A 144,179-nucleotide genomic window follows, 5' to 3' on the forward strand; every position below is an offset into this window, starting at 1 on the left:
GAGCACATACAAATGGGTGATTTTTTTACTTGAGTTGCAATAATATCCATCTCAACTGGGTGATTGGGAAATTCTTGTAGTTTTGCAAAGTCATTGCCACTTGATATTCTTTGCTCTTAGACCCTTGATTACCACATGTTTGGAAGCAATGACATTGTATCTATTGAACCAGACAGTTAATTAATTTAATCCTGTAAATATATATTTTTAATTAACGTTAAAAATTTAACTAAAATCAAGATTAAAGACAAGAACGAGCATTTATGATGATTTCATATCTTCTTCCATTGAATATGCAATGACAACACAAAAAAACTTTAAACATGAGAGAGAGTGTATTATTAGAAATCCAAAGCAACACACACAAAATGCTGGAGGAACTCAGCAGGTCAGGCAGCATCTATGGAAAAGAGTAAACAGTCAATGTTTCAGGCCCAGACCCTTCTTCAGAACTAAAAAAAAAGCTAAATTTATAATGGAAAAGGGTCTAGTGCTTTCCTGGCTATGTGACAACTAAACTCTTCTCAGGCATCGATTATAACCAGTACCCACTGGGTACAGATTATCGATTATAACCAGTACCCGGCTGGGTACAGATTATCAATTATAACCAGTACTCGGCTGGGAGCCCGTGAAGAGTTTATTCCTAATTTATTGTATTCATTTGATAACTTTTGCAGTCATTCACCATTGGTTTAAAGTATTCTTATAGTTAACAAAAAAGGTATTAAATTTGAGGCTGGGGTGTTATAATGTGTATAGGTTGAGGACATACTTTGCAGCCGTGCATCAACTGGGAAAACCTGGAGGAGTGTATGAGTTAGGATGAGGGTGTTGAATTAATAGCTGTAAAAGTATAAGGTCAATTCCAGCCCACTAACATGTCCATTTAACTCGAGTCCATTATGCTCATTGGCCCTCAGGAGAATTTGGTTGGCTTTAAACATACAGTAATGGCTCAATTACAGCAATATGTCAAAGCACTTCAATTTAATATCACATGCATAGGTTTTCCCAGGCTTCCTAAAACTTGCCAGTACGAACAGAACAGCTATTGAGGGGGCTGATTATAATTAATATAAATTATACCTGCTGTAGCTTTTTTGCTTACTAATGCAAAAGGTTTGCTCATAGTTTTTAATGGAGAGATTACATGTTACACTGGAGAATTTATGAATCAAGGCAGAATTGTGGGTCGGGAAAATGGTTAGATTGGATCTCAGGGTCAAGGCTCAGTTCTTGAGAGGCTTAGAGCTACTGAGTAGAAAAAGCCACAGCAGAGAAGGGCAGAGCAAGGAAGGAAACAGCACAGCGAAGTGAGACGTGACAGGAACGGCAGAACAGTTGGGAGAAGGGTAGTGCTCACAAACGGTGCGACTCATGACGAGATCTAGACAGAGTGCCCACTTTTCTGAACTCACTTTTCAACAGCCTTTTTGTAGCATTCAGAAACCAATAACTGTATTCTTACATCGCTGAGCCCATTTAGATCTCTGCCAAAGACAAATCAAAGCCTCTCAGATTGATGAGGCAAGTGTTGTATGGGGCAAAGGCCAGCAATCATGTGAATTCTGCAACATTGAGCTGATCATCGCACTGCTTTACAGGCTGTTCCAGCCATAACTATCTGGGAAAACCTTGTTTCTGATCAAAGTCGGTCCCATCAGTTGACCTTCTGGACTGAACAACTAACCTGCCGCTAGTGCCTGCGCTGAACCACTTACTTGCCCCAGAGGAGCAGGTGTCCTTTCTAGGTTTCTGGGAGTCAAATCTATTACCCTCACTACACACAAGGCCTCCTCTCCCCACCCTGGTAGATATACGCATGGTAGTAGGCTTCTGGTTCAGAGAGATCCCAAGTAGTAACACATTTCTCCAGCTTACTCTGGGAGTGGCTTGGAGAGGGAGGGAAAGATTGGGAGTGGGATGTGATTGAGAGGGATGATGCTGGAAAAGAGAATGGGATAGTGGAGCTCAGGCAGGCTCAGCTTGATAGAATGAGGAAGACGTTTTCAGTTTCTTTCTGGCCATGTTTGGCACAGATAATTTAGAAAAAAAATTGTTATAGTTAATAGTTTTTTTGGAGATGATGTGCAACAGACCAACTGTCAACAAAAATGGCAGAGATGGTCAGTAGCTGACGTTAATGACATTTCATAGTTTGACAGCTAATACTTCATATGGTTCCTTATTTTAAAAAACCTCACACTTGTTTCTACAGGAAAATTTATTCTTATTTTCATATAAAAGACAATCTGTAAGCCCTGGATATAAGAGTGTCCACTTCATCATGAATATGTAGATAGCATGATACACTTGTGCCATGAAAATCCATTCTCTCTTGACCTTACATAGACTGCACCAGTTATCCATATTGCACACTTACAAAAACCACTTAAACTACCAGCATCTACATCCCCACCAACAAGACTAAATTAAATAGCGTAGGTCATCTGGTCCCACCTTGCCCTGCCACTCAATGTGATTTTCCTGATTGACTCCAGGTCTGAACTCGTCCTCTGTGCAGCAATGCCATCACTCTCAATTCTCTGACTACTTACTTAAATGATCCTTGTGATTTAACCTTCACATTGCTCTTTGAAGAATTCCAGAGAGTCACTACTTTCAGCTAGAAGATGTTTCTACATGCTCCAGTTCTAACTAACCAGCCCCTTATCTTGAATCTATGCACCCTCATTTGAGCAGATTTCACAAAGGTTCTATTGTTGCATGAATTCCCTTCACCATCAGACAAGATGAGAGCACATTGGCTGCACAGCCCCAGCAATTTCACTCCCATCCCAACCTTGGTAAACTGCACATTCTCTCAGTGGCTGGGTGGACTTCTGCTGGGTATTCTGATTTCCAGTCACATCTGAAAGATGTATGGGATGGTTAATTGGCATAAATTAAGCATTGTTTAGGCGCGGGCAAGATGAATCAGGAGAGTTACAGACATATGAGAGAAAATAAATTACAATAAACTATGCGAGGGATTAGAGCTGACTGAATGTTAAGAGCAAGCATAGACTTGATTGACTGAATGGCCTCCTTTTGTCATAAGAAAAGTTGTGAGCTCCCTCCAAACAAAAATGAGCAGAATAGACAATATAGAGATTTGATAAAGCTGTTTAAAATCATGAACTGCTTAGTGTTTGCAGCAGCTAAAAGGTCATTCATCAGAGGGTAAGCATTAAGATGATTGGCAACAGCACCAGAGGCTAAATTAGAGAAAGTTTTCCTTTTATGCAATAAATGGCATAGACTTAAAACGGTGCTTCCCATCAGCAGCTTTGATAAGGGAATTGAATTAGTTCTTGAAGCCAGAAAAAAAGTAATTGTTTGGGGAGACAACAGTGAAAGAAAGACTAGTGAGCTGATTTAAAAGGGAAAACCTCTTTCAGCCAAATGGCTTTCGATGCTGTACAGCTTCATGATACCAGGTGCATTAATAAAATTTATATGATTATTCTGAACAACAGAGAGCATTCAACATAACACACAATATATTCAATCTCCTTCCTTTTCTATTCCACAATGCAGTCCCCGTTGTTGAACAAATAGAGCAGAGAGTTCTGAACAACACGAATTCTGCAGATGCTGGAAATTCAAGCAACACACATCAAAGTTGCTGGTGAACGCAGCAGGCCAGGCAGCATCTCTAGGAAGAGGTGCAGTCGACGTTTCAGGCCGAGACCCTTCGTCAGGACTCGTTGCATTCACCAGCAACTTTGATGCGTGTTGCAGAGAGTTCTGAAGTCCACTTCAATAAGGTGATAGGTACTTTTCTTGGTTTGTGTTAACATGACAAGATATTCAAGGCCATGGCAACATTGAAGACTTTAGCCAATTTTTTTGTGCGCAAATTGATTTGGAAGTCTTAAACCTATGCCTGGCCCTTTCCCCAACAGGCTGTATTTTAGAAGAAAAGATGGTGGGATAGGTTTAATAAGATCCTCCTGATCTGTATGTATCAAGTGTTAGGAAGAGTTGCTTTCTCTGATATCTAGCTACCTCCATAATATTATTCTCCTCTTCAAAACATCATCATTGTGATCGTCCCAATGAAAAATCCAGGTGTCCATTGCAAGTTCATGATCTTATAATGAGACCATAGATAAAGCCAGATTTGTTGCAGCTAGGTTACTGTATAGTTGCAGAGAGCAATTCTTCTTTGCCAGCATTTCAAGCTTTCCACGTTCCTGCCTAAACCTGCAGAAATAAATGCCTGCTAATGATGTTTTGACATTAGTATTATTTGGCTCCTGAGCAACCAGGAGGTATTTTCAGTTAGCTTCATTTATTGTGTGAAAAGGCATGACAATTATAAAAATGGGATACAGAAATTGTACAAATCAGTTGCATAATAAATAACTTGCACTGAGTATTCCAAGAAAGTGTAAATCAGGGTATTAAGAACATTGGGCACTGCAGCTTTACCCCACTAATGAGTTACTTGATAGCGGTGGAACCAGGCGAAGTGCGGAATGTGTTGGCGCCTGTTACAGGAAGACATTGGGAGCGGCGCACGGTCAAACAAACAGGGCAAATTATTGTCTTGGATGTTTTTCTTGTGGTCACAAGACCCTGATGAACATCAGTAATGTAGAATGGCAGGTAGTTTTAAGGAAGTAGAAAGGCTACAGAAGGACTCCGACAGAATAGAGGAACGGTCAAAGAAATGGCAGACAGAATACAGTGTCTGGAAGAGTATGGTCATGCAGTTTGGTAGAAGAAATTAAAGGGTTGACTATTTTCTAAATGGAGAGAAACTGAGGTGCAAAGGGACTTGGGATTCCTTGTGCAGGATTCCCTAAAGGTTATTTTGCAGATTGAGTCAGTGGTGAGGAAGACAAATGTTAGCATTCATTTCAAGAGAACTAGAAATAAAAGCAAGGATGTAATGTTGAGACTTTATAAAGCACTGGAGAGGCCACAGTTGGAGTATTGTGAGCAGGTTTGGGCCCCTTATCTTAGAAAGGATGTGCTGAAACTGGAGAGGGTTCAAAGGAGGTTCATGAAGATGATTCCAGGATTGAATGGATTATCATATGAAGAACGTTTGATGGCTCTGGGCCTGTATTCACTGGAATTCAGAAGAATGAGAGACAACCTCATTGAAACCTATCGAAGGTGAAAGATCTCAATAGAGTGGATGTGGAAAATATGTTTCCTATGGTGAGAGAGTCTAAGACCAAAGGACACAGCCTCAGAACAGAGGAGCTACTTTTAGAACAAAGAAGAGGAGGAACTTCTTCAGCCAGAGAGTGGTGAATCTGTAGAATTCTTTGCCACAGGCAACTATGGAGGCCAAGTCTTTATGTATTTTTAAGGATAAATCCTTGATTGGTTGGGGTATGAAGGGATACAGGGAGAAGGCAGGAGATTACGGCTGAGAGAAAAATTGGATCACCCATGATGAAATGGCGGGGCAGACTAGATGGGCCAAATAGCCTAATTCAGACCGTGAACTGGAACACGGACTTCATGGACCGGACCATGACAGGACTGGGCTTGTTCTTGCTTACAACATCCAATGCACCATTAATCTATACAATGTGAGACTGTATGTTTATTGCTATCTTATATGTGATATATGTACCTTGTGCTTTTTTATGACTGTTGTTACTGTGTTTTGCACCTTGGCCTCGGAGGAATGCTGTTTCATTTGGCTGTATTCATAGGTATTCATATATGGTTGAATGATAAACTTGATTACATATATTAAAAGAGACTAGTTATGCACACACTAATTGACACTTAAAGTGAGACAGATGATATATTAATATACTGAGATTAAGTGCAAACAAACTTAATGCTGCTTATAGGCATTTAATTGCAAAAGACTCTAAATTTTGATTTAATGAGCATTCATTATATATGCATTAACTCAATTGAGACTTATTGTATATGGTATAATTTGTGGTATACATTTTGTTTAAGTTGACACTAACTCTACTTAAGCTGATATAGTTGAGGATGACAACATGCTGATTTTGTCATGGTCCGGTCCGTGAAGTCGGCATTTGGGTTCACGGTCTGGTCCGTCAATCCGTATTCCAGGTTTTCCGGTTTTCCATTGTTCTGTTAGGTGCTCTAATTGAGGCACATGTTTCTCATTTGGGCAGACACATAAATACCTCTATAGGCCAGGGCTTGGCTGCTGGATTGTTCCTGTTAAAACTCCCTGTCTGAATCTCTTCTTGACCCTCTTCTCCTGAAGCCTTGCCCTGCAACTGGTGTTTGAAGCCTTGCCCTACAACTGTTGTCTGTAGCCTTACCCTGCCTGCAACCCTTGCCTGTACTGCTGTCAAGTTCAACTGTTGGAGCAAGACTGCAGCCTTGCTGTATCTAGATGAGGAACTGTCTATTGTTGTTTGGAACTGTCTCCGCGTCCATGCCTTCACAAGGTGGGTCTGGCTGTTTACCACTACCTTGTGTTGGGAACTGTCTCTGTCCATGCCTTTACTAGGTAGGTCTGGCTGTTTGCTGCTACCTTGTGTTGTGAACTGTCTCTCTGTGTTCCGTGTATGAGTCCCGGCCCTATATCCTGTTCCCAAGGAGGGATCCTGGTTCTGCGTTCCTGTCTCCCAGGACCAAGGCTCTGTGCTCTGCGTTCCTGTCTCCCAGGACCAAGGCTCTGTGCTCTGCGTTCCTGTCTCCTAGGACCAAGTCAAGGCTTCGTGTTCTCGTCCTGTCCATATATCTAGCCCGGGCCAGTGCTGGAGTTCCCTTGTCCTGTGCTGGGATTCCCTCATCCTGTCCAAGCCACGTCCAAGAATCTCGTCCTGTCCATGTGCCTTGTCCTGTTCAGGAGTTCCATGTCCTGTTCTGTAGCCATGTCCTGTCCTTGCCAAGATCCTAGTCCTAAGTCCTAACCTAGACCCAGGTTCCGGTTCTGGGTCCCTGTCCAGGCTCTGGTTCAGAAGTTCCATGTCACTAGTCCAGGCTCCTTGTTCCTAGTTCCTTGTCTGGGTTCCGTGTTCCTTGTCTCTGTCCTAGCCCAGGCCCTGCATCCTAGTCTCGTCCACGGCCTGTGTCATATCCAGTATCCTTTCTTCCCCACTTCCCTTGCTTTCTTGACACTCCAAGTCCTGTTCCTAGTACTTCAGTGTCCGTGTCTTGCATTTGTGTCTGCTCCCAGCGCCCCCTTCTATGACAGATTTAAATTAATCTAATTGCATATACACAGTTTTAATTAAAACTGACAGTATAAACACTGATTTAATTCTATGCATTCAGTTTTAATTAACATTAAATGTACACACAATGACTTAATACACACTAAATATGTACACACTGATATTCTTGACACTAAATATATTTCTGGTGCTTTAAATAAGACCAGTTGCGCACAAACTGAATTATCTCACACTTGAAATACTATCACTGCTTTAATTGAAATTAGATGCATGATACTGTATCACAATATTAATCTTTCTAATTATAGATAGACAAATGTGCTCCACAATCTATTGTAAAATGCTCTTCTCAATCAAGACAAATTTCATTTAAACAAAATAGAATCACTCTGGGATAGGAAATGAATGGTGTTGCGATTTATAAATGCATGTGGAATTAAATATAATAACTCATTTTGTGAGATGTTGGGTTAAAAATAGACAGTAAAATAGATCAAGATTTAAGGAAATGGATAGTGGTCCTTATTGTATGACAGGAAAGAAGCAAAGAGGTAAATGTCTATGTATTTTGAATTGCGAATTATTAATTTTTTATGCATTGTATGCATTTCCTTTACATATTTATCTTCATTCCTGCAATATGCTTTAAATTTATATATCAACCTACAGCCATAATTTTAAATGCACACAAAAAAGTTGTATGAGAAGTGTGAAAGGAGTGGGGAAATACATAACATTCTTGTCTGAGCACTGAACAGTTTGAGTTCATTGGCCTTATTTTAATTATAGACAATTTGATAAATCAGCAAATAGTATAAAGGTAAGAAAGAGGAAGGAAGTAAATTATAAGAGTAGTCATCAGGCTATAATTAGACTCAGTACAGAAACAGGCTATTCAGCCCACTGGGCCCATGGCATCCATCAACCATCCATTTGCACTAATCCAAAAACAAAAAATGAAAATTCTGAGGAGATCAGGCAGCATCTGTGGGAAGTAAAGCAAGATAATGTTTCAGGGTAAAGACTGTAAGAACATTCTGATGAAGGGCTGAAACTTTGACACTCTTTCTCTTCCCAAAGATCCAGCATCTGCAGATTTATTAATTTACATTGATTCTGCATTTATCCTATTTTTTATTCTTCCTACATTCTGCTTCATATAACAAGGTGGATAATTTCACATTTTATTCCCGCCGACTCTCAAGCATTTATATGAATATGCCATGAAGTGGTAAACTTATTTTGATGAAGTGCGGTGTTTAAAGTAATGATTTTTTGAGTTATATACATCTGCACTGATTTTTGAATATTTGAATAAATCTTAAAGAAAATAGAGGTAGTGACTCTTACGGACTGTTAAGATTCTAGTTCTATAATTTCTCCTCTTTTTATTAGTAACACGCAATCAATACTCTTGTTCACATGAAAAAACAGCAATTCTCTGAAAATACTGATTCTTCAATGTACAAAATGTTTCTGCAATTAAGCTAGCTGTTTTAAAGACTGACTTAAACCTGGATCTCTCAAAATTGTGGTGAAATGCCGCAATTAACGACGGATCAAAGTTGACTTTTGAAATTGGGGTTATGATAGGAGAATGCAAAATTGCAAGGAAAAATTAAGTGAAAATGAAGAAAAATAAGGACAATGCTGTATTAATCGACAAGCTATTGATCAATAACCTGCTGAGCTGCATAAAGTTAGAGGACATGTTGATTCCTAATTAGCCTAGTCAGCAGTGTAAAATGCTTGGGAAAATTTTGAGAGAGAATCAATATTGATTAAGATTACAGAGGTTGTAAGAAGCATTTATTATGGATATAGAAATGATACAACATGTATAGTGTAAATTAGGTAGGTGGTGGATGAAACACCTGTTTGAAGGGGCCAACGTAGCCCTGTGCCATTGTTGTTTAATTGTCAGTTTAAGTTCACTTGATGAAACTTAAGCCTGAAATATCTTATCTTGAGCACACATACTGCTCAGAAAGGTGGAATTCTGATAACAATCCCACTAAAGTGTTAAATATCTTCTTTTATAATGCATACAAGCAACATTACCTTGTTGGAGGTGACATCATTATCTTGGTGGAGGTGATATCATTGGTCTGAGGTGTCAGTACTATTTTTCCCTCTGTGACACCTCATGTCCTACTGATTGTTTCTACTATTCTCCAGTTTTGTTTCAGATTTTCGACATCTGCAGATATTTTGCTCTTTCATCAGTCATTTGAAGTGCACCCTAGTTTAGTTCACTTCACAGTAGTTGGCTAATATGCTGAACTCGCTCATTATTCTCCTTTATTTCAAATTTATGGGCATTGCGCTCTGTTTCTTAACAGTCCAGCAGTTTTTACTCTCTCTTGATCATCTCTATTCACAACTTCGCCACACAGGTTAGCTGCCATTAAACAAGCCGTCGCGTCCTATTCTAGTGTCACCAATCTGTGTCATCTAGCTGCTTTTAGTTTCATGCAGTCACAGACTTTCCCTTTGGTCTCCCCATTATCTCCGCTCCTCTGCAAGTTTAAATGTGTCTGCTTCCTCGGGACACCTGAGAATACAGATGCTGGAATCTGAAGCAGAAAGCAGACAGCTCCTGGAACTCAGTGCGTAATGCAGCACCTTTGGGCAGGGAAAGAATTATCAGTGTTTCAGTTCAAGACCCTGCACCAGGACTGAGAGAGAAGAGGGCCGACAGATACAAGAGATTCTGCAGGTGCTGCAAATCTTGAGTAACACACACGCACATAATGCCGGAGGAACTCAGCAGGTCTGGCAGGATCTACAGAGGGAAATAAACAGTCAATGCTTTGGGGTGAGACTCTTCATCAACAGCAACTTTTCTCCAATGATTCTGTTCAACAGGCTGAGTTCCTCCAGCAGTACGTTCTTTGTCCCAGATTCCAGCATCTACAGTCTCTTCTGTCTCCATGTCGCCACCAAACTCTGTCTTCCTTTTCACCCCCTCCCCCTCCCCCTCCCCCTCCCCCTCCCCCTCCCCCTCCCCCTCCCCCTCCCCCTCCCCCTCCCCCTCCCCCTCCCCCTCCCCCTCCCCCTCCCCCTCCCCCTCCCCCTCCCCCTCCCCCTCCCCCTCCCCCTCCCGATCCAAGTGTTGATGATTGTATTCCCCACTGATGCTACATGATCTTCTGAGATCCTCCAGCAGTAATTTTTTGCTCCAGATATACAACACATTTTCTCCTTCTTTTCTGGTCTGAAGACGGATTGTTGACCAGAATGCTAACTCTGCTCCCCTCTTCACACATGGTGCCTGAGCTGCTAATTAGTTCCAACAATTTCTGTTTTTACTTTGTGTATCTAAAGCAGCCTTCTACCGCTTGCAACACTAATACTGGAATACTTGAGTTTGTCAGTGAGTGCTCATGGCAGTGGCACTTAATATTCATGTATTTATTAGCAAAAAAATCGTATGATTTTTGAAAGCTGAATGTCTGCAGTCTGTATTACATTGTCAATAGAGATTCAATATTAATTGAATACTGATAGAAGTCTTGAGGAAGATTCAGTTTAGAGGAAGGTATGGACAGAATGGGAAAGATGTTCTCACTGACAATTAATGCAAAGGAGCATGATTTTTGATGGTGAAGATCCCTTCCGGGAGCATTACTGAAAAGCTCTGACTGCAGATAAATGTTAGCCTCTCTTCCAATTCCTCACCATCTTGTACTTTATTGTCCTTTCCTTTAACATTTGCCTATCGCCGCAATAGGTCAATGGCAGACACAATCTCAATGGCTCTTCACACAGACTTAGACCACCTGGACTATACAAACATCTATGTCAGGATGCTGTTCATCGACTATAGCTCAGCATTTAACACCATCATTCCCACAATCCTGATTGATAAGTTACAGAACCTGGGCCTCTGTACCTCCCTCTGCAATTGGATCCTCAACTTCCTAACCAGAAGACCACAATCTGTGTGGATTGGTGATAGTATCTCCCTGTCAGTGATGATCAACACTGGTGCACCTCAGGGGTGTGTGCTTAGCCCACTGCTCTACTCTCTCTATACCCATGACTGTGTGGCTAGGCATAGCTCAAATACCATCTATAAACTTGCTGGTGATACAACCATTGTTGGTAGAATCTCAGATAGGGATGAAAGGGCGTACAGGAACTGGTAGAGTGGTGCCACAGCAATAACTTTGCACTCAACATCAGTAAGATGAAAGAGCTGACTGTGGACTTCAGGAAGGGTAAGATGAAGGAACACATACCAATCCTCATAGAGGGATCAGAAGTGGAGAGACTGAGCAATTTCAAGTTCCTGGGTGTCAATATCTCTGAGGACCTAGCCTGGTCCCAACATATCGATGCAGCTATAAAGAAGGTAAGACAGTAACCCCCAGTACTCAGGGCATGCCCTTTTCTCATTATTACCATCAGGCAGGAGGTACAAAAACCTGAAGGCACACACTCAGCGATTCAGGAACAGCTTCCTCCCCTCTGCCATCTGATTCCTAAATGGACATTGAACTCGTGAATACCACCATACTTTTTTAATATATATTATTTCTGGTTTTGCATGATTTTTAATCTATTCAATATACATATACTGTGATTGATTTATTTATTTTTACTTTTTTTCTTCTATATTATGTATTGCATTGAACTGCTGCTGCTAATTTAACAAATTTCATGACACATGCCGGTGATAATAAACCTGCTTGTGATTCTGATTTTGATTCTTACATGACAAAAACGTGGACAGAAACCCATTAGTGTCATGCCTTGGTCTGACCATTTGGGGGTGTCAGATTCCTCCAGGCTCTGATACACTCCCCCCCAATTATTAGTTGATTATTTTCAGTTGTGTCTTGCTTTAGTCATCAGTTGTCTATTAAGTTCCTCTGTTCTGTTCATTTTTGCCTGGTCTTGAGCCTACCTGTGTGTATTGATTCTCAAATCCTAACCAATCCACAAGTAAAGATTCTTTGTTCAATTCCATCTTTGGCTCCGGCCTCTTCTGTTCTTGGGTCTACTTGGTCTAAACCTCCCCTCATAGTCTACTGGTTAAATATATGTAACTTCAGCATAGCATCTTCCAGTTATCCCTATAATGAAGACATAAATATTTAGCTAATTACAAATTGGGGCTCTCTGTCTGGAAAGGGTCCAAAATTGTCCAAAAATTTAACTTGCGGTTTGAGTACAGCCATAGTCTGTTTGATGTGAATGATTGCTGTCACAAACTTTTGACCACAAAGTAGTTCAGCCACTGAGAATAGGTTTCTCCAGAGAGAACTAAGTCTAGATGATTCTCATTGATCATAGTCAACCTTCCCTTGCTATATGGAGACAGAAATTAGTTTTGAAAAATTTTCTCAAGTTTCAAAACAGCTACCAATGAAGAAATCAGAATCAGGTGTAACATCAACGGCATACGACCTGAAATTTGTTAACTTTACGACAGCATTATAATGAAATACATGATAAATGAACATAGAGAAAAAAACTGCATTAAAGTAATATATATATATATACACACTCAAAATCTGCAGAAGCTGGGGTCAAAGCAACACTCACAACACGCTGGAGGAACTAAGCAGGTCGGGCAGCATCCGTGGAAACGATCAGTCAACGTTTCGGGCCGGAACCCTTCGTCAGGACTGTAGGGGGAAGCGGCAGAGGCCCTATAAAGAAAGTGGGGGGAGGGTGGGAAGGGGAAAGCTGGTATGTTCCAGGTGAAAAACCAGTAAGAGGAAAGTTAAAGGGGCTGTGGAGGGGAGGCAGGGAGGTGATAGGCAGGAAAGGTGAAGAAGGAATAGGGGAAAACACAATGGGTAGTAGAAGGAAGTAGAACCATGAGGGAGGTGATAGGCAGCTGGGGGAGGGGGCAGAGTGACATAGGGATAGGGAAAAGGATGGGGAGGGAATTACTGGAAGTTGGAGAATTCTATGTTCATACCAAGGGGCTGGAGACTACCAAGACGGTATATGAGGTGTTGCTCCTCCAACCTGAGTTTAGCCTTCTCGTGGCAGTAGAGGAGGCCATGTATGGACGAATCTGAATGGGAGTGGGAAGCACAGCTGAAGTGGGTGGCTACTGGGAGATCCTGTCTGTTGTGGCGGAGGGAGTGGAGGTGCTCGACCAAGCAGTCCCCCAATCTGCGTCGGGTTTCACCGATGTAGAGGAGGCCACACTGGGAGCATTGGATGCAATAGATGACCCCAACAGACTCACGAGTGAAGTGATGCCTCACTTGGAAGGACTGTTTGGGGCCCTGAATGGTGGTGAGAGAGGAGGTGTAGGGGCAGGTGTAGCACTTACGCTTACAGGGATAAGTGCCGGATGAGAGCTCCGTGGGGAGGGACCGATCCCTGTGGAAGTCGGAGAGGAGTGGAGAGGGAAAAATGTGCTTAGTAGTGGGGTCCTGTTGAAGGTGGTGGAAGTTGTGGAGGATAATGTGCTGGATCTGGAGGCTGGTGGGGTGGTAGGTGAGGACAAGGGGAACTCTGTCCCTGTTGTGGTGGAGGGAGGATGGGGTGAGGGCCGAAGTGTGGGAAATGGAAGAGATGTGGGTGAGGGCGTCATTGATGACAGCAGAAGGGAAACCATGATCCTTAAAGAAAGAGGACTTTTGAGATGTCCTGGAATGGAATACCACATCCTCGGAGCAGATGCGGTGGAGATGGAGGAACTGGGAATAGGGAATGGCACTTTTGCATGTGGCGGGGTGGGAAGAGGTATAGTCGAGGTAGTTATGAGAGTCAGTGAGCTCGTAGAAGATGTCAGTGGACAGTCTGTCTCCAGAAATGGAGACTGAGAGATAGACCAAGCTACACCCTTAGTCTGAAGAAAGTGGGAAGAGCCAAAAGAGAAGCTATTGAGTGTGAGAACCAGTTCCGCCAACCGGAGGAGGGTAGTGGTGGTGGAGAACTGATGTGGTCTATTATCCAAAAAGTAGCGGAGTGTCATTGTCCGGATCGGAGTCCCTTTAAATTTACCTTGTTACGATCCGGACCGTTGATTCCCTGTTTTCCCGTGTCCCTCAACTTTGGTGATTAGAGGCAATTAACGCTCAGCTGAACCGGTAGTTTATAGTCTCCGGCTTTCAGCCGTTCGGTGCGGGAGTGTCTGCAAAGTCATCCAAGGTTTGGTGTGCCGATGTCATCTGGCTGGAGCAAGCCTAGTCTCTGCTGAAGCGAGTGCCGGTAATTTGCCTTTCCTCACCAGGGCAACCCTGTCCAGTTACCTCCCCAAAGCGAGCCTGCAAAGTTTCCTCACCGAGGTGGGTCCGTCAGTTAACCCGCCAGAGGGAATCAAGAATCGCTGTCCACTGTTCCCGGGCCAAGTCGAGAGCTCACCACTACCCAGAGGCTCCAAGTCAAGTCCTGGCTCCGGGGGTATTCAAGTACCAAGTCAAGTCCTGTCCCTAGCGGCATTCAAGCACCAAGTCAAGTCCTGGCCCTGGTGTCTTCCCAGTTCTGAGTCAAGTCCTGGCTCTGGCGGTCTGTGATTCCTGTCCTACCCCTTTGTCTGAATCCCTTCTCTGTCCCTCTCACCTCTAGCCCTCGTCTGCGGCCCCCGCCTGCACTTCGGTCTAGTTCCATCGCCGGAGCTAGATAGGTACTGTCTGGTGTTCATTCGTGTTGGTCTTGTCTTGTCTTGTCTTGTCCTCGCCTCCTTGGGGCAAGTCAGGCCATCTTGCTGTTGCCCCACGGAGGGTCTTGTCTTGTCCTTGCCTCAGTGGGGTAAGTCAGGCCATCTTGCTGTTGCCCCGCAGAGGGTCATGAGTCCCGGCCCTATGTCCTGTACCCCAAGGAGGGGTCCCGGCTCTCTTTTCTGTGTGTGAGTCCCGGCCCTATATCCTGTACCCAAGGAGGGGTCCGGACTTGGTGTTCTGTGTATGTGTCCATGGTTCCATGTACCTGCTCCCTGAGACTGAGGCTCTGTGTTCCCATGTTCCTCCTCTCCCTAGCCCATGTCATGTCCTTGCCTGGTTCTGGGGTCCGAGCCCGAGGCAAGACCCAGGTACTGGGTCCTTGCCCAGTCTCTGGTTCGGAGTCCATACCCTAGCCTCTTCATGTCTCTTCTAGTTCTGGGAGCTGATTCCGAGTCCAAACCCGGACCCTTGGTCCCAGCCTAGTCGTAGTCCTGAGTCCTTGTCCAGTTCACTATTTCCTGCTCCTGCCTTGCTCTCCTGACATCGAACAATAAACTAAATCTAAGTAACCTCACAAGATGTGTCTCACATTTGGGTCCACCCTTGCTCCCAATGCCCCCGCCTTTGTGACATGGAGGGCTTTGAGGCCTCCTTGATGGGGAATGGAGGTGTATAGGGATTGGACATCCATAGTGAAAATGAAGCAGTTGGGACCAGGGAACTGGAAGTTCTTGAAGAGGTGGAGGGCATGGGATGTATCCCGGATGTAGATGGGGAGGGACTGAACTATGGGTGACAAAATGGAGTCCAGGTAGTCAGATACAAGTTCGGTGGGACAGCAGCAGGCAGAAACTATGGGTCTACCGGGACAGTCAGGCTTGCGGATCTTGGGGAGGGGGTAAAATCGAGCGGTACGGGGTGTGGGAATTATGAGTTCCCTAGTTATGCCTGCCTCTTCGTTGGTTATGTGAAACAGTCTGTGCTCCAAACCTATTCTGGTACTGCTCCCTAACTTTTCCTTTGGTACATTGATGACTACATTGGTGCTGCTTCCTGCACCCATGCTGAGCTCATCAATTTCATCGACTTTACTTCTAACTTCCACCCAGCCCTCAAATACACTTCCTCTATCTCAGACACTTCTCTTCCCCTTCTCGATCTCTCGGTCTCCATCTCTGGAGACAGACAGTCCACTGACATCTTCTACAAGCCCACTGACTTTCATAACTACCTTGACTATACCTCATCCCATCCCGCCACATGCAAAAGTGCCATTCCCTATTCCCAGTTCCTCTGTCTCCGCCGCATCTGCTCCGAGGATGAGGTTTTCCATTCCAGGACATCTCAAATGTCCTCTTTCTGTAAGGATCATGGTTTCCCTTCTGCTGTCATCATTGATGCCCTCACCCACATCTCCTCCATTTCCCGCACTTCAGCCCTCACCCCATCCTCCCACCACCACAACAAGGACAGAGTTCCCCTTGTCCTCACCTACCACCCCACCAGCCTCCGGATCCAGCACATTATCCTCCGCAACTTCTGCCACCTTCAACAGGACCCCACCACTAAGCACATCTTTCCCTCTCCACCCCTCTCCGCTTTCCGCAGGGATCAGTCCCTCTGCGACTCCCTGATCCACACGTCCCTCCCCACAGATCTCCCACCTGGCACTTATCCCTGTAAGCGCAAGTGCTACACCTGTCCCTACACCTCCTCTCTCACCAGCATTCAGGGCCCCAAACAGTCCTTCCAAGTGAGGCAACACCTCACTTGAGAGTCTGTTGGGTCATCTATTGCATCTGGTGCTCCCGGTGCGGCCTCCTCAACATCGGTGAAACCCGACGCAGATTGGGGGACCGCTTTGTTGAGCACCTCCACTCTGTCTGCCACAACAGACAGGATCTCCCAGTAGCCACCCACTTCAGCTCTGCTTCACATTCCCATTTGGATATGTCCATACATGACCTCCTCTACTGCCATGATGAGGCTAAACTCAGGTTGGAGGAGCAACACCTCATATACCGTCTAGGTAGTCTCCAGCCCCTTGGTATGAACATAGAATTCCCCAACTTCTGGTAATTCCCTCCCCCTCCCTTCCTCAATCCCTATTTCACTCTACCCCCTGCCCCAGCTGCCTATCACCTCCCTCTTGGTTCCACCTCCTTCTACTACCCATTGTGTTTTCCCCTATTCCTTCTTCACCTTTCCTGCCTATCACCTCCCTGCTTCCCCACCCCCACCCCTTCATCTTTCCCCTTACTGGTTTTTCACCTGGAACCTACCAGTCTTCTCCTTCCCACCCTCCCCCCACCTTCTTTATAGGGCCTCTGCCCCTTCCCTCTACAGTCCTGACGAAGGGTTCCGGCCCGAAACGTGGACTTATCGTTTCCACGGATGCTGCCCGACCTGCTGAGTTCCTCCAGCGTGTTGTGACTATATATACTGTCTATTAAATACATTTACATTAAAATGAGTAGTGCAAAAAGCAAGTGGAAAGGAAATGAACAGTAATCAACATGATCTGCTTCTAAGAGTAATGCTGAATGCAGTTAAAATCGCTTCAAGTCATGAAAGCTGCAGAGTTGTGTGAATCAGTCGTCATTAGGAGATGGAACTAGCAAGGAATCCTGTAATTTGTGCAACCCCCTGAATACATGTTCCTTTATTCAATATTTTTCAAGGGGAAAAAGTATTAAATAGAGGCAAAGTTTGCACGCGATCCAAGCAGATTGTGAAGATCTTGGGGCACTCGTCGTAACGTTCGTGAACTCTATAGAAAACTTGATGAATGTTTCTTATTTATTCACTTCCAGTACCAATAAGGCCACAGTCACCGTTCATTTCCATGGTGCGCAATGTTTGTACTCAAGATGGAGATTCCTCCATCATTTTTGGAGGGAAAAATCACTGATCTCCAGCTACAGGTTTTAATGTGAAACGATAATACGATTGATCAAATGGCTTAATTTACATTTATGTATAAATGCAAAATAGATAACTAAAATGTGTATAAATTAGAAAGTCTATCTATAGCTTAGATAATATATACCGTATGTACTGCCTGTCTTCAAAACTAACCCCTGCTTGTCATTCAGATCCAAAATGACTCGCAATAGTGAAGGCGAGATTGCTGAGGGGCACACATATCGTCGTAGGCCTTTGTCTCGCCGGGATGAAACTACTCCAGCCAAAAGGATCGTTGATCGGCTTCTCCGCTCTGCAGTAGACCCGCTCACGGTACTTGAGTTTACTCTGACTCCGGGCTGGTCGTGAATTGTAAGTGGCGCTGTGTAGCGTGACGCTGGGATAAGGAGCAATTCTAGGGACCCAGCCTCTGAGCGAGTGCTCGGACCTTGATTCAAATAAATGTTTCCAACCAACAGAATATGCATTTCCTTCTTGAAATGTTCTAACCTACTTTAGCCGTGTTCGGTCGTTTTGTAAACATCTCTGCACCTGATTGCTTTCCATCAATCAAGGATCTTACAACGGCCACTCCAGCACCCAAAACCTTAGCTGATCTTTGTACTCAAATCTCTTCCTTTGGAATACAGCGCAAAAACCCAAGTCTTTCTGGTATGAAATAATTATTGATTTTTTTAGCGGCTCGATTGACAGATCTGCAAATAACTGCGAGGAGCCGCCTAATACTTCGTCGTAAAATCCGACACAAAAACAAATCTGTGTAAGCGTTTTGCTCCACACTGGAGCAACGACAGTGCTCGAGAGGAGGGGTGTAGGTATGAATTGACTACGGGTAATGCCTTTACGGTACATTTAGGCATACTTCTCTGTCCCCAAGCGAAGATGCTACGAATCGGAAAACATAGGAATCAAGCGAGGGATGATAGTGAGGCTAATTATGACCGTCGGTAGTACTGTTTAAAAAAAATCCATCTAAAAAAATCTCGGCGGTACCTCCAGCCCAAGTGGAGACTAATTGGGAAAGTGAATGTGCTTGACGTGCTTTGTCCACGCTGCCACGCGTAGTAACAGCATTTCAACACAGATGACCAGTTCAGGGACGGCTGCGTTCTGTCCGAATCGAGCTCATCACTTTTCTCAATAGAATCAAATGCAGTTCGCCGAACTCACCGAATCGTCCCGTTTACGTGTCGCGATCGTGATGGATTTCACTTGTTATTGTTACATTGATTTCCTGCGCAGCCAAGTCAGCCGTGTGCAGATTAACCTAAAGAGTGTGGGACCCGCTTGCCATTTCCTCGATGGGAAAACGTTCAGACATTCAACCACACGTTGATGTCAATGGACAGCGGCTGGTCCCAAATACCAGTCTGGAAACACGATCTACAACAGCCCCTCCCACCGCAACCCACCGAAAAATGCCGTCTCGCGTGGCTGATGCGAGCCGGGTTGCGATTTTCGCCAAGGCAATAAAAATGACCTGAAGTGACCTGGCCTGTTGTCCCCGGGTTTTGTTTTGAAAATTTAACCTGCCAGTGGATTCCATTTCATCACTCAATCTAAGGCGCGGTTTCCCAAGTCACTGGCCCTAGTACATAGAGTTAAATGTGCACCAAAATGCAACAATTATGTTAGAATCAAGGATCTACAGGAACTGATGTGTTTGATATCTTTACTAACAGAGTTGCACGTTTTGCGTGTGGAAAAACGTGCGCTGGAAATGCGTGGCCGCTGGGATTACTTGGAGCTCTACAAGGGAGGGTCTCTTCTGCAAATAAAAGAACTGGATTCTTATCATTGGCCAATGACTCCTAGAGCTGGGATTCGAATGCAGTAACTGAGTTATTTGTAGCTAAGTACCTGAACAAACATTCTACACTTTTACGATGCTTTCACAGTAATTAACTGTTCAGAGGATAATAATGTCCCTTTAGGTAAATGCATGCTGTAAATTATGCCGAGATTGATAAGTAATCAGCCTAGGCGATAGCTAGGAAAAGATGGCATTTTGTAAATGGGGCCATTCCATTGCCTCCTGCGATTTGTTCCCCTTACTCGACATCTGAGTCGTAATGCAGTCAGATAAGCATGCGCTGCCAAGTCTAATGTTCTTCCGAAGAGCAAAGAACTGGGGAATGCTTATTTCATGTAGACACAAGAGATTCTATAGATGCTGGAAATCTTGACCAACACACGTAAGATGCTGGAGAAGCTCAGCCGATCAGACAGCATCTATAGAGGGAACAGTCGACGTTTCGGGGCGAGACCTTTCATTAGCACTCAGAAAGTTCATTGCATATTAGGGAGGTCCGGTACTCTGAACTCAGCTGTTCCCTAAAAAGGGCAAATCGACTGCCTGAATTGGGCGCAAACTTGTTTAGATAAATAAACTAAAATATTTTGGCAATATTTTGCAACCTACTGGAAATTAAAAAAAACAAGTAAGGGTATGCGTCTCCTCAAGGACTAATGATTCTTTTCTAACAATATCTTTTCTATTTCTGCAATAGTAACTCCGTGGATTTACCCCGCTGCATCATAATTGGGACTCAGCGCCCGAGCTTACATGGTGAAAATAAATCCATTAACCGATTAAAATTTCAAAACGAAAGACAAATTCAATTCGACAGCACACCCAATCTCAGAGCGTGCCAGGGTCTTTGCCGATCTAGATTAAGGCAATGAAGTATGCAGCTCTTCAGTGATGAATAGCCACGTGAAACTAAAATTAAAAATGATTTAGTCCTTTCTTTCCTCGGGGTCTGTCACGTTGTTAGCAACCTCGAAGTGCACTGAAGGAACATAATAGCGCTTACAGGTCGAGGCGCTATAGAACCAAAAACTGCATCAGACAGGAGCATTTCTGTTTAGTTGTTAATATACTGACCATTTTATAACTTCTGGTGCAAAATTTTTGCTTTTAGGGGAAAGGTTTCTGTAGATATCCTTTTGGAGACAATTCCAACTCTCTGTATTCGCCAAAGTGGTGTGTCCTAAAGGAGAACCTCGGCCCGAAACGTTGACTGTTCACACTTCTCCATAGATGCTGCCTGATCTGTTGAGTTCCTCCAGCGTTTTGTGTGTGTTGCTTTGGATTTCCAGCATCTGCAGGCTTTCTCGGGTTTGTGCCTGCGCTGTCCACCGCTCACAATTTGCTCTGGTTTGTTCTTTGCCGTACAATCTACTTGTTGTTGTTTATTTCTCTGGATAACTCCGGGTAACCGTTTAAACATCGCGAATTGTCATTCCAGTTAGCGCCGGCTACGGCGAAAGAAAATGGCTATCTAAGAGGATCCTGACGAAGGGTCTCGGCCTGAAACGTCGACTGCACCTCTTCCTAGAGGTGCTGCCTGGCCTGCTGCGTTCACCAGCAACTTTGATGTGTGTTGCTTGAATTTCCAGCATCTGCAGAATTCCTGTTTTTTGCATCTAAAAGGAGAGTCGTGCTTCGTTGGGCTTAGATAAAAGATTCATTGATGCATATGTACGTATTAATAATCATTTCTAACAAAGTCATGACCATCAAGTTCCATGCTGACTTCCACATAGAGTCATGTGAAATTTGTTTTATAGTCAATTCCACCCGTTGTTAGCAGCAGAGCTACGTGGCCTTGTCGCTCAAACACTTGCTCACTTGTCTTGATAAATTATTTTTACCATCGTCATTTTGCACCTCTGATGAGGGACTCTCCTTTATTCAGACAGCTGGAAGTGATTTTTTTTAAACCAGTGATGCTTTGTATATCAAAAGACTAGACAGGTCCTACGCGCGAAAAATGTGAAATGCCTTTATTTACGCGATTACGCTTTGTTGAGTCTGATGATAAACCATTGCAAAACTTACCTAGGCCCTAACCAAACCACCTGTACTTGACATTGGAGTTATGGGACCTGTCAAAACCTTGCAAAGTTATCAGTTCAACTTTTGATTTGCTGTAGAGCTTCCAGATTTTTTGAAAGCAGTAATCTTTATCCTTACAGAATATTATCAAATTCTTACCACAACATCCGTGTGATTTGCATTAAGCTTCCAATAGACTAATACTCGCCTCTGGGGTTTTCCTACTATTAAATTACAGCGCAAGGTTAAACTTGCATCTAAAGTATGTCCAGTATCACAATCACCCGGCACTCAGCACTCAGCGGCAACGTGAACTAATCCACATCCGAGAAGTACAGTTAGAATACGGTCAAAGGTCGTGACCACTTCTACAGGGCATAACAGTAGAATTATTTTGATTCCCACGCTCTTCCTCGCCTCTGGCCAAAAAGGATTTGAAAGTTCAGAGAAAACGATCAAGGAAATACCGGTGGTCCGGTGGTGCAGTCTCCTTATTTTTAGAAAGCATACGCGGCCCTGAATTTGATGCGGCGAAAGTTTGCTGGAATTATTCCAGGGATGAGTGCGTTAATTTGAGGAAGAAATTACCAAATGAGTACTGTACGCACTTCCCGGTGTTGAGAAAAATGAGAGCTGAAATGTGAAGGGCCCACGAGAAAATGGTCGGATTACATGCTTGTAAGAGTCAGTCTTCTGCTGTTTGGGGGGGGGGGCACGGGACTGAAGAATATTATCGGCCATTTTAACCTGGGATGTGAGAGGTTCTACATTCAGTAGTTAGTGAAGTTCTAGAGTTCTCGACCACAGCTCTGGAATTATTGTACCCAAGATTGAAAAAGAATTTCGTATTATAGAGGTATCGAGTTTTGTGGGGATCATGCTGGTAAATGAAGTTGAAGCAGCAGATTAGATTAGGTTTGCATTAACTTCAACGCAAGAATCCTGAAGGTTCTGGCAGATGAGCTCAGAACATGGACTGGCAGATGGGATTATGATATTACAGCTATTATGGAAGCGCTACTGAAGGGGAGGCAGACCGGGTAACTCAATGCTCAGGAATATGAATCTTTCTGGTCCGATAGAGATGGAGGTAAGAGGGGAGGGATTTTGCTCGATTGCTTTGAGAGCCTAATTAGAAAGTTTACAAATGGCACCAAAATTGGTGGTGTTATAGACAGTAAAAAAGATTTTCTCCGGTTAGAACAGGTTGGATATCAACTGGAAACTTGGCAAAGAAGTGGCAGATGGAACATAACTCAAGCGAGTGTGAAAGTGATGTAGTTTGGAAAGTTAACTCAGAGAGAGCATACGCACTGAATGTCAGGACCATGGAGAGCGCCGTTGAACATAGAGACATGGCGACACAAGTATATAGTTCCCTTAAAGTGGCGACGTTGATAGACGGGCGGTGAAGGAAGTATATGGTATACTGTCTTTCATCAGCCAGGTACTGAATATAAGAATTCGAGCGTTCTTTTACAGTTCAACAAAATCTGGTTAGGTTGCACTTGGAGCATACTACAGAAAAGCTGTGAATTAGCTGGAGATGGCATTTTGAAGGTTCATGGTGATGCTGTCTCGTTTGAGTCATAAGGAGAGATTGGATAGACTGGATCTGTTTTCCTGGAACAAAGGAAGCAGAGAAGTGACATGCCGGAGGTATCAGTATAAAATTACGGACGAATAATTTGATCTTATACTTTATGGGTAGATGGGCACAATATGTTTCCCTTCCCCGGGTGTTAAAGCATGGGCTTAAGGAGAGGTATATATATATATATATATATATATATATATATATATATATATATATATACACACACACACACACACACACACACACACACACAATGCTGGAGGAACTCTGCAGGCCAGGCAAAGAGTAAACAGTCGATGTTTCGGTCCGAAACCCTTCTTCAGGACTGGAAAGGAAGGGGCGAAGTCAGGGCCATAATGCACCTACAAGCATTGCAAAGTATAACTTAGTTTATTATGCAGTGGAATTTACCAATTCTCAGAGCCAGATGAGAACATCATTAAAGAAAAGCAATCCTCGAGAATAAAACCCCGATGGAAATATCTGGGATCCTGGAGTTGGGGCTGGGGACTGTGCTGTGGGGCGGGGGAAGATTGGCCTTCCTTCTGTAAAGCAGTGGAGGGACTATTAGTTGATCCGGAGATAGTGCTGGAATGCATGAGGACTCATTACCACAGACTAGAAGATTATGACAGAACCAAGCTTTTCATTTGCAGAATCTCTGGGATTTTATTCGCTATGGGCAGCCAACAGCAGCTAAAGGTATTTGGACAAATAAATACAAGCACTCTCACTCCAGATGTGAAGCGTTTCGGCCAATCTCTGTGCGTTGCAAGCTGGGGCGAAGAGATTGTGGACTTGTTCTCTGAAAGGTAAATACTATATTTAAGTTCACAGGATAGCTGAGCTCCCGGACTCATACTTACCCCTACAACTTCCCTACTCCTCTTCACTGACCGCGATCTTCCATTCCCCACCCCCTACAATACCATTCTTTACGCTCAGCAGAGATGATTATCGTTTAATGGATTGTGTACTACTGTATCGATCCCACTTATCAGGGTTCAGTCAGTTTCAGGCACTGCATATTTAAAATTCCCGTCAGCTTCCAGCATTTTGCGATCTCTGGCCTGAAGAAAGAAAGCGCTATAGGTAATCACCTGAAGCAATTTACAACAGGTATATTTAAAAAACTGAATGAAAATAAATCTTCTAGCCGAATGATTATAGCGAATTCATTGCCAGGATTCTAACTACTACTTGGTCACTTTAAGCCAATCAGACAGCGGTTATACGAAGTGTGGTGTTGGGTTTCGGATGATGATCTGATCATTATTGCAATACAACTTCTTGCGAGATCGGCTCCGCAAATTATAAAGCGGCACTGAGTTAAGGTACTTGGATAAATCATTCGATCAGATGGTCGTTTGTTATCCTTGACCTGCTGTGCCCTTAGCTCTAGAATTTTATTGACATCAGACTTCAAAAGTTATTTTAAAAAGCAGTAGGACCGAATTCTGCAGTAATGTGAAAACTGCTGATAAGAGGTCGATCCTAGAGATGTTGCAATGTTGCACCAAATCAGGTGCAACTGTTTATTTTATTGGCGGCGTCGGACGCACGTCACACTTTTAAATGCTTCGCCATATAAAGGGATTGTAATGCCTTGTGTAGAGTAGCTGCCAAATTAGTTCATTCGGTTCTGTTGTGTAAAGCTAAAGCTTTCACCCGAGTCAGCGGCTCGGGGTTTATTACTATGGTGAATACTTAAAGCGCCGAGATATTTGTGACAGCATGGACAGTAATGTTTGAACAGTTGCACCATGTTAGCGACAATCAGTATTTTGCAGGGAATGTTCCTTGTCGCAGTGCTCTAATTTCTCAGTGCAACTCCCTTATTTTCTTCCATCCGAAACGAGAGATGGTCCAAGCGGCACTTTGCTCCTTATTGACCTCCTGTCCGTTACAGGAAGACACCACAGTTGTCAGAGTATCTTCAGTTAAGGCTTTCTTTTGCCCCAAAGCGTTCGCAGCTATGTAGCAGACAGCTCCTATCAGCTATCTACTTTCAGCGCGTTTTGACGTTTCCAAACTGTTTTGTCAATCGCCTCGCCTACAGAGACTACTGGAAGGTATGAAAGAGAAGGATGGGCATTGACACTTTTAACTGACGCCGGACCAGTCCAAGAGTGCCGAGTCAAAGAGGGCTCGAGTGCTGGATCTGCGAATATCGCTGTCTGAACTCAAATTCACAAGCCGGATTTCAGGTAAAGAGCTAACTGAATACAATTCGCGAATAGTCATTATCTAATTGTGTTCGGTGCGGTTTGCTTCTCAAAATCTTGTACATTGCTAACGATTCCAAATGATGAGTTGCAAAACCACACGTTCGATTTATGTCTGCGTATATCTTACTTCGTATTGGTGAGACACGAGCTGTTCCTGGGTCTCTCTATTGATGGAGAGCGATTAGAAAGCGAAACGCAGCTCGGCCCTTCTACTGTAGTGGCTGAGGTCAAAAACGTGGATTATTAGGATTGAAAGATCCTGTAGACCTGCCGTCTCTGAAATAATGCGAACGCTCGATGACAAAGGCAGCGGGTATAATGATGTTTGTGGTATCAATATGAACATTAGTTGCCTAAATTCGGTTTAAATGGTTTTGACGCCGCAGATCTCGATATTTTCAATCTTCACATATCAACTCAAATCTCTGTGATTCTACACTTCTGGCGAAACCCTGGCTGTCCTCCCAAACTGGCACATCTATTACTCTAGTCTCAGTCCTACAACTCGCGCTATCCCGAAAAAGAGGTCTTAATAGCCATTAAGTGCACAAGTATCTTCGCCGAAGGCGTGTAATTGTGCATACCAAACTCCTTAAGTGACTTATTGGATGGGTAGGCAGAGGCGCTTTGTGTAGGCAATACTGAAACCGACACGGCATTATTCATCATCTGCACTTGACAGATAGCAGCCCCTTCGGAGCTGGTAGTGATTTACAGCAGGGCAGCGCTTATCTAGTGCGAAGAGATGCTGAAATGGTAGAGCGGGCACCTCAGAGCTGTCTATCTAATGTGGTACCCATTTATATTGAATAAGCGTTCTTATCACTTCTGGCTTGCAGTAGGCGAGCGCGCTATTCTTTGTTCTTTCTGACCAGCAGACAGGGTTGAAGCCATTGCGATTGTTAAAAGGCTGCTACGGCTCAGACTTAATATAGTAACAACGCTATTTCACCTTGTAACTCTCTTTTATTATACAGTACCGCGAAAATAGATATTTCAGTTTTGGAATCAAGAACGCCTGGGGCAATGCCTAAGACCGCAACAGGATCGTTACAATAGGTACGAGTATAAACTAATTAGCACGGAGCAAAGTATTGCATGCCATTTCTTTTGAAACAAATGACCTCTTGTGAAGCGTAAATGAGTTTTTTTTAGATGGGGTGGTTTTGGTGGAATAAGGGGAATAATATAATTTTCGATCTTGACAATTTTCCTGATAAATCATTAAATCATTGGGAGGTTGGAACACACACACACACACACACACACACACACACACACACACACACACACACACACACCACAACATCTGGACCAGTCTTGGCCGAGGTGTAAACTCAAAGGGTTAAATGCAGAGTCTCCGGGCATGTTTGCTTTCTTCCTGAGAAACAATGGAGGGGGCGGATATTATGTTCTCTCTGATTCTTGATTTATGCTGCATTATGCATGACGGTAAATCAATAATGCATATATCCCGAAAACCCCCGCAAGCCTCAGCACCGGGAAACTACATCTGTGATGATAGATTTTGCAGAATGACGTCGATTTGCCCAAGGGTAGGTTTCCCCATTTCTGGCGGAATCCAATGTAACTTCCCACGGAAGAGCTCGATAGCTCCAGCCGCTTACACTTGGCAATGGCACTTCAAAGTGCCAGAACGGTTCCATTAATAGTTCGTTTATGTAACAAAATATCAGCCCGCTTCAGTCGCTTATCGGCCCCGTATCCCCCACGCCCTCTCACACCCATCTACTCGACTCATATGCGGGCATTCATCAGAAAGCAGTTTAAGATTTTCTCTCTGCAGAGACACGAGGCTCCGTTTTAAACCCCCGTGCAGGTTTGGAAGCGCAACAGACCACACTGTTCAGTAATGTTTCTAACCAACAATACTATTGTTAGAGCGGGAGCGGAGAAGACCTTGCTGATATTTCTTAGGTCTGCTTCACTTTAGACATTATAGAATGCTTAAATACTTTGATTTATTTTAAAATATTGAATATTTTAGGCCGGCGTTTTAGTCGACGACGCTGATACCCCCGGAGTTCCCTCCCACGAGGTTCATTAGTTCGGTTGTGCGAACAGTTATGTTGGTCAAAATACTACATTATTCCACAGAGTACACGACGAACTTCAGGCTGCAAATGTCAATGTCCACCTCCACACAGAGCTGGCAGTTCCAGCTGCTGGAGGGAATTCTGAATAGGCGCAACAATTTTCAACAGGACTGCTGACCAGTAGGTGTGTGTGTGTGTGTGTGTGTGTGTGTGTGTGTGTGTGCGTGCGCTGCATTTAGTGCCCATTGACAAAAACTTGGGAGTGATGACTCGCCTCCTGGTCATGGACGTGTCTGGATGGAAGGAACACGACGGGGTGCCGCTATGCTCAACTTCCGTAGGAATTTGAAGACGGATCTACAAGAGAATAAACCGTATCAAGAAAGCCACCCCTCACCTCCTCTCCCCTTCACCGCCTCTCCTTCTACTCCCCCATTGCTACTTCCCAGCACCAGCCTGAGATCCTGCCAAGGAACTGAGATAAGGTTGTTATCAACTCAAAGAGGTTACTAACCCCAGGTTTTTATAAACTACGGCTATGTCGCAGCCAAAAATATAAAGATTATCCGGAAATATCTTCCTTTTGATGCTGTTACACGAATAAGGGAAGCAATCTCCGGGGAACAGGGCTTTCATATTGTTGCTTCCACGAGGATTCTATCTGAGTCCCCGGGATAAACATCGGCGGGAGCTGATGGGGTTAAAGCATTAGTTCGACTGTGCGATAGGGTTAAAGCATTAACCAAACTACCGAACTGAAAATGTTAACCCACCGTCCCACTCTGGTTAAATGGAGCAATGAGTCAGAGAACGTGAGGGACTGGAAGCCGAGGAGGGGTGATGTGTGCTGTCGGGCGAATTTTGTAGAATAAATGGGGTGTGTGAAGACAGGGGTGGGAATACGTGGCTGGAAAGTTCAGAAGTTGATTGAAATTGAAGGGAGAAAAGATTAAGAGTGGGGTGGGAATGAGCTTGGGTAGAACGCAGGGAGAAATGAGGGTCTCTAGAAAGCGTTCCTATTAGTAGTCAAGGTGTTTTGTGGCAAGGGAGTGAAAGATGTGTGAAGAGTAGATGAGGTAACAGGGGAAGAGGGTTCTGAGGCTGTCAATGATGAGAAAGAGTTGGGAGTCAGCGATCCATGCAGAATAAGATAGGAGTGAGGAAATGGAAGGCAAAGGATGCATCGAACAGGTGGAAGGTGTGAATCACCAGGGATGAGTTAAAGGAAGCAGACAGTGGGATGAAGATATATGGCAAGAAGAATGCGTTAGGGTGTGTGCAGGGGTGAAAGAAGATATAAAGAATAGACAGGACTGGTGTGGAATTGAGTAATGTCAAGGAAAGAATAGGACTGAGTGTAGAGAGTCGTTTAATGTATGGATGGCAATGTGGGAATGGTATTGAAGTGAGAGTGATTGGACAAGAGGGTAGGGATAGGGGTTTTGTGGAGAAGGTGTGAAAGTGGGGATGTATGGGGTGTGGACTAGGAGAGAGTGTGTGGTGAGTGAAAGAGGATTGAGGGTATGTTGAGAGAGATGAGAGTGAAGGGGTGGAGAGTGCATAGGAGTGAGGCTGAATGGACTAGGAGTGAGGATGTATGGAAAATGGAGCAGGAGTAATGGTTTCTGTCGCAGGGAGGGAGTGAAGGGTTAGAGAGCAGAGTCAGACTGAGGATACGTAGAGAATGGAGAAGATTAGAGGAACATTTGGAAAGCAGAGTACTACTTTGGCTGTGAGAGTAAGGTTGGAGGATGTATAGAAATGGAAGTAATGATCAGGAAAATTGGAAGGTTGCTGTGGAATGCTAAGTAAAATGTGAATATGTAAAGAGTATGAAATGAAGTTGTTTTGTAGAATGAGGTGATACTGAGGGTTGTAGGGGGAGTGAATAGGGGTGAATATGAGTAGAAGTATGACTGGAGTTGACTATGGAGCGTCAATACCTTAGAAGTTCTGAAGCAAGCAACAAGAATGAAGACTAGGAGTAATGAATATGAACAAGCAACTCAAGGTGGCAGTCTAGGAAGAAGATAAGTGACAAACTTGTGTAGATGTGCGGCAGAGAGTATATTGACAGGCTGCATCACAGCCTGGTATGGAAACACCAATATCCTTGAATGGAAAATCCTACCAAAAGTAGTGGATAGGGCCCATTACACCCCAGGTAAAGCCTTCCCCACCACTGAGCACATCTACATGCAGGAAAGCAGAATCCATCATCAGGACCCCCACCACCCAGGTCATGCTCTCTTTTGGCTCCTGCTGTCAGGAAGGTGGCACAAGAGTCTCAGGACTCACATCGCTGGGTTCAGGAGCAATTATTTACTCCTCAACCATCAGGCTCTTGAACCAAAGGGGATAACTTCTCTCAACTTCACTTACCTATTACTAAAATGTTCACACAACCTATGGACTCACTTTCAAGGACTCTTCATCTCATGTGCTCGATATTTTTTGCTTGTATATATATATATATATATTATAATTATTTCTTTATTCTTGTATTTGCACAGCTTCTTGCCTTTTGCACATTGGTTTAACACCCACTCGGTGTGGCCTTTCATTGCTTCTGCTATGGTCATTATTTTATTATGGATTTATTGAGCATTCCCACAAGAAAATCTCAGGGTTGTATATGGTGACATTTATGTACTTTGATAATAAATTTACTTTGAACTTTGAGCTATATTCAGGAGTTGGTGACAGACAGAGGATGAGGATTCACAGGTGAGGGAAATGTGAAAGGTGGAGTGTGTAGAAGTCATTATGTATCATATCACCGCTCACATTTTAGAGGGAAGATGCACAAAATTTATGATACTGATGTTATGGGAGGGGTCCTTTACTATCACAGGATTGCATTACATTAATATTTCAATTAATATTAGAATCCTGACTTTCAATATAATTTTGGACATTTTCTCTTTGACTTCAAGTGCTCTGGTTTCTTTCCATACCCCAAATGTCTGCAGTTAATAGGTTAATTGATCATTGTACATTGTTCCTAATGTGTAGGTTGATGGGAAAGCAGACAGCATAAAATGGTATGAGTTTATGAGGATTGTAAATGTGTGGCTGATGGTCGGTATGCTCTTCTTGGGTCAAAGGGCTTGCTTCTGTGCTGTATCACTGTGTAACTCTCTGTGGCTCACCATCACAATCCAAGGACGGAAGCATATTCCTTATTCCTGAGCAGCTATTTAGTTAAAATATGCTGCTGAGCTGCAGCTATGAAGGTATTTTGAACCAGGAACAGTAAGCAGAGACTACAGTTTAACATGGTATCAGAACCAGAAGGTTTATTTATTTATTTATAATTTTTTCACTAATGGGACATGGGCATTGCCAGCTATGCCAGCATTTATTGCCCATCCCAAGTTGCCCTTGCGAATTGAATTGAATTGACTTTATTACTTACATCCTTCATAGACCTGAGGTGTAAAAATCTTTACGTTACATCACTGTCTAAATGTGCAATGTGCAGTTTATAGTAATTTACAGTAAATATTATGTGCAACAGGATTGTCAACATAATATAGAAATACAGTTGCATCAGCATGAATTAAGCAGTCTGATGGCCTGATGGAAGAAGCTGTCCTGGAGCCTGTCGGTACTGGCTTTTATGCTGCGGTACTGTTTCCCGGAATAGAAACAGAAACGTAGAAAACCTACAGCACAATACAGGCCCTTCGGCCCTCAATGTTGTGCCGATCATGTCCTTACCTTAGAAATTACCTAGGGTTACCCACAGCCCTCTATTTTTCTAAGCTCCTCATACCTATCCAAAAGTCTCTTAAAAGACCCTATCGTATCTGCCTCCACCACTGTTGTCAGCAGCCCATTCCACGCACTCACCACTCTCTGAGTAAAAAACTTACCCCTGACATCTCCACTGTACCAACTCCCCAGCACCTTAAACCTATGTCTTCTTGTGGCAACCATTTCAGCCCTGGAAAAAAGCCTCTGACTATCCACACGATCAATGCCTCTCATCATCTTATACACCTCTATAAGGTCACCTCTCATCCTTCATCACTCCAAGGAGAAAAGGCCGAGTTCACGCAACCAGTTTTCATAAGGCATGCTCCCCAATCCAGGCAACATACTTGTAAATCTCCTCTGCACCCTTTCTATGGCTTCCACATTCTTCCTGTAGTGAGGCGACCAGAACTGAGCACAGTACTCCAAGTGGGGTCTGACCAGGGTCCTGTATAGCTGCAACATTACCTCTCAGCTCCTAAATTCAATTCCATGATTAATGAAGCCCAATACATCGTATGCCTTCTAAACCACAGAGTCAACCTGCACAGTCGCTTTGAGCGTCCTATGGACTTGGACCCCAAGATCCACCTGATCTTCCACACTGCCAAGAGTCTTACCATTAATACTATATTCTGCCATCACATTTGACCTACCAAAATGAACCACTTCACACTTATCTGGGTTGAACTCCATCTGCCACTTCTCAGCCCAGTTTTGCAATCGTATCAATGTCCTGCTGTAACCTCTGACAGCCCTCCACACTATCCACAACACTTCCAACCTTTGTGTCATCAGCAAACTTACTAACCCATCCCTCCACTTCCTCATCCAGGTCATTTATAAAAATCAGGAAGAGTTAAGGTCCCAGAACAGATCCCTGAGGCACACCACTGGTCACCGACCTCCATGCAGAATATGATCCGTCTACAACCACTCTTTGCCTTCTGTGGGCAAGCCAGTTCTGGATCCACAAAGCAATGTCCCCTTGGATCCCATGCCTCCTTACTTTCTCAATAAGCCTTGCATGGGGTACCTTACCAAATGCCTTGCTGAAATCCATATACACTACATCTACTGCTCTGCCTTCATCAATGTGTTTAGTTTCATCCTCAAAAAATTAGATTATGAGAACATTCAGTCCTCTTTTATTGTCATTTAGAAATGCATACATGCATTAAGAAATGATACAATGTTTCTGCGGAGTGATATCACAGAAAACAGGACAAACCAAAGACTAACACTGACAGAACTACATAATTATAACACATAGTTACAGCAGTGCAAAGCAATACCATAATTTGATGAAGGACAAACCATGGGCATGGTAAATAAAGTCTCAAAAGTCCCCGAGTCGATCTACTCCGGAGTCCCCGATAGCAGGCGGAAAAAGGGAGAAACTCCCTGTCATAAACCTCCAGGCACCGTCAACTTGCTGATGCCTTGGAAGCAGCCAACCACAGCCGACCCTGAGTCCATCTGTCCGAAAACTTCGAGCTTCCGATCAGCCCCTCTGATACAGCTTCCCGAGCGCCATCGTCTGCCGAGTGCCTTCGACCTTGCCCCGGCCACTGAAACACGCAAAGCCAAGGATTTCGGGACCTTCTGCTCCGGAGATTCCGGTTACCACAAAGTAGCAGCTCATAATCAGGCTCGTAAGGCATGACCTGCTTTTAACAAAGCCATGCTGACTACTCCTAATCATATTATACCTCTCCAAAAGTTCATAAATCCTGCCTCTCAGGATCTTCTCCAACAACTAACCAAACACTGAAGTAAGACTCACTGGTCTATAATTTCCTGGGCTATCTCTACTCCCTTTCTTGAATAAAGAAACAACATCCACAACCCTCCAATCCTCCGGAACCTCTCCCATCCCCATTGATGATTCAAAGATCCATCACCAGAGGCTCAGCAATCTCCTCCCTCACCTCCCACAGTAGCCTGGGGTACATCTCATCCGGTCCCTGTGACTTATCCAACTTGATGCTTTCCAAAAGCTCCAGCACATCCTCTTTCTTAATATCTACATGCTCAAGCTTTTCAGTCCGCTGCAAGTCATCACTACAATCACCAAGATCCTTTTCCATAGTGAATACTGAAGTATTCATTAAGTGCCTCTGCTATTTCCTCTGGTTCCATACACACTTTCCCACTGTCACACTTGATAGATCCTATTCTTTCACATCTTATCCTCTTGCTCTTCACATACTTGTAGAATGCCTTGGGGTTTTCCTTAATCCTGCCTGCCAAGGCCTTCTCATGGCCCCTTCTGGCTCTCCTAATTTCCTTTTTAAGCTCCTTCCTGTTAGCCTTATAATCTTCTAAATCTCTAACATTACGTAGCTCTCTGAACCTTTTGTAAGCTTTTCTTTTCCTCTTGACTAGATTTATTACAGCCTTTGTACACCACAGTTCCTGTACCCTATCATAACTTCCCTGTCTCATTGGAATGTACCTATGCAGAACTCTACACAATTATCCCCTGAACGTTTGCCACATTTCTTCCGTACTTTTCCCTGAGAACATGTTTCCAATTTAAGCTTCCAATTTCCTGCCTGATAGCCTCATAATTCTCCTTACTCCTATTAAATGATTTTCTAACTTGTCTATTTTATCTCTCTCCAATGCTATTGTAAAGGAGATGGAATTATGATCACGATCTCCAAAATGCTCTGCCAATGAGAGATCTGACACTTGACCAGGTTCATTTCCCAATACCAAATCAAGTACAGTCTCTCCTCTTGTAGACTTATCCACATATGTGTTAAGAAACCTTCCCGAACACACCTAACAAACTCCGCCCCATCTAAACTCCTTGCTCTAGGGAGATGCCATTCGATATTTGGGAAATTAAAATCTCCCATCACGACAACTCTGTTATTATTACACCTTTCCAAGATCTGTTTCCCTACCTGCTCCTCGATATCCCTGTCAATAGGGGTTAGCCTGTCTCCGTTCCTCCTGTAGTCCACAACCAGCTCCTTTGTTTTTGCCACACTGAGGGAGAAGTTGTTTTCTTGACACCACTGTGTCAGGGTGATGCCTTCTTCTCTGTAGGCCACCTCGTTATTATTTGAGATTAGGCCAATCAGTGTAGTGTCGTCAGCAAATTTAATTAACAGATTGGAGCTGTGGGTGGTGCCACAGTCATGGGTATACAGAGAGTAAAGGAGGGGGCTTAGTACATGGCCCTTAGTACACAAACCCTCATCCTGTGTTGAGGGTCAGAGGGGCAGTGGTGAGGGAGCCCACTCTTACCACCTGCCAGCAATCTGACAAGAGGATTATGTAATCTGGACCACTGGATGTGTTTAAACTGGAGTTGCACCATTGTTAAATATTTAGGGAATTGAGAGCAATGTCTAACATGCATGGTAGAGGAATTAAGGCCTAAGGCATGATTATAGCAGAGCTGACCTGAAGGACCAGATAATCTACTGCATCTCCTACTTCCTTCTATGGTTTTCTTCAGGTTCAGGAGATCAAGACAGATGGGGATCCACAGTGAGGTGGTTTGGTCATGGAGGTAGTTGAGGGATGTTTCTCTGACTGGGTCTGTAATCAGCAGTGTTGTATGAGGATCAGCACTGGGACCTTTGTTGTTTTCAATATGTATATAATTTTACATTGTAATACTTACTAAAATCATATTGATGAACATATTGGTGATGATGAAGACATGAAAAATGGTGGAGTTGCAGGTAATGAGGAAGATTGTCAAGAGACACATAACAGGATATAGATAATTTGGAAATTTGGGTGGAAAAATGGCAGAAGGAGTTTAATCCGGGCAAGGGAGAGTTGACGTATTTTGTGGCATCAAACTCAAGAGAAAAGTATAAAGTAAATGGCAGGATCCTTTGGAACACTGATATGCAGAGAGATATTTGGTTGAAATTTATAGATCCCTAAAAGCAGCAACACAAGTGGATAGGTTGGTAATGAAGGCATATAGAATGCCTGTCTTCATCGATTAGGGCCTGGAATTGGAAATGGAACTGATTTATTATTGTCACATGTACTGAGGTACAATGAAAAACAGTCCTACTTACTGTTCACACAGATCAGTTCATTACACAGAACATTGAAATAGTACAAGGTAGAACAATGTAGATGACTGCAGGATAAGGAGTGTGGAAGGCAATAAGATGAAAGATCATAACAAGGTAGATTTTGTACGTAAAAGTCCATCTTATCCTACTAGGGAGCTCTTCAATAAACAATTCATTGAAGATTAAAAATAACGTTGTATCTGTATAAAGCTTTAGAGTATTGTGTTTAAAGTATTTGAAGTATTGTTTTTATTCTGGCCATTACATTGCAGGAAGGATGTGGGGCTTCGGAGAGGGTGCAGAAGAGCTTCACCAGGATATTGCCTGGATTGGAGTTAATCAGCTATAAAGAGAGGCTGGACAATCTTGGATTGTTTTCTCTGGAGTGTGACAGTGTCTGAGGAGAGACCTGACAGAAATATATAGAATTATGAAAGGTGTAGATAAGGTAGATATCCAGTGTCTTTTTCTCAGGGTGGAAATCTCAAATATTAGAGGACATAGCTTTAAGACGAGTGAGGGATTATTTAAAAGAGGTGTACTGGGCAAGATGTTTTTGCACTAAGAGCATGCTAGAAGGTGGCAGAAGCAGATACAAAAGTAATATTTAAGTGGCATTTGGACAGTCAGGGCATAGGGAAATACAGACCATGTGCTGGGAGATGGGATTAGTTAGATTGCCATTACAGTTTATACAGGCATGATGAACCAGAGGGCCTGTTCCTCTGCTGTACTGTTCTGTGCTCTGTGTTATTTTCTTGGGTGTTCTTTATAAATTGCTGCATATAAAATTGGCATTAATATACTGATGAAATCAAATTGAAAATCAGTGAAATATCAAGCTATTTAATTGGAAATGCAGAGTTTTGGGATCCCTATGGCTCAGAAGTGAATCTTTCAGCCTAATTTTGTTCTAACCTGAGAAGCAACAATGCAACTTTAGGTTGGCAACAAAAATGGGAAATGCTGGAAATGCTCAGCAGTTTGGACGGCCTCTGTGGGAAGAGGAGCAGAGACAACATTCCAGTGTTTCTATTTCTGTTTTGGATTTTCAGCATTGACAGTTTCTTTTCATTCTCACCGTTAGTTTACAGTAGATGCCACTTTGCTCAGCTCCCCATGCACCAGAAGAGGGAGCAAGAACTGGACAGCAATCTGGATGGGACATCTTGCCCTCCATTAATATTATATTGTAAGGAGCATTAATCAAGGACAACTGACATAAGCAAATATTTAGTGTCCTTTGAATGTCTCCCAGAACGTTATTTCATTAGCTTGGCATAATATTATAAAATAGGTGGTTTTGAGTTAATAGTCCATTTTACATTTCTTGATTGGTTTACATTTACTCCAGTGGGAAGAAACATCAGGAGCTATGTATAACAGTGTCAACATGTATAACTTATACATGGAGTCATAAGTAGCTAGCCATCTGGACACAAGCTGGGGTCTGATCAGCCCCGGCTGGGTCACCTGGAGGAGGGTGTATGATGTTGAAATACCCGAAACACCCGACGATTCCAGGAACATCACTGAAGGTGTGTCCAGAAGCATCAATAGATGTATGTACACAGCAATGACCACACTACAACCTCACCCAAATTTAAAATATCAGCCTTGGAGGTTTGGTCTCAAAAGATATAAAATTAAGAATAAAACCTGAAAATGCTAGACTTTGTAAATTGAGCTTTGACAGTGATGATTGCTAAAGACATATAAGTTAATTCAGTGGCAAAGTATTCTCTGAGGCTAGATCACTCCACTCCTTTTCAGATAGTCCCTTGTCATCGAGAGGTTTTGTAGGTTTTGAGGTAACTGATGAGGCCAATGCGAGGAAGAGTAGGCTCTTCCTCAGATGGGCAGATGGTCCTGACAGGGCATGTGGGTGAGGCAGTGTACTTCTGCCACCGTTTTTACATGGCTTCTATGCTTCTCCACCTTGTATGCTCATGTATCAGAGATCTTTTGGATTTCTCAAGCTGTACAAAGACTCTAAAATTTAAGATGGACTTACTTGTTAAAATGATTAAATAAGCTTTAGATGTTATTTGATATTGGGGTGGTTGCATTTTTGCAAGGACATCCATCAACCTTTCTTTGTGTCCACCGAGTAATCGAGACTGGAATAATTCACTTCCTGGCACTCTGGACAGCAACCTGAATCGTATTTACTGGTTTTGAAGTCTACACATTCATAATAATCCTTTCCTCATAGTACAGCTCCAAATGGGCTTAAACTGAGAAATTATTAAAAACCTGTTTCTTACAGAAGTATTAGAAATGCTGGCATGATTTTAAAAGAAAGTATGAAACAATAATTTTGTTTAATATTTTACAGGTTCATTATAGTGGAGGTTACTAGCTTTGAACCTTTAGACAGATACACTTGATGGGTACAGTTCCTTAGCTGCACATCTTGGATTTCTGGTTCATGGTTATGACAGTTCTCACTGTCTATAAAGAGGCCTAATATGGATTTCTATTTATCAGGAACTCTGTGGATAGGTGCAGATCTGGTAGACTTAGCCAATGAGCTTAATTGAACTTAATGTAATACCTTGTTATATCTTCTAACACTGTAGAGTCATAGAATCATAGAAAAGTACAGTACAGAAATAGGCCCTTCAGCCCATCTAGGCTATGCTAAACCATTTAAACAGCCTACTCCCATCCACCTGCACCAGGACCAAAGTCCTCCATACCCATTATGACTATTTTGAGACATTCATTTGAAATGGCATCTATGTTTCTCTCCCACACAGGTGATGCCTGTTTGCTGAGTATTTCCAGAAATTATTTTAGTGTTAATTTCAATGTTATCTAGGGTTGTATACACTGCTAGTGGATAATTTTGTAAGGATTGAACTTGGCTCTGTTTTGTTTATGCTGTATGTTTGCATTGTAATGATGTATTGATTATTAAATATCTGCAGGGAAGAGGAGGATAAGCAACTTAAAAAGTTTCCAAACCAGACCATCACTAAGTTGTTTTAGTTGCCTCGTGGGCGTCCATGCACTTTCTCCAGGGAACTCACAGAAATGAAGTTGTTGTTCCAAAGTCCAACCTTCCTTTTACTGTTTTGTTCCGTTCGCTCTGATCTTTCACCAAAAAAGTTTTACCAACCCAGTATAAAGAAACCATGCACTGAGGAACACTAATAAACAATTAGTTTATTGTTTCAAAATAATTCATTTAATTCCTCAGTTGGTGTTAATTGCAGTCAAAGATGTCATCCAGGAGTTAGTTTGCCTGATGGGTCTCACTAAACTTGATTCAAATGGCTCCTTCCAATTATTATAAAATTAAATGGAGCATAAATATGAGTGCCTGATTGTTGCATTTGCTTGTATTTTGCAACCGTCGGCGTAGGGTTATGTACAGCAATGAGGCAGCAGGGTGCCGGTAAAACAAAAAAAAATTGGAATTCTTAGACAATGAAAGGAAATTTATCTCAAAAGCACCCCGAGGAAAAGCCCACCCGCCTCCAGCAGTTTATTTGATTTTCCAAGAGAATACAACTTTAATTTAGCAAACTGTGCTCATTCTCTATCAGCTAATGGTTACCTGGTATTCTAAAGAAGTGCTTCACATTGTATGTTTATATGTTTTAACGAACGGCATGTGCATATATCAATATGCACCACGATCGCCCGTCAACGTCTCCAGGCTGTATTATTAAATAATCAGCGCATTTTAATAGTTTTCCTCATTATCCGCGTTTTTTTAACAGAGGGCGGAAGAGTTGCCTTCTCTTTCTTCCCGTGGTGCGGGCTCTCGCTCTAAGATAGATAATACTGCAAATCCGAAGTGAAAGCAGAAAACCCTGCAGATAAATGGCAGGGGTGAAACATAAGGGTAAAAAGTGCGATTTGATTGTATCCTCGGGCGGGTGCATAGGCAAAACGAACTTGATCTCTTCCCTTAGGAAATTCGGAAGGGCCTATTGCGTCTTTCTAACACTGTCATCGACCGCTGCTGTCAATTGCGACAGGATGAATCCACTGTCGGGATGCATGGTTTACCCGAGGTGCGACAGCCAATAAATGCATATCAACATGCAAACTATGCAGACCTGGTCTTGTCTGCTTTTGGATATAATAACCCATGAGCCTGAATGCACCTGTACAAGCTACAGATGAACTGTCATTGTAATATTATGTGCAGGTTATGTATATATTTACACTTGTTTTAGTATACAGTGACTTGTAGAAATATTCAGCCTCCAAACCTTTGTTCACATAAATGAGCATTACAAACAGCAATTCTGATCAATTTAAGTGAGATTTTTTATTTATGAATCACAAGCTCCTTTGCGCAGTAGAGCACCCCCCCCCCCCGACACACACACACACACACACACACACACACACACACACACACACACACACACACACACACAGGAAAAATTGTAAAGCATTGAAAACTAAAAAATCAAAAACTGAAATCTTAGCACTTCAAAAGTATTCACCCGCCTTTGCTCTGTATTTAGTTGAACCACCTCCCGCAGCTATTACAGTCAGTAGTCTTTTTGGATAAGTCTTTAATAATTTTGCATAACGTGATGGAGCAAGATTTCAGAATCAGAATTCTCAGAATCAGAATCAGGTTTATTATCACCAGCATGTGATGTGAAATTTGTTAACTTAGCAGCAGCAGTTCAATGTAATACATAATCTAGCAGAGAAAAATAATGATAAATACAGTTAAAATAATAATAAATAAGTAAATCAATTAGCACACACATATTGAATAGATTTTAAAAATGTGCAAAAGCAGAAATAGTGTATATTTTTTAAAAAGAGAGGTAGTGTCCAATGATTCAAAGTCCATTTAGGAACTGGATGGCGGAGGGGAAGAAGCTGTTCCTGAATCGCTGAGTCTGTGCCTTCAGGCTTCTGTACCTCCTACCTGATGGTAACATTGAGAAAAGAGCATGCCCTGGGTGCGGAAAGTCCTTAATAATGGATGCTGCCTTTCTGAGACACCGCTCCCTGAAGATGTCCTGGGTACTTTGTAGGCTAGTACCCAAGATGGGTACCCATTCCTGCTTGCAAAATTCCTCAAGCTGTGCAGGTTTCTTGAGGAGCGATGGTGGACAGCAAACTTGAGGTCTTGTCAAAGATGTTTGATTGGGTTACGGTCATGACTCTGACTGGGCCACTCAAGGACATCAGTCGTCTTCATTTGAAGCCACTCCAAGGTTGCTCTGGCTGTGTGCTTTGGGTTATTGTCCTGCTGAAAGATGAGCAACTTCTCCAGTTGAAGTTTCTGGCAGATGCTAGCAGGTTTTTATTCAGGATCTCTTTGAATTTCAAGTTCCCATTAACCCTGACCAGATTTCCAGTCCTTGCTGCTGAAAAGCATCCCCATAGCATGGTGTAACCTCCACCAAACTTTATAGTAGGGGTAGTGTTACCTGGCTGGTGCACAACATTAAATTTATGCCACATGTACCACTTAGTGCTGAGGCTAATAAGTTCCACTTTAGTCTCATCCAACCACAAGTACTCCTTCCACATCTTTATAGTATCTTCTAAGTGACACTTTGCTGAGTCTTTATGGGTAAGGATATGCTATTTTTAGCCAGGACTTCTTCCTTGCCACATTTTCATAAATACCCTTTTAGTGCAAGCCCTTAGAGATTGTGGAGCCATGAACTTCATCTCCAGTTGCAGTCACAGAATCCTGCCGCTCACTCAGAGTGACTGTTGGTGTCACAGTAGCCTCTCTTGCAAATGCAGTTCTTCTCTGATGACTAGGTTTAAAGGGAGGGCCTGAGCTAGACAGTGTGGATGTGGTCTCATATTTTTTCACCTTTTCATGAGGACTGCACTGAGCTCTGAGATATGTTTAGTGCCTTTCAGATGGTCTTGTACCCTTCCCTAGATTAGCATCTCCCTGACTTGTTTTGAATGCTGTTTTGTTGAAAGTCTACCATACTGTTGGACCTTACAGAGACGTGGTATTTCTTCTTATGAATTCATTGAAAACGGGTGATCCTCCAATTTTCTACACCAACAAATTGGACGAGTTGCTAAGGTATTGCACCTGAGAAAAGTTAGCGTAGGAATTACAAAGGGAATTAATACATTTTCAGCCTCACAATTTTGTTGTTCTTTTTTTGTAAATTGTTAACAGGCTTTGGAATTTTTCCTTTGATTTGACATGATGCACAATGTTTTGTTTTTCAAGTCATTGTATATCCCTTACTTGGCTATATGTCCACACATAGAATCAATAGCTTTAGCATAAAATCCTTGACTGGTTCCCCATTGAGCAGTGGGAAAAATCATACAAAAATGTTTCTTTATTAATTTATACATCTGCATGTCCTTCTAATGCTCCTTATTTCAAATGATGCTTGTATCTGATGACGAAAGGCAAGCGATCTTATACAAGGACACGATTAATCTTCTTATCACAACCAAAACAGAAATGATGAGTTTACCACACAATAAAGCTTTTGGTTTTAGTTTTCTCTCTCTCTATTCCAGAACTCAGTTTCAGTACCATTTTGATGATGCCCATTCTATTAACTTGCTGTTAAAGACACGTGGATGTTCAACAAATTTCACCACACATGCTGGTGATAATAAACCTGATTCTGATTGCAGATTATCAAAGTACCTTGACGTCCCAAATAACAATTCAGTAAGTTAAAATGAATCTAATTGTGGCTTTGCGTGGGTGTTCAGGATGACATCAGTCTTCAGGTCAGGTAGATAGAGCAGAATTGTGTGAGGTTTGCTGTTATTTTTCGGAAGTATGATTATGTAAATAAAAGAGCAGAGAACTTTTCCAGCTGGTTCAGAGTTTCAGTTTCGAGCCACTGATTAGTAACATTTAAGAATCAATGGCTTGCCCAGTAATTCTATAAATTGATTGCATTTGGAGACAACATACAGTTCAATATTTCGGACTGGCAGAACTAATCTTTCCCGTTCTTTCTCACACGATGCGAACCCAATTTGATGAAAGTAAAAATATCGTAAACTAAAGCAATGACATGTAATGGAACGCCATCGGAACAGATAGGAACATTAAAAACGCTCTTCTCTTTCCCTCTAAACTTGATTAGCATTCGTGGTTTATGTTCTCATTTTAAAAGTAACCCTATCTTTGACTTCAGAAGCTTTCCGCAGCTCGAGAGTGTGTGCAGTCGTTAGGAGGGTGAAGTGTCTTGTTTTAAATTCTGGTAATTCTTCCATTCGTTTCAATTCTATCCAATAAATCATGTATCAACTTAAACTTTAAAAGTAATAACTTCAAAGCTGTGAAGAATGACTTGCATGTTGTATCTTGGTCAGATGGTTCTTTGCACACTGGGGGCCATGCACCCCTACCACCCCTCTCCGCCTCCTATGACCCCAATCCCAAAGCGCACAACTAACACCATCACGCCGCTCTCCCTAAACGACTTTGCCCAGATGCCGAAATGGAGTTTCGGACATGATTCTGCAGTCCTTGAGCACTAAGCCGAGCCCCGGAGACGAGTATTGAACAATTGGTCCAGTGCTGTTAATCACCTCTTCTCCAACATCATTCAAGCAGTGGAGCCGCTATAATTTGGTCATTAATAACCCGTCAAGATTAATCAGCTTCAGAGCAACGGGATGGATTGTATGCAGTCCTGAAACTCAAGGCTAATTTCACATTCAAATAAAAAATATAAGTATGTCAGCGTAACATAGAAATACTGTAACACACATCAAAGTTGCTGGTGAACGCAGCAGGCCAGGCGGCATCTGTAGGAAGAGGTGCAGTCGACGTTTCAGGCCGAGACTGTTCCGATCGTTAATTCCCTGCCTTGCTCTTTTGATTTTTTCCTTTGATTTTGCCACGGTTCCGACTGTTAATTTCCCATTTGCTTTTAATTCGCTTTGAGGACAGCTCACCTGGTGTCCATCAAGAACTGCAGTATAAGAACCCCGGCATCACAACCACTAGTCTCCAGTTCGTTGGTCTTTTTCCTGTGAGATAACTACGTTGCCCAACTGCTTAGAACCGTTTGTTCTAAGTTTAGCTCTAGTTTCAACGTTTACCTATGAGACTCCGTCTCTCCGTGTCAAGGTCTCTCCTGTTTGCTGTTCGGTGTTTACGCCTGTGTAAGCATCCAAACTCAATCTTCGTGCCTGTGTCCAGCACTTGGGTATGCTTCCTTCACTGATTGCAACAAGTACACTGAAATCAGCGTGAGTTAATCAGTCTGATGGCCTGGTGGAAGAAGCTGTCCCAGAGCCTGTTTGTTCTGGCTTTAATGCTGCGGTACCGTTTCCCAGATGGTAGCAGCTGGAATAGATTGTGGTTGGGGTGTCTCGGGTCCCCAATGATCATACGGGCCCTTTTTACACACCTGTTCTTGTAAATGTCCTGAATCATGCGAAGTTCACAACTACAGATGTGTTGGGCTGTCCGCACCACTCTCTGCAGAGTCCTGCGATTGAGGGAAGTACAGTTCCCATACCAGGCAGTGATGCAGCCAGTCAGGGTGCTCTCAATTGTGCCCCTGTACAAAGTTCTTAGGACTTGGGGGCCCATACCAAACTTCCTCAACCGTCTGAGGTGAAAGAGGCGCTGTTGTGCCTTTTTCACCACACAGCCGGTATGGACAGACCACGTGAGGTCCTCGGTGATTTGGATGCCGAGAAACTTAAAGCTGCACGTTTATGGTTGGAGAGGTTAAAGCGAGTGGGATATGCAAATAAGAGTATGCACACAGAAGTAAGAATTAGTAAATTATTTCACTTCCTATCACTATACCAGGATGCATCAGTTCAGCAGGCCCAAGCTTGCTGAGTGATTACAATTTGGTGCAAGTTAGGTCAGGCATCAGTATCTTCTACACTCTGCTGAATAATGGAGGGTGTGCAAAATTAGTAAAATTCATGGGGAAGCAAAGGCATATACATTTGATTGGCAGGGGAACAGAGTTATAGAGTCGAACAATATTATTGGAGTGGCAGCCATGGGTATGGTGAGGTTATATGGTTTGAAATTCATCTTGGGGTCTGGCTCAGTTTCTGACAGAAGCCAGATTGCAGAATAGAGCCAGATGTTAGGGAATGTGTATTTTTTTTTGTGTGTGGTCTAAAGACTTGTTTGCCCCTGTAATCAGTTTGAAGAATTTTAACGCATTCAGTATTGGATGCCAAAAAAGCAATCTGAACACTTTGTGATAAGAGCCAAGCCGACAGCTGATGAAGCAGTGCTCAGTGTCACCACTGTACATGTGGAAACTGATACTTCGTAAAGAATGATGCATCCTGAATATATAAGCCAACAAAAAGTTGGCCAACAACCAGCAGACCATCAACAAAACATGGGCAATCTTTCAGACACATGTACAGTACACTGTATCCTTTACATGTCTGTTATTCACATTGGTGAACTTGCTACAAAATCATCTAAATAAAAAGCAAATTCAGTTTCAGCAGAATAAAGTGCTGAGTTAAATATATTCACTTACCATCAGTAGAATCTCAGCCTTGCATTAATATAAAATTCAGCCAGCCCCTGGGCTGATCCCTAACTCAAGCACTTTCACAAAGAAAACAACATTTTGTTCCAGCTACAAACAAGAGAAAATCTGCAGATGCTGGAAATCCAAAGCAACACACACAAAATGCTGGAGGAACTCAGCAGGCCAGGGAGCTTCTGTGGAAAAGACTACAGCTGATGTTTCATGCCGAGACCCTTTAGCAGGACTGGAGAAAAAAAGATGGACAGTGGTGTTTAAAGGCAGGGGGATGGGAGGGAGAAAGAAAAGGTGATAGGGGGAGGGATAATCTCCATCAACACTGACCTCAACTGCATTTCTTCCATTTCATATACATCTGCTCTCATCCCATCCTCCTGCCACCCTACCAGGGATACGGTTCCTCTTGTCCTCACCTGGACCACCCTCCACATCCAGCGTATAATTCTCCGCACCTTCCACCGTATCCAACGGGATCCTGACTAATATATATATGCACATCATTTACAAAAAAATGCATATAGAATTACAATGTATTGCACATTTATTCTTATACCCATAGATAATTACAATATTAATATATATATAAATCAAATATGAACAGATTCTGCATTTCTATAAATCACTACATTTTTTGAATAATGAAACTGACATTTCAGAATCATGGCTAAGGGAAAACACTGGAGAAAGTATCAATCAACTTTTAATCACAATTATTCTGTCAGTTATTCTGTCTAGATGTGAACAAGCTGGGTGGAGGTGTATGTGGGTGCATTTACATAAAATCTTACAATGGGGAAATGTAAACATCATAAATGATGAAGGCATTTAAAATGCATTACTTCAATTTTAAATTATTTTAAAAATCTTTCATTTCTTACTATAATAATCAAGTCTCAACATATGAGCAGCTGAATATTTCAGTGTTTGCCTAGAGGGTTTAAAATATTCTCATGGTGACTCATTCACTGTGATGCTGAGGCTTCCTTAATCAGGTTATTCCCCTAATAAACAGAGTTTTTAGCCAGAGTGGAATGATATGTTGTGTTTGTGGAACCCAACATGGAAATTTATAGCTCTGGATGTAATTACACCAACAATATTAACAATATAACAATCATCAGGATAAGTACTTAAGGCAATTGGCAAGGCCCTATAATAAGGAGTTTACATTTAAGCAAGGCACTTAACCACGCACTGCTCTAGTGTCTGTGCAAGGACTGGCGCCCCACACAGACTTCCAATCTGCACCTTGTAAGGAATGAAAATGCCCGACGCAGGCCTCTCGAGGTCCCTCCCTCCCTCCTTTAAGCAGAGTGTCCACTGTGGGAACGACCAGGTCTGGAATGGGGAACTAAGGCCTTGGCTCAAGTAGCTCAGGGGAGAAGAGACAGAGGCTAAAGTGAGCTTCTGGTAAGTTTCACTTTATTTACTATTGCACAGGTAGAGCAGTGGGAATGGAACCCAGGGCAGTGGTGTGCTCCTCTATCATAATATGGGATGTCATGGAGACCTCTTGTGTCCCTAGTAGCTACACCCATAAGAAGTCCATCCTCTCAGGCCATGTTAGGGAATTAGAGCTGGAAGTGGATGGCCTACGCATTTGTCGGGCAAATGAATGGGCCATAGCCAGGAACTACAAGAAGGCAGTCACACCTAAGTTGCAGGAGGCAGGTAGCTTGGTGACTGACAAGAGAAGGAAAAGGAATAGACAGTCAGTGTAGAGTACCCCTGTGGCTGTTCCACTCAATAACAGCTATAATGCTTTGGATACTGTTGGGGGTGTGGAAATGACCTAACGGGGGAAACCACAGTGACCATGCCTCTGACACTGACTTTGGCTTCGTGACTCAGAAGAGAAGGGGGGAAAAGGGGCGGTGATAGGTGATTCGAAAGTCAGGGGAATGGTCATGAGAGTCTGTGGATGTGAAAGTGACTCTGAGACGGTACGTTGCCTCCTTGGTGCAGGAATCAGTGATATCTCAGAGTGAATTTGCAGCACTCTAAAGTGTGAACAGCTGGTAGCTGGTAGAATGAGAGGTGACTTAATAGAGAAGTACAAGATGATAAAAGGCACAGATAGAGTGGACAGCCAGTGCCTTTTACCTAACACAGCAATTGCCAATACAAGGTGATTATAGGAAAGTACGGTAGGGATGTCAGAGGTAATTTTTGACACAGAGAATGGTAAAAGCATGAAAGATTCTGCCAGTCGTGATGGTAGAGGCAGATACATTAGGGACATTTAAGAGTCTCATAGATAGGTGCATGGATGAATGAAAACTAGAGGGCTATGTGGGAGGTAAGGGTGAAGTTGATCTTGGAGTTGGTTAAAAGGTTTGCAAAAGGGCCTGTTCTATGCTTTACTGCTTTATGTTCTGAGTTCTAGTTACTATATAATGTAAGCATACGTAACAAAAACCAGGCATCTTCAGAAACAGACACAGAAAATATTGAAAGTTCACCACTGGTTCATTAGTATCTATTAAAAGAAAAGGCAAATGGGTGGTTTGCACAGTACCTTTTGTTCGTACCTGGTGAGGACTACACCCACCAGTACTATTATTCCAAGCAAAGTCATCTCAGAATTCCAGACTGTGGGAGTCAATGCTTCCCTGTTCAACTGGTCCTGGACTTTCTGATCAACAGATTGCAATCAGTAAGGATAAGTAAAGTCACCTCTGTCATGGTGCTTCATAAGGTTGTTTCCTCAGCCCACTACTCTAACCCCTGTATGCTCATGACTATGTGGCCAGATTCTGCTTTAAATCCATCTACAACAAGGGTTCCCAACCTGGGGTCCACGGCACAAAAAGAGGTTGGGAACCCCTTATCTACAAGTTTGCAGATGATGCTGCTGTAGTGGGCCTCATCTCAATTAACGATGCGTCAGAGAACAGGAAGGAGATAGAGAGCTTAGAAACGTGGTGCTTTAGCATCAATACCAACAAAACAAGAGGGCTGGTCATTACTTCAGGAAGGGGTGATGCACATGGTCCTGTCTATATCAACAGTGTTGAGATCGAAAGAGTTGAGAGCTTCAAGTTCCTGGCTGTGAACATTATCAATAACCTGCCCTGGTCCAACTATGTCGATGTCATAGCCAAGAGATCTGGCCAATATCTCTACTTCCTCAGGAAGCTAAGGAAATTCTGATGAAGTTTCTCGGCCTAAACTGTCGACTCTTTATTCCTTTCCATAGGTGCTGCATGACCTGCTGAGTTCCTCCAGCATTTTGTGTGTGTTACTCTGAATTTGCAGCATCTTCAGAATAATTTGTGTAAAAGATACTCAGCATATCCCCATACACACTTACCTATTTTTATTGACGCACCATAGACAGCATTCTGTATGAATGCATATCACTTTTATTATTTAGCAGCTGCTCTGCACAGGTCAGCACATCATAGAAACCAGCCCCCCCCCCACTCTATGGACTCTTTCTATGCTTCTTGTTGCCTCAGTAAAGTAGCCAACATCAATGACTCTAACATCACTGGACACTCTCTCTTCTCCCCCCCGCCTCTCATTGGGCAGAAGATTCAAAAACCAAGGATGGCTTCTATCCCACTGTTATTAGACTCTAAAACGGGTCTCTTGTACAATAAGATGGATTCTTGACCTCACAATCCACTTTATGACCTTGTACTTTATCGTTTACTTGCACTGCACTTTTTTGGTAGCTTGTACACTCTATTCTGCTTTACTTTAATCTCGCTCAATGTACTGTGTAATAATTTGATCTGTATGAGCAGTATGCAAGCCAAGCTTTTCACTGTGTTTGGGTATAGAGCATGGAACAAAGATAATTGAGAGATTGGGATGTGATTAAGAGGGACGAAATAAATAGGAGGAGGGAACATATTTTGGCAAGAGGGAAGTGATCAAGAGACAAATACTAAGCTCCTCAGGTGATGTTGATGCATAGAACCTTTGTCTTGGATGTCAACACTCAAATCAGAATGCAAATTTTAGTCACACCACTGACATTGCTACTTTAACTAAAAGAGTTATGGAACGAATAACTTAACATGAATATTCTTACATGAATATTGATTATAACAATAATTTCTTACCTAAGATCAATTCTTACTTGTGACATCAGTTACATACAAACACACAAAGTAGCAGCAGAAATAAGTTATTCACCCCGCTGACTCAGCTACTTAATATGAATATGACTGAACTGATTGCAATCTCAACTCCACATTCTGTGATGACCATTCACCTTTCTGTTTACCAAGAATCTATTCATCTCTATTTTAAAAAAGTCTCATCTTGCTCTGCCTTTTGACTTACTGCTCTCTGTGAGCCAAAAAAAAACTACTTGTCACGTGACCACTTACTTTTAACAGCTACCCCTTATTCTGACTCCCCCATGAGCAAAAACCCTCTCCACGTTTATTCTCAGGATTTTATATTTTTCCATCATCGCTTTTCATTTCTCTAAACTCTAGTGGGCATAAATCCATCATCACTAAACATTTCTCATAAAACAATAGTTCCTTCTGCACGTTAGTCTAATAATCCTTCACTGAATTGCTTTCAATACATTAACATCCTTTCTTGAATAAGAGGACCAATACTATATCCTAGACATGGTCTCACCAGTGCATCGTATCTGGATCATAATCTCCCTGCTTTTACAATCAATCTCTATATCAATAAACAATGATTTTCTGTTAATTGTTTGCTGTATTGGAACACTAGTCTTTTGCAAATGATGCATGAAGACACCCAGATCCTTCTGCACCTTTGTTTTGTAATCTGTCACTCTTTGGATAATATACTTTTTTATTTTTTTCTTCTACCAAAGTGGACTATTTCACATTTTCCCCACATTTTAGTCAATTTATGCTTTTGTCTGCATTATACCTTGCTTTACTCCCAATTGGTTATGTCATCAGCCTTTTTAGCAATCTTTAACCAGTTATCTATGTGAATTTTAAGAGATTGACATCCCAGCACAGATATCTGTGGTGCACATTTATTACATAACGCCAACCTGCATCTGCAGCATTTATTCCTACAGTCTGTCTCCTGTTGTTTAGCAAATCTATCTGCACCAAATGATGAGCTTTTGTTTCCTGCAATAACATTTAATGTAGCACCTTATCAAATGGATTGTGAAAATCTAATTGTATGTATAGGTTCCTCTTTGTCTGTGATTATGTGTACGGGACCAAATAACAGGGCTTCAGTGTTGTTCTACTTTCACAGATGTTAGCAACCAGGGAAATAATTTAAAATTCTGAAAGAAAAGCTGGTGAATTTTTTTTTGTTTCAATTTTGAACCCAATCTGAAAACAATGGAACATTAATTAGGAAGTGTGGTTGAATACCAGATACATATCTTTCTTTTTCCCACATTATTATTTCATGCGCAACCCACCCCCCACCCGGCCCCCACACAAAAGCCACTGTTTCCTAGTTTGGAAATTTTCGTAAAAATGTTAAACAAAACTAGAAAATGTTAGAAATGTTTCAGGTTGAAGGTACTTTGTCTTTTTTCTTTCTCTCTGTCAGAAATGTTTCAAATGTCATTGAATGATTTACATCCAACGGGAGGGACAGATGAAGATTTTGGTTAAATGTGTTGTGCCAGAAATGGCACCTGTGACAGTGCAGCAGTCTTTCAGAACTGATACACCACTGAAGAACTGAGACAATTTTGTACTGTAGTTATGGATTTAATATCTGAACCTGACCCTCATCTCCTCAGCTGCCCATCACCCTTTCTACTTCCCAGCTTTCCTTTCTCCCAAGGTCAATTGTCCTCTCACATAAGGTTTCTTCTTCAGCCCTTTACCTCTTCCACCTATCAAATCCCAGCTTCTTATTTCATCCCTCATCACCCAGCCACACATCTCCCCCTCAAGTGATCTCACCTCTTTCCAGCCAGCTTGAAATCCTTCCCCTCACCCATCTTCTTATTCTGGCTATACTACCCATTCCTTCCCAGTCCTGATGAAGGGTTTCAGCCCAAAATGTTGAATGTTTATTCCCCTCCATAGATGCTGCCTGATTTACTGATTTCCTCATTTCCTCCAGCATTTTGTGTACGGTGACATGTATGGTGTCTTGCCAAACTTATTCCTACCAACATCTCTGAAGAATATTTTGAAGTAATTTTTCTCTGCTGTTGTGGGAACCTACATGAATTGGAAGCTATGATTCCTATGTAACAAGTGTCTCTGATTCAGTGGGGCTTAAATCACTGCAATGTATTATGGTGAGAAGGGCAGCATAGAAGTGCAAGTCTTTATCTAGTATCGGTGTTGGCACTGATATCGGTAATCATTTCCTATTACCACATGTACCAAGATAGAATGTTGAGATTGTTTATACAAAGGTCAAACGTTCATTTTATTGTCAGAGTATGCATGTACAATACAAATCTGATATTTGTCTTCTTCAGCTAGCCATGAAATACAGAAAAACTTTGGAGCTGTTGAAAGAAAAGTTATAAAATCCCTCCCCCCTGCAAGAAAAAGAAAAAGAAACAGAACTTGCAAGCCCCAAAAAACCCCCACCAACTCCCTCACAAAAAAAGCAGTGACAATAATATCAAAACCCCAACCCTGTCCCTCACTGAGAAGAACAGTGACAATAACATCAAAATCCCCAATCCCTTCTTTCATACACAAAAACCAACAGATTGGCCACGCAGAAAATCCAACAAGTACATCAGACCCCAAATCCCCAACTCCTCCCTCCCACAAAAAGTAACATATCACCCACCTGCCAATCGACAACAAGAAAGGAAACATCGAAAACTGAAGAAGACCAACATAAAGTACAGTCCAATAATTACATAAATCTCAGAATTTTGAAAAAAATCTTCCTGTAAACATCAAGGAGAGCGGACACACAAATTCAGTCCTTCCATGGAGGATTGATTGAATTATTACACAGTGCATTGTGCTAGAATAAAATAAAACAGTAACAATGCAGAATGAAGTGCAAAATCTCCTGAAAAGGTGCAGTGGATGTAAATGAGGTAGATTGTAAGTGCAAGTGTCCATCTTATGATACAAGAGGTCTGTTCAAGAGATTGATAACAGTGGGATAGAAGCTGTCTTTGAGCCTAGTGGTATATTTTTCCCTTTTACTTGAGACAAGAACAATATCAAGAAGGTTTGACAACAAGCCACATCAAGCTGAAGTTTGTCATTCAACCATACATTAGTACCCATAAATACCACCAAATGAAACAGAGTTCCACTGGGGCCAAGGTGTAAAACATAGTAGCAACAGTCACACACAGCTCAAGGTACATTTAGCACATGTAAGTTAAGCAGTTAATAAATAAAATCTAGGTAAATAGAATATTTTAAGAAGCCTTAACAATAGAGCTAGAGTAGGAGAAAGATTTAGGAAGGAAATTCAATGGACAATAGACAAATAGGTGCAGGAGCAGGCCATTCGGCCCTTTGAGCCAGCACTACCATTCACTGTGATCATGGCTGATCATCCACAATCAGTATCCAGTTCCTGCCTTATCCCCATAACCTTTGATTCCACTATCTTTAAGAGCTCTATCCATCTCTTTCTTGAAAACATCCAGAGACCTGGCCTCCACTGCCTTCTGGGGCAGAGCATTCCACATATCCACCACTCTCTGGGTGAAAAAGTTTTTCCTCAACTCCGTTCTAAATGGCCTACCCCTAATTCTTAAACTGTGGCCTCTGGTTCTGGACTCACCCATCAGCGGGAACATGCTTCCTGCCTCCAGCGTGTCCAATCCCTTAATAATCTTACATGTTTCAATCAGATCCCCTCTCATCCTTCTAAATTCCAGTGTATACAAGCCCAGTCGCTCCAATCTTTCAACATATGACAGTCTTGCCATCCCGGGAATTAACCTTGTGAACCTATGCTGCACTCCCTCAATAGCAAGAATGTCCTTCCTCAAATTTGGAGACCAAAACTGCACACAATATTCCAGATGTGGTCTCACCAGGGCCCAGTACAGCTGCAGAAGGACCTCTCTGCTCCTATACTCAATTCCCCTTGTTATGAAGGCCAGCATGCCATTAGCTTTCTTCACTGCCTGCTGTACTTGCATGCTTGCTTTCAGTGATTGATGTACAAGAACACCTAGATCTCGTTGTACTTCCCCTTTTCCTAACTTGGCTCCATTTAGATAATAATCTGCTTTCCTGTTCTTACCACCAAAGTGGATAACCTCACATTTATCCACATTAAAGTGCATCTGCCCACACACCCAACCTGTCCAAGTCACACTGCATTCTCATAACATCCTCCTCACATTTCACACTGCCACCCAGCTTTGTGTCATCTGCAAATTTGCTAATGTTACTATTAATCCCTTCATCTAAATCATTAATGTATATTGTAAACAGCTGCGGTCCCAGCACTGAACCCTGCGGTACCCCACCGGTCACTGCCTGCCATTCCAAAAGGGACCCGTTAATCGCTACTCTTTGTTTTCTGTGTCACGAACCCCATGATGGGGATAAAGAACCAGCAGAGATGGAAAACACTTTGGAGTCTCGTATTGCTACAAACTACTAATATTTATTAGAAACTACGCAATACAATAATATAAATGTAGATAAATCAAACAGGTCAGCAATGATTATATAGAAAATTAAGTGTGGAATATATATATGTATGAAAAACCAAGCTTCTTTAAGTCTAGGGGTAAAAAGATACAGTCTTACGATGTTGAGTAAAGTTCAGTTTAGTTCAGTTCAGTTCGTGGTATTTAGTTGAGTAGTGATGCAGAGAGAGAGAGAGAGAGAGAGAGAGAGAGAGAGAGAGAGAGTGAGAGAGAGAGAGAGAGAGAGAGAGAGAGAGAGTGAGTTGAGTCTTCAGGTGAGCTGATGCCGTCGATCTTCTCGTCATCCTCCGAAATCCTTTACAAGTCACCGACTGTGACTTTAACCAGGGGGACCGGTTTTCTGTGGTGGAGCTATCACCCAGGCGAGGGTGGACACAGAGACAACTCCCCACCAGTCAACCCCTTCGTCACCGATGAAATAGCAATTTGGATCAATCGGCCTGATCGATCCTCCAAAGCCCACTTTCTCTGCGGGCACAACAATGCTCGTTCAGTGTCCAGATCATGTGTCCGAGGTCTGTATCATCTGACCTCTCATTTATTTCACCAGGCTGAGCATCACCTGTCATTCAAAGAGTCCCTCCCTCCTTTGTCTGTAAAGGAGTGCAAACAGGCACCAAGTCCTTGAAGAAATATCAACAATCAGCCTTTGGTCACCATAGCAACCTTCGAGCTGCTCGGTGCTGTCTCCAACTCCAAACTCAGTAAAAATCCAAAGTTACTTCCAATGCCTTAAAGTGACCGTCCACTGTTAATCTTCATCTCTCTCTCTCTTTTCAAAAGCAACATATCGGTGGTAAATAACTCCGTCTCTCTCTCCTTTCCAAACAAACCATCAATGATAAATGTCTCTCTCCAAACAGTTAATAGGAGCACTCCAGGATACCCTCACACCTGCCAGCCAGCCAATTTTCAATCCATGTCAGTACTCTGCCCCCAATACCATGTGCCCTAATTTTGTCCACTAATCTCCTATGTGGGACTTTATCAAAGGCTTTCTGAAAGTCCAGGTACACTACATCCACTGGCTCTCCCTTGTCCATTTTCATAGTTACATCCTCAAAATTCCAGAAGATTAGTCAAGCACGATTTCTGCTTTGTAAATCCATGCTGACTCAGACCTATCCTGTTACTGCCATTCAAATGTGTCGTAATTTCATCTTTTATAATTGACTCCAGCATCTTTCCCACCACCGACGTCAGGCTAACCGGTCTATAATTCCCTGCTTTCTCTGTCCCTCCTTTCTGGAAAAGTGGGACAACATTAGCCACCCTCCAATCCACAGGAACTGATCCTGAATCTATAGAACATTGGAAAATGATTACCAATGCATCCAAAGCCACCTAAAGCCACCTCCTTAAGTACCCTGGGATGCAGACCCATCAGGTCCCGGGGACTTAACAGCCTTCAGACCCGACGGTCTATCCAACACTATTTCCTGCTTAATATAAATTTCCTTCTGTTCATCCATTACCCTAGGTCCTTTGGCCACTATTATATCTGGGAGATTGTTTGTGTCTTCCCTAGTGAAGACAGATCCAAAGTACCTGTTCAACTCGTCTGCCATTTCCTTGTTTCCCATAATAAATTCACTCTTTTCTGCCTTCAAGGGCCCAATTTTGGTCTTAACTATTTTTTTTTCCTTTTCTCATACCTAAAGAAGCTTTTACTATCCTCCTTTATATTCTTGGTTAGTTTACCTTCGTACCTTATTTTTTCTCCACGTATTACCTTTTTAGTTATCTTCTGTTGCTCTTTAAAAGTTTTCCAATCCTCTGGCTTCCCACTCATCTTTGCTATGTTATACTTCTCTTTTATCTTTATACTGTCCTTTACTTCCCTTGTCAGCCACGGCCTCCTCTTACTCCCCTTAGGATCTTCCTTCCTCTTTGGAACGAACTGATCCTGCACCTTCCGCATTATTCCCAGAAACACCTGCCATTGTTGTTCCACTGTCATCGCTGCTAGGGTATTGTGCCATTGAACTTTGGCCAGCTTCTCCCTCATAGCACCGTAGTTCCCTTTGTTCAACTGTAATACTGACACTTCCGAGTTTCCCTTCTCCCTCTCAATTTGTAAACACTCTCAACATGGGTGTGTTTAAACTCAGTAGTGGGGGGGGGAGGGGATGAACTGGAAATATAAGGATGGAGTTAAAGGGAAAGTGAGAATAAGAAAAGTTAAGAAAGACAACAGAATCAACGGAGTGGAAAGCTCAAGAAGGGATCGTACAGTATGGCCAAGTGAAATAGGAATTGATATGGGAGGTGAGGGGAGTAATGAATTAAAAGTATTATATATGAATGCACGGAGTGTAAGAAATAAAGTGGATGGGCTTGAGGCACAGTTGGAAATTGATAAGTATGATGTTGTGGGAATAACAGAGACATGGCTGCAAGTGGACAGGGCCTGGGAAATGAATATTCAAGGGTATACGTCATATCGAAAGGACAGACTGATGGGCAGAGGGGGTGGGGTGGCTCTGTTGGTGAGGAATGATATTCAGTCCCTTGCGAGGGGGGACATAGAATCAGGAGACATAGAGTCAGTACGGATAGAACTGAGAAATTCTAAGGGTAGAAAGACCCTAATGGGAGTTATCTACAGGCCCCCCAAACAGTAGTCTGGATGTAGGATGTAAGTTGAATCAAGAGTTAAAATTGGCGTGTAGCAAAGGTAATGCTACAGTTATTATGGGGGATTTCAACATGCACGTAGACTGGAAGAATCAGGTTGGTACTGGACCGCAATAAAGGGAGTTTGTGGAGTGCCTCCGAGATGGATTCTTAGAACAGCTTGTACTGGAGCCTACCAGAGAGAAGGCAATTCTAGATTTAATGTTATGCAATGAACCGGATTTGATCAGGGACCTCAAGGTAAAGGAGCCATTAGGATGTAGTGACCATAATATGAAATTCAGAATTTAGGATCTTAGCTGTTGACAGTGTAGTCAGCAGTATTGGAATAATTAAATTTGGGGATGTTGAAGAGCTAAATTTAATCAATTTAGGAGGGAAGGGCAAGATTATGGAGACATTTACAACCATGAATAAACATTTTAAAATAAAGGGAATTCTTGGATTTGGTGTAATCTTGTTCTGTAGACCCATGCTCACCAGGTGAATGCGCCCAAATAAACTACAACGATCCTTAAAACCAACGTATGAGATTTTCATCTCTTTAATCTGTGCTGGAGGTGAAACTAAATCTTAGAAATGAAAAGCCAGCACCACTCAATCTTGCTCCAATTATTATGCCCTCAGAAGGCAAGTAAGCGTGCAGCTGATCTCCCAGCCTAAGCAATATTAATGTTTATTTTGAACTGAAAGTCATTTCACTCATGACATAACCCGTAGATTCAATCTCTCACTTCATCAGAATACTAGGAGTAGGACTTAGTTTCCATCTGTTCTATGTGAATATTGAAAATAGCTGTCACAATATTTCATTACTACATTCAATATTTAGGTTTCTCCTTAAGTTACTTGTACCACAAATGTTCAATGGTAGACTGCTGTTTCTGCATATTACAATTCAAGCAAAGTAGGCATTTTTTATAAATTAAAAATCCCAGCATTCCTGTGGAATGAAAGACAAATTCAATAACCCAATGACAGCTGCCACTTCATCCAAAACAAAGAATTAATCCAAAATGTTATTTCAGGAAGAATTGCTGTTTTTGTTATGTCAGGCACTTTGTAAAGGGAAATATTGACTTTTTTTTATAAAGTTTTAGGTTTATGTAACCACACAACTTTGCCCCTAATATCAGATGCAAAGGTTTAATTTCCTCTTCTTCTGACTATTTTCTGATTTAATTTTCTCCCTTTAACTTTGTAACACTAAAAAATTTATTTGATTATCTAATTTTAATGCCTTACTTTGCTGTACATGAAACTAGGTGAGGCTGTCCACAAGGAGCAACTGAACTCCCAAGTGTTGTTAATCACCCAGAATGATGCTGGATAATTGATACGTTGCTATTAGAAAAAGTTGTATAAGATGAACAGTAGATGTGATTTTCTGACTAATTAAATCTGGTTGCTGATCAGTAGAGAATACCTTCCTTAATATTTAATTTTGAAGCACAGATAGGCCTGAACTCTATAAAATTCTTTCACAAACACATAAATAATGCAGATGCTTGAAATCCCAAGCAACATACACAAAATGCTGGAAGAACTCAGCAGGCCATGGAAATGAACAAATAGTAGATGTTTTGGGCAGAGACCCTTCTTCAGGACTTCAGGAAAACTCTTTCACGATGTATCTGTTCATCTCTGCACTTCCCTTCATTTCATCAATATTGAAATTCACTTTCATGAAATGGTACTAGTCCAAAATCATTTGCATCCTGACACCAGAATCCTGATTTATTTTGTGGAAAAGGATTCAAAGATGTGCTTCAAGCTTCCATATCCCTCCTGACCCCTGACAACCTCTGACCAATGACCACCTAAAGTGAAGAAGAATAATTTGGGATTGAGAAACTTGACACAATTTGTCAAGGGAAACTCTGCGTAGGTGGTGAAAGGACTTCTTTACCTTACAAACCACCTGGCTGGCTGATCCATCAACCATTGCCTGCATTATCCATCCAAGACTCTACATTGGTTTCATCATTCATTTCAAATTCTTAAGAAGAAGATGATGAAGAACACAAGCAAAAAGCAATGGAAGCATCCAGGTGCTTGATTCAAGATCATCCTATGTGCTGGGTAGATATTAAGTTCATTCCGATGGCACCATGAAGCCTTTGTTTTCCTCGTCTGTTAACGAATGAGAATTCTGGACAACTTTGTCACTTTCCCTCTTCTAGAACCATTGAACATTTATTTAAATTGAATGACCTCAGTTTCTTGGTCACCTCTTTGAGATATTATTTTGTCCAGCAGCAGTTATGACTTCTTTCAACCTGAGCCTGTATATATAATTTATACAGGATCCAGGAGGATATAGCAAATGTCAGAATTGGCAATGTTTAGTGGCAAAATTAAGATATTAGAAAAAAGAACTTCACTAAAAATATAGCATTTATGTTTCTCAGATGCACCGATTGAACTGTAAGTTCATATAACACAATTTAAAATGAGAAATATTAGATAGAGAAGCTTCACTTGGATGAATCTATCTACGACTTTTTTTAAAGCTCTCATAATTCTGTTGCAATACCTGGCCTAAAATCAGAAAACAACACTAACTGTGGACTGAGTAGAAGGCTCATTATGACTTTCTATTATGCCTAAAATTTCTGTGGACTCTTGTGTTACAATTCCAAAGGGAAAGCAAGATCTCGGGCGTTGAGGTATTCTATGCAGAAACAGTAAAGGAAATTAATTGAAATTACAACTGGATAAAAAAAAGTTTATTTAGTAAGTCCGTGCTAGGAAGCCTCCTCAATCAATAGCAAAGTAACTGAACATGAGTTGGGGGAAGTGGGAGGGGATATGGCCAGAGCATCAGGTTGGTTTCTGTATGTATTTTCGACATGAGGCCTGGCATATATTAGAATTATGTGGATGCATTATGGAGAACTCTGTAGGTTTTGTTGGTTGGGGGAATTGTATCAGTCTCAGTTCATCTTTTACAAAAGATTTCACCCTCAGGGTGGAGGAGCAACACCTTATTTCCAGTGGGGTAGCTTCCAACCTGATGGCATGAATATTGATTTCTCCTTCCTGTAAACTACCCCCCCACCTCTATTCCCCATTCTGACCTTTTACCTCTTCTCCCCTGCCTATTATTTCCACCTGTGTCTCTTTGTCCCTCCCTTTCTTCTACAGTTCTCACTCCTCTCCTATCAAATTCCCTTCTTCTCCAGCCCTCAACATTTCCCACCCACCTGGCTTCACTATCACCTTCTAGCTAGCTGCGTCCCCCCTCCCCCCTCCCCACCCACCTTTTTATTCTGGCATCTTCCTCCTTCCTTCTCAATGCTGGAGAAGGGTCTTGGGCCAAAACGCCGACCATCTGTTCATTTCTATAGATGCTGCCTGTCCTGCTAAGTTCCTCCAGCATTTTGTATGTGTCACTTTCACATTCAGTCCGGAATTTCCATGTTTTATTATTATCAGTAATCAAGTTCACAATCATCTAAATTGGTCATTTACATTGTGCTTCCTCATCTAAATGGTAAGTTCCAATATCTGCACTCAGTATCAGAGTGGAATATTTATTTATCAAGCGTAATCATTTAAGTTCAGTCTCACTGGATCTTGGTGAATACATGCTCGATGCTTTGATACGAAGCCATAAAAAGTGTCTGAGTCATTAATGATGTTATCCTTTGATTTTCCTATGAAATGTGCTGTGGTAATCTTTACCTGCAATACTGATTCTTAACCAGCTTAATTGTGCTCCTTCCCAGCAAAGCACACATTTGACAAACATGCAGCGTATTGTACACTGTATATCTTTTATTTAGCATTCCACCTAGATCATATCAAACTAAATTATTTATTTTTTTTGTAATTCAAATTTTCATTATTACTTATTCTTATTTTACAAAGCAGCACAGCATATCACAGAGCAGATATAGTACAGCATATTTACACAGTCATCCCATGACAGGAAAATAAATAAAACTTAGAAACAGCAAGAAGTTCTAATTTAGGTTTAAATTGACATACAACCAAAATTGATCCCACACATCTTGCACTTTTCCCTCACTGTTAATTCTTCCCAACATCTGTTCATATGACGAAATCTTAATCATTTCCTCAGTCCATTCCTTCACAGTGGGACATCTGGATTTTTTCCAGTTTTGGAATATAATTCTTGCAACTGTGATGAGACCCACCTTTAAAGTAGTAAATTTGTCATTGTTTACATTAGGTATCATTGTCCTATCACCCAAGAGACAAAGCCGTGGGCAGTGTGGAACCGGACCAATTCCCCAACAAGTCAAGAACTTTACACCAAAATGGACGAACCATGGAACACTCCCAAATCATGTAAAAATATGTGCCCACCTCATTTTTACATTTCCAGCATAAATTATTATCAACAATCCCCATTTTGTAGAGTCTAGTTGGTGTCCAATAGTATTTGTGTACTATCTTATACCGGATAAATCTCCCTCTCGCTTCCCTAATAGGTCTACCCACATTTGATAAAATATTTGACCACTCATTATCTTCAATATCGCTTCCAAGATCCTTCTGCCATACTGCTTTGAGATTGTTACACGGTTCACCCACAGAGTGCTTGAACATTTTATAAAACACTGATGCTTTATGAACTTCCTGTGGTGATGTAAAGTGTTCAGTTAAAGGGTTACTGTGTGGGTCACCATTCTTGAATATGCTACTAATGCAATGTCTTACTTGTAAATACTTCCAAAAATTCCCTTTATCTACAAAGTTGTATTTCCTCTGCAAATCCACATATGACATAAAAATCCCATTCTCATAGAGATCACCTCCTGTATTTACACCTTTAATCTTCCATCTTTCCTGTACACCATTCTTTTCCCAATGCATATCTCAGGGTTATTCCAGAGCGAACAGTATAACTGGTTTAAATGTGACATTCTACAAGCTTTATCAATTGTACTCCACACACTCGAGTGAAATAGTATAGGGTTTAGATTAGTCTTGTTTTCCACATGTTGTGAGAGGATGTTAAGGGGAGAATGTGAAGGGGAGAATGTGGTGCAGCCAGGCTCCATTCTATAATTGCCCAATCTAAATCAACATCAGCCCTGTCCCAATGTTTAGCTAATTTGGTCGTTTCAAAGGATAATTTATATGTCCTGACGTCTGGTAGACTGAGCCCACCCATGTCCCTGGACATACACATCTTACTCATTTTAATTCTGGGCTTCTTCTTATCCCATAGAAAATCACTGATAATTTTGTTGTATTGCTTGTAGATCAAATCTGATATATTTAAAGGAAGCATCATAGAAAGATAGTTAAACTGAGGTGCTATGACCATTTTAACTACATTGACTTTACCCCAGAGTGACAGTCTCAGTGCCCCCTACTTATCCAGATTATTTCTTATCCTACTCAATAATAGATCATAATTTAAAGTAATTATTTCATCCAAACTCTGACTGAGTTTGACCCCTAGATACTTCATTCCAACTGGCACTCATCTGAAATTAAACTGGGATACTGAATTTGAATAACACAATTTTAACATTGGCATAGCCTCAGATCTATTGCAGTTGATTTTATAACCAGATACCTCAGAATATAATTGAATTGTTTTCATTAGTGGGGGTAAAGAATTAGGAGGGTCACTAATCAGTAATAAAATATCGTCAGTATATAGTATCAGCTTATGCTCCTTTCCGCCTCCCTTCACCCCTCTAATATTTGGATCTGCTGTAATCATGATTGCCAACGGTTAAACTAAATTATTTTTGAACTTATCCCTAGCTGCAGATTGCACTTTTGTTTTCTCCTTATTCCTTGAATTCCTCACTTGATCGTGATTTTCAATTGATCATTCTGAGTTCTTGTTTATCTACACATTCATAAGCTTGTGTCAAAACACTGAAACATTTGCAGTCTACTTCTCACATCCTTGTTTAGCCAAAATGGCTTTGCTTTCTATTTATTTTCTTGCTTTACACTCATGGTGAGTCATATTCTGAAAAGCGATGGAATTAATATCTCATTTCTCATTTATTTTCTTGGTTTTCATCCTATGCTGTGCTGCAGATTATATGTATTTGTGACATGTCCTTCTATTTTTAATTGTTATTTCACGTTAAGCTTGTCTTACAACATGAAAGTGTCAATTATATCTAAATGAATAGGGGGAACATTGAGAGATTGATCTTAATTTGCAAGGAAGGAGATTGGTGAGGTCATTTTCACCTTATAGAGAAACTGATTGGGGTAGCTTGGTCATCTATACTGTTATTCAATTATTGCATGTTTCCAAAATTATTTTCATAGATTAAAGCTAATGAATTTTAGGACTAATGTTAAATTCTTTTTCACACAATCAATTTATCAGATAAGCTTCAAGTAATGATGAATTGGTGGAGTAGACTCGATGGGCCAAATGGCCTAATTCTGCTCCTATATCTTATGGTCTTATGGTCTATAAGGATGGCAACTTCAATTTTAACTAATCATTGAATGCTTTGTTTTAAGGCCTTAAAAAGTGTAACACAGGAATAAAAATCATTCCAAACCATTATCATTTAGTTATCTATGTTTCTTCTTAATGCACCAGCGAGGTTAAGATTATTGCTAGAAGTCCTGATGAGGTTCTTATCATCAGCTGGTGAACTTGTGATTATTTACTGTCACATCAATCATAAACTCTCAACATTCCTTTAACTTCTTCTCAAATAACACATTCAACTTCAAATGACTCATTTTGATGAATGTGAATGTGAGTACTGGTTATAATAAAAGATGACAATCCAAATTGAAGGAGAAAGATAACATTTAAAGAAGCTGAAGTTCACAAGCACCATTCTTGCTCTGACATATATCCTCCAGCTAATAAACCCAGACTAGGCTATTACAGAATTCTCCTTAAGATATCCACAATAAACCAAATATACAACCTTATCTAACATATACAGAGCTCCCTTGTTCCCCACCAAATACCCCTTGACCTTCCCACACATCTATTTACTCAGTCATTTGTTTAGGATGGTTTCTAGTGTTTCATTAGATTTTAAAAATGTAGCATTATTTTCAAAATTGCATTTGCGTATGTCAGGGGAGCTGCAGATTACGTTCAATGCCGTTTAGTCTGTAAGATTAAAAGATCATTCTGCAGGAGGAAGCCTATTTTGTTTATCCTAGGTCATGCATCCTTAAAGACCTGTGTCCCCTGTTAAAATATTCAATGATTCAACAAAACTGAGTTCAAGCTTGTCACCTCTATATTTACCAGGTTTATTAGCAAAATGGATTATTTTTGTGAATAGAACATTCTATCATTAGTCCTAAAATGACCACCTACTAATTTTAATCCATGGGGCTAATTTTGGAAGAAAAAGTCAATTGAGAAAATATTACTGTTGGCCAATCTGTAACTGTCTACTTACTGCACAAACTGAAAGTGATCCCCTTAATCTCTCTTTCTACTCTTGCAATTTAGATGAATGCTCCCAATTTACCTTTGCTATTCTCTTATTTACTTAACACACATCTTTAAACCCAATTCTCAGTTGCCTGGCTGGAAAGCTTAGAGGCCCATCTTGGTCTGACACCAGGAACTACCATCATGACTTTCTCAGATTAAAAATTATCCTAAATTATAATCCTGTACATTTTCTATTAATTAATCTCCAGCTAATAAATATCTTCACTGTCAGGGGCTCTGCTAGACAAAGGAAGCAATTCTATGTCAAGTGCATGACAAGAAGACATAGAAAGTGCACCCAAAAGAGAGAAGTATATTACAGGTCAGTATTGTGGTTAATTGCATTTGAGTACAATCAGCCAGTGAACGATTCCTTACTGACTTGAAAGGAGGAAAGGGTATTATTGATGGTGCTGGGATTATCATTGCAGAGTGTGCAGAGTATAAGATGTATGAAAGGGATTCTTTCTTCAGCAGTCTGAAACAAAAAAGTAACTTTATCACACGCATCACATGTAGCTTCTGGGAGCACGTCTGGGGATATTTGCATGCAATTCATGCTTAGTAACTTGCCTTTCTTGCCACAAGATTTTCCAGATCTCAGCAAGTCTAGATTGCCATCAAACTTAATTTTTCTCCTGTAGCTCCTTTATCCATATCCTTTATTCTCAAAGAGTCTTCAGCTCTCAAATCAAGTAAAATCTTATTAATATTGACATTTACATACGAGGGGTGATTGATAAGTTTGTGGCCTAAGGTAGAAGGAGTCAATTTTAGAAAACCCAGCACATTTATTTTTCCTACATTTACACACTTAGTCCAGCAGTCGTGGAGCATACAGATCCCTTCTTTGTAGGAGTCAGCATCTTGGACCTCCAGAAAGTGGTTCACAGCAGCGGTGATTGATAAGTTCACGGCCTAAGGTAGAAGGAGTTAAGGAGAGACTTCAAACTTTCTGCATTTTCACTCAAAGAGTTGAACTGCATGTGCATGCAATGAGAGCAGTATAACTCATCTCCTTCTACATTAGGCCACAAACTTATCAATCACCCCTGCTGTGGACCACCTGGAGGTCCAAGACGCTCTCGTTACATGCACGTGCAGTTCAACTCTTTGAGTGATAATGCAGCGCTTGAAGTTAATAACTCATCTCCTTCTACCATAGGCCATGAATTTATCAATCACCCCTGCTGTGGACCACTTCTACAAAGAAGGGATCCATATGCTCCACGACCGCTGGACTAAGTGTGTACATGTAGGAGGGGACTATGTTGAAAAAATAACTGTGCTAGGCTTTCTAAAATTGACTTTTTCTACCTTAGGCTACGAACTTATCAATCACCCCTCGTAGGTGTCAGACATATCACATGATGTTGCTAAACAGTTACCTCTGAACTATGGTGTATTTCACCTTCAGATACTGACTAGGACACTGGATAATTCCAATTATTTGGTTTTGCTGTCCAATCCAAATGAATTCACTTTCCTTATCTAACGTGTAATGTAGGAAGTTAAATAGAGCAGTATATAATCAGAAAAAAATAGATTGAGAGTAATACAAAACATGCTCTTAGACATTTATACTTAATTTAAACAAAACAAATTTTAATTTCCAAGTGGTGCTCATAAAATAATATAAAAATCATTACATTGCATGAAAAGTTAATTGGTAAATTGGCTTATTATTGTTGAGTGTACCTACGCATAGTTTGAAAATTGTTTTGCATGCCACCAATACAGATGATTTTATTCTGACAGTGAGGCCATACACAGAATGTAGAATAAAGTGGTACAGTTACAGAGAAAGTGCGTTAAGGTGCAAGATCATAATTTTGTGAGGTACAGAGTCCATTTCATAATACTAGAGGGATAAAGATGTATTTTTTTACATCTCCCAGATTATTTGAGACTGGAAGAGATTGGGCAAAATCAGAAATTGAGTCTTGAGTTATTTCCAGTAATAATGAACGTCAGAAACAAAACAGACAAGATACAAATGAATACTTCATGATATGCATTAGGTGAGAAAGCCTTGAGATATTCATACAAGTTAATCAGAAAGACAGGCTTGAGAAATATTTAATACCACAAGAGAATAATTTTCAATTTGAAAGGGAAAGCATTAGTCAATGTGCAACAGATATGAAAAATATGACAAAACTTGTAAGCGCGGATCTTTCATATACAAGCTCATAATATGTAAAATTGCTGTCAGAGATGCAATGATTTATAAAGGAAATTCATACAGGAGAAGAGAAGTGTGAAAGTGAAAGTCAGGATGAATTCAGACAAGTGACAATGTTAAATGGAAATTGACCCTAAGATGTATGCCAGAACTGCTCATTTTAAGCGAAACATACCAGCTGAATGAAACATTTTGGTATACTCTTCAAGAATCTAGTTTGAAAATTGTGCAAGTCATATTGAAAGTAGGTTTGTATGCTCTTGTCAAATTAGGCAGAGTGGCCAATATGAAGCACAGGAGTATAATAAATTCCAAAATCAATGACTTCATATTCTGGAACGTGAACATAGTCAAACTAATGATTTGGAACGTGGCAAGAGTGATGAAAAAAATTGACAATTAACAATAAATAAATACCTAAATAATGTTTCTCTAATTATATGTATGAGAACTAAGAGAAGTAAAATTTAAATTTTTGATGTGGAATAGCTTTCTTGATAGCAAAACTTGCTACCTCTTTCCCAATAGCAAGACTTCCCAACCCCACTCCTGGGGCAATATTGAATACACAACTACACCTCTGAATTAATACTGGAAAAATTAGTTGTGCTACAGAGCAACAAAAAGGCATGACATCCAAATCAGATCTTTGCAATAGGTTGGGACTGATATATTTTAATTACATTCTAATCAAGTAGGAAAAAAACCTTTTCAATGTACACTTGAGCAATAATTTGCTTGGAGTAAAATCCTGATTGCAAAATAGTCAGAGATAACTGGTCAATTGAAACTGAACTGTACAAATCTTCACAATCATACTTCTAGACTGTGCATGGCAATCAGAGTGCTCAATAGTTGTAGCCTTGTCACATCAATCAGCATACTGGGTGAGTGTTGTAGGCATTCTTGGTGAACTCTGTTCAGTATCCTTCCACAGGACTTTCACTGTGTAGTAAAACCCTATGACAGTCAAGAAATTGACAACTAAATGGTAAAGAGATAATGGTGAACAGTTCACCAGAAATCCCACTGAGGATAAATAGGTTAATTGAGAGTAAGATCCTAATGTGCCATGGGATTCTATTCACCTGAAATCTCTTCTGCTTTCATTGTAGCTCTTTAAATTCAAAGTTGTGTTTATTGTCGTCTGCACAAGCACATGTGTGCACAGGTGCAAAGAAAAACATATTCACAGCAGCATCACAGACATATAGCATCGTAAAAGCACACAAATTACGCATAGATTGTACACAATTTAAACTGGAAAGAGCACAATTAAAACATAATGTGCATATGAGTTCGTATGCACGTGAGTGCGTGGAGAACATGATTTAATGATTTAATCATATTCTGCAACTGCTGCTCTTCCAGAGATGTCTTATTTAACTAATCATCAATTTAATAATAATCATTGTAAATAGTTAGCTTTCAGAACTTATGTTTTTAATTATATCCCCTCTCATTCTACTAAACTTTACTGAATACAAATCTAGTTATGTTATTTTCACTTCATGGTGAAGTCCTGTTATCCTAGGTCAGAGCTTGTTAAGCCTTCAGTGCACCACCATATGGGCAAACATGTCCTTCCTTAGAAAAGGACACTAAAAATACAGAGAGGTCTCAAGTAATGCACTCAACAAGCCCCTTTATAATTACAGTATAATCCTTGCTCCTGCAATCAATGAACAATTTGCTTTCTTAACTGCTTGTTTGCTTTTGTGGCTATTATCAAGTTCTCTATCTAACATCATTTAAATTGTACACTCTATTTCCCTTTCTCTTGAAGTTTATAGTTATTCACGTTATACCCTGTCTACTAAATATTTATTAACTCAGTCTATTTACCTAAATCATCATATAACCATATAACAATTACAGCACAGTAACAGGTCATCTCGGCCCTTCTAGTCCGTGCCAAACTCTTACTCTCACCTAGTCCCACCAACCTGCACTCAGCCCATAACCCTCCATTCCTTTCCTGTCCATATATCTATCCAATTTAATTTTAAACGACAACATCGAACCTGCCTCAACCACTTCTGCTGGAAGCTCATTCCACGCAGCTACCGCTCTCTGAGTAAAGAAGTTCCCCCTCATGTTACCCCTAAACTTTTGTCCTTTAGCTCTCAACTCATGTCCTCTTGTTTGAATCCTCCCCACTCTCAATGGAAAAAGCCTATCCACGTCAACTCTATCAATCCCCTTCATAATTTTAAACACCTCTATCAAGTCCCCTCTCAACCTTCTATGTTCCAAAGAATAAAGACCTAACTTGTTCAACTTTTCTCTGTAACTTAGGAGATGAAACCCAGGCAACATTTTAGTAAACCTCCTCTGTACTCTCTTAATTTTATTGACATCTTTCCTGTAATTTGGTGACCAGAACTGTACACGATACTCCAAAGCTGGCCTTACCAATGCCCTATACAATTTCAACATTACATTCCAACTCCTATACTCAATGCTGTGATTTATAAAGGCCAGCATACCAAAAGCTTTCTTCACCACCCTATCCACATGAGATTCCACCTTCAGGGAACCATGCACCATTATTCCTAGATCCCTCTCTTCTACAGCATTCTTCAATGCCCTACCATTTACCATGTATGTCCTATTTTGATTAGTCCTACCAAAATATAGTACCTCACATTTTTCAGCATTAAACTCCATCTGCCATCTTTCAGCCCACTCTTCTAACTGTCCTAAATCTCTCTGCAAGCTTTGAAAACCTACCTCATCATCCACAACGCCACCTATCTTAGTATCATCTGCATACTTACTAATCCAATTTACCACCCCATCATCCAGATCAGTAATGTATATGACAAACAACATTGGACCCAGTACAGATCCCTGAGGCACACCACTACACACCGTCCTCCAATCTGACACAGTTATCCACCACTACTCTCTGGCGTCTCCCATCCAGCCACTGCTGAATCCATTTTACTACTTCCATATTAATGCCTAACGATTGAACCTTCCTAACTAATCTTCCGTGTGGAACCTTGTCAAAGGCCTTACTGAAGTCCATATAGACAACATCCACTGCTTTACCCTCGCCAACTTTCTTAGTAACCTCATCAAAAAATTCAATAAGATTTGTCAAATATGACCTTCCACGCACAAATCCATGTTGACTGTTCCTAATCAGACCCTGTCTATCCAGATAATTATATATACCATCTCTAAAAATACTTTCCATCAATTTACCCACCACTGACGTCAAACTCACAGGCCGATAATTGCCAGGTTTACTCTTAGAACCCTTTTTAAACTCTGGAACCATATGAGCAATATGCCAATCCTCCGGCACCATCCCCATTTCTAATGTCATTTGAAATATTTCTGTCAGAGCCCCTGCTATTTCTACACTAACTTCCCTCAAGGTCCTAGGGAATATCTTGTCCGGACCCAGAGACTTATCCACTTTTATATTCCTTAAGAGCGCCAGTACTTCTTCTCCTTTAATTGTCATACTTTCCATAACTATCCTTCTTGTTTCCTTTACCTTACACAATTCAATATCCCTCTCCTTAGTGAATGCCGAAGAAAAGAAATTATTTAAAATCTCCCCCATCTCTTTTGGCTCCGCACATAGCCGTCCACTCTAATTCTCCAAGGGACCAATTTTATCCCTCACTATCCTGTTGCCACTAACATAACTGTAGAAACCCTTTGGATTTATTTTCACCTTACTTGTCAAAGCAGCCACGTATCTTCTTTTAGCTTTTCTAATTTCTTTCTTAAGATTCTTTTTACATTCTTTATATTCCTCGAGTACCTCATTAACTCCTCATCTTGAAGCCTTTCTGCATTCTCCCCACAATTCATAATCCCACCCGATTTATTGTCAGCATAATTGTGAAATATTGCATTTTATCCCCTCATCCAGATCACTGACATATATTATGAATGCTCAGTCCCAAGCACTGATCCACGTGGTATCCCATTATTTATTGCCTGCTATTCTGAAAAACACTTATTTATTCCAACCATGGGGTGGAGAATTCCATTCTAATTTCTATCAGATTTGCAGTTGCTTAACATTTGTGAAGGGCTTATGGAGCATTCAACGATGAAGGCAGAACAATTGCTTGGCCATTTCACTGTTTCTCATTGTAAGCTCCCCATTTTTGGTTCTAGAAAACTTAAACCTAAATTATAAGCGGTGATTGATAAGTCTGTGGCCTAGGGTAGAAGGAGTCAATTTTAGAAAACCTAGCGCATTTATTTTTCGACATAGTCCCCTCCTACATTTACACACTTAGTCCAGTGGTCGAGGAGTATACGGATCTTGGACCTCCAGGAAGTGTCCACAGCAGGGGTGATTGCTAGGTTCGTGGCCGCGGGCAGAAGGAGATCAGGTATTAACTTCAGACTTTCTGCATAATCACTCAAAGAGTTGACCTGCATGTGCATGTAACGAGAGCTGTATAACTCTCCGTATAAGCCCCCTTGGCTAGCAAAATCTTTCATTAGGAAACAAGCAAATCCAGGCATGAGACAAAAAAGAATAATTGCTGAGGAATTCAACTGGTCAGGCAGCATCTGAGGAGGGAAAGGGATAGCTGTTATACCGGGTTGAAATACTTTTCCTTCACACATGCTACTTGGCCCTTTGACTTCCTCCAGCACTTTGGATTTTGCTTTAAATTCCAGCACCTGCATTTTCTTGTGTCTCCAAGTATGGGAATGAAGAACTTTTTTTTTACTTGACAGATGAAATGTGTACTGAACATTGCGATATCCTCTTCATAGCTATCTAAAGATGAGAAATGGATCCCCATTTGTAAGTGCTCAGAATGATATTTACTAGCAGATATACAGAGTATACAATGCATTTTTGCTCCTATATAGTGTACGTAGCTCCACCAGTCAGGAATGAATTTACAAGCACTCTTTGTTTACACGAGGAAATCTGCAGATGCTGGAATTTCAAGCAACACACATAAAAGTTGCTGGTGAACACAGCAGGCCAGGCAGCATATCTAGGAAGAGGTACAGTCGACGTAGCGGGCTGAGACCCTTCGTCAGGCTCAAAATGTCGACTGTACCTCTTTCTAGAGATGCTGCCTGGCCTGCTGCGTTCACCAGCAACTTTTATGTGTGTTGCTTTGTTTCCATTCCATTATTTGTTTAGTGTCCCTTAGCATCTTTCAGTCTGTGCTAATATTTACACTGACCCCGAGAGTGCTTATTTTATGTTATCTTGCATGCCTCTGGCTAAATGCTTCACAGTTACTTTGAGCTTTCATCAGCATTATATTGGGACGAGGATGGCTGTACAGATCTAAAGCTTTGAGTGAGCACACAGGTATGTAACTAGAGTGAGTGGCGGTTTTAAAAAAAGGCTAGTAAACCATCAATTATAGGAACTGAAGGTCCAAAGGTGGCCCGTCCTGTGGTTGAGTCCTGTGGTGAGTGGGTGGGAGTCTGGAAAAGTGGCTTTTTTTGCAGTTGTTGTCTTATTTTGTTGTTGTTTGTTCTGCTGAACATTGTGGGCACACTATGTTGGTGTCAGAATGTGTGGTGACATTTGCAGGCTGCCCTGGCTGTTAATGCAAATGACATATTTCACTGTATGTTTTGTTGTGCTTGTGCTAAATAAATCTGAACCTGAACTCATTGCATCTCACTGCCTCAGAGCATTCTGTGCTCCATTTTCCCCATGGCAGCTGATTTCAATTTTCTTTTATGACACCCTTGCATTTTCTTCATCCTTTCCACCAGTTTCCTTTCTTTTTCTTCACCCTCTCCCCTCCACCTTCACTCTGTCCTTTACTTCTGCCGCACCACCCTACTCTTCTTATCCCACTATAATCAAAATTCAAGGTACATTGATTATCAAAGCAGGAATACGGTATACAACCTTGAGATTTATCTTCCTGCAGGCAGCCACAAAGCAAAGAGACATAATGGAACCTTGTCAACGAAAAACCTGACACAACCGCATCAATAAACATCAAATGTGTGGGGGAGAAAAAACAAATCATGCAAGCAATAGAAACTAAACAACTAACATTAACTGCAGAGTTCCCAAAAATGAGTCCTCAGTGCTGTGCTGATGACCGCATGCCACAACTGCAGGGTTATTTCAGTGCTGAAGCACCCCGATCAAATCATACAAACAGTTTAAAAACAGTAAACAAAAGAAAACAAGGAATATGAACTGCAGAGTCCCCGAAGTAAATCCACAATTGCAGCGCACATTCAGAAGACCAATGGTTGCAGGCAACAGTCACTGCCGAACCCAGAGACATGGAACCCAAGACTCCTGAACCTTCCACCTGCCTGCAGCAGCGAGAGGGACTGGTCAAACGCAGGCAGAAGGCACTCTGTCCTTGACGATTTTAACCTTGCTCGGTGCTTTAATCATTGAGGAGTAATGGAGCCAACCATGGTTTCATTATCTGCCATAAGGAATTGACACATCCACACTGAATCCCCCAGGAGATCACAGAAGTGTCAGATCGTTCAGTCAGCCCAAAAATACATTCTTAGAAGGGAAGTTACAGGCTGCAATTGATTGCAGTTCAGAAGAAGAAGAAGAAGTATATTTAGAAGAAAAGTATCCAGTAGTTTTGTAAGCTGTCTGCAAGATGTCACCATTGGTCACTGGCACCACCTGCCCCTGTTTCTTTCCCTCTCCTCATTAAAAGTGTCCTCAAACTGTTTAGGTTAAATCAAACCATCACTTGGGTCTTTACAATCAGCACCTGTTTTATTAGAGTCATTTTAAAATCGTGTGCATCTACTTTAATTTATTGGTTTGCAATCCATGGTCCTTTAAAACTTACATTCTGAGAACTACTTACTTTTAGAGTTTGGGTTTATGACTACATGTTTTAAATCTCTCTTCCCTCTGCCTCCGAAACTTTTCTCAAGAGAATATTCTCTACTGCCTCGGTGTGATGTTTCCATTTGTCACCACCAGGATCCTTAGGTCCCTCAAATTATTGACATCTTTCTGCCATTGTCTCTTCTCCTCTATAAACTGAAATATATTTCAAGCTGACAAAAAATGGATTGAAAACTGCCATCCCAATGCTCTGGGCTGAGACCCATAAATAATTAGGGTCCATCTCAACTTCTCTGGGGATGTGGGAATAACTTGTTAAGAAAAATTCTTGTTGTCTTTGAAACCTCCTTGTAATTGGATAGATGAAATTATTCCAATAATATACTATACCAACATAAACCTCTTAATTAAGCTGCAGAGTGAGGTTATTGATCTTTAAGACTGTGTTACATGAAGTGCATAATTGTATCACCAAAGTGACAGCCATCAGGGAATCTGTGATGAAACATCAATTGTAATTTGGTTAATTAGAATTCACAGTATTCCTTTCGAGTAATTAACAAGTCAGCAGTATTAATTAATTATACAATTAAGACATTTGGACAGACTGGAAGGATAAAAGGGCAGGAAGTGGATATGAACCTGATCTGGAATCCTGCTTGGTCCATTGTGGTTGGTACAAGAGTTGACACAGTGAGGGTTCAACTATGTGCTTAACCCAGGCTATTATGTCACATTTAGGTGAGATTCCACCGGGAATTTCAGACGAGATTAAGTTTACACTTCCCCCTCAAGTGCCATCCTGTAGAGTGGCAAATATGACTGAGAATAATTTGCATGTTAGTGATGCCTGATCCACATGCTGCTCTCTTGATCTTCACTTAAACAGAGGCCCAGTTTGGTTTTGCATTGGATTTTCGGATCCTCAGAGGGAGGAGGAAAGATAACATGCTGGGTTGAATGTACGGTATTAATACACACCAGTCCTCTAGAGTATATGCAGGATTCACATGAGCCAGTAATAAAGTGACGTGAACAATTGATGGTGTGAAATAGTGTTTAAATTTCCTTTTATTATTTTAAATGAATTTGTTAGTCTTCTCTTGAAAAAAAAATGTATTTTTTTCCAGACCTACAAGTGTTAAAACGTAATATTGATTGAAGATAGATGGGGGAAGTGCCAAAAGCTAATTATACCTTCTCAGCCTGAGAGATGGAGGGCAGTTTATTATGATAGGATTTAAAAATAAGGATTAACAGAGAAAAGGGACTAGGCGGTGGGAGCTAATTCCATGAAGGACACTCATCATAATAATCTTCCTTTCCTATTATTTGGGTATGGAAGAATCTCGGAGGAGAGGAATAATCAGCCATTTTCAAAGATAAGAAATTGAAATAGTCCGTGAAACCAATTGATAGCAATATGTGAAGTGTCTGGGCTCACTGGCTGATAACCAAACCTCAGTGTCTTCCAGTATGGTCATCTTCCACATCGTCTATCTCACTGAGGGCTTACTGATATTTCATAGTCAACTTTTGGCATATGAGCTGCATGTTAGCATTTGCAATAAATGCATGTGTAATTGTGTTTACATATGTGATTGGAGCAGCCACGTTTTATCGATACGCATGTGGAAGCACACTCAATAATGATGAATTTGGTTTCCGTGTTCTTCCTTCCTTCTGTATTTAACTGATAGATATGAAATGCAAACCTATTGCTTCACATCTTCATCTGCATTTAACTTCCCTTAAGTAAAACTGTCACGTTCGTCACTAATTGAATTTTGAAGCAATCTAAATTATCAGGTTCCAATTAGTAAAGAAATAAACCGAAATACTCAAAGCATTAAGAAAAAACTTTTTGCCGACATTTTATTGTAACATGGAATGTGTTGTACTTGCACTTCAAATTTGATGTGCAAGATGCAAGGCACTGTTGACGAATCCCTCATATTATGTAACAGCACAGCACAATGCCGTATTTTCCATCAGGATGGGTGGCCACTATGTGATGTTAAGATACAGGTAAAATCACTTGCATTCCATCCACTGTTAATTTGTATTTTCTGTTAACTTTCCTGAAGCCCAGATTTTCTTTAAGTAATTTATGGATCTTTCAGTTAAATCTAATTGTGTTCTACAATTTCTTTTGTTTAATCTGCCTGCCTTAGTGGTCCAATCTCCTGTTTTCCTTTCGACTGATGTTTTCTTTCCTTTCATGCATTGTCACTGTAATATATTCATCAAAACTTCTTTCTACTTCTTTTCCTTTGATGGGTTCTTTTTATTTACTGACAAGTTTTGTATTGCAGAATAACACATTAATGAGATGTATAATAATAGAAACTTACAGCGAAAATGAATACAAAAGCAAAAAAATTACTTGAACTAATACGCCGTCTCTTGCACAGTGAAATCTACTAAGGCTCTTTACTGGACTGCAATCAAACAAAATTTCACACTAAACCATATAAGAAGGCTTCAGAGTAGATTAGCAACATTTAACGATGGTTCTGAAAACAAGCATGTGAAGTTTAATATCACCGCACTAATTAACCAGGAAGCAAGGCAAGTCTGGAAGCTGAGAGTTCATCCAACTCAGAACATGAGCAAGAGAGTATTAGGGAACCTAAAACTAAGGAAATTAACACTAAAAGTTTCTTACCAGAGGTGCATTCAAGCAGCCTGGCCTACAGCTAACAAAGTTCCTGAGGGTTTCTGAGCTGGAGAATTGGAAATTTGGAGGCCCCCATCTCATATCCCTTTTGAGTAGGGCTTGCTGGTCAGGGAGTGTAGGTAGAAGGCGGCCCAATGCACAATAATATCCCTGGTAAAGGCTAAATTGTCTTTTTTGTATAAAAGAGGTAAGAGAAAAAAGTCAGCTGTATTCAGTGAAACCCTCCAAATTCATCAGAAGGATAAATGAATTCATGTCATTCTCCTCCTCTAGGCTGACATTCCAAGCACCTGGTCCATTAGTTACATGGAGTCAGCAGTGTTGAGCAGGTCATATCGTCGGCATGCCCAAACCAGGTTCTCTATTCTGAAACAACAGGAATTCTGCAGATGCTGGAAATTCAAGCAACACACATCAAAGTTGCTGGTGAACGCAGCAGGCCAGGCAGCATCTCTAGGAAGAGGTACAGTTGACGTTTCAGGCCGAGACCCGAAGATCTTACGCAAGCGCTCTCGGCAAAAACATTCTCCAGTAACCTTTAAGTTATGAAGCTGCCAAATCATTCCAAATAACACATAAAAATACAGCCTATATAAAGTAGAAATAATGTATGTAGAGTGTAGTATCACGTACTGGAATCGGGAAGACAGCGCCGAGCACACTGATGATGGTGTGTTCGGCTGAGTCGTCGGAGGTTGGGGTGGTGGGGTGGTGCAGTGGCCCCCACCCTCCAGGCCACCGATCCGCGAAGCATGCAGAGGTACAGCGGTGGCAAGGATGCACCCAGCACATCTTTAAGAAAAAAGCCGAAATAAACAAGCTAATTAATTAGGTGCCGCCCAGCACGTAAATGTCAGCCCAGATCAGAGGTGACGCAATCGGCAATCATCTTCTATGTCTGCCTGCCTTGATGTTGAAGGTCGAGGTCTGTCGTCTGCTGTGGCTAATGTGGCTTGCTTGACTGCTTAGCCTCACACATTTTTCTATCATACAGTTATTTGTAAGCACTCAAACCATACTGCAAATATGCCCTAAACTGACATACCCTTTCAAAATTAAAGTCATACTTTATCATTGCAGCGAAAATCTCACGCAGTTGCTTCACATTCAGTTCCTGGACCACTTCACCTTCGGTCCGTTCGCTACTGCATTCGGTTTTGATTGTTATCCTTTCCTCTTCCAATTGCATCAGCTCTTCATCTATCAGTTCTTGGTCATTGGATGCCAAAACCTCTTCAACATCATCTTCGTCACCTTCCACAAGCCAAACTCACTTTGTGCTTACTTCGTTCACCACGATCGAAACGCTTAATTATGTCTAGTTTTACGCTAAGTGTAGCACCCTTACGAGCTCTTTTAGGCTTTTCCGATACCTTAGAAGTCATCTTGCAAACAGCTGCTCACAGGCACGTGCTTAAGCATTGCCGGCTAGAATACAGCTCCAAAACTGGGGGAGGAGCAGCTGGTTGGGGCGCGTGCTGCCTTTTTTCGTAACAGTGAAAACATCTTCTGGTAGCGAAAACAGGTAACTAATCTGTTACCTTACTGTCTTTCGTAACAGTGAGGTTTCGTAAAGCAAACGTTCGAAAAGTGGGGGACACCTGTACTGAGCCTTTATAAGGCATAGCTCCGACCATATTTGTAATGTTGTAAACAGACTTGGGCTCCATACCTTAGAAAGGATGTGCTGGCATTTCAGAGAGTCGAGATGAGGCTTACACAAATGAAAAGGTTAATGTATGAAGAGTGTTTGATGGATGTGGGCCTGTACTGTCTGGAATTCAGAAGAATGAGGGGAGAATCTCATCAAAACCTACCAAATATTGAAAGGCCTGGATAGAATGGATATTGAGATGATGTTTTAAATAGTGGGGGAGTCTAGGACCAGAGGGAACAGCCTCAGAGAAGGATGTCCTTTTAGAACAGAGACGGGGAGGAATTTCTTTAGTCAGCGGGTGGTGAATCTGTGGAATTCATTGCCACAGACAGTTATGAGGGAAAACTCATTTGGTATATTTAAAGCAGAGGTTGATAGGCTCTGGATTAGCCACCGTCATCATTATGTGCCGTGTCCTATGACGTCATCATTCTGTGCCGTGTCATATGAGGTAGGCAATCATGGTCTATGACCATGATTGTTCTTGGTAAATTTTTCTACAGAAGTTGTTTGCCTTCTTCTGGGCAGTGTCTTTACAAGACAGGTGACCCCAGCCATTATCAAAACTTTTCAGAGATTGTCTGCCTGGCGTCAGTGGTTGCATAACCAGAACTTGTGATATGCACCAGCTGCTCATTTGGCCATCCACTACCTGCTCGCGTGGCTTCACGTGACTCAGACTGGGGGGCTAAGCAGGTGCTACACCTAGCCCAAAGGTGGCCTGCAGGCTAGCAGAGGGAAGGAATGCCTTACATTTCCTTTGGGAGGGACATATCTCCACTCCACCACCCACTTGATTAGTAAGGGTGTCAAAAATTACGGGGTGAAAGCAGGAGTACGAGATTGGGAAGGAAAATAAATCAGCTTGATCGAATGACAGAGCAGACACGATGGGCTGAATGTGCTAATTCTGCTCCTGTGTTTCATGGTCTTATGCACTTGAGAGAGAATAGGATATAGGATGAATATTTGGCAGTATTTGGAAGTGATCGAATGCTACAACAGCTTTCTGATAGATTTACAAGCATATAGATCTACTCAAATCTGAACGCTACCTCATGTGAAAATCTAGCATGTCACCATCATTGGATTGAAATCTTGGTTCTTCCTCCTCAGCTCGACTGTAGTGATGCCTATATCAGAAAAACAATAAATGCTACCATTGTCTGCGATACCCAGGTCTTTCAATTAATAAATAAAAATACTGCTGCCCAGTGACATCAGAGGCAGCTCTGTTGTTTACACCAGAGTATTGGGGTTCTAGAGAATGGGCCCAACTACCCTGCCTCTGGACTCAGTGGCCGGTAACCCAGTGGAGAGGTACAGTCAGTGTCATCACTGAGATGGAAATGGATGAGCGTACCATTAGGACAGTAATCTCACCCCAGGGGACATACACAATGGCATGGATGCAAACATTGTCTCAGAATTAACCTGGTGCGGCATGGAGCCAGTGATTAGGAAATGGAGTTTGTGGTAGGACCATAAACAATAGTTTGTTTTCTCTTTTCCCATACTAAATAGGGAACTATAACAAATCTCTCTGGGTAAGATCACATGCCACCGTGCAGGAACAGATTTAATTACAACATTCCTTCTGTTCTGGGGAAAGGGGAAGCCTTTGGGAGATTCACAACTATTTACAAAGGAGTACCATACAAGACATCTTAGGTTAATACTAAATTTATTTATTTAGGGATTCTGTGTGGAACAGGCACGTGTGGCCAAACAAACTGCACCATTTTAGCCCTAGCACAGGACAATTTACAACGACCAATTAACTTACCAACCGGTACACCTTTGGAATGTGGGAGGAAACCCACACATTCAAGGAGAGGGTGTGCAAACTCCTTACAGTCCACATTGCAATTGAACTCTGAACTCCATCAGCACGAGCTGTAATAGAGTTGTGCTAACTTCTACGCTGCCATGGTGCCACACACGCCTACATACAAATGTGTGGCCATAATAATATTAAATACAAAGGTCCAATATATGTACATATGATTGTTCCAGCAGATGTCACCCATTCATTCTTAGTAACTGTTCTATGTGTATTTGATGCCATTCATTACAATACTGGCTTGGTTTCCATACTGGGTGATCTCCAAGCATTTTACGACTTGTTGACAAAATTTATTTATGGATGTCTGTAAACACAGAACCCGCTCGTTACCTGAGGATAGCCTATATGTTGCAAATGAAAAAAAAATCTGATTAAGTAGGACAAATATTAACACCTCAAGCACAACCTTGATTATAGCCACCTCAATTATAAGACTTCTGGAGGATGGAATGAGGGTGAGCAACTTATGCATAAACACAATTTACATACATGCAGAGAATCCATCAGGATTTTAAGCACAGTGATATGTAAAGATGTATCACAGTATTTGCAAATTAATGTACATCTTCCTGACATTTTTACAGTTTTATTCTGTTTCTTTTTGTTATGCTATCTTGGTAATTAATTCTATTTTGTATGCTACCTTAAGTTTACATTTCCCATCTTAGCTTTCTGATGATGCTTGTTCTGTTGTGCTGACTGTTAATTTGATGGGTGTTCTTTGCTGTTCTTGGATCTAGTTGCTATGCTACTTTATAATCTCTCACCTCTGAGCTGCCTTGTGTGACCTCATATCTGGTATCTTATGATGTTGTCTTTGTTGTTCCCCCTCTTTTGTATATAATGCTTGATTGTAACCTTGTTCCCTGATCAGTGAGATCCTCATTACTTTTTCTAATTAGTGGCTTGTTCATCTATTATTTCATTGCTTTGTCATATCCCATCACCTTTGAGCCTGTAAGACTATATTTTAAAGTCTTCAGCAAGTCTTCACAGTGGGAGCAGCGGATCATCTGTCAGAAGTTGTGTACTTGGCGAGCTGGGCTCGCTCTCTCATTGGTGGGCGAGAGATTGTTGCCGATTCTTGGGTCACACACTCAGAAAAGAAAGCAGCGTAACCAACTTTTAACACCATAAATCAGCAAGTTGTTTTGTTACATCTTCCCTATTGCTGAGAAAAGAGACCCCTCTTTTTCCCTTTATTAGGGAGACAGAGCTTGTGCCATGTCGAATTGTGGGGTGAATGAGTAGTTTTTGTTGTACTGCAGATCATGGTCTTTTTTGAGGGCTTCGTTATTGCTTGCTTGGTGGGCGGAAGGTGCTGATGCTTTTTTCTGCAGAAGTAGGTGGGGGTGAGGGTGGGGGATGGTTGTTGCTTTGCTGCTGCTTGTGTGTGGGAAGGGGCAATAGGTGGGGCTCTGGGGTTCTAATGTTTTAACTATTACGCATTCTTTGGGGCACTTCTGTTTTTGTGGATGTCTGTGAAGAATAAAAACTTCAGGATGTATATTGCATACATTCTCTGCTATGAAATGGAACTTCTGAATGATTGAACATTCATTTTAAGATATCCACATGTTCTTATTACAGAAAGAAGGCCATTAAACCCATATTGGCTCTCAGAGCATTCCTGGCAATCCCATTCCTCCCTTTAATTTCCCTGTCACCTTTTTCGCAAATCCTTCAACTTCACCCTGATTCCCCTACCACCCAGATACTGCAAGGGAGAAATTGACAGTAGCTAAAAAAATCTACCATCCAGACGTCCCTGGTGTGTGGGTGGAAACCCGAGCATCCTGGACAAACACAAGGGGAGATCATGCCAACTCCACACAAGCAGGTCAGGTTTGAATCCTGAGCATTACCTGCAGTATTACTGTGCCTTTCCATTGAAAATCTACTGAATCATAGAAAAACTAGAATCTAAAATGTGAATTGACTCGTTATATCTGCGGCAATTTATAAAGAATTACCCAACCTAATTCCACCTTCTGAAACCAGGTCTTTAGCCCCACAATACATTGTTACTCACATATCCAAACACGCTTTATACTTTTGCTTTAATCATCCTTTCAGACATTGAGTTCCAGACCCATTACCCATTATATATCTCCTCTAAATATTTTAACAATTATTTTAAACTGTTCACCTCTCTGCTAAGGAAATGACTTCTCTGTTTACACTAAGCTGCTTATAATAGTATGCACCCCAATTATATTTCTTCTTAGACTTCTCTGCTTCTATTGAATTGAATTGAACTGAATTACTTACATCCTTCATATGTAAAGTTATTTCCCATGGTAGGAGAGTCTAGGACAAGAGGGCACGACTTCAGGATTGAAAGACGTCCATTTAGAACTGAGATGCGGAGAAATTACTAGACAGAGGGTGGTGAATCTGTGGAATTTGTTGCCACGAGTGGCTGTGGAGGCCAAGTCATTGGGTACATTTAAGGCAGAGATAGATAGGTTCTTGATTAGCTAGGGTATCAAATGGTATGAGGTGAAAGCAGGGGAGTGGGGATGATGGGAAGAATTGGATCAGCCCAGGATTGAATGGCGGAGCAGACTCGATGGGGTGAATGACCTACTTCTGCTCCTATATCTTATGGTCTTATATACATGAGGAGTAAAAATCTTTATGTTACATCTCCACCTAAATGTGCAATTTGCAATTTATAGTAATTTATAATAAATGGTATGTACAACAACATAACATAGAAATACAGTTGTGTCAGCATGAATTAATCAGTCTGATGGCCTGGTGGAAGAAGCTGTCCTGGAACCTGTTGATCCTGCCTTTTATGCTGCGGTACCGTTTCCCTGATGGTAGCAGCTGGAATAGTTTGTGGTTGGAGTGACTTGGGTCCTCAATTATCCTCCAGGCCCTTTTTACACCCCGGTCTCTGTAAATGTCCTGAATAGCAGGAAGTTCACATCTACAGATGCGCTGGGCTGCCGCACCACTCTCTGCAGAGTCCTGCGATTGAGGGAAGTACAGTTCCATTCCAGGCAGTGACACAGCCAGTCAGAATGCTCTCAATTGTGCCCCTGTAGAAAGTCCTTAGGATTTGGGGTCCCATACCAAACTTCCTCAACCGTCTGAAGTGAAAGAGGCGCTGTTGTGCTTTTTTCACCACACAGCTGGTATGTACAGACCACGTGAGATCCTCGGTGATGTTTATGCCGAAGAATTTAAAGCTGTTCACCTTCTCAACCCCAAATCCATTCATGTCAATAGGGGCTAGCCTGTCTCCATTCCTCCTGTAGTCCACAATCAGCTCCTTTGTTTTTGTGACATTGAGGGAGAGGTTGTTTTCTTGACACCACTGTGTCAGGGTGATGACTTCTTCTCTGTTAGCTGCCTCATTATCATTTGAGATTAGGCCAATCAGTGTAGTGTTGTCAGCAAATTTAAATAGCAGATTGGAGCTGTGGGTGGTGAATGAGTATACAGAGAGTAAAGATTCATCCTAATTTATCCAATCTATCTCCATAGCTACAAATTTCCAGACCTGGGTTAAGTCTCCTTGTTACCTCCTTAATCCTTCCAGTTAGCGTTCACCATTCTGTAGATGTTCCTTAGCTCATCTGAAAGACAGCTCGTGCATAATCTCTGTGCTTTATATTTTCTGCTTTAATCATCAGGCCATCCCACTCAGCAAACTGTGTTAATATTATTTTGTGACTGTGTGTGCCATTGTATCTCTCTGTTCGATGTGCTGTGTGTGACTGTAGGCACTGTGCTTTGCACCTTGGCCTAGAGGAACTCTGCGTCGTTTAACAGTGTACATGTGTGTGGTGGAATAACCATTAAATTTGAACTTGAAATCTTTGTGAATGCATTTTAGGTTCTGTATTGATCCATCCTGTGACCTTTAAGGGTCTGGAGTCATCCTTTCCAAAGTCTGTCTGTTCCTCCACATGACTCAACATTTTCCCAATTATCCATCTCTCACCTTGTGGTACCTCTTCAAGTGGTCATGACAGAAATCCATTTGACACTTTTTTTACACATCTAACCAGACCATGCATATCTTCTAGCTTCCCATCTCAATGTCGACAATAAGGGATTTTTAAAATTTATTCTGTGTTATTAATATCCCCTGTTTCATAATACTTGCAGTTCTTTTGGCTGCAGGCAATGTTTGTTCTGGAGCAGATGTTAGATTCATTGCTGTATGAACATTGTTTTCATCTTGCGGGAAAGTCAGCATTGGAAATTTTTACACGGACAAACGAGAATCATTGTTAATTGTTTGTCAACTAGTAATGATGCTTCGAAAACATTAAAATGATGTAACATATGGATTGGTGTTGACAATGTCAGTACACATGACAAGAGTCTTTTCTTTTAAGATTGGACAAACTAATTGATATTTTTAAACATCAACTTGCAAATCATTAGCCAAATCTTGCAAGATCAGTGCACCTGAATCATTGAGAGTTTACCTGCAGCCCCTACCCCCCATATTTTTTTCCATCCGGAACCTGTCCTGGAATTGATAATCTATCTGGAACACTAGAAAACGATGGAGCTAACAGACTTCCTTCTGATTCGGAGACGGAGAAAGAAATAACGGAATAATAGTGATGGAGAATGAATTAGAGTTAAATCAGAAACAGTACAAGGGAAAATGCACCAGATGAAAGGGGGAAAAAAATCAAAGAGACAAAAGGGAAATGTGACAAATTTTAAATGCCTACATTAAGAATCTACAAAGTATACAAAAACTAAGGGGTTTTTTGAACTAAGTCTTTAAAGATATTTCTCAATTTCTGACAACATAAGAAGAGGCCATTTGGCCCATCAAGCCTTTACCAGTTCTCAGAGAATTTCTATCAGTAATATTCTTCGACTTCCCTGTCACTTACTCTCAATCACATGCCCAAAAACTGCATTGTAATTCACCTGGCATCCGCCTGCACCAAGGCTCATTTACAGTGGTCAGTCAATGCACCAACATGACTTTGAGATGAGGGGGAACCCGCAGCAACTGAGGGAAACGCACATCACCGCGGAGGGCTCAGGATCCTACCTGGGTCACAGAGCTCTGAGGTGGCAATACTAACTGCTGCTCCACTCTGCACCTCTGAGAGGATTTGACGGGGGAAAGTTTCCACTTGTAAGGCTGGGCCACTCGTGACCAATAAGAAAGTTAGTTGAAGAGATAGTGAAAGGAATGGCAGAATATTTCAGGGAAGTTAAATGCCCAAGTGTGAGGTAAGTCTTTTGTGAAACGCAAACACTATTCAGTTGAAATGCTTGCTTCTGTGCCATGGAAACCATGTGATAGTTTGAAAATCTGATCTTTTCCCCATGAAAATCAAATAAACTGCAGGTGCTGGAAATCTGAAATAACTCAAATTTAATTCTTCATTCCACCCCCAATTTAGACCGGTCTGTCTGCGGCTTCCTTCACTTCTGATGAGGCCCAACCCGACTTAAACTTCAGGTATGGTATCCTGTCTTCTGTCTGAGTATGTGGTGACCTTCCAGATTGAGGAGTGAATTGACCAATTCGGCTAACTTTTTAGAAATGTTATGGGCGGCACCGTAGTACAGCACAGGGTCTCTCGTGACCGATAAGGAAGATAGTGCTGCTGTCTCACATCTCCAGCAGTCTGTGTTCAGTGCTGATCCTCACTGCTGTCTCTGCGGAATTTGTACATTCCCTGTGTGGCTGCATGCATCCGATAGTTCTTACTTCTTTCTACTAGGAGGAAGCCATTTAGTTAGCAGTGAGTGAGAATGTTTTCAAATGAGCTTTATCATAGTCCTTGGCACCTTCTGATTTGTCAAGGGTATTGGATTTGAGTAAGGGGAAAGAACAGCTTTACTTTTGTTTCTATTACACCCAACACTCATTTATATCTTTCATACTTAGTCACCATTATTTCCACAGTCAAACTCTTTTGCCTGTGCTCCCTCTCTCCTGAATGATTCCTTCACTGTTGCTATTAACTCTCCTACACTGATTTTCCTCCTCCTGTTTTCTCGATCATTTTCTTTTCTTTCCTCTATTTTATTCCCATCTAGTTTTGTCCCTCATTTCTTTAAACTCTCTTCTGTCTTTTCTCACTTCAATACTTCGGTGTCCACTCTACCTCTCACAGAGGAGAGAGATCAGGGGGCTGGATTGTTCTCAACCAGCCAGGAACAGGCATTCAGACAACGTGAGAAACAGAGCCTGCACTCAGCTCTGAGAATGCAGCTCCAGAAAGAGCACGGGGATCAGAACTTTTGAAAAAAAAACACATATAACAAGAAGTTAAGTGGTAGAAGAGGAACCTTAGTGAACCCAATTCACTCTTGTAAGATGGAAGCAGTCATGTCTATTTTCAGGCTGCTAGAGGCCTGAATATCCGTGCGAGACCACAGACTGATGCGTCACAGTGAACATTGTTCAAATACCACAACTAGTCCAATTATCATTGAATTTATCACCCATCTTTAATTTGCCCATTTGATTGTAAATTAGATGCCATTACCCATTATAGCCAATGTAGCAGATGGAGAGATTTCTTGCAGTGTCGAGGCAGAATGCAATCCTGAATTGAAGTAGAAGTGCGTTAATTGTCATACATTGGTGGGCTAAAGACTGTTGGGTGTGGACCTGTCGCACGATAATCCAGTAATGCCTGAGACCATAGATATTTGGTGCCACTGATGAGGAGAGAACATTCCTTCATATGGAGCACCAATACCGAGTACACTAAAGATGCCGGCAACCTGCAGGGTGGGGGTAGGAAGTGAGTCAGATTCCCTGAACTGGGTGTGTTCATCCAGATGATTGAGATTTGGTGGATGGCAGAGTGAGAGGTTGTGTCATAAGTGGGGGGGGGGGCCACTGGGAGGACCCAAGTGCAAGACACAGACACTGAAGTACTAGGAACAGGACTTGACAAGAGAGCTGGGACAAGAACACAGACTTGGGCTAGGACAAACACGAGGAATTCTGCAGATGCTGGAAATTCTGACGAAGGGTCTCAGCCTGAAATGTCGACTGTACCTCTTCCTAGAGATGCTGCCTGGCCTGCTGCGTTCACCAGCAACTTTGATGTGTGTTGCTTGGACTAGGACATTGACTAGGCAAGCGGGACCAGGACAAGGAACTGGGAACTGGGAGCCTGTGCTTGGACTCTGAGCCGGAGACTGGACAAGGACCTAGAACCTGGGTCTTGACTCGGGCTCTGACTCTAGAACTAGGCAAGGACATGACGTGGCTACAGGACTGGACATGGCTTGGGTTCTTCGAGGCGAGGACATGATGAGGCTTGGGTTCTTTGAGGTGAGGACATGACGAAGCTTGGGTTCTGACTCCGAGCCAGAGACTGGACAAGGACCCAGAACCTGGGTCTTGACTCGGGCTCGGACCCTGGAACTAGGCAAGGACATGACGTGGCTACAGGACTGGACATGGCTTGGGTTCTTTGAGGCGAGGACCTGACGAGACTTGGGCTCTTCGAGGCGAGGACCTGACGAGGCTTGGGCTCAGACTCCGAGTCGGAGACTGGACAGGGACCAAGAAACTGGGTCTGAACTTAGACTCAGGCTCAGACTCCGGAACTAGGCGAAGACATGACGTGGTCTTGGAAGACAGGTCTAGGTGAGGCTACGGGAAAGAACAAGAGACTCCTGGGCAAGATGAGGGAACTCCAATACAGGATGAGGGAACTCCAGCACAAGACGAAGCACGTGGACAGGACGAGAACATGAAGCCTTGACTTGGTACTCAGGAACAGCTGAGCCTTGGACTTGGGATGACAGGAACCTCGGAACCTTGGACTTGGAACAACAGGAACACAGAACACAGAGCCTTGGTCTCAGGGAAAGCAGGATCACGGAGCCTTGGACGTGAGAGACAGGAACACAGGGACATGGATCACAGAGCCAGGACCCCTCCTTGGGAACAGGACTTGGGGCCGGGGCTCTACACAGAATGAACACGACAAGACAGTTCCCAACACTAGGTAGCGGCAAACAGCCAGACCTACTTACCGAGGGTGTGGACACAGAGACAGTTCCCAAAACTAGGTAGTGACAAATGGCCAGACCTACCTAGCGAAGGTGTGGACACAGAGACAGTTCCAACTCAACGATAGACAGTTCCTTATCTAGACACAGCAAGGCTCTGGTCTTGCTCCGGCGTTAGAACTTGACAGTGATACAGGCAAGGACACAGGTGAGGTTGCAGGCAAGGCTTCAGGCAGAGGTTGCAGGAGGAAGGTGAAGGGAAGGGAACAGTCCAACCTCAGGGTAACAGCAAAGGCAGCCTGGCTTACCCAACGGAGGCAAGGACAGGAAGGGACAGATCCAATCACAGGGTAATAGCAAAGACAGCCTGACTTACCCCACAGAGGTGAGGACGGGATACTGACAAGACAAATCAGCAACCACACTCAAACTCAGGGCCACATATATTCCCAGCCCCAAGATGAGTATCAGGTGCCTATGATTAAGCCCAACTGAAACAAGGAACAGCCAGAAGACCCAGAGTCCAGAGTCCACAGACCGGACTGTGAACCAGAATGCGGACTTCACAGACCGAACCATGACAGATTGAACCAGAGGGAGCAGAAAGGTGGGGGGTGTGCTGATTAGAGCCCATGAAATATCATCCATAAGATAGCCCATGAAATTCGTTACATTTGTGAAATGGTGTGAGTTGACCCATCGTCACTGCAGCCCATTTCTGAAAGCGTGGACTTTCCTTTGTGAGATGTATTTTGAGTCTTTATACAAAAGCTTCAAAATGGCAGAGTAATTCAGCACGAAGGAACCTTGCTTGTTGCAGGACCTCCTGCCAGCACTTTGACAGCAGATCATCCAAAGTTGCCTGTCAGAGGTCTACAGGAAAAGCTCAGTGTAAGAAGAATAAATCATTCAAGGCCTTGTTCACCATATGAAGTTGTTGTACACTTCCTTTCTGGCTTTCCTGTGTGCCTTAGCCAAAGTTCTCTGTGGTTCTGTTCATAGAGTCTCCACCAGACCAGACCCTGCTTGGACAGCTTGTCCCTGTCCGTAGTGGGAGTACTGAAGCCCTTGAGATGATGATTTGTCATATCACTCTTTTTAAGTCCTGCCGAAGGGTTTTGGCAGTCGACTGTACTCTTTCTTTTTCCATAGATGCTGCTTGGCCTGCTGAGTTCCTCCAGCATTTTGTGTGTCCTGCACTCTTTCCAAGCTGTGGCCAATTTTTTTTTTGGTCACAGGGAGTTCTTGGGTTAGTTTTAAATTAAGTCAAATTCAAGTTTAATTGTCATTCAGTGATGCACATGAGTACTGCCAAACGAAACAGCATTTCTCCTGGACCAAGGTGCAAAACACACTACTGTCACACACAGCACATATAGTTACAATAGCAGTTAAACATACGGTCAAAAAAACAAATATATATATAGAGAGAGCTCGTCCCTGAGTGTCATAGCCTATAGATTGATGGTGAGGCCGTCCTAGTGCAGTCACAGAGAATGCAATCCAACTCGTTTTCCACCGAGTGACCACTGACGGGAGGGTTTCGGCCTGAAACGTCAACTGTACTCTTTTCCTAGCTGCTGCCTGGTCTGCTGAGTTCCTCCATCACTTTGTGTGTAGTGACGGGACGGGTCAGCCCCCAACCCAGCACAGACTCCAGCTCTCTCCCACACCGTCTCTGGCACCTGCCTCCCTGGGCGGCTATGGTAGGTGACCCTGTGGCATGAGGGCTTACAACCGAGGCCACGCAGCTCCCCCACCGTCGGTCTCGCCAAAGAACCAGTGAACCGGACTTGCAGTATTCTGCATTACCGATGTCCAACAGGATCTTGCAATCACAAGGAAAGCATCCAAGACAATCATTTATGCCACTTGTTGGCTCACACTCCATGTACCGCCTCTGACGCTTTCTTCTTTCGAGTCATAAATCTTTGTTAACAACCATTCCGTCCATCCAGTCTGATTTTCAATCCATACACTCAAGAAACTAAGGAACATCTGAATGGGGAAAGGAGATTTGATGTTTCGAGTCAAATTTCTACGTTGGGGATGTCCTGCTGCTCACCCAGCCGAGTTCCTCCAACAGATTGTTTGTTGCTCCAGGTTACAGCATCTGCAGGCTCCTATGTCTCAAGAAACCCAGGGAAACCAAGGGCTCCACCCGAAATGTCGGCTGTTTATTCTGTTCAATAGATGCCGCCTGGCCTGCTGTGTTCCTCCCGCGCTTTCTGTGCATTGCTTTGGATTTCAAGCATCTGCAGACTTCCTTGTGTTCATGATTTTTGCTGCTCCACCCTTTCACTTCAGGAACTCTTCCCATAAAGTAAGTGAAGGCTGAGAGCTCTGAAATTTTCAAGAGAGGGCTCAGTAATGGTTTCCTAGGGTCAAGGGTTTTGTTGCAAATGCAAGAGAAATGGAGTTGAAGTATAAATGAGCCAGACGGAGGGCTCATCTTATCCTAGTGAAGATCTGTTTCCCAGAGGTGTTGGAGAATAAATCCAATATAGAAGGAAGAGCGGAAAATGAAGGAAAACTTACAAAGGCAGACTACAATTGATTAAATATCTACGGATACTCTTGTCAATATTGAGGAAAAAGGCAATTGCATTGTGTGCAGTAAGCATAAATAAAAAGGGAGTGTGCAGTGTTGGGACTGACGTGCCAATAGATTTACTGGTGGGAGGCAGCAATTGAGATGCTAATTGTACTGGTGAGTTGCTTATTATTCGATGCTGATGACAGGGGCCTCATGTTACCAAGGCATCAAAGACTGATTTGAAATGCTAAACCAAAGCTCAATGTCATTTCCTTCGAGTGTTCTGTATAAAGTAATGGTGGCTTTCACGGGAGCTATGTGATCTAATTCCCAGCAATGGTAGACACAGGGAAAAGTAAACAAAACATTCTGGAAGTGCAGAACAGCAGTTGTACGGAGAAATATGTTGCTGATGTTTGAGGCAAAGATCCAATCACAAACAAGAGAAAATCTGCATATGCTGGAGATCCAAACAACACACACGAAAAGCCCGAAACATCAACTGTACTCTTTTCCATAGATGCCGCCTGGCCTGCTGAGTTCCTCCAGCATTTTGTATGTGTTGTTTGAGGTAGAAATCTCCCTTTACTGACAATAAAACTTTTTCCTGAAAAGAATGGCTGGCTGGTGGTGTAGTGGCATCTGCACCGGACTTCGAGGCCAGTGGACTCGGGTTCAAATCCAGTCGGCTCCTTGAATGCTTTGGATTAAGTGTCGGGATAGCAACTCGGCCTCGTAAAAACACAGAAATGCCAAAGAAACTACAAAGTTGTCACCCAATGTGCCACAAGATGCGGAGAGGAATAACTACAACTTGCAAAAGACCACTTCCATATGGTGGGAGCCTTCTCTTAGTGATGACATTGATAATGGAATTTACCATCACCTGCTATGCAATTGAATAACAATCAAATAATCAGACATTTCTCAAAGCATGCTCCATTGTGCAGAGGAAATCCATACATTCTTATATGCTTCTAAGATCTGGACCACACAAAATACTATCAATGCTATTTCTGTGAAATCCTTCAACTTATTGAAAGAATAATCACACAAAGAATAATCTTCTCTCAGGCCGACATTGTCAGCACTGAAGTCTTTGTCTACCACCTGTCTGCTACTTTGGCTAGGCCATTTCATTCACCCATTTAGCACCAGTTCCCAAAACAGACACTTTATTCTATTCTAAGCCATGTTGCAGGAAAAGATCACTAAACAGAGAGGGGAAAAGTTTCAAGGATGTCTTTGTTGAATTACAACATCCCACTGTCTTTTGGGATTCTCTGCCTCGTAACATCTCAAAGTGGAGAAGGAGCATCCAGGATGCATGGTGGCGTAAAGAAGCGTGATGTAAATAGCAGAAGGAACACACTGCCTCTCAAGCTATGTTCCTATCCAGTCAGGTACCCATCCTACCCCATTTGTGGAAGAGTCTACAATTCCCTCAATGGCCTCATCATTCACTCCAAATGGAGTAGAAGTAAGTTATCTTTGGACTCAAGAGAAAGGAGATCTCACCCATCATTGAGATTTTTCGCCTGTATGTAATATTTTTACAAGATAAGATTTTTAACTGACCTGTGGTAATTGTGATCAGGAGAAAGTGAACCAAAAAAGATTTGCATCCTGAATACTGAAGGTGATTGGGGTGGGATTGGATACTTAATCGTAATCAGCTGACATTGGCTTGTACAACTCATGGAAGCTTTAGTTACTAGAAGTAGCATGGCAAGGATGAAATTAAATAATGAATAATAATGTTTATATTTTAGAGGATGAATCTTTGTATTTGCAATTCTGGTGGAAGTTTCCAGCTGGTACAATGATAGCTTTCATTGTTTGGCACAATGTCATGGGCCAACAGGCTGTCCTGTGCCATGACTTTCGCTGTGCTCCCTGTCGTTAACCAGCTATTAGTGAAACCTAGCAACATGATTCCTCAGTATAAGATGGATTCTTGATCTTATTATATCGACCTCATTATGCACTTGCAATATTTATTTACCTGCACTGCATACTCTCTGTAGCTTTTATACTGTTACTCATTGACCTTGTTCTATCTCAACACACTGTGGAATGATCTGATCTGTATGAACAATGTCCAAGACACTACATCTCAGCACATGCGAGAATAATAAACCAGATCCAATTCCATACTGGTCTGAGATCTCACTAACAAGTTACCTGCAAACAGATCAGAAGTACCTTGTACATCAGCCATTTCTGAATGTGGAGTTACCATCAACAGCAAGCCTGCAGTTATAAAACAAATCAAAACTTTCATTCCACACCTGGATATTGAAAGAGTGATTTTACTTGGCTAATAACTTCCCAAGATGGTGCAAAATGCCGTAAATGTGCTGCTGATAATTTTTCTTCGAAGATTCTATATCCATTTTTATTTTGTGGTTCATTTTCATGCATGTGCACATGACTGAGAACACATAAAAACATGAAGAATTATTATTTTCTCTTTGTGTGTTTTTACTCTGCTATAAATATTGAAAATAGTCCATCTTGTCCAAGATTATATACATCTCCTGTGCTTAATCTTCAATACGAGCTTAATGTCTTTATTTTCTAAAGCTGTCAACTCCTTCTATATATTAATCTTTCCTGTCTGTTTGTGAACCTTCTCTATTCTTTCCTCATAATTTCCTCCCATTCTATCTCCAATACAGCTCTCAGTATTACCTTTGATAAAATTTCTTTATGTATCCTATGACTTTAGGCATGGAGCATCTGTCCCAGTCTCAAGTGCATCTTTACATTTGATGATACTTTTGGACCTGAAGACATGGGAGCAGAATTAGGCCATTCCGCCTGTCAAGTCTGCTCTACCATTCCATCATGTCTGATTTATTATCCTTCTCAACCCCATTCTCCTGCCTTCTCCCTGTAACCTTTGATGCCCTGAATAATCTATCAACCTCTGCTTTAAATATATCCAATGACTTGTTCTCCACAGCTATCTGCAGCAATGAATTCCACAGATACACTACCCCTGGCTAAAAATATTCCTCTTCATCTCTGTTCTAATTAGATGTCCTTCCATTCTGAGGCTGTGCCCTTTGGTCCTAGTCTCCCCCACTATAAAAAAACATCCTCTCCAAATCCTCTCTATATAGGCTGTTCAATATTTGATAAGTTTCAATGAGATCCTCCTTCATTCTTCTAAACTCGTGAGTACAGGCCCAGAGCTATTAAATGCTCCTCATAGTCCCATGAACCTCTCTGGACCCTCTCCAATGCCAGCACATCTTTTCCTAGATAAGGGGCCCAAAACTGCTCACAGTACTCCAAGTGTGGTCTGACCGATGGTTATAATGCCCCAGGATTACATCCTTGCTCTTATATTCTAGTTCTATTGAAATGAATGTGACCACTGACTCAACCTTCAAGTTAACCTTTAGACAATCCTGCACAAGGCATCTCAAGTCCCTTTGCACCTCTGATTGTTAAATTTTCTCTCCATTTAGAAAATAGTCTATGCCTTTATTCCTTCTACCAAAGTGCATGACTATACACTTCCCTACACTGTATTCCAGCTGCCCAATCTCCCAGTCTGTCTAAGCCTTCTGCAGATACTTTGCTTCCTCAACGCTACCTGCCCCAACTCTTTTTGTGTAATCCTGAAACTTGGCATAACGCCATCAATTCAGTCATCCAAATCATTGACATATAACATGAGAAGTATTGGTTCCGACAAAGACCCCTGTGGAACACTACTAATTGCCGGCAGCAAACCAGAAAAGGCCCCTTATTCTCACTCCTTCTTTTCTGCCAGTTAGCTAACCTTCTAGCTATGCTAGTATATTTCCTTCAATGCCATGGGCTCTTAATTTGTTAAGCAAACTCATGTGCAGCACCTTGTCAAAGCCCTTCTGAAAATCCAAATAATCAACATCCACTGACTTTCTGTTGTCTATCCTGCTTATTATTTACTCAAAGAATTCCAACAGATTTGTTAGACATGATTTCCCCTCAAGGAAACCACTTTGACTTTGCCTGCTTTATCATGGGCCTCCAACTACACCAAAACCTCATCCTTAATAATGACTCCAAGACCTTCCCAACTACTGAAGTCAGGCTAATTGGCTTACAATTCTCTTTCTTTTGCCTCCCTCCCTTAAAGAGTGGAGTGATATTTGCAATTTTCCAATCTTCCAAAGCCATTCTAGAACTAGTGATTGTTGAAAGATCATGACTAGTGCCTCCATAACCTCCTCTGCTACCTCTTTCAGAACCCAAGGGTGTAGTCCAGCTGGTCCAGGTGACTTATCTACAATTCAACCTTTCAGCTTCCCAAGCGCCTTTTCCTTAGTAATAGCAACTACACTCACTTCTTCCCCCAGTACTCTTGGATTTTTGGCATACCCCTAGTGTCTTCCACAGCGAAGACAAACACAAAATATGTATTAAGTTTGTCTGCCATTTCTCTTCCCCCATTACTACCTCTCCAGCATCATTTTTCAGTGGTCCGATATCCATTCTCACCTCTCCTTTACTTATAATATTTCTGAAAAAATACTTTTGGTATCATCATATTATTGGCTAACTTATGTTCATATTTCATCTTTTCTCTCTTTATGACTTTTTAGCTGCCTTTTGTTACTTTTTAAAAGCTTCCCAATCCTCTAACTTCCCACAATTTTTACTGTATTATTTGTTCCCTCTTTTCCTTCTGTGCTGTCATTGACTTCCCTTGTCAGCCACTGTTGCCTCATCCTCCCTTTAGAATACTCTGGGATGTATCTATCCTGCGCCTTCTGAATTACTCCCGGAGACACCAACCATTGTTGTTCTGCTGTCATCCCTGGTACTGTCCCCTTCCAATTAAATCTGGCCAGCTCCTCTCTCATGCTTCTGTTACTCCCTTTTTTCCACTGAAATACTAATATATCTGACTTTATCTTCTCCCTCCCAAACTGCAGGGTGAATTTATCATATTATGATAACTGTCTCCTAAGGGTTCCTTTACCTTAAACTCCCTAATGAACTCTGGTTCATAACACAACATTCAATCCAGAATTGCTTTTCCCCTGGTAGGCTCAACTACAAGTGGTTCTAGAAACCCAAGCCTCCAGTTCTAGTTGCCCGGTCCTGACCGCTTCATTTTCACTATGGTTGTCCAATCCTTATACACCTCCATTCCCCATCAGTAAGGCCTCAAAGACCTCCGCTACTTTCTGGACGATAGACCTCACCAGTTCCCCACCACCACTACCCTCCTCCGGTTGGCGGAACTGGTACTCACACTTAATAACTTGTCTTTCGGGTCTTCCCACTTTCTTCAGACCAAGGGTGTAGCTATGGGCACTTGCATGGGCCCCAGCTATGCCTGCCTCTTTGTTGGTTATGTGGAACAGTCTGTGCTCCAAACCTATTCTGGTACTACTCCCCAACTTTTCCTTCGCTACGTTGACAACTACATTGGTGCTGCTTCCTGCACCCATGTTGAGCTCGTCAATTTCATCGACTTTACTTCAAACTTCCACCCAGCCCTCAAATTCACTTGGTCTATCTCGGACACTTCTCAGCCCCTTCTCCATCTCTCAGTCTCCATCTCTGGAGACAGACTGTCCACTGACATCTTCTACAAGCCCACTGACTCTCATAACTACCTCGACTATACCTATTCCCACCCCGCCACATGCAAAAGTGCCATTCCTTATTCCCAGTTCCTCCGTCTCCGCTGCATCTGCTCCCAGGATGAGGCTTTCCGTTCCAGGACATCTCAAATGTCCTCTTTCTTTAAGGATCCTGGTTTCCCTTCTGCCATCATCAATGATGCCCTCACCGGCAACTCCTCCATTTCCTGCACTTCGGCCCTCACCCCATCCTCCCGCCACCACAACAAGGACAGAGTTCCCCTTGTCCTTACCTACCACCCCACCAGCCTCCGGATCCAGCACATTATCCTCCGCAACTTCCGCCACCTTCAACAGAACCCCACCACTAAGCACATCTTTCCCTCTCCGACTTCCACAGTGATTGGTCCCTCCGCAACTCCCTGATCCACACGTCCCTCCCCACAGGTCTCCCACCCGGCACTTATCCCTGTAAGCATGAGTGCTACACCTGTCCCTACACCTCATCTCTTGCCACCATTCAGGGCCCCAAACAGTCCTTCCATGTGAGGCAACTTCACTTGTGAGTCTGTTGGGGTCGTCTATTGCATCTGGTGCTCCCGGTGCGGCCTCCTCTACATCGGTGAAACCTGACGCAGATTGGGGGACCGCTTCGTCGAGCACCTCCACTCCGTCCGCCACAACAGACAGGATCTCCCGGTAGCCACCCACTTCAACTCTGCTTCACATTTCCTTTCGGATATGTCCATACATGGCCTCCTCTACTGCCATGATGAGGCTAAACTCAGGTTGGAGGATCAACACCTCATATACCGTCTAGGTAGTCTCCAGCCCCTCGGTATGAACATAGAATTCTCCAACTTCCGGTAATTCCCTCCCCTTCCCTTCCCCCATCCCTATTTTACTCTGCCCCCTCCCCCAGCTGCCTATCACCTCCCTCATGGTTCCGCCTCCTTCTACTACCCATTGTGTTTTCCCCTATTCCTTCTTTACCTTTCCTGCCTATCACCTCCCTGCTTCCCCTCCCCTACCTCTTTATCTTTCCCCTTACTGGTTTTTCACCCGGAACCTACCAGCCTTCTCCTTCCCACCCTCCCCCCACCTTCCTTATAGGGCCTCTGCCCCTTCCCTCTACAGTCCTGACGAAGGGTTCCGGCCCGAAACGTCGACTGATCGTTTCCACGGATGCTGCCCAACCTGCTGAGTTCCTCCAACTTGTACGCTTTCTACAAATTCCATCTCTTGGGGTTTGGCACCGACCTGAATTTCTCAATCTACCTGCATATTGAAATCCCCTATGATTATTGTAACATTTCCATTTTTACATGCCTCTTTTAGGCTACTGTTTGAATGCCTGTATATAACTCCTATCGGGGTCTTTTTAACCTTGCAGTTTCTTAAATCTACCCATAAGGATACTCCATCTCCCAATCCTATGTTACCTATTTCTAAGGATTTGATTTCATTTTTTACTAACAGAGCCACTCCACCCCCTCTGCCTACCTGCCTGTCCTTTCTATACAATGTATCTTTTGACGTTAATCTCCTATGATCTTCTTTCGGCCACGATTCAGTGATGCCCACAATGTCACACCTGCAATCTCTAACCTCTACCTTATTCCATATACTGTACAGTGTGCATTCAATTATGACACCTTCAGACATGTATTCCTAACCCTTTTTGATTTTGCCACCATGTTAGACTTCAACTCATCCCAGTGACTGCAACTTTGCCCTATCACCTGCCTGTCTCACTACACATTGCCTCTACTTGTATACCAACTGCCCCGTCTTCAGACCCACCATTCCAGTTCCCATCCTCCCTGCCTAATTAGTTTAAACCCTTCTCCACAGCTCCAGCAAACCTGCCCCACAAGGATATTGGTGCCCCTTGGCTTCAGGTGTCACCTATCCTTTTTGTACAGGTCATAACTTCCCCTTTTAAGCTATTAGTTTCAAGAAAATTAGACCATAATTGTTTAGAGTTCTCATGGGCTACATAACTAGGGGAAATCAATAGTGTTAGGCCACCATTAACATGGTTTTGAAACACATGCTGTTGATCTGACGTAACTCAGTCCCAGATTCTTCTCTCTCTCCTGGAATTTGCTTCATTTCTACTTCTGACTGCAAGTTTATTGGATTGGATGATTGTTCCTCCTGTAGGAGAGGGATAATCCTGTGCATCTGTTCTTCTTGCGTCATTTCTGTAGGCAATTGGGATTTCTCGTGTTCATATAGTTTTTGCTTTTAAAGCACGTGCACTTAAGGGAACCAAGGTATCGGAGGTTTCCCATCATTTTAAGTGCACAAAGGTGGACCAATGTCATTAAAACATGTTTGCAGTGTCAGGCATCAATGTCTTCATTCAGTTAGACACTAGTAATTAACTATTAATTCATAATTAATTGTACATACAATAAGTGAGCTCTTTGATCCCTGTTTAAAAATTAAACCCTCAGCAATAATCTTGAAGTTTATTACAACAGATGGTCTTGTGTGTTCTTGCTGGTGGGACTTCAATTAGAAACCCTTTAATGCTTGTTTGCTAATATTTTCTCCTTTTTCTCTCATTTTCTACATTTAGGCCACTTCAGTGCTAACTCAGAGGGAAAGGATGGCTAATTCAACACAGACAAATGCATCTCTCAGCAACCTAACAGACATTGAAAGAGGGAGTGCTTACAAAACAGTTGAAGTCATCTTCATTGTGATTGTAGCAGGATCTTTGAGTCTGGTGACCATTATTGGAAACATTCTGGTTATGCTTTCTATCAAAGTAAACAGACAGTTACAAACAATTAACAACTATTTCATTTTCAGCTTAGCCTGCGCTGATTTGATTATTGGTGTGTTCTCCATGAACCTGTACACCATTTACATCGTCATTGGCTACTGGCCCATGGGCCCAGTGGTGTGTGATTTATGGCTGGCCCTAGATTATGTTGTTAGTAATGCATCTGTCATGAACCTTCTTATCATCAGCTTTGATCGATACTTCTGTGTGACAAAGCCTCTCAGCTACCCTGTGAAGAGAACCACCAAGATGGCAGGGATGATGATTACAGCTGCTTGGGTGCTGTCATTTATCCTGTGGGCTCCTGCCATTCTCTTCTGGCAGTTCATTGTAGGTGGGCGGACAGTTAAAGAGGGTGAGTGCCATGTGCAGTTCTTCTCAAATCCAGTTGTCACTTTTGGCACCGCAATAGCAGCCTTCTATCTACCAGTTATTACCATGACGATTTTGTATGTGCACATATCCCGTGCTAGCAAGAGTCGGATCAAGAAGGATAAGAAAGAGCCAGAGTCCAACAAAGGCACCATTTCTCCCAGTCTAGTGCGAGGTAAAATAATGAAACCGAATAACAACAATATTTCAAGTGCACCTGATGGGTTGCAGAATGTCAAAGTTCAAAATGGCAAGGCAGCTGGTGAAGGAATGACAGATCATTGTGGCCAAGGAGAGGAAAAGGAGGTCTCCAATGACTCGACTTCCCTCAGTGTGGTCCCTTCCATCCAGAAGGAGGAAGGAACGATCGATGAGAGCACGAAGGTCTCCACTGCACAAAGGCATTTTAGCATCGGCAGCTCCAAGCTCTCCTGCATAAAGGTTGTCACTAAATCCCAAAAGAGTGACTACTGTGCTACCACAGTTGAAATCGTGCCAGACAACAGCACCAAGAATGGCAAAGACAGAGAGCTCACCACAGCCCACAAGATCATTAAAGTGACAAAGACCCCTGCTAAGAAAAAGAAGGGAGTTGTAACCCGGGAGAAGAAGGTGACTAGGACCATCCTGGCTATTCTGCTGGCATTTATCATCACCTGGACCCCATACAATGTCATGGTGCTCATTAACACTTTCTGTTCAGTCTGCGTCCCTAACACAGTATGGACTATTGGATACTGGCTCTGTTACATCAACAGTACTATCAACCCTGCCTGCTATGCACTATGCAATGCTACCTTCAAGAAAACCTTCAAACATCTTCTCTTGTGTCAATATAAAAACATTGGTGCAACAAGATAAAATCAACAACAAGCTCATCTCCATGAACACTTTATACATGTTGAAGATGACTTTCATAATGTTTATCGATAAATGTATGTAAGTAAAATGTTCAACATGCCAAGTTATGGTTCAAGTAGACATTATATGTAATATGGTGAAAGCACACTTGAATTATGTCCAATGAATTTCTAATATCTGTTTAAATGAAGAGTGTGCTGATTATTATAATGTTTCTGTGTGAAATAGTAAATGAATCTGCCCAAATTTCAAATACAGTGTGTTCCAGTTAATTGGGACACACTGGGACTTGTACGTTTTGGCCCGACTAAATGTCTGCCCCAATTAGCCGAAGTTTCACGGAAATAGTTAACAAGGTATAAAAAAAGACAAACTACCATTTAAATAAGTAACAAATTATGTATTTAAATAAAATACAGAATAAATTAGAACACAACCAAAATCACTGCAGTATATAAAACTGTGTTAGTTCCTAATTGTTATGCTGGAATTCATTCAGTGTACACTGACGTGCTCTTTTGATTGACTGTAAATAAACAAAATCATTACAGACACCAAGTGCAGATAGTGGGCAGCTTTCAAACAGTGCTTTTGATGATTGGAACCTCCAAATCCTCATTTTAATTGTAATATTCAAGATGATTGCTGATACCTTCAAATTCATCATAGTACCTAACTTGATGAAGTAGTGAAATTGTTTCATTTCACCCCAGCCGTTTCTGGCATCCGCAAGCCTGAATGCTTGAAACCACAGTGAGCAAAACTGTTCCAAATCGTCTTACTGATTATCATTTGCCTATGATCAATGACAAAAATCATTGCTTGTTGAACACAAACACACAGGTGATGCTATTTAAAACTGTTGCTTTAATTAGTGTATAATGGCCACATAACTTGCATGTGTCTGACACTGGTTGGAAACTGTTTGGCAACAGATTCCTGCCCCAATTAAGTGGCTTAGTTTCCCAAATAAACAAAGGAATCCCAATATTTTCAATTTATTTTTTTCATTAAGTGTTGTCCTAGAAAAGCGGCTGCCCCAATTAACCAATGGCCCAATTAATCCCAAAGCACTGAATTACAAAATTCAACTTTTATGATATTACTCAGTATCAAAAATTGTACCTTGTCCTTTTAATAACTTTGTGTTTCTAATGGATGCACACTTCATTACCTTTCAGTTAGTCGTTCTAATTGGTTGCTTCGAAACAATCTTCGTTATTTGGAATTTAGATTTAAAGAAAGAAAATATTTTTTCTATAGATGGTCTCCTATTATAATAATTCATAGCACTTTGTTGTGGCCCAGGCTGATAAAAATGCATCAGAGTGGTTCTCCTAGTGGATTATTATCCTTCAACCACACTAAGAACTACTCCTGATTATTAAGAACTCAAAAACTTTGAGGCCAGAATTCAAGGAACAACATCAATAATCCACTAGATTTAAATAAATTAAATTTCTTTTTCCTTCATGAATTTTTGACTGGGGTCTTCTACCAGCACTGGTAAATAAGCTAATGTAAATCTTGTGGTCTATCTGCTCCAGCTCCAGAAATCTGAGATGATGTGTACAAGATTCCATTGTGTCTTCCTGCCTATAAAGCCTGTTGTATAAGTGTGTTTAGTCAAAGAATATGAGGCATCAGGATATTGCCTTTTGTTACCTGATACTGGGATTACTTGGTGATCCTGGCAGCCTTAAGATTAGGTGATGAAAGAGATTTGTATAGCACCCTTAATGAAGGAGAAAAAAAAATCACAGAAGAATAACTAGAAGCACAACACACTGGGAAATGGTTCCAAAAGAACATGATGAACCAAAATACACTCCCTCAATCTGGAGCTGAAAGTACCCATGGATAATATTTTGCCCTTTTTTTAAGATGTTGGCTTTTAATTTCTGACTGTTGGCATTTAAAAGACCTATGCATAAACTGCTAATGAATTTTCCTGCTACTGAAACTTAATCCAAAAGCCACTAACTTGTCAAGGCAATATCCTGGGGACTAAATTAGATGGGTCCAGAAAACTAGCATAAGGGTTATGCCCAATTAGCCTGCCCTGATGCCTGTAATTTCCAGTGTTGGAATTACGTCAGATTATGCTGACTGCACTTCTGAATGATCGTTGCTTGAAGTCAGCTTTTATAGGGCTATTTATTATCTTAGTGCCTCAATACGGACACAGATTTGTGTTTAGCAAACGTTAGTTAAGCTAACCTGCAGTACTCAAAGCCCGAGTGTGTTCTTCCTACAGGGGGTGGGATTAAGTAGCACAGAAGCACATGTAGTAAGTGTTGTATCTATTTTTCATAGGCTATTTTCAAATAAGTATTCAAATAGTCTTGCATAAAGCAGAATAAATCCTTCCACCTCATTCCATCCCGGATATTAGACGGGGAGCAGTAGTTAGAATGGCTGAGACATTCCATCACATGTCCTCACGGAGAGGTGCTGCTTCATGTTAGTGGGACTATCCTATTGGGTCAATGGTCAATCCACAGCTGAATGCCTAACCCTTCTCAAATTCTACTTCTCCTTTAATCCACAATTCCTCCTGTTTTACCAAAAAGTACATCTTTTACATTCGCCTGTGTCCCTCAACACTTTGCTACTCCTGTGAGGTCCATGTCAGCCGGTCAAGAATCACACTCTAGTAAGGTGGTGATGGAAGGGAATTTAAATGATGGCACAGATTCACTCAGTCTGTGACCAAACCAAGTGCATTATTTAGCGATGGGCTCAGCGGTGTATCTTTGCACGTGGAGTGACTCTGGGCATGCAGCCTACACCTTGGGCTGGGGATGTACGAATAATTCAGTAGATCACAGACAGGTTCTAGTGAAAAGGAGTTAAGTAAGGACTTTCGTGGATAAGAAGGTTAAATAAGGTCAAATTCTTGACTGCAGAAAACGTGAGCAATGTCAAAGAACATGGAGGAGTCCACATCCATTGCTTCACAGAAGCGCTGAGTAACTCCATTTTGGGTTGAAGACCTAGTGCCTTGCACCTGACATCTCAGATCCTGATGCAGCATAGACAGACTCCAACCAAGTGTTTGTGTCTTTTTCTTAGCATTTAGCTGCTTGACACGGAGCTGGTTAACAAAAGCATAGTCCCTGTAAAGGGAAACCTGTGCAACACAGAGCAGAATTACGGTCATAGAATCATCAAAAAGTACAGCACAGAAACAGATCCTTCAGCCCATCTAGTGGGGGCCAAAAAATTTAAACTGTACTCCCATCATCGTGCACTGGGACCATAGCCCTCCATACCCCTACCATCCATGTACCCATCCCAACTTCTTTTAAATGTTCAAATTGAGCTTGCATGTACCACTTGTGCTGGCAGCTCGTTCCCCTCTGAGTGAAAAAGTTTCCCCTCATGTTCCCCTTAAACTTTTTCCCTTTTTCTTCTGATGTGTATTGCAGAACTCTTCCTGGGCGGTGTAGGCAGTAGAATCTTTGTTGCAGCTCAGCAGTAGTTTGCACTTTCACAATTTTGCCTGGTAGCCATGTGGCATTTGTGTGTGCAAGAATTCCTGTGTTGCAGAACATGTTGTAGACATTGACCCTTGAACTCCCATAACTGCCTTTTGGTTAGTTGTGGTGGTCAGCTGCAGAGTGCAGCAGACCGTTACGGACTGCAACCATCCCGACAGCTCCAGGCACCAGCGCTTGATTTGTGTCAATTCACTGATTGGTCGTGCGCTGCCTGGTCATCAAGAGGTTGGTTATTCCTTTTGGTCAAGTTACACCTAGAGCAGGTGATCCCAACCTTTTGTATGCCATAGACTGGAACCATTAAGCAAGGGGATCGTGGATGCCAGGTTGGCATCTAGAGCTTCAAGGTGGCATTTGCAGAGTTGTGGTCTGATCACCCTGCACAGCGAAGGAGCTTGCACAAAGCTACTCACAGATTCCATTCTTGCTTCTCTGGTACTGGAGACTGTCCTTTAGAGGGGTGACAGCTGGTGCATTGCCTCTTCAGCTTTGAACTTCTAATTATGGCTGGAGAAGGTGACAGATTTGGGTGAGAATGTCTTTACTGAACCACCAATGCCTGGCAGATTGTTCTCTCACTGAGTTTCAGAGAATTGCTCCTGGATATTTTGCGTATGAGAACCCTTCTTCTAAGAGACTTCCTTCGCTGTCTCCCGCAGCTTCCTCTCTCATCAAGCAGCTTGTCCTCTCTGTGCTCTCTGCTCATTCTGCATGCAAGAATACCTGCTAATCCACCCCCCCCCCCCCATATCTGGGAGAAACTGGTGCGTGCAGAAGCCTTGAAGTCAAGCCAAAAGCTTAGTGGATTGGCACGTCATTACCTGTACACTGCCCAAGTGTAAACATTAGAAAGTACCAAACCTTTGTGGATTTCCAGTTCACTAATCAGAAATGAATCAAATCTCTCAGCACAGTCTCAACTAACTTGGGTTTTTCAGGAAACGCATGAGAATTTCTAGTAGCCTGCTGTGCTAAAAGGTGTAGTGTTATCACTGCAAGTGTCTTGGAATAAATAGGAATGCATCTCTGTATTGTATAGAGACTTATCACAGTGATGAAAGGATTGAACCTTTGTATCGGCAGAGCTGTCTAAAGGAATGAAACATTTTATGATTACCATTGCACATCAGGATATTTTGAAATAGCTGTACAGTTTTGAAAAGGAAAGTCAGTCCTGAGGAGTCTCGAAGCTGTTGATTGATTTCTGCTTGCTGTGATTAGGATGTCTCAGGGTTTTGTTTGTTTTTTGAATTCCTAGACTTGGGCTAGTGCTCAGGGATTGGTGTGCCTGTGCTTTACATTTTATTTATGCAGAAACCAGTTTATCCCAGATATAGCAGGGATTTGGAGCCATTCCTCCTGTGATGAAGAATGAGGTGAGGGCCTGAAGAAAGAGGGCAAGCAACTCAAAGAAGGAGAGGAAAGAAAGAACACTAAAGGGCTTTGGTAACTGCATGGAATATTCAGAAGCAATTCTTCCACCTAAGCATCAATGTATCAGTGTATCATATATCTGTGTTTTAGGAAAGATGTTCTCTCTAAAACCTGCCACCTGTTCCAAACATCGATTAAATAGTCATTGTTTTTATTTGGCATTGCAGGGACTGTACTTTTGTCATGCTGCAACTGGAATGGAATTTTAATTCCCACACACATTTGAGCTCCTTTTACTAAACCACAGGCAGAGATGCCACATGCAGCATAAAAGAAAATAGTTGTTACTATTTTAATAAATGGATTCCAAAAAATAATCAACCTTAAAGACTACACACTTAATTTGTCTTCTTCAATAAATATTAGGAGAGAAGAACTGTTTTGTTTCCAGTAACTTGACTGTATCCTTGCTCAATATCCTGTGCTAAGATTTACAGCTCAGCTTTATGGTCGAATGAGTAGAGAATACCACAGTAATTTGCTGATCATGTCTTGTTTTAAAATAACAAAATCAAAATACCTTTTGAACTATTATGCTTTTTAGAAATTCTCCAGCTTGATGACCTCTGATTTTGAACGCTGGAAGCTATGCTGAATTATAGGTTACAACTTCTCAATACAAATGATCAGCACACTCTTTCTGTAAATATATGTAATTATTGATTCCTCTATGATTACTGCCTTGCTGTTAGACAAGGTTATTTGCAGAGTGCTTATTTTATTCAAATATGTGTCAAAGTGGAAATGTCTTTCCTTCGGGTCAGTGCCAGTGAATCATTAACAATATCTTACTATTAAAATTTCATGGGACAATAGGGCTAAAGTAAGGTGCCTGTTGCATCTTACATTCCACATCATTGCCTTCCTTTAGTTTCTATTCATTGTGATTGAATGAAATGAATGTAAAACTGACATGTATCACTCTCATCTTTTTGGTAACACTATCATGCTCTCTGATGTCTCTCTGATTTCTATTAACGTTGTTTGATATCTGTGTTCATTAATACCCTCAATATGCATGCACAGAAAGTGTATTAACTTCTCAATTCACTGAAGTTTCATTGTTTGAAATGACTGCCTTACATTGTGAATCCATGAATGAGATAAAGTCTTCAGGATGGATTTTGGGCACTGTGGTATGAAAATTACACAATGTTCTGGTTAAGAGATGCAGATACAGCCCTTGACTAGTGATCGCACTGTGGCTTAGTGATAGATCTATCAGGCAAACCTGCTTTGTCAGCATGGTGGTGTACATAATTGAACCAGAATTCAGTGAGGAGGAATGGATCTGATGGCAAACTTAAATGCCAACGTCAATCCCGGTACTAGTAACCAACTAAAGGAAATGGGTGAGTTTCAAACCTGCACTGAAAAGTTGAGAAAGGTAGATTATACTGTATTTTCCATTGAAGATTTTTCAGTGACATATTCTAATTAATTATTAGCAGCTTTGTCTTTCATTACTTGGTAAAAAAAATTAAAGCATTTTGCTTCCCTTACAGTTTGCAAAGGGCAGGTAGGTTGTTAATAACAGTGATTGATTGCATTGAAGCACACTTGTGCCTTTCAGTAAATGATCTCTTTAGATGCACATAGCACATAATTTCATTATGGAAGTTTTATTTAATAAATGATGCATTAATGACAAATTACTAGAATCTAAAAAAAAATAAAATAAATTATTCATGACATCATAGTTATTGATAGGAAAAATTCAAATGTAGGATTAACAAATTAAGAATGATAAATATGTGAAATGGCATTATATGCCAACTGTTTTCTTACTAATTGGTGACTGTCTTGTGCACTAACTATGGGACTGATATAAATCTGTATATAGAATATTTATAAGTGTTAAGAGAGTAAGAATATAGACATATATTTATACAGAACAAAAAGACTGACGTATGTGTTGTACATGATGTACAGATATTTATATTGATTAGTTTTAATCATTGCATTACTGTGGCACAGAATTTAGGAGCAGCAGCATGTGAAACAAGAAAATTATTCAATGTAAGTTCAACATGAAAGGAGTTCCTATTTCCAGCCAAACTGATATGGACAGTCCACAGTATCTTTATGTACAGCAAATCAGATTGGCCAAAAGTGGCATTGTAATTTATATGAGTAGACATTGCTTGCTATATTCTCATGCACATATTAGGTGGGTAACACACCACATGTATAGTAGCGTGCTCATGTAGTGCTAAAAATAGGATGCAGTTCCTTTATTTTCCAATCAGGTCTTTTAGTGTATTGGAGAAAATATCAGTTTTGCTGCTTTTTATCAGTGGAGTGAAAGTTTTGCTAGCATTCGCTGTTGATCCCTCATGACTCTGGATAGCTTGGTGGCTCACTTCAATCGATAGTCTCCGGTCAACTGTGTTAGTATGACACAGATTTTACAGAAGGCTGAGCTGGAGAGGGATATTCCCCAAAGGACTCTGTTCAGCCAGTGGGATTTGATGACGGCTTGTCAGCTTCACTCTAATACTGGCAACAGATTTTTATTTCCCTATTACTTTAAAGCTGAATTCAAATGTGGACAATAGCATAATAGCATTTAAGCACTTCTGGATTATTAATTTGGGCCTATGAATTACAAGGCCAGCAACATAAATATGGCAGTACTGTACTGACTTGTGTAAATTTGCTGTAACGTGTTGTGTCTTTGTTTAGTTTTATGGTGTTTGAAAATTGGTATAAAGCATTTATGATCCTGTGAAACACCCTGTCTTCCTGTCATTATTTATAATATATAATAATCAAAGCTGGTGATTTTGTATTTTCATGAACAAATGGATGGAATCACTGAGAGTAATTTTCATTTCATCTCTTTTGAGTTGCTCTTCATTGTCATCTCCAGGTACTAAGTTCGCAGAGTGTATCTGCTGCCATTATAGGAGCAGCCTGATCTTAATTTCAATCGATTTAAACATAAATGAAAGCTAAGGGTGGATGGTTAGCTTTGTTGCAGTTGTATAATGAACTCTGGCAATTTATCATCCCAGCTATGAAGGAGGATTTGCCCTGTTGCACAATTAACAAACCAGAGATAAAAATTCCAGTGCCCTGCATAATAACAAAGGAACCCAGCTCTTTCAATTATTCCAGACCTTTGGCCCTGTTTATTCAGAAACAAAAGAGTAAAATGCAATCCTTGACAACTCCATCCTGAAATTCTATACAATACAAATACCTTTGAAAACTTCAGTCCAAATATATAATTTTTTTTCTCCTAATCTAAGAAATATTGGTAGTATATCTGAAAAAAGCCCCACTGGCAACTTGGGAATTTTGAATAGCCAATGGTTTTGTGTATGCATCAGCTACTTGACAGGTAGCAAGCTCAAATGGGCTATTACCCTTCCACGTGTATGTAGAAAACTTTCTCCTCCACTAAAGGCAGATGAAGGGCATGTTAATATTTTTGGCACCATTATGTATGAGTTGTATAGTAACAGTAATCCCACAGAGATTATTCATTTGTTTGATACCTTCCAACATGATGAGGCACTCAGAAATCTAAATTTTCTTATAATATCAGTGTTTTGCAAGTGAAGCACTTCCATAATTTTTCTCTTTGCTAATCTGTCTACACTGGATTTTAATTGCTTTGGAATCTGTTTGCTTTGCTGTGATATGGATTGGTAGAATTCAATGAAAATATTAAATGGCAGCCATGATCGCAACTTAATTATTTAAAAAAATAATAATTTTAATTCAAACTATCAAAATAATAAGTAACCTTAAGAGCTCATGAATACATCTATTTTTAATGTTTTCTAGAAATGGAAGCACTCAGTTATGTGCATAAATTTATGTTTACATCTGTGATCTAAATTCCAGTGAAATTTCTTCTCACCCTTACCAGACCACCATGATTAATGTCTGTTCTGCTGCATGATTTAGTTACCTTTAAATCTCTGGTCCTACAGCAACTTCAGGTCTCCCTCATCTGCTCCTGCAGGGTCCCTGGATGGTGCAGTCAGACCAGGTCCTATTCTTGTAAAGTAATCAAGAGAGAGGAAGATATACAAAATGTTGACTACTTCCCAGTGGCTTTAATGTGCCTGAATGGAAGATGAGGTACTGTTTCTCAAGCTCATATAGACATTGCTGAAGCAACTCAGAAGGCAGAATGCTGAGAGAAGAATTAAAATGATGATGATTGAAAACTGAGGGTCACTTCCAAGGACTGAGTGGGGTATTCTATTCTCAATTTGTATTTAGTTTTTTTCCAATCTGGACACTTTATCTCCTCTTTGGGGACATTGCAGTCCCTGGGATACAATATTAAGCTCTATAACCTACAGTAACCAATGTTTCCCTTTCCTCGCTACAGATGTTGTCAAGTATTTCAGATTTGGTTGTTTTTTTTAAAGTTACTGCTTCTTTTCTATCTCTATATACCAGCACGCAGCATTTAAAGTAATTGTTACCTTGACAACTTCCGTGGCATCTCTCACAGACATTCTGTCCGTTCTCCCCATCAACCCCCGTCTCTTTTCTCCCCACATCCACTTTTCACCAAGAGTCATTACTTGGATTTCTGACTCTGTTTCTCTCTCCAGGGAGGCTGTCAGATCTGTTGAGTGCTTCTGGGATCTTCTGTTTCAGTTTTGTGTACCCAGCACTGGTGGGTTTTCTTTTCTTCTTTAACCACAGTGGCAAGTCTGGAGTTGAATAAAGACCGGGCTGAGTAAGGATGGCAGATTTCCTTCCCTGAAGGTCATTAATGAACCAGATTTTTTTAAGCCAAGTTACTTGATTGGTTAAATTACTTGATTTTCCCAGCTGCGGTAATGGAATTCAAAAGCATGCCCCTGGATCAGTGGCCCAGAACTCTCACTGCAGGCCTAATAACTTAACCATAATGATGCTATGGTGTAACATTCCCAGGAGCCTCAGGAGCCTCAGAACAGAAGCTTTAAAATGCATGTCCTGCCTATTGCAATTGATTTTCTCAGTATCTAAAGTGACCTTTCATTTCTAAATCTTCACATTGTCTTAGTGGCACTGAATACCAGGGAATAAAATGACAACTGAACCAAACTCTTGTAATTTGTCACTTCAACTTTCTTTCTAACACTAGGAAAAAAAATCAAAATGATGGCAAATGTCAAGAAAGAGCAGTGGAAAATCTTCCCAGCTCTCCTTCAACTCAGAGACACTCCACTGACATTCACTATCAGGCATTAATGAAGTGTATGATCCAACATAGGTGTTAAGACAAATACTGCTCTACTTTTAGCTCCTCCTTGAGGTGTTCGTTGAGTATGTGCCTCTTCTCTTTCTGATAATATGTAAATCATTTGCACTTAATTAATTTCAGTTTTATCTACATTTGGTAGTGATTGTATTTCAGATAGAACATGAAGATGTGAAAGCACTTCCTCTGAGATTGTAGGTGGTGCTGAGGTTGGAGATTCTACACATTGGCTGTCACTCATGATCTTGCCAGATGTCTCAAAAGCAGATTAAACTGTAGGAGGGGGGTTTTATATTGTAAAGGGATAACTTCCACTAATGCTAGGATCATTGTTCCCTCTAAGCTGCACGGGTGCACAACCACACAGTAGCTGAAATGCTCCCGCGCACATTTCCTTTGTTGCCATGCAGCTGGAATTCTCTTTTATATAATTTAATATAATTTTGAAATAACGCTAATATACTGTAATTTTGAAATCTATATTAATATAATTGTGACATATTCTGTAATTGACAATGTATTACGAAGTTTTGATCCAGTCTTGCAAAGAGCAAGTTAATGAATGAAACGATCCAATCAGTAAGAACTGGCTGAAGAATTTGACCAATCCACAGTATTGAGTACAGTTAACTGTCCTTAATTGTGTTGTAGAAGATCTTGCATCTCTTTGTAAATTCCTTCAGAAAAGCTGTTTGAATATATTCAAAGAACTGTAGTATGCAAAAGCAAAAATTAACAAATTACGGTCACGGTATCTTGGCGATAATGTTCATTAAAGTGAGAGTGAAAGATCTGCTTGCATCAATAAGTTCTGACATTGATACTGCACCTATTATTCGATTCATTCAATGTCTGTGTTATCATTTGTATAGTAGATTTCCTGATGATAAGAGAATGGCAAACTTTTGAACCTGGTGCAAATGTAACTGATTTTGAATTTGGAAGAGAATATTGCAAGACTGAAAAAAGATAGTTACAATTATAAACTGCAACAGAAATTTTGCCTTAAAAATATCTCAGCAATATTGTGATTTCAAATTTATCATTTCCAATAAAGGTAGGATGGCAACATACATAAAAATTACTGGTGAACGCAGCAGGCCAGGCAGCATCTATAGGAAGAGGCACAGTCAATGTTTCGGGCTGAGACCCTTTGTCAGGACCAAAGGAAAGAAGAGATAGAAAGAGATTTGAAAGTGGGAGGGGGAGGGGGAGATCCAAAATGATAGGAGAAGACAGGAGGGGGAGGGATGAAGCCAAGAGCTGGAAAGTTGATTGGCAAAAGGGATATGAGGGGATCATGGGACAGGAGACATAGGGAGAAAGAAAGAGGGAGAGGTGAAGCCCAGAGGATGGGCAAGGGGTATAGTGAGAGGGACAGAGGGAGAAAAAGAGAGAGAAAAAAATATATATATAATAATAATAAATAAATAACGGGTAGGGTATGAAGGGGAGGTGGGGCATTAACGGAAGTTAGAGAAGTCAATGTTTATACCATCAGGACATTTCCTCGTGTTAAAGTTAGGATGGGTTTGATTAAGATGTTCATAGTATGCATATTGCAAAAAAAAGATGTTTAAAGTGCCACCCAGTTTTCAGGGTGTGTAAACATTTCCTGCTCAGAGCAATGGTTGGTCCAAACAGTTGTAAATAAAATGAAAGGGAACGTTGGCTAAGATGTGTAATGCTGGGAAGCAGCATCAGTCAACATCAAAGAAAATGGGAGAGATAGGACAAGAGCCCATCTTCTGCTGCCGCTAGCTTACTTCACCCACTCTCCACATCCACCTAAACTGTAGGAACATGGGTTTCTGAGAAGGTCAACAGCACCTTGCAGTTATCCTTCCAATCGATGAGACCATTGCTGATATATGACCTCACTCCATCTACTTGCTAACCCTTAGGTTTTGGATTGTTAGTCACAGATTCAACTGACTGAAAATCAACTACATCTTGCAGAAGAGATTTATCAAAGTTTTAACAACTTTGACACATGAAATTACTTCCTAACTGTCCCTTAGAATGTACTGATATGATTTTTAGGCTATGTCCCTGAGATCTAGGTCCAGCACCAAGTATAAATAATTTCTTTCTAATACCATAAAAAACTATGATCAAGTCATTTCTTATTCTTGTTGATTCTGGAGAGCTAGCTTTTACACTGCCCTCAGAGTCCAGGCATCAATTTGATAAATCTTCCCATCAGCTCCTTTGTGGTCAATTAAGGTATGCTGCTCTGAAAAGCTGATATTGCTGCCTACGTGGACTAACAGGAGAGTGCAATGTGAGATCTGAACTCTGTAATCTGAAAACCAGTTCTTCATCAAATCTTTTTATTGCCTTCACTTTCTACGGTGTCTTTGTAATTTCCTTCTAAATCCATTGGAACTCCACTATTTCTGCACTTTCACCATTTGGACATACCCTGATCTATCCTTTGAGGGTCACACAAATGACCTACAGTGAAGTCACATTTTTCCACAGTTGTGCTCAATTATTTAAAATATATGCATCTTTTTATGTGTAAATATCCAACAACAGTGCTTAGAGTGCCACCTATCTTTGTGTCATCACCAAACGTGGATTAATGACAGTCTGTCATATCGGAGTCATTAATAAACACTCTGAATTGTCACAGCATCGGCATCAGTCCCTGCAGGATGCCACCAGTCACATGCTGCCAATTAGAGTACTTGGCCATTAAATCTCTCCCTATCTCCTCAGGGGATAGAAAGGACAGATAACAGACGGGCTTTCTAATGGAATCTGTAACTCAACTATGCGCTCTATTTGTAGAAGTTAGGTCAGAAAGCCACACATCCTGTCCGCTGACAACACAAGATTGTTTGCACTGAAGGTGGAAATATTAACTTCCAACTATACACCCAGAGGCCACTTTATTAGGTACCTCCTATAGGTAATAAAGTGGCCCCTGAGTGTATGTCCATGGTTTTCTGCTGCTGCATTCCATCCACTTCAAGGTTCAACACGTTGTGCAGTCAGAGAAGCTGTTCTGCACACCGTTGTTGTCATGTGTGGTTATTTGAGTTACTGCCAGCTTCCTGTCAGCTTGAGCCAGACTGGCCATTCTCCTCTGACCTCTCCCATTAACCAGTCATTTTCGCCCACAAACTGCTGCTCAATGAAAGGTTTTTAACAATTTTTCACATCATTTTCTGTAAACACTAGAAACTGTGTGAGTGAAAATCCCAGGAGATCAACAGTTTCTAAGATACTCAAACCACCCCATCTAGAGCCAGCAAACCAGGAACAGTCAAAGTCGCTTAGATCAAATTACTTCTCCATTCTGATATTTGGTCCAAACAACACCTGCACCTTTTGACTGTGTCTGCATGCTTTAATGCACTGAGTTGCTGCCGTGTAATTGGCTGATTAGATACTTGCATTAACAAGCAGGTGTACAGGTGTACCTAATAAAGTGTCCATCAAGTGTATTGTGGTGGTTGTCCCGTTGTGTCCGACAACGATAGGAAACCTGTGTGGAAGAGTTTTTAAAAGTGGATAAGCTGCTCACTGGGGCAGTTACACTTTCTCAAGCTCGGAAGTCTGGGTCCAGTGGTACGAGCAAGCATCACGACTGGGCTCTTCACGTTTGTAGTGGATGATCATGACTTCTCCTGTGCCTCGCCATGCCCCTCACTCTCCACGGTGCATTACAGAGCCACCAGCCCTGGGCATTCAACCTCACTGTAGATCCCATCCATCCAGTTCACCAGAGCTGGCTTCACATGCTCGGACAGGTGTGCCCCTACCTGAGGCCGCTGGCTGCCCTCACTTGGCTTAGCCCGCTTGTCAAAGCGGTATACCGGGGTGTGGCCGTTGTCACATGCCAACACCTACTTGGAGCCACAGGTGAGAGCTGAGTGTCCGGTGAGGACCAAAGGTGAATGAGCTGCCCCAGAATAGACACGACAAGCCCCTTCACCAGGGGTGTTCCACTCTCTGGATACCCCATACACCCCACTGAGTGTGTATTGAGAGATTAAATACATGGACAATGGAATTCAATGGGGAAAACTTCTGGCCATCCCATATAGATCTTAAAAGATAGTAGAAAATAATGTATCAACAGTAAAACTCCAGAAACTGTCCCTGGACATACAGTAGATAGATAAGCTTGGGGTGTATGGGGTGTCAGGGACGGGTAGCACCTCAGGTGGGGGAACATGTCGCGTCTTTTCAAGGTGGTTAGCCCACCTTTGGTCCCCACCTGGCACTCAGCTCTCACCTGTGGAACTTGTAGCTGTTTGCATGTGACAGCAGCCACACCCCAGGCAACGGCTTCGACAAGCCGGCTAAACCAGGTGAGGGTAGCTGACAGGTCTCAAACCCTCGGTGAGATAGGGAGCTGTCTATCCCAGCGTGTGAAGACAGACTCCCGGCGGATTGAGCGGATGAGACCAATGGAAGGTCCAACGGTCAAGAAGGCGGTCTCTGCAAGAGTCGTGGAATGTGTAGAGCAGGACAAGACACAGAAGACGTCCTGGTTATCCACTGCGCCTAGTCCCATCTCCAGCCGTCTCGACTCTGTCTTGCCACTGATTCCAGATGGGAATTGGGAAGAGAGAGTGAGGCTGACGCTGCGCAACTCTCCCTCACTTAAATCCAAATCATGCGCTACTCTCGACACCATCTATGGACGAACAAGACAAGCTTGAAAATCAATTGAAACCCAACTCAGGCTCAACTAAGGCCCTTGCTAAGAATCTTGTCTCAACCTGTCAGTGTATCCACTGTTCCCAGCACTGTACCCAGCAGTCTATATTTCTATGTGATAAGACTTGGTCTTCAACCCTTCAGCAGGACAGTGAATCTCTGCATTAGACCGGAGCCTGAGGGACAGCAAAGTAGGTGCTATCAGGTAAGGAACTGGATGGCCAAGTTCTATTGAGAATATGCAAGAAGGAATCCTTTATGTTGATGGCAAATAGAAACATTTATTGTAGTTCTGTCAAGACTACTGTAGAACTTTGCAAACAGGAAGTATTTCAAGGTCTTGCATTGAGTGTTGGATTGAGCTGTTGGGCTAGGGTTTATTTTACAAGGATAGATCAGGCATTGCCAAGAATTTAGAAGATCGGGCAGTTAATTGGAATTGGCAGGGTGGACAAAGAGAAGCTACTTTGGCCGACTAAAACATAAAGAACCGGGGGCATGTTACAAAATTAATGTGAGGCCCTTTTCAAGTGAAGCTAGAAAATATTTCTAAACACAAAGTTTATAAGGTATATAATTGCAGGTCAGCAGCCGATGTGTTAGACACAGACCAGTCAAAAGCTCGATGGCTGAATGATCAGACCCAGCAACATATTCCTAGAGCTTCAGTGGATTTGGTGCTTTCACCATTATTGTGCTTTGAAGAATGGGTTGAGGAGAGGAGGTAGGCTGCAGGGGGTGGCAACATCCGAGAGAACTCCATAAGAGGAGCTGTACACAAGAAGCTGAACGTTACTGGAACATGTGGAGCTGAGAACTTCTGTCCACAGTTTGCCACAGATCCCTGTTTGAGGAAGCTCTCATTTACTGGGAAGTGACTCAGAGCTCTACACTGATTGCTGCATCATCTATGGCTCAGCAAGGTGTTACCCACATAATTTCCCACAGCTGTCAAAGACACCAAAGATAGTTGTGCATCATTTCTGGCAACTGCAGCTAATATTGTAGCATTAATTAATCTTTCCAGTAATTTGAATCCTTTTCTCTAAACAGTAATCCTTCCCCATAGATGCCACAAAGCAGGGAGACAGAACTCAGATCTGACAACCCCTGAGAACTGGTATTAGCCTCTGCACAATCACTGGTTTATATGTGTGGTGGTGTCAACCAGTTGCCACATAGTAGGAAGATGAACAATAAATCGATGAGCAACTGTACACGCACATGTCTGGGACAGCTTTACAAGTCATTGCCATGATGCCGTCACTCATTGTCTGTTCTCCGTCTGCCCGTTCCTTATTGCAGGACGTTGGAACAAATGGCCACTGCCTCTTGGGAATGCCAGCAGATACAACTACCATCACCTCACAGAGTACAAGTGCAGATATCACAGTGTCATCAGACTATACATGGATGTGCAAAATTCAAGGAGATGTAGGGATGGTGCGGTGGTTTGGAGGGAGGTGGAGAAAACGAAAGGCTGTGTGAGGTGAAAGGTGTGAGAGAGTGACTGCACTGTTGATGCTGCTTGTGCCAGAAGGTGGAAAAGGCATTTGTGAATAACAAATGGCCCAGAAAGTCCATCCATTCTTGTTTCCTACATCTCTGGCTAGTCCATCTACGGCGTCCTGATCTCCTGACCTCCCTCTCCGCCATTCCTGGAGCTTGCTGCCTACATACAGAATTTCAGACCTGAAATATCCTGCTTCCGCAGCAGACACACAGACCAAATTAGAGTAATGAAAAACAGAATAGTCAGGGACGTGCATAACAAGCAATAGTTACTGAGATAAAACAATCCCACTGAGATATTTTAATGGCATAAAAATACAGATGTAATTTAAGTTCTATTCCCTTAGAAACAAATATTCCAACTAACTTTTCAAAATTGTTGGAATTCATAGAAGTAATCAAATTTCTCCTAATTCTGTCTCTCTCGACTGCAACAAAGCTGTAACTTTTTGAAACTCATCCTGCAGCATGAGCATGCTGATTATCTGAAATTATTGAACTCAAGATCGAGTCTGAAAGATCCAGTTAGAAAACAAGGTATTTGTTTGAGATTACTTTGTTGGAAAAGTGTAGGAGTTGGAACACGGAGAGGTCAACATGAGTGTGTGATGAAGAATCAAAGGGACTGATAACTGGAAGGTCAAGGTTACATTTTGTACCAAAAGGAGGTATTTGGCCAAAATGGTCACCCAACTTGCGATTTCCAGTTCGGGGAAGAACCAAATGCTGACAAAAAATACAGGTAAAGAAATTGAAAAATGTGCGGGAGATTTGCTGCTTTTCCTGGCAAAGGAAGATGGTATTACATTCCCAATAGGTTTATGGGAGGGTGCCATGGTAGGGGGAGTGAGCATTGGTGGAGATGGAACAAGGAACCATGATGTTGTTTAGGGTGTTATCCCTTCAGAAAGCTGAAAGGGGAGCAGAAGATATCTTTGTTACTAGAGGTGGCAGAAATCTTAGTCTTGTTGAATATGAAGGCTGGTGAGGTAGTCAGTATAGACAAGGGAAGGTTTATCTTTATTTTGGATGGGATGTGAATGGATGAGAATAGAAGTCTAAGGAAAGGGAACTCATTTGAGAGTTCCTGGAGAGAAGTCAGAGTTGAGGAGAAGGGAAGTCATTTTAGAAGAACTGGTGTGGATGGTAACAGCATCATAATTGAAAAGATGGAGCCACAGATGCTGGGAGAATGAAACGGTGTCCTACAGAAGCAGAATGGGAGGAGGTGCAGTCCAAGTAATAACACCACTCTTGACTTCATGAGTAATTTTGCTAAGTATACAGTCCTCACCTTACTTCTGAACACTTCCTTTTTCCTAAAATCACTGCGAAATAATAGCATTTGACTTTGGTTTTGCAAATTTCTTTTCTTACTCCCTATTTTTTGTAGCTTTTGCAGTCTACTTTATTATGTTTTGACTTTATTTTGCATCTCTTACAGCTAAGAGGATCTGCGCTAATATTTGCTTTTCAATTTTGTGTTTCTCTTCGAATTATTTTGTCCTTTACCTCCCTTGTCATGCGGGTGTTTTTATTTTGCTCCTTAGGAACATTTATTAGTTTTGCACTGGAGTAAATTCAATGATGACTATAACCTACTTGTCACAATGGGCGGGGCATTGGGAGCAAGGGTGGACCCAAATGCAAGACACGGAATGGTACTGGAGGATTGGAGGGAGGCGAATGTTGTCCCCTTGTTCAAAAAAGGTAGTAGGGATAGTCCGGGTAATTATAGACCAGTGAGCCTTACGTCTGTGGTGGGAAAGCTGTTGGAAAAGATTCTTAGAGATAGGATCCATAGGCATTTAGAGAATCATGGTCTGATCAGGGACAGTCAGTATGGCTTTGTGAAGGGCAGATCGTGTCTAACAAGCCTGATAGAGTTCTTTGAGGAGGTGACCAGGCATATAGATGAGGGTAGTGCAGTAGATGTGATCTATATGGATTATAGGTTCCGCACGGTAGGCTTATTCAGGAAGTTAGAAGGCATGGGATCCAGGGAAGTTTGGCCAGGTGGATTCAGAATTGGCTTGCCTGCAGAAGGCAGAGGGTGGTGGTGGAGGGAGTACATTCGGATTGGAGGGTTGTGACTAGTGGTGACCCACAAGGATCGGTTCTGGGACCTCTACTTTTCGTGATTTTTATTAACGACCTGGATGTGGGGGTAGAAGGGTGGGTTGGCAAGTTTGCAGATGACACAAAGGTTGGTGGTGTTGTAGATAGTGTAGAGGATTTTCAAAGATTGCAGAGAGACATTGATAGGATGCAGAAATGGGCTGAGAAGTGGCAGATGGAGTTCAACCCGGAGAAGTGTGAGGTGGTACACTTTGGAAGGACAAACTCCAAGGCAGAGTACAAAGTGAATGGCAGGATACTTGGTAGTGTGGAGGAGCCGAGGGATCTGGGGGTACATGTCCACAGATCCCTGAAAGTTGCCTCACAGGTGGATAGGGTAGTTAAGAAAGCTTATGGGGTGTTAGCTTTCATAAGTCGAGGGATAGGGTTTAAAAGTCGCGATATAATGATGCAGCTCTATAAAACTCTGGTTAGGCCACACTTGGAGTACTGTGTCCAGTTCTGGTCACCTCACTATAGGAAGGATGTGGAAGCATTGGAAAGGGTACAGAGGAGATTTACCAGGATGCTGCCTGGTTTAGAAAGTATGCATTATGATCAGAGATTAAGGGAGCTAGGGCTTTACTCTGTGGAGAGAGGGAGGATGGGAGGAGACATGGTGGAGGAGTGCGAGATGGTGGGAGGAGTGGGTGGAGTGGATGGGCTCGGTGCGGGAGGGCATGGCTTTGGGGTGGGGGGAGGGGGGGTTCGGGAGGGATGTTGGAGGGGGTTTTTTGCTCGGAGGGTGGTTGGTGCGTGGGTTGCGCTGCCTGGGTCGGTGGTGGGGGCAGGTGCACTGGTGGTGTTTGGGGGACTGCTGGACAGGTGTATGGAGGAATTTGGGGTTGGGGCTTGTGTGGGGGGGGCGGGGTTTGGGGGTCGGCGCAGCGTTGTGGGCCGGAGGGCCTGTGCTGTGCTGTACTATTCTATGTTCTATAAACAGGATTGGTGAGGCCGAATCGGGAGTATTGTGTGCAGTTTTGGTCTCCAAATTACAGGAAGGATATAAATAAGGTTGAAAGAGTGCAGAGAAGGTTTACAAGGATGTTGCCGGGACTTGAGAAACTCAGCTACGGAGAAAGGTTGAATAGGTTAGGACTTTATTCCCTGGAGTGGAGAAGCATGAGGGGAGATTCGATAGAGGTATATAAAATTATGATGGGTATAGATAGAGTGAATGCAAGCGGGCTTTTTTCACCAAAGTTAGGGAAGAAAGAAAAACAGAGGACATGGGTTAAGGGTGAAGGGGGAAAAGTTTAAAGGGAACATTGAGGGGGGCGCTTCTTCACGCAGAGAGTGGTGGGAGTGTGGAATGAGCTGCCAGATGAAGTGGTAAGTGCGGGTTCTTTTTAACATTTAAGAAAAGCTAGCACAGGTACATGGATGAGAGGTGTATGGAGGGGTATGGTCCAGGTGCAGGTCAAGTGGGACTAGGGAGAAAAATGGTTCGGCACAGCCAAGAAGGGCCAAAAGGCCTGTTTCTGTGCTGTAGAGTTCTATAGTTCTATGGTTCTACATCTTGTGAGGTTAATTAAATTTAGTTTATTGGTCAATACCAGGAGAGCTAGGCAGGAGCAGGAGTAGCGAACTGGACAAGGACTCAGGACTATGACTAGGCTTGGACCAAGGGTCTGGGCTTGGACTCGGAATCGGCTCCCAGAACTGGAGGAGACATGAAGAGGCTAGGGTATGGACTCCGAGCCCGAGAGTGGGCAAGGACCCAGTACCTGGGTCTTGCCTCGGGCTCGGACCCCAGAACCAGGCATGGACATGACATGGTCTAGGGAGAGGAGGAACATGGAAAACACAGCCTCGGTCTCGGGAGAGCAGGTACATGGAACCATGTACCCATACACAGAACACAGAGTCGGGATCCCTCCTTGGATACAGGACATAGGGCCGGGACTCATGACCCCCCACGGGACAACGGCAAGATGGCCTGACATACCCCTTGGAGGCAAGGACAAGACGAGGCAAGACATGACCCCCTGCGGGGTAATGGCAAGATGGCCAGACTTACCCCACGGAGGCGAGGACCAGACAAGACAAGACATGACCCCCCCGCAGGGCAATGACAAGACGGCCTGACTTACCCCACAGAGGCAAGGACAGGACAAGACCAACACGAAAGCACACCAGGCAGTACCTACCTAGCTCTGGCGATAGAACTAGACCGAAGTGTATGCGAGGGCTGCAGATGAGGGCTAGAGGCGAGAGGGGCAGAGAAGGGATTCAGACAGGGGAGTAGGACAGGAATCACAGACCGCCAGGGCCAGGACTTGACTCGGAACTGGGAAGCCGCCAGGACCAGGACTTGACTTGGTACTTGAATGCCACCAGGCTTGGTACTTGAATGCCCCCGGAGCCAGGACTTGACTTGGAGCCTCCGGGTAGTGGCGCGCTCTTGACTCGGCCCAGGAACAGTAGACAGCGGTTCTTGATTCCCTCCAGTGGTTTAACTGACGGACCCACCTCGGTGAGGAAACTTTGCAGGCTTGCTTTGGCGAGGTAACTGGACAGGATTGCTCCGGTGAAGAAAGGCAAATTACCGGCACTCGCTTCGGCAGAGACTAGGCTTGCTCTGGCCAGATGACATCAGCACACCGAACCTTAGATGACTTTGCAGATGCTCCCGCGCCGAATGGCTGAAAGCCGGAGACTATAAACTACCGGTTCAGCCGAGCGTTAATTGCCTCTAATCACCAAAGCCAAGGGACACGGGAAAACAGGGAATCGACGGTCCGGACCTTAACATAAACAAGGTAAATTTAAAGGGACCCCGATCCGGACAATGACACTACTATTCTCCCATGTATTTGCCCATTGGCAGATCTGCTATTTTACCATCAGGAATCTCCGATGGAAGTCAGCCGACACTAAATTAAAAACCTCACAGGTTGGAGGAACAACACCTTATATTCCGTCTGGGTAGCCTCCAACCCGATGGCACGAACATTGACCTCTCAAACTTCCGCTAATGCCCCACCTCCCCCTCGTACCTCATCCGTTATTTATTTATATCCACACATTCTTTTTCTCTCTCTCCTTTTTCTCCCTCTATCCCTCTCACTATACCTCTTGCCCATCCTCTGGGTTCCCCCCCCCTTTTCTTTCTCCCTAGGCCTCTGGTCCCATGATCCTCTCATATCCCCTTTGCCAATCACCTGTCCAGCTCTTGGCTCCATCCCTCCCCCTCCTGTCTTTTCCTATCATTTCAGATCTCCTCCTCCCCCTCCCACTTTCAAATCTCTTACTAGCTCTTCTTTCAGTTAGTCCTGACGAAGGGTCTCAGCCTGAAACGTCAACTGTACCTCTTCCTAGAGATGCTGCCTGGCCTGCTGCATTCACCAGCAACTTTTATGTGTGTTGCTTGAAAACCTCATTAGCTGTTTGTGTTCTTCTCATTTAAATACACTGGTGGCGATCACCTTTGGATAGATCTTCACACACGCTGTTCAGCTGTTAACTAAACCTGGCCCATTACTCAATGCTCTATCCAACATGGCCCAAACACGTTAAGTACATTTGGAGGATGCTGGTTCCGGGGATGAAATGGAGTGAGGGCTCAGTCAGAGCTGAAGCACACAGAGGAGGTCTTGTGATGAGCAAAAGAATTCCAGGGCAAGAAATTGTGGATTTCCTTGCATATTTTTCACTGCTGCTCTGCCTGATTTAGCACAGGGAAATACTAAAATATTTGATGTGAGGTAATTCTGGAAACTCATTTTAAGTCATAAATGGGCAGCAACAGTGTGATTAATCCAACTTGGGATTTGTGGCCTTAAGGTCATGACTATGCTGAATTAGGTCAGCCAATAAAATCTAACGGAGAGATAGTTATCACTGAAGCATAACGCAATCTTGGTGATTGATGTGGACACTGATTGGATTCCCTTGGTAAACTTTAGAGCCTTATAGACGGAAATGGTCTCAGCGTTGTAAAAGAGGCATCCACTGTAATTTGATATCTAACACGTTTTCCCATGTCCACAAGAACATTAGTCCTTTAAGATTTACTTAATACAGTCCTGGCATTTGAACTCACAATACTTCACTTAGTGCTGTAGTCACCAGAGCATTTTCATCACAGAAATTTTATTTTGAAACCTACCAATATTTCCCAATCTTTGAGTTTCACTGTGAGAAGTTATTATTGTGTTTTTTTTCTGACTACCCTTCATTTTAACTGAACGGTAGTTATACTAGAGCTCCAGAAACTTTATAGATCACGGATTCCTGATACCTAATGTCAGCCCTGGAATGTGTGTGTGCACTTTCACTTCAAGATAAAGGAGCTGATTAGGGAACAAATCTTCAATGTACTCTAGCTGCTAGGCTGTATTTAATTACTTTATATTTATGATCATTTCTGTAGTCCTGGTAATCGTCTGAGAAGTGCACACAGGGATCTGCAAAACTCAGCTTTGTTCATGGTATACGGCTGTAAACTCTTACAGCCAACACTCATTTACAGCGGGTCTCATACGCAGTTATCTCAACCTCATATCGAACTGGTGTAAACACAATGTAAGTGAAATAAAATTCACATCACCATGGAAACTGGATGTACTGGCAGCGACGATATAAAAAACACAAATAAAACATAATGCTCGGCTCAGTAATCTAGTAGATATATACATGACAGAATTTGTCCATAGCAATTACCTTGAGAATAAAAACACATTTCTGGCTCAACACATGACTTCTGTTATCAAGCATTATTATGAAGATTTTGATTTTATCTATAACTTAGTGAATATTATCTGGACTCACATGCCTGATTAAGTTAAAAGAAGGATATACTCCCTGCCTTTGATGGTCTGGTAGAACGATGTTCTGTTTTGGTTTGAACACAGGAAGCAAGCAGGACAAGGGTTATTTTGGAATTTAAAGAAGAGAGCATTTCAGAAAACAAGTGACTGTGGCAATCTGCTCAAATGATATAGCGTATAAAGAATAGAGAACAGTATTGCTCAAGAACAAGCCTTTTGGCTCAAAAATTTTGTATTGACCATGATGCCAATCCTACTAATCCTATCTGCCTGCACAAAGTCTGTATCCTTCCAGTCAAATCCACAAAAACTTTCCTTCTACCACCTCCCCTAGGCAAGGGTTCCTGGCACTCATCACTCTGTGTGTAAAAAGTATGTCTCACAAATCTCAAATCAAAATTCTTTCCTCACCCAAAATTAAATGTCACTCTGGTGTTGGTATTTCCAATCGGGGAAAAACTCTGTCAATTGTATCTATGCCTCTCATTATTTTATATACTTCTATCAAGTCGACCCACAGCATGCTACAGAGAAAATAAATCCATGCTTGTCTATGCTCTCCTTGGGTTTTTTTTTATTTCAGGCAACATCCTGGTAAATATCGCCCACTCCAGATCCTCCCCACCTTTCCTGTAATGCAGTGACCAGAACAGAATTTAATACTCAAAATGTGGCCTAACCAAAAATTTATACAGCTGTAACATGACTTCCATACTTATATACTTAAAATCTCAACTGATAAAGGAAGTTATGCTATCCACCCTCTTTACCACCTTTTCAACTCATGTGGTCTTTTTCATAGAGCAATGGACAACATCCCAATATTCATCTGCATATCAGTGCTCCTGCAATTGATGGTATATTTTCCTTTTAGATTTGACTTCCCAAAGTGCAACTTCTCAGAGCTTCACTGAGAAAGGAAGTCCAGCAGTAGGAACTAAAAGTCAGGAGGCTTTTCCTATCCTGTCTCTGATTGCTCTGAAGGATTTCTAAGGACGTTGTTGAGGCATATCCAGTTTTGCTGTGTCTAATCCTATTAAGGCTTTTCTTAACTTGGCTGCATACAATTCTGGGCAGTGAAGCGATGGCTAAGTTGAAGACCATCAGTCTCCTTATCCTGTATTGGAAACCTGTTAGAAAAGATCAGGGTAGCAGAGATATACCTTATCTACAGGGAAGCAGTCAATCCTTGTGCAATGAGAGGCACTAACTGTATCAGGAATCTGTCTCCAGGATGGATGGGTAGATCAACGGAGTGCTGCAAGCATATAGTTAGATATCATGTGTGACCAAAGTCAATTAATGCATTGTTTGCAGGGTTTTGTCTCAAAAAAATTGATAATTCCTTTCCTCACAACAGATTGGTTCTTGGTGTCAATTAATACATTTTTGATTGGCATATGCCAACAACTGTATCACCAGCTTCACACACTTCCTAAAGCAACACATCCACCGCGTTCACTCACCAATAATCTCTGTCAACTCATAACTAACCCAAGAACTTCTCCCAATCACACTGCAGTCAAAAAATGCCCCACCCTCTCTTTTGCTAGGTAAAGAAGATGCAAAAAAATTAGGTAGCAGCAATTAACCTGAGAAGCACAGGTCTGGCTGTAACGTCTCCTTATGGCCGAGAAAGTGTAATCATTGTTTATCCCTAGTGAATGGTGATGCCGAAATCATAGAAGAATAACACAGGTAGATAAGTTGGGGGAGAAAGCATGTGAGATGCTTGCCTTCACTCATCACAATACAGAATATAAAATCAGTAAGGTCACAGCACAACTTCATATAACATTGGTTGGACCATGGCTGGAATATCGTGTGCAATTCTGGTTGCCACAATATAGGAAAGATCTGACTGCATTGAGAGGGTGCAGAGGATTTTCACCAAGATGTTACCTGGAATGGAACATTACAATTATGACAAGAGATTGGATAGTTTGGGTCTGTCTTCCATGGAGCAGAAGATGATGAGGAGGACCTGACTGAGGTACAAAAGATTATGTATTATGAGAGGTGTGGATAGGGTAGGCAGAAAGAAATTTTTCCCTCAGTCTAGGACTAGAGGTCATACATTTATGATGAAATATAAGAAGTTTAAAGAGGAGCTGAGGGAAAGTTGTTTCATTCAGAGAGTGGATGCAATCTGGTATTCACTGACTGAGAAGATGGTAGTGGAGGCAGATCGAATATTTAAGAAGCAACTAGAACACTTGAATTGCCATTGTATAGAAGGCTAAGGTCTGAGTGCTGCAAATTGGGTTAGTATGGATTGGTATTGGGTGATCAACATAGATATTGTGGGACTCTTTCTTTATTATATGACATAAGTTTAAAATAAAACTATTAACAAACCTAATCTCTTTTCTCACACCCCATCACATCATCATCCCACATGTTTTTCATATTTTAAGCAGAGATTCTTATTTTCTCCAGAAGTTTCCATTAGCATTCCATCACTGCATCCCTGTTCCTGGATTGTTCTTTTTTTTAGTCAATGAGCCATAGGCTACTCAGCTACTAACACTGCGCTTAATTTAGAACTTAAATCAATGCGGAGTCCGTGTACAGTGGGCCAGTGTTGCAGCACAGCGGCAGCTTAGTGAAAGTGGCTGCTCTCCTCTCCACTCCGGGTGCTCACACCACTTCTGCTACAGCTGATTCAGATAACAAGATAGCTGGCTTACATAAATCAGGCAGGTCGCCGTCACATGGAAGCAAATTCACAGATTTGGCGTGACACAGAAGATACTGATTCCACATAAGCATATTAATCATTTATTTATTAAAAAATTTGACCATACGTTTAATTTCCTCCAAGTTACACAAACAACAAAACTAATATTCAACAAATAGGTACCTAGCTAAGAGTGTAGGCAGGCTTTCTAAATCTGGAGCATACTTTCCCAATGGTTCTTCAGCATGGTTCATGACCTCAGTATGAAACGAACCCTGGGGACAAAGGAAAGGGAGGGACCAAACCTCCTGCATCTGCTATTCCTGTACCTCTGAGGTGCTTGAAGCTGGTCACTGGTGCCACAGAGCGCGAGCCTGCCAAAGGGAAGGAGCGGCTGCAACTTTTACCCAGGCCAATCAACGACCAACCCAGCAGAAGCGGCTTTCGACTGGCAAATAAGCCAACCCTCCACGTCACAGTGGCTCAGCTGAATGGCGGTTAGTGCTGCCGCCTCACAACTCCATGGACTCGGGTTCAATCCTGACGCTGGGTGCTGTCTGTGTGGACTTTTAATGTTCTCCCTGTGACCGCCTGGGTTTCCGCTCTCACACCCGATGGTGCGCTGGCTCGAAGGTCAATTGTCCACTGCAGTTGCCTCCAGTCCTCCAGGTGGGTGGTAGCAGAACTTGCCTGGTATGTGAGAGAGAACAAGTCACTGGGAAATAATTGATGGATTTGCTGGGCAAAATGGCATGGACTCAGTGAGTTAAAATGTCTACGTTTCATATCATAATAGATCTGGAATATGGGTATGATTGGTCCACTCGGAAACAAACCAGGAGTCATGAGAGCTCTGAATGCTACAGTGGCAACAGGTGTACCTTGTTCCCTTATAAGTCCAGGCTTCGGCCTCATCACCATGGTGCACTTTCTGAAAACAGTTCAGTAATATGTTTCTCTTCATTTCTAGAAAGCTGAACTGTGGGTTTTATTGATGGCCATTGTCTCAGCTGGGACACTACAAATCCTTACGTTCGTCCTTTCACCGACTGGATGACTTATCTAGAGGCTCCAGGCAGTGGAATGGCTGATTTCACAAACCAGTAGTCTTTCCCATGACTACATCCTACGTACACTATATTCACACAGATCTAAAGGAGACCGAGAAAGCAAGCTTTGTGCACAGAGAGTGGTGGCTGAAGCAGTAGAGCTGGGTGAAAAGGCATTTGGACAGGTACGTGGTTGAGAAAGATTTAGAGCAGGGGTTCCCAACTTGGGGTCCACAGACGCTTTGATTAATGATAAGGCTCCATGGTATGAAAATGGTTGGGAACCCCTGCTTTAGAGGGATATGGGCCAAGTGCAGGCAAATGGGATGAACAGAGGAAGGTATGAATGAATTGGGCCAAAGGTATGACTCAGTTAATCTATGCGTCTATGTTTTCCTCCTTTGTGCATAGTTAAGACCCATGCTGGCTAGACGACGCCCTTTGTTTTGTTATAATAATACTTGTCTGCTGCCAAGCCACTCAGTGTTGACCCGTGTGTTCAGACGCACACCGAGAGGAGAATAAAGGAATGGAATCCCTCTTGGATTTGGAACATTTCTCAGCTGTCACAAAGCATTGTATTATATCTGCTTCATAACGTGTTGCCCTGTAATCCTGAAGTCCCTGTAGAGACCCTCCTGCCTGTTGTTCTCAGGCAAGAGAGAGTGAAGGGAGCTTTGGTCTGCTTAAGTAATATGTGTCATGCAGTAATAGATACGGTGTTGTGATGTGTTGCAAACAAGCTGAGCTCCCGTCAGGAGAGAGCCTGACCTATAAAGGATACACAGTGACCAACATCTCATTCTGCAACCGAAATTACGGCCGAATTGAAGTGGGGGCAGATTTCTGCAAGGGTTTCCACACTGTAAAAACCAGACAGCTTGTATGCTGTTCCTCTGTGAGGGTCGGGTCAGAGGAGTTCCTCCTGGATATTCTGGGTGGATATACCTTTCGGCTGAGGACGTAACTGCTCCTCCTCCCAGTTTCAGCGGTCGTCCTTCGATCCATGTTTTCTGCCCATTCTCCCAGTGGGGCTGCACTACTAATCCCTCCGTGTCTGCAAGCAGTTGATATTGTGCTGGAGCCTCGAAGGCCAGCCAAAACTCCTTCAGCATCTGGCACACCATTCCCTGTACACTTAAACTGCTTTTAAAACTCAGGAAGGCATCAAACATTCATAAAATCATTGCTATTACAGGGAAAATCAACCAGCGACTTACTTAACGTTCTCTTTAAGCAACTGAGGGGTGGGAGCCTTCCTGCTTCAAACACCTGCTCAGTGTGTGACGTTCAGAGAGAAAATGACCCGGAACATTGAGTTGCAAGTGGCGCCAAATCAACATTGACATGAACTGATGTCACAATCTACCTGCTTTGTACACTTCCCGAGGGGAAATAACTACATGGGCGAACTCCCTTGCCAATCCCCCTCTCTCGACGGTGAGTGAGAGTCTGCTGGTCCTCGAGTCGGGGGAACTCAGGCAAGTGACGCGGCAGATTGTAGCGTCGATACAGCAGGCTTTTGGTCTCCCCACTCTTTGTGGCAGGAGCAATATATCCCTCTCCATCGTTAGTGGGACAGAGAGCCTGTCTGAGGTGTTGAAGCGTTGGGATGGACAGTAATGTTTGATGGAATCTCGATCATGGTGTCTGGGGGCTTTCCTGGTGCTTGCATTGTGGGTGGTGGGGGAGGGGTTGATTCTTTTGCTGGAGCAAGTGGGGGGAGGGGGATGGGGCAGATTGATGTTTTTGCAACTTGTGCGGGGGAGGAGGAGGGGGAGCTTTGGGTTCTAGCATTTTCTACAACTCATTCTTTGGGGTTTTTTTTCTGTTTTGTGCATGTTTGGGAAGAGTAAGGATTTCAGGTTGTATTCTGTATACATTGTTTGATATTAAATTGAACCATTGATGTTTTGGTTCATTGGTCTCCGAACAAAAATGCACACTAGTGAGCATCAAACACCACATTAGAGCTGCTTCAGGTTTCTGCACCGTTATCTACTATAGCAAACATAGGTATAGAGATGTTGAGACAGCTCCAAGGAAATGCAATGATTTTAAGACTTTGCCTTCAGAGAGCCCCATATTTTCTCCACTTAGTTAATTAACATTAGTCTCTACAGAGCAAAAAAGATTTTCAGCAGGAGCTGTAAGGAAAGCTCAAGAGGTGCTGAATAGTTGCAGGATGAAAGTTAATGTGGAAGTCATTCTCAGTAAAGAATAATTGAAGTCTTAAAGCTCTGCTTATCTGCATAACCAGTGTTGTTCACACTGCGACGATATGAATTATTTATGCATACTGAGACTAATTCCAAACAGAAAGAGCCTTAAAATAGAGATAGACATTTCAAAACAAATAACCAACTTAAGCAACCAGGCTATTTGGTAAGAGTGAACAAAGAACTTCATTTCATAAATGCCCTCCTATTCTCAAATAAGCTATTCTGCTAATTGCATTAGAGGCCAATTCACATGGATAGGAGCCGTTACTTTGAATATGAAGTCCAGTTGATTTCATTCTGAGGTCCTGCTGAGGTTATAAACAGTAGGAATGCAACCAAAGAGCTTCAGGCTGAGCAAAGAACACTAGGAATGCAACCAAAGAGGTTCCGGCTGAGCGGAGAACTCACAGAAGGTCACAGGAATGGGTATGAACGTAGGTTGTGGGTACAGATGTGTGCATGCTGAATTACTGATGTGTGTCAAATGTTCTCATGCGCACTAGGTGGCAGAGTGCAAAGGAAATGATCCGCCACATGACAGTCAACAACACATCTGGGGATTGAAAGTACATTGAGTTTATAAGTGTGCACTGACTGATGAAGTAATTGAAATCTTACAGTGTTTGAGCACAGTGCTTTATGAGTGATAGAGGACATGCTGAATGCTCAGGCAAACATTGAATAATCACCTGAATGCACACAGAATAATCAATGAGTGATAGTGAACACTGAATAATTGTGTGACTGAGGATACTCTGAGTGTTGAAGTGTATACTGAGTGTAGATTCAGACTCTGCGCATGTTAAGCCTTCAAGCACTCGCTCAATGATTGGTGGCATTGAGTGATTGAGCACACAAATTACACAATGAAGAAAGGTCTGCACACAGAGTGACTGACTGTACACAGTCTGATTCAGTTTGACATAAACCATCAAATGTATAGTGAGTATTTGACTATGCAGCAAGAGGTCAAGTGCACACTGGGTGAATAATTGCAAAACAATGTACAAAGCAATGAAGGACACCCTGAATGATCAGATATACAAGGAGTGATAACCATGCACATCATACAGTTCTGATTTAGACGAGAGCAGCAATGCTGAATAACTTTCACTGGCAGAAGCACAAGAGATTCTGCAGACACTGGAAATCTGGAGCAGCACCCACAAAATGCTGGAAGAACTCAGCAGATCAGACTGTATCTATGGAGAGCAATAAGCAGTCTAAGTTTCGGGCTGAGATCCCTATCAGGATTCATCAAGTCTTTATGAGCCCCGATAAAAGGTCTCTGCCCAAAACGGTGACAAATTTCCACTGGGCCTGATTTATTTAAAACGCTTGCTGACAAAATTAATTTGTAATTTGTGTATGACCAGATTCCAGCCAATGATTTTAGGTTATTGCTGTTGGATAGTGTTATCAGCTTAATGAGAAGCATTTGGTCACATTGTCTGGTCCCAGTCTGTACTTTGGAATTCTATAGGGCCTTTTTAATTAGACTTCAGGCATCAGTTAGCTGGAAATCATATGCATGATCCCAGTAGAAAAGGATGACTGAAGTATTTGCCAATTTTATCAGTTACATGACAATTTAGTTGCTTAATGTCCATCGTTATTACCATTGGGTGCTGACTGAGTAGAGGTAGTTGAAAGAACGCAACGATTCTGGGATCAGAGAAGTTAGCTTGTGAGGACTGAATACAAAACAGCAGCTAGTTCCATCAGGAGAAAATGAGAAAAATTACTAAAATGAGGCGCCAAGGCATTCAGAATGATTAAGGACCTAAAAGCTGTAAATTGTGATTTTAAGCTATGGTTGTAGAACAAAATGAGTGAATGCAACATTAACAATTTTCTGGAAAGATGAGCAGCAATGCAACTGACTAAGTGCTCCTCTGGGGTTCTGGATAAGTTATGTTGGACTCTCCTCTCATATTCTGCCTTAATAAGCCAAAAAATACGTTGGCCTGACCAGGATTCTCCTCCGCTGTGCCTTGCTGGCCTGGGCAATTCTTTTCCATCTCCATACCGCCTTGTGAGAAAGCAGCCTGTATCACTAATTCCGTGCTGGCTGTGGAGTCTCTCAGACCATCTCCACCATCCCAAGTCCCAATAAATGACTGCAGTTCCTGAGGTAATTTTGGAAGACTCCCAAAGGCATCTCCCTGGCATTCATGGAGTATTGTCTTATTAAAGGTAAGGTGCCAAAATTATAGATCCCTCTTAACATTCACATTTTAAAGCTTGTGAAACAAAGGACCTAATGCAGCGAGGCTGAAGTTGTCCTCTGTGGACTGTGGTGTCTGCCATCTTTGTGGCAGAAGATCTTCCATAATGTATTCTTCTTGATCAGAACCATGGAGCTTTTGGAACCCTCAAGTGGAATGCTCTCCTCAACTACTTACTACTCAGAGGTAGTGACTAAAATACCTTCTCACTGGACAGACCATGTCGGAGCAAGCCAGCAGCTTAGAATGGCCCTCTCTGATTCCACGCCTGCGCTTACACGAGCCTGATGAGTTTGATTGATCCAGTAGGCTTTCTGCTCCCTCAGCTCCCATGCTGTGGTCCCTGAGACAACAGGTCTGAATGCAGTGTGTACTGGGGCACTGCTGAAATGCTGTTGACCTGCACTGAATAGAGGCAAAACAAAGGTTAGACATCTGACATCTGTTGAAAGTGTCACTGAATTTAGCATTGACCTTCAGAGACATTTGAAGAATACTACACCTGAAATTAAAAGCTAAACATGGATAATATACAATGAAAAACATTGAAGTGAAGAAAAATAATTTAAGATTCACTTATTTTCCCCTTAGCACGCCTGGATTCCCCACTGTAATACATGGACTTTCAGGTCCCTTGCCAGCTCTAATACAGGTCCTTAGTGATGATCCCCTTGTTAAAGTTGGGTCATCTTATCCAGTCTAGAGCCTGCAGTTTTGCTCAACGAGGAGCCTGGTGACAGAAGCTGCCCTTGGATTTGTCAGCAAGTGTCCTGGATGCACAGTGAATGTGTTTTCTCAGTGTGAACACCCATTTCTTTCCCGAGATGTAGTCAGCACCATTTGCTCCAACATCATGATGTTTTCTTATAATTATATTTGGAAGACATTTCTCTTTTTGCCTCTAAATTCTTCATGGGGTGATTAATTAAATGAACTTGAATCCATAAGGCCACATGTTATTGTGGGATATTTCTGATCGTGTCCAAGATATCCTGAAGTGGGAGGGTGAGGAGCCAGAGGTCGTGGTACATGTAGGTACCAATGACATAGGTAGGAAAAGGGATGAGGTCCTGAAAGGAGAATATAGGGAGCTAGGAAGGGAGTTGAGAAAAAGGACCGCAAAGGTAGTAATCTCGGGATTACTGCCTGTGCCACGTGACAGTGAGAGTAGGAATGCGATGAGGTGGAGGATAAATGCGTGGCTGAAGGATTGGAGCAGGGGGCAGGGATTCAAGTTTTTGGATCATTGGGACCTCTTTTGGCGCAGGCGTGACCTGTACAAAAAGGACGGGTTGCACCTGAATCCTAGGGGGACCAATATCCTGGCAGGGAGATTAGCGGGGGCTACTGAGGTGACTTTAAACTAGAATGGTTGGGGGGTGGGAATCAAATTAAAGAGGTTAGGCGTGAGGAGGTTAGTTCACTACAGGGGGATGAGAACCAGTGCAGAGAGGCAGAGGGGTGTAAAGTGAGGGTAGAAACAAAAAGTACTATGGAGAAAAGTAAAAGTGGCAGGCCGACAAATCCAGGGCAAGCATTAAAAAGGGCCACTTTTCAGCATAATTGTATAAGGGCTAAGAGAGTTGTAAAAGAGCGCCTGAAGGCTTTGTGTGTCAATGCAAGGAGCATTGGTAATAAGGTGGATGAATTGAAAGTGCAGATTGTTATTAATGATTATGATATAGTTGGGATCACAGAGACATGGCTCCAGGGTGACCAGGGATGGGAGCTCAACGTTCAGGGATATTCAATATTCAGGAGGGATAGACATGAAGGAAGGGGAGGTGGGGTGGCGTTGCTGGTTAAAGAAGAGATTAACGCAATAGAAAGGAAGGACATAAGCCAGGAAGATGTGGAATCGATATGGGTAGAGCTGCATAACACTAAGGGGCAGAAGACGCTGGTGGGAGTTGTGTACAGGCCACCTAACAGTAGTAGTGAGGTCGGAGATGGTATTAAACAGGAAATTAGAAACGTGTGCAATAAAGGAACAGCAGTTATAATGGGTGACTTCAATCTACATGTAGATTGGGTGAACCAAATTGGTAAAGGTGCTGAGGAAGAGGATTTCTTGGACTGTCTGCGGGATGGTTTTTTGAACCAACATGTCGAGGAACCGACTAGAGAGCAGGCTATTCTGGACTGGGTTTTGAGCAATGAGGAAGGGTTAATTAGCAATCTTGTCATGAGAGGCCCCTTGGGTAAGAGTGACCATAATATGATGGAATTCTTCATTAAGATGGAGAGTGACATAGTTAATTCAGAAACAAAGGTTCTGAACTTAAAGAGGGGTAACTTTGAAGGTATGAGACGTGAATTAGCTAAGATAGACTGGCAAATGACACTTAAAGGATTGACGGTGGATATGCAATGGCAAGCATTTAAAGGTTGCATGGATGAACTACAACAATTGTTCATCCCAGTTTGGCAAAAGAATAAATCAAGGAAGGTAGTGCACCCGTGGCTGACAAGAGAAATTAGGGATAGTATCAATTCCAAAGAAGAAGCATACAAATTAGCCAGAGAAAGTGGCTCACCTGAGGACTGGGAGAAATTCAGAGTTCAGCAGAGGAGGACAAAGGGCTTAATTAGGAAGGGGAAAAAAGATTATGAGAGAAAACTGGCAGGAAACATAAAAACGGACTGTAAAAGCTTTTATAGATATGTAAAAAGGAAAAGAATGGTAAAGACAAATGTAGGTCCCCTGCAGACAGAAACAGGTGAATTGATTATGGGGAGCAAGGACATGGCAGACCAATTGAATAATTACTTTGGTTCTGTCTTCACTAAGGAGGACATAAATAATCTTCCAGAAATAGTAGGGGACAGAGGGTCCAGTGAGATGGAGGAACTGAGCGAAATACATGTTAGTAGGGAAGTGGTGTTAGGTAAATTGAAGGGATTGAAGGCAGATAAATCCCTAGGGCCAGATGGTCTGCATCCCAGGGTGCTTAAGGAAGTAGCCCAAGAAATAGTGGATGCATTAGTGATAATTTTTCAAAACTCTTTAGATTCTGGACTAGTTCCTGAGGATTGGAGGGTGGCTAATGTAACTCCACTTTTTAAAAAAGGAGGGAGAGAGAAACCGGGGAATTATAGACCGGTTAGCCTAACGTCGGTGGTGGGGAAACTGCTGGAGTCAGTTATCAAGGATGTGATAACAACACATTTGGAAAGCGGTGAAATGATCGGACAAAGTCAGCATGGATTTGTGAAAGGAAAATCATGTCTGACGAATCTCATAGAATTTTTTGAGGATGTAACTAGTAGAGTGGATAGGGGAGAACCAGTGGATGTGGTATATTTGGATTTTCAGAAGGCTTTTGACAAGGTCCCACACAGGAGATTAGTGTGCAAACTTAAAGCACACGGTATTGGGGGTAAGGTATTGGTGTGGGTGCAGAGTTGGTTAGCAGACAGGAAGCAAAGAGTGGGAATAAACGGGACCTTTTCAGAATGGCAGGCGGTGACTAGTGGGGTACCGCAAGGCTCAGTGCTGGGACCCCAGTTGTTTACAATATATATTAATGACTTGGATGAGGGAATTAAATGCAGCATCTCCAAGTTTGCGGATGACACGAAGCTGGGTGGCAGTGTTAGCTGTGAGGAGGATGCTAAGAGGATGCAGAGTGACTTGGATAGGTTAGGTGAGTGGGCAAATTCATGGCAGATGCAATTTAATGTGGATAAATGTGAAGTTATCCACTTTGGTGGCAAAAATAGGAAAACAGATTATTATCTGAATGGTGGCCGATTAGGAAAAGGGGAGGTGCAACGAGACCTGGGTGTCATTATACACCAGTCATTGAAAGTGGGCATGCAGGTACAGCAGGCGGTGAAAAAGGCGAATGGTATGCTGGCATTTATAGCGAGAGGATTCGAGTACAGGAGCAGGGAGGTACTACTGCAGTTGTACAAGGCCTTGGTGAGACCACACCTGGAGTATTGTGTGCAGTTTTGGTCCCCTAATCTGAGGAAAGACATCGTTGCCATAGAGGGAGTACAAAGAAGGTTCACCAGATTGATTCCTGGGATGGCAGGACTTTCACATGAAGAAAGACTGGATGAACTGGGCTTGTACTCGTTGGAATTTAGAAGATTGAGGGGGGATCTGATTGAAACGTATAAGATCCTAAAGGGATTGGACAGGCTAGATGCAGGAAGATTGTTCCCGATGTTGGGGAAGTCCAGAACGAGGGGTCACAGTTTGAGGATAGAGGGGAAGCCTTTTAGGACCGAGATTAGGAAAAACTTCTTCACACAGAGAGTGGTGAATCTGTGGAATTCTCTGCCACAGGAAACAGTTGAGGTCAGTTCATTGGCTATATTTAAGAGGGAGTTAGATATGGCCTTGTGGCTACGGGGGTCAGGGGGTATGGAGGGAAGGCTGGGACGGGGTTCTGAGTTGGGTGATCAGCCATGATCATAATAAATGGCGGTGCAGGCTCAAAGGGCCGAATGGCCTACTCCTGCACCTATTTTCTATGTTTCTATGTTTCTATGTTATATAATCAGCATTAAAAGTGCACAATTCTTAGACCAGATCATTTCTCCTTCAGTGGATATAGCTAACATTTAATCTTAGCAAAATAAAATCAGATTGCAACTGAAAGTGGAAGCTTTCCTCTATGTCTCTCAAGCCACATGCCTTTGTGCTCAGAATCACATTAAGTAGTACTCCTACACTTTTTGGTCCGCATAATTTCAGAAAATTACATTTAAATTTCTATCACAATTCAATCAGAAGGATTTTTTCTTACTTAATAAAGAAAAATTGCCTCACAGGGTCTCCCTCTCATTTACAGTGGCTTCAGCTGAAGAACACAAGAATATGGAGAATGGAATAAGGTATTTAACTCATTGAGTGATTTTACCAAAAGAAAATACTTGCTGGCAAGTCATGGCTCCCTCTTCACAACGTAGAGGGAGTCTATTGAGCCACTCAAGTGTCTGCTTGCTCTCACTCGAGTAATCCCAACAGTCCCAGTCGCCAATTATTGCACTGTAACCTATTCTGTCCCACACCCCCCTCAACGTTACCCTTATTCTCCTGAGCAAAGGATGATTTATCAATCAACCTATCAATCTACACATCCAAGGGTTTAACAACTGAAAATTCACCAGCGCCTTTACTTCCTGAGAAAACTAAAGAAATTTGGCCTGTCCCCTAAAACCCTCACTAGTTTTTATAGATGCACCGTAGAAAGCATTCTTGTAGGATGCATCACAACCCGGTATGGAAGTTGTCCTGTCCAAGACCGAAAGAAGCTGCAGAAGATCGTGAACATGGAGCAGCACATCACACAAACCAATCTTCCGTCCGTGGACTCACTTTACGCCGCACGCTGTCGGAACAGTGCTGCCAGGATAATCAAGGACACGACCCACCCAGCCAACACACTTTTCATCTCTCTTCCCTCCCGGAGGAGGTTCAGGAGCTCGAAGACTCGTACGGCCAGATTTGGGAACAGCTTCTTTCCAACTATGATAAGACTGCTGAACGGATCCTGACCCGTATCTGGGCTGTACCCTCCAAATACCCAGACCTGCATCTCGATTTTTTTTGCACTACCTTACTTCCCATTTTTCTATTTTCTATTTATGACTTATAATTTAAATTTTTAATATTTACTAATTTTAACTACTTTTAATATTTTTAATATTTAATATTTGTAATCCAGGGAGCGTGAAGTGCAGAATCAAATATCACTGTGATGATTGTACATTCTAGTATCAATTGTTTGACGACAATAAAATATAAAGTACAAAGAGGAAGCCCATGTAGTCACAGGGAAATGAGCAGACTCTGAACAGAGGTCAGGATGGAATTTGGATAACAACAGCTGTGACGCAGCGGCAGGAATTGCTGCAACACTCTGCTATCCAAAATGCTTGAATTAGTTTGCTTTTATCAATGTTCATCTCAAGGATGAGGAGTGTCCACGCAGGTTAATATTGCTGTTGGAGCATTTGTTGGCATAAAATCAATTGAAAACGATTCAACTAGTTGGAAACTTACTGAATGCATTAAGAAATACAGTGCTATGTAAACGGTCAAGAGCAGGCAGTCATGAGAGTGGGTATCATGTGATGAGTGAGGGAAAGGCCACCTGATCATTTCACTTCCCAGTAATTCCACTGCCAACAGAGAACAATGCAATGCCTTTGTGCTGCATGTCCCTAGTCCTTCTCAGGGTGAATGAAAAAAGAGGAGGTAAATTACTTAAGCTTCAGGCTGTAAGCAAGGTTGTGTTATCTAAACCCGCCATGGGTGATGGACTACGGGATGCAGAATTGACAAAGCACACACTGAAGAAATTGCAGCCATGGCATAGCATAGCTTCAAACGTAATCTGAGGATAACCTGTGCCAATGAACAGATGCACTGTTCATGTCTGCAGCTGTCCTGGGCTTTCACGTTACGGTACTTTTGTCTTCCTTCAGGGACCAAAGCACTGAACGGCAGCTCCATTGCAATCTGTAAGAGAACTCTGGGCTGTACACAAGACTGGCAAGAGTAACTAGGCTTCAGGCAATGAGAAAGATCGCGTTATCTAAGCCCACCATGGGTGACGGATTTTGGGATGCAGAATTGATAAGCACACTGAAGAAAGTGCATCCAATGAGATTTACAGAAAAATGTCGTTTCCTGCTTGTCATTGCTGCCTGCTGCATCTCCAGCGTCATCAGCCAGAGATGTTTCACACCCTTAGCATAGCCATCTCTCACTGAAGTGTCACTATAGTAGGGGAAAGATTGGAGCATGGCTTGAATGACAGATTCCACATGCTGTTTCTCAAGAATCGTGGTCCTGGGTCAGAGATGAGGGGCTGGAGACCTCCTGCCATTTCTTCGCCCAGCAACTTCATCCTGGAGACCAGGATTCCCCCAAGGTCACTTTAGAAATGGGAACAAAGGCCACCTATGAAGATATTGCAATCCTGTGGAGGACCCACCTCAGATTTCTTGACACATCTGTGCAACTAGAGGAGCCAACAACCCCCTAGTTCCTTGCCCTACCACCCACCCAATCAAGACCTTTGGGGTTACAGGTAGGTAGCAGATTGGATAGAAATGAAATGAAATGAAACACAATATAAACAGCCTAGAGAAGGAGAGTGCTAAAACAGAGGGATGTGAAAGCTGGCAGTATGCAGCAATTGTCCTTCAATGAACTGTGCACTGACAGGCTGTGTTGTTACTCTCAGAGGTCACAGCTATATAGGAAAAGGCATAGTTTTTGGACGCAGTCATTCATTAAGCTGTACTATCACGTGTGGCTATAGGGGTGGCCAGGGCTGCTGTGTTGTCACGTTGAAAGATTGGTCATTGCTTCTGTGAATATCATGTCATTTGGAAGTGGCAGGGAGTGAGGTTAGACCATGGTGTCAAAGGTTGGCTGTGTCACACAGAGAAAGTTCCTAAAATGATCTCTGTTCATCGTGATACATTATCATCATCATTGGTTCGGGCTCCTTTGGAATTCAGATCTCTACCTCAACACTATTAGAATCATCGAATCACAGAGACGTTGCATATGCAGATATATGGGAAGAGTGTTAAAGAATGCAGGGGTTTGTGAGTCATTAATGAAGCTCATAGTTGAGGAGAGATTGGCTGAGGGCGTAGATATCTTTGGAACATGGGAGAGTGAGATGAGATTTAACTGATGAGGGTCTGAGTTATAGGGAAAGTTTGAATAGGTTAGGATTTAGTTCTCTAAAGTGCAGGAGAATGAGAGGGGATTTGCTAGAGGTATACAAATTTATCAAATTTATAGATAGGGTAAACGCAAGCAGGCTTTTCTATTGAGGTTGGATCAGACTAGAACTACAAGTCATAAGTTAAATGTGAAAGGTGAATTATTTAAGGGGAGCCTGAGGAGGAACTTCTTCACTCAAGAGGGTAGTGAACATGGAACCAGCTGCCAGGGGAGGTGGTGGATGCATGTTTGATTGCAACATTTAAGAGAAGTTTGGATGGGAGGGGTATGAAGGACTATGCTCCAGGTGCAGGTTGATGGGGCGAGACAAAACATGGACCTGATGTGTTGAAGTGCCTGTTTCTGTGCTGTAAGAGTTCTATGACTCCAAGAATCTATGAGGTGTATAGATTTATGAGACCTACAGAATGAACCTACTTCCCTCAGCAGGAAGGATGCCGCCCAAGCATTCAGTTCCTCCAGCAGATTTTTTATTTCTACAGAGTTCAGCATCTATAATCTCCTGCGTTTCCAACCCCTACCTATTCTTTGAAAGCTCAGGTCACGCCAAGAAATTTGTTTTCAGCATCATAGCCGTGTAGTGGGAACTGAGGTCTTGCCATAGGGCACCACTGCAATAGGAGAGTGGTGTTCCTGCAAGTTCTTCTTTGGCTTTGTGTGGCAAACTCCAGCTGCTTCAGTCCACCGATGCAGAGTGCATCTCAACTCCAGGAGAAGCTGGCCGACTTGAATTGTTATCGGTGGATGTAACTAATGAAGGATGCAGGAAGTGTCTGCTGCACATATGAATGCTTCAAGAGAGGTCCATCACCAACTTAAAGGATTTCGTGCTCACGTGAATAGCCGTCTTCCCTGACACACCAGATTTTAGCCTCAAACTAATTGTTAGCCATATTTCGCTTCATTGGAAACAGCTTCATAACTCAATTCAGTTTAGAAATAAGCATTCTCTCTAATATCTATTGTTCCATATAAAAGGTTTGTTTTCAGAGCTGTTTCACTGTCTTCTTGATGGTGAAAGAGTAGCATGAATTTTTCCAGTTCAATAAGCCAGCACATTTTTGGAATAATAATGATTGTCACAGGAATCATTTGCACAGAGCAGACACACTATTGTGAAATGCCTTGCTTGTTGCTGGAGAAAGATATGGTTGTCAGTTGAGGTATTTTTAAAGTATTTCAGGTAAAAAAAATCTAATATGAACTTCCATAAATCCACAGCTGATGACATTGCACAGAACATATGCCACGACTATAAAGCAAATTGTTCACTTGTGTCTAGAATGAAAATGAAGCATCACTCACAACACAGCTAAAGGCAAATCAGATCAAATTCTATGAGGAGATAATTAAATTGGTTGATGAGGGAAGTCCAGAAGATACTGCGGACTCAGATTTTCAAGAATTACTTAGTGAAGTCTCACCAATAAGTCTTATAGAGGTGAAAAGGACCTAAGAAATTGCTTGTACATTCATTGTCAACATTGTCCAATTCTGATCGAAGGTCATTAGTCCAGATCATTAAGCTTGCTTCTCTTGTCATCATTGCTGCCTAACCTGGTGAATGCTTCTAGCATTTTCTGTTTCTAATTAAAAAGAAGAACTACTTTGAAATCAAACGTCTCAGAGATTGCCAACAGATATCTGCAGGTTTCGAGTGTGAATCTCTTACTGCTCATTCAAATGCACTATAAAAGAAAATAGCTTTTTGCAATGTTACAGAATTTATTGAAGCAAAGACAGTAGGCACCAATAGTTCTTGGGTTTAAGTTGCGCCTAATTACTGATATCAGCATGCCCATAGTAGAAGCTTTTCTCAGTGCTGGAGAAAACTGTCCAATTTTCTTCTCTTGATCACTACCCAGTGGCTTCTGCTGGTAGTTCGCCAGCATCAATGATGGGCAAGGACTCAGTTGTCTGTGCTGTTTAATGTGAATGAAAAGATGCTGGTATTGATATCTCAAATGTGAACCATAGTTCATGAGATCATATACAGGGGAGCACACAACATCAGGAAAAATATTCTCCAGAAAAGACATAATAACCTCAGAACAGGCAAGGAAGGAAGAAAAAACTAAAGTAACTGACACATTTGAACATACTAAACTAAATTTATAAATGAAATTATGGCACAAACATCGGCTAATCCTCCTTGTGCTTTTCCTGTGTAGCTTTATTCTATCGTTATGTTAATGCTTTTGTCTGCCCTGATTCCATTAATCAGTCGTACCCTGGTGATAAAAGGCCGCAAATGGCTTTACAGGTTGAACAATAAAGCAGGAACACCCAGATGTGGACTGAAGAAATGTCACAGTGGTGACATTAATCTGATCTGAACAAGAACTTTAATAATTTAGAATTCCTGTTTTCAATAAGTTTAATGTGGGAGATTTGCAATTATGACTGCCTGTTGTGTGTCCTTAAAAATGATGTTCTTCTAGATTTGTCTTCCCCCCGATGCTGTCTGACCTGTTGGGCCTTCCCAGCATTCTCATTGTTTCCAATGTCAAGCATCTGCGACATTCTGCATCTCACCGTTCGGTGCGCTCTTTTGTTTCTTCTCGCTCTCTCCATCTCTCTCTCTAGAAAGCAGCATCAAAAGTGCTCTTACCTGGACAATGTTTGTCTGTACAGGTGTTTTTTGTTGTTGCCACCTGTCTCCCTCACTGCTACATTAAACATCCCTGCTTTCCCACTTTTCCAGTTCTGATGGAGGTTCACTGATGTGACATGTTGACCCTACCTCTGTCGCCACATCTGCTGCCCCACCCGCTCACTTGCTGGGGGCAGCACAGGAGTGCAGTGCTTTGTGCGATGCTATTACAGCTCGGTGCATCAGCGTTCAGAGTTCAACTTTGATGCTGTGTGTGATGAGTCCCCACAAACATGGTTTTCCTCCAGGTGCTCTGGTTTCCTCCCACAGTCCAAAGATGTACAGTTACTAGATTAATTGGTCACCGTAAGTTGTCCTGTGACTTGGCTAGATTTAAATAGGCGAGATGCTGGGCCAGAAGGGCCTGCCCCATGCTGTATCTCTAAAATTTTATATATATATTCATTGTTGTCTTTTTTGTTTCAGATTCTCAGTAGCTGGATATTTTCTATTCAATTTGTTTTACAGTCTAGCTTTTTCAAAGTGTATGATAGAATAAACAAATCTTCTGCACTGAATGTCCAAATTTGGTTTCTGCTTCTTATAGACTGCATTTTATCAGAGCTTTCCTGCACGCCAAATGCCCACCCTCCACCGAATGCCTGAGGGAATCCAGCAGTAATATTTATCAGCCAACCATAGCCAAAAGGGATTATGGCAAATTTAAATCAGTCTTTTACATTCTAAGTCTTTTGTCTTGGGTTAAGACATTCATATCATAGGATCATAGGAAAGTCAGATGATGGTGCTGAAGATGAGGTAGCTGGTTTACAAACTGAGGCAATGTATAGTGAAGAGAAGCTGTTGAGAGGCAAAATTGCAGTCAACAGGATGAGTTGCGATGTAAAAGGCGGACAAAATCAATAGAAAAGGTGCAGAGGAGATTTACAAGGATGTTGCTTGGATTGGGGAGCATGCGTTATGAGAATCGGTTGAGTGAACTTGGCCTTTTCTCCTTGGAGCAACAGAGGATGAGAGGTGGCCTGATAGAGGTGTATAAGATGATGAGAGGCATTGATCGTGCGGATTGTCAGAGGCTTTTTCCCAAGGCTGAAATAGCTATCATGACACGGCCCAGTTTTGAGGTGCTTGGAAGCAGGTACAGAGGAGATGTCAGGGGTAAGTTACTTACGCAAAGAGTGTGAGTGTGTGGAATGGGGCTGCCGGCAATGGTGGTGGAGACTTCTGGGTAGGTACATGGAGCTTAGAAAAATAAAGGGCTATGGGTAACCTTAGGTAATTTTTAAAGTAAGTAAATGTTCGGCACAGCATTGTGGGCCAAAAGGCCTGTATTGTGCTGTAGGTTTTCTATGTTTCTATGTAAAATTGATAAAGGTGAATATAGGACTGAAGGTGTTGTATTTGAATGCGCACAGTATACAGAATAAGGTAGATGAACTTGCAGCACAGTTGTAGATTGGCATGTAAGATGTTGTAGGCATCGCTGAATCATGGCTGAAAGAAGATTATGGCTGGGAGCTTAATGTCAAAGGATACACATTGTATCAAAAGGACAGGCAGGAAGGCAGAGGGGGTGGCGTTGCTTTGTTGGTAAAAAATGAAATCAAGTCATTAGAAAGAGGTGATAAAGGGTTGGAAGGTTTTGAATCATTGTGGATAGAGCTAAGGAACTGTAAGGGTAAAAAGACCCTGATTGGAGTTGTTTACAGAACCCCAACAGTAAGGATGTGGTCTGCAAATTACATTGGGAGATAGAAAATGCATGCCAAAGGGGCAATGTTACAATGGTCATGTTGGAGTTCAATATGCAGGTAGTTTGGGGAAATCAGGTCGGCGCTAGATTCCAGGAGGTGGAATCTATAGAGTGCCTATGAGATGACTTTGTAGAGCAGCTCACAGTTGAGCTGCTCTACGGAATCAACTATACTGGATTGGGTGTTGTGCAATGAACTGGAATTTATCAGAACTTAAAGTAAAAAAAACCCTTGGGGGCAAGTGATCGTAGTATGATTGAATTTGCAGTGAAATTTGAGAAGGAGAAACTATTATAGTGGAGCAAAGGGAATTACAGAGGCATGGGAGAGGAGCTGGCCAGGATGACACAGAGCAGCAAAGGCTGGAATTTCTGGAAGTAATTAGGAAGATACAGCAGATATACATCCAAAAGAGGAAGAAGTATTGTAAAGGCAAGATGACACAACCACGGCTAACAAGAGAAGTCAAAGCCAACATAAAAGCCAAAGACAGGACATATAAAAGAGCAAAAATTAGTGGGAAGTTCGAGGATTGGGAAGCTTTTAAAAACTGACAAAAGGCAACTGAGAAGTCATCAAGAAGGCTAAGATGGAATACTAAAGTAAGCTAACTAATAATATTAAAGAGGATACCAAAAGTTTCTTCAGTTATATAAAGTGTAAAACAGAGGCAAAAGTCACTGTTGGACCACTGAAAAATTATGCTGGAGAGGTAGTAATGGACAAGGAAATGGTAGATGAGCTGAATAAGTACTTTGCATCAGTCTTCATGGTGGAAGACACGAGCAGTATAGTGGAAGTTCCAGGTGTCGGGGTCATGAAGTGTGTGAAGTTACCGTAATTAAAAAGGTCTTGGGAAACTGATAGGTCTAAAGGTAAGTAAGCCACCTGGACCACATGGTGTACACCCCAGGGTTCTGAAAGAGGACGCTAAAGAGATCGTGGAGGCATTAGTAATGATGATTCAAGAATCACTAGATTCTGAAATGGTTCCAGAAGACCCAAAAATTGCAAATGGCATTCCACTCTTTAAGAAGGGAGTGAGGCAGAAGAAAGGAAACTATAGGCCAGTTAGCCTGAACTCAGTGTTTGAGAAGATGTTGGAGTTGATTATTAAGGATGATGTCCCAGGGTACTCGGAGGCACATGACAAAATAGGCCTAGTCAAGGGAAGGTCTTGCCTGACAAATCTGTTGGAATTCTTTGAAGAAAAAGCAAGCAAGATAGACAAAGGAGAACTGGTTGGTTTATGTGCTTGATTTTCAGAAGGCCTTTGACAAGGTGCCACACGTGAAGCTGCTTAACAAGCTACTAGTCCATGGTATTACAGGGAATATTCTAACATGGATAAAGCAGTGGCTGACTGGCAGGAGGCAAACAGTGGGAATAAAGAGAGCCTTTTCTGGTTGGCTGCCAGTGACTATTGGTGTTCCACAAGAGTCTGTGTTGGGACTGATTCTTTTAACATTATATATCAATGATTTAGATGATGAAATTGATGGCTTTGTTGCAAAGTTTGCAGACGATATGAAGTTTGGTGGAGGGGCAGCTGGTTTTGAGGAAGTAGGGAGGCTATAGGAGGACAGGTAGATTAGGGGAGAATGGGCAAAGAAGTGGCAGATGGAATACAGTATTAGGAAGTGTATGGTCATGCTCTTTGGTAGAAGAAATGAAAGGGTTAACTATTTTCCAAATGGAGAGAAAATACAAAAAACTGAGGTGCAACAGGACTTGGGAATCCTTGTGCAGGTTCCCTGAAGGTTAATTTGCAAGTTGAGTCTGTGGTAAGGAGGCCAAATGTGATATTAGCATTCATTTCAAGAGGACTAGAATACAAATGCAAGGATATAATGTTGAGACTTTTTAAAGCACTGGTGAGGGCTCACTTGGAGTATTGTGAGCAAGTCTGGGCCCTATATCTTAGAAATGATGTATTTAAACTGGACAGGTTTCAAAAGAGGTTCGCAAAAATGATTCCAGGATTGAATGGCTTGTCACATCAGCATT

General features: G+C 42.1%; 1 protein-coding gene across 1 annotated transcript; it reads left to right on the top strand.

Annotated features, from left to right (window-relative positions):
* The first annotated feature begins 25,045 nt into the window (after positions 1–25,045).
* LOC140202615 (muscarinic acetylcholine receptor M2-like) lies at positions 25,046–99,493 on the top strand. The gene is made up of 3 exons (XM_072267673.1): positions 25,046–25,346; positions 26,345–26,426; positions 97,226–99,493. Exon 3 carries the CDS (start codon positions 97,256–97,258, stop codon positions 98,666–98,668), a length of 1,413 nt encoding a protein of 470 aa, XP_072123774.1. The 5' UTR covers positions 25,046–25,346; positions 26,345–26,426; positions 97,226–97,255; the 3' UTR covers positions 98,669–99,493.
* The last annotated feature ends 44,686 nt before the right edge of the window (positions 99,494–144,179 follow it).

Source organism: Mobula birostris, chromosome 9, assembly GCF_030028105.1.
Source record: "Mobula birostris isolate sMobBir1 chromosome 9, sMobBir1.hap1, whole genome shotgun sequence".
Taxonomy (NCBI): Eukaryota; Metazoa; Chordata; class Chondrichthyes; order Myliobatiformes; family Myliobatidae; genus Mobula; species Mobula birostris.

Coding starts and splice junctions, on each gene's coding strand:
- LOC140202615 (XM_072267673.1), top strand. CDS start 97,256: ATGGCTAATTCAACACAGACAAATGCATCTCTCAGCAACCTAACAGAC.